The sequence below is a fragment of the Peromyscus maniculatus genome, chromosome 6, assembly GCF_049852395.1.
Source record: "Peromyscus maniculatus bairdii isolate BWxNUB_F1_BW_parent chromosome 6, HU_Pman_BW_mat_3.1, whole genome shotgun sequence".
Classification (NCBI taxonomy): domain Eukaryota; kingdom Metazoa; phylum Chordata; class Mammalia; order Rodentia; family Cricetidae; genus Peromyscus; species Peromyscus maniculatus.
This window is the reverse complement of record NC_134857.1, coordinates 88,929,092-89,057,392: the sequence shown is the minus strand read 5'-3', so window position 1 is coordinate 89,057,392 and position 128,301 is coordinate 88,929,092. Positions and strand designations below refer to the sequence as shown.

Genomic DNA, 128,301 nt, shown 5'->3' with positions numbered 1-128,301 from the left:
ACCTTATTCAGATTGTACTTATTTTTCTACTTAGGTCCATTTTCTGTTCAGATTCCTTATGTCAACTCCACCCCCACACGGTAGGGAAATGCCCTTACCACTGGGCTACACTCCCCAGGCTCAATTCCAGACTCCACTCTACTTGTCACAGCCTGTAGTTTTCTCCATCCAACCAGTGACAGCCCCTTAGCTCTTCCCTCTTTCAAAACCTCAACTCTTTTGAGAATCCTAGTCGGATCTTGAGACTGCTGTCTGCCGTTTTCTCGTGATTACACCGAGGTTGGAATGCTTTCACACACTATGAGAAAGGATCGCACATCAGAGGTACATGCCAATACATCACTGAGGATGCTAACTTTTATCATTAGCTAAAGTGAGCTCTGTTATAGTTTCCACTGTAAGTTGTTTTTTCCTAAATAATTGAGGAAGACACTGTCACAAACATTTTGACGGGTGGATCTCACCTGTTTCCCTAGGAACAGAAAACCTGCATCATAGAAGCTGTACATATTTAGAAGTTGTCTGTATTTGGTCAAAGGTAAGGCACAGACAACCGGCAGTGGGTACTTTGAAAGTGTTACCACAACAAAAGGAAATCTTTAGATTGGGGATGTGGCTCAGTCAGGAGGGGTCCTGCCTAGCATGCTCCAAGCTCTGGGTTTGATCCCCAGCACTGAATAAAACTGGTCCTGTGGCACATCCCTGTCACCTCAGCACTTGGGAAGTGGAAGCAGGAGGGTCAGAAGTTTGAGGCCATCTTCAGTTACAAGGCCAGCCTGGGCTCTATAAAACCCTTCTCAAGCAAACAAGGACAACTAAAGCAGACAAGCTAATGTAGAGTGGGGGGAGCCCAGGAGGCCTCAACCCTCCTCGAAGAACTATAGTCATCTAAGGAATGCTGGGAAAGGGAGAAACAGTCTTCCCAGAAATGATCGCATCAATTGGTTATCCAAGACCAATAGTCAGCCCTGAAAAATACACATACAACTAATGCTATACAGACAAAGCAAGTTGTGTTAACATATTTAGGAGTGTGTGTGTGTGTGTGTATGTGTGTGTGTGTGTGTGTGTGTGTGTGTGTGTGTACAACAATCAATAAAAACGAGGCCCTGACTTTGAAAGAGCAAGGTGGAGGGTTTGAAAGGAGGAAAAGGAAATGATGTAATTACATTACAATTTTTTAAAAAATGCCCAGGGAGATAGCTCAGCAGGTAAGGGCACCTGCTGCCGAGCCCGAGGACCCGAGTTCCATCCCTGGGACCCACATGGTAGAAGGAGAGACTCACTGAGGCAAGAGGAAGGGCAGTTTAAGGCCAACCTGGACTAATCAGCCAGAGGCTGGCAGAAAAACAGCAAAAACACGATCCATGAAGGGACGCGAAGGTTCTGTCAAGTCAATGGGAGAAGCCTGTGAAGATTCCGAATTCTTGTCATCATAAAGGTAAAGCAAATGAAACTGAACCAAAGGTGTGAACAAGAAACAGTGTAAGCACCACTTCTAGAGGGCTTTGGTGTAAGGATCCTTTTCATATCTCCACATGACACATAAGAATCATGTAGCTAGCTTCAGGGAGATAGAACAGGAAGTGGTCAGACTTAAAAAATGAAGACATCGGAAAGGATTTTGTTGTTTTGAGACAGGATCTCCTATAGCATAAGCTGGCTTCAAACTCACTGTCTAGCTGAGGATGACACTGAACCCCAAATCCTCCTGTCCCTACCTCTCCCAAGAGCTGGGATTATAGGTATGTGCCACCATGTGTGGCTGGAAAAGGATTTAGACAGTTAAAGGCTGATCTTGCGGTTTCAAGAATTTTTAGATACTGCCGCATTCAGGCATAAATCTATGTTGCTGTACTTCTCAATGCTCAGCCAAGGACCCTGGGCATGGAGATGAAGAGTACATTCTCTTGGTGTCTTTCAGGAGTTAGTTCGGGCGATGACAGGAAGAAGAAACAGCTAACCTTGCTGCCGCCCCGAAGGGCCTAACTTGTCTGCTGAAGGAGTAGGACAGAAGAACATCACAATCTCCGTGCCAGTGTTAGTACCGCACACCTCACCACCTTCTTGCCCTGTTCACCGCCTTCGTCAAGGCCTCAACTTACATCACTGGAAAGGTGGACACAAGAGGAATACAATTTCATAGTCATCCTCGGCTACATAATACAAGGCCTGTCTGGGATACAGGAGACCTTGTTAAAAACGAATCCAAAGAAGGGAAAACAGCAACAACAAAACACAGACAGAAAAATGTTGGTGGTGGTGCTCAGGATGTATGTGCTGCAGTTATTAGCAGAGTGTCAGCCTAACGTACACGAAGCCCTAGGTCCAATCCCCGGCAAGGCAAGAACTGGGAATCACGACACAAGCCTATAAGTCTAGCAACCAGGGAAGTAAAGCAGGAAGATCAGAGGTTCAAAGTCACACTCATCTACACACCAAGTTGGAAGCCATACTGGGCTATATAAACCCCTACCTCAGCTGGGTGGTAATGACACATATCTTTAATCCTAGCACCCAGGAGGCAGAGGCAGAGAGATCTGTGCTTGAGGGCAGCCTGGTCTATAGAGCAAGTTCCAGGTCAGCCAGGGCCACACAGAAAAACCCTGTCTAAAAAAAAAAAAGCCCAAAAGAAAGGTGATCACGACCACATCCATCATTTTATATGCTGTACACAGAATTAGTATACATGATTCAGAAAGCAGCTATGCGGAACTTGGGGGTACACACCTGTAACCCCAGAGTCTAAGGCAGGATTACTGCCACCAATCCCAAGCTGGCTTGGGCTACACAGAGTGCACCAGAGTAGCCAGGGCTACAGAGACACTGTCTTACAGCAAAACAATAATAAAAACAGACAACTTCATAGGCAAGTCTGAGGACACTGTCCCTTTAGGCAAACACATGCAGAGCAATAAATCTCCTTTAAATGGACATGTTCAGAAGCTTTCACCCTCCATAGTAAAAGCATTGTGAAATACAACTTACATTCTTTAGAGAAAAGTCTCTTTCTCTTCCCCTGTCCACCTTCCGCTCCTCCTCCAATTTCTTCATTCTCCTCCTCAAACTAGAAATTTAAAAATATATCAAGACATGTCGGATGACTGTACTACATCTGATATTCCACTGAGTCTCCTTTCTGGTCTCTCTTCTTTTGTGTGTGCTGTGGTTGAACCTAGGAGCTCAAGAGTCTAAACAGATGCCCGACCACTGAACTACATCCTCCAGCCCCTTTTCATTTTCCTCTTTTGTTTTGTTTGGAGTTTGTTTGTTTTGGAAAGACACCATGTGTATTGTGTGTGCCTACAGTGACCACAGAGGCCAAAATAGGGAGGGTGTCCAACTCACTGGAGCTGTAGTTACAGGTGACTGTTCGTTGCCAGATGTGACAGACAGTGAGTGCTCTTAACCACTAAGCTATCCTAAGCTATCTCTAGGCCTTTTTTTCTTTTCTTTTCCTTTTTTTTTTTTTTTTTTTTTTTGAGACAAGGTCTCACTATGTACCCCAGTCTGCCTGGAACTAAGAAATCCACTTGCCCCCTGCCTCCTGAGTGCTGGAATTAAAGGTGTTCACCACCACACCCATTGAGTGACCCTTTCTCATTCTCAATAGCTAAACCAAACTGCACAAAATCATGAAAACTTAGCATCAAAGGGTTCTTAAGACCGAGTCCAATTCTCAAGTCATGCGGGAAGGCTTCTATGATGGCCCCTAACAATCCTACACCTTATGTGTGTCAAAGTTCTAATGAAATCGGGTTCTGGGTTTTGTTTAGCCAACCAAGTTGTCATACTGCTAGGCAATCCTACAGTAACAGACCTGATACTGGTCTAAAGTCTACCCTCTGCTGTCATCGGAGCCAACATTTACTAAACACTTAACAGTCTAGGGCTAAAAACTTTCCCTAAATGGGCCCGATCCTATCCCATGACAAGAAACCCGATGTCTGAAGTTAAGTGACTTCCTGGGAGAAAAAGGAGTTTGGACTCCAGGCTTCCTGACTTGAGTCCATCGTTTCTCCGCTATCTTGACTAGTTTTGTTAGCAGCAGCGGGGGCCGATTCCGCAGTATTCGCTTCGATCTCCCACAACCCTCAAGGTGTCTCAAAAGTGTCCGGCAGGTCCAGATCAAAGGGGGTCCCCTCCCTACTCCTGCTCCTGCTCCCCGTCCTGCCCCACGACTACGGTAACGCCGAGGAAGGGGGAAACGCTGCGGAGCTCCCAAACTCGGCTGGATTCCCTACGGAACACGGGGTTCGGGCTGCCTCCGCCGGCGAGCCCGAGGGAGCGAGGAGCCAGGCTGGGACCCAGGCGCTCACTCACGGTGGGGTCTTCCTCCTCATCCGCCATCCTAGCGGCCCGCCAGCCTTCTGAGCACCGCCCGGGGACCGCCGCGGCTTTTATAGGATCCGGTGCGTCACTTCCGGCCCAGCCGGCGCCGCGTCTGCACGAACGCACTCCCGTGCTTCCTTTGAGACTGGCTAAAGAGCAGTGACGCGCTCCTCAGCGTGGAGTCCCGAAGAAGCAATTAAAAATGAAAAAGAAGCCGGCGGGGCGGTGGTGGCGCACGCCTTTAACCCCAGCACTCGGGAAGCAGAGGCAGACGGGAGGCAGAGGCAGGCGGATCTCTGTGAGTTCAAGGCCAGCCTGGGCTACAGAGTGAGTTCCAGGAAAGGCGCAAAGCTACACAGAGAAACCCGTCGCGAAAAACCAAAAATAAATAAACAAACAAGCCACTAGATTAAACATAAGAGGCCAGGCCGGGTGGTAGGGGCCCACACTTTTAATCCCAACACATGGGGGGCAGAGGCAGGTGGATCTCTGTGAGTTCGAGGCCAGTCTGCTCTACAAAGCCAGTTCCAGGACAGGCAGGACTGTTACACAGAGAAACCCTGTCTCGAAAGACCAAAAACAAAAACAAAAACAAAACAAAACAACAACAACAACAAAAAAAAAAACCATAGAGGCCAGGCAGTGGTGGCACACACCTTTAATCCTAGCACTCTTGAGGCATAGTTCCATCTGGATCTCTGTGAGTTCAAAGCCACCTGGACTACTACTCAGTCTAGGAGAGAAACAGAGCCAGGCAGAGCCAGGCAGTGGTGGCACACACCTTTAACCCCAGTACTTGGGACGCACACACACCATTAATCCCAGCACTAGGAAGCGATGGCTGGGCGGAGGATATATAAGGGGCGAGGAGACAGGAACTGAATTTTCAGGCTGAGGAGTCCTAGAGTCAGTGGCCTTGTCTCTTGGATCTTTCAGCATTTGCCCCAATATCTGGCTCTGCTTTTATTATTATTATTATTATTATTATTATTATTATTATTATTATAAGACCATTTTAATGTTTGTGTTATACTTTCTTCTTTAAGTGTCTTCCTTAAGATATGGTGTTTTATCACAGCAACAGAAAAGTAACTGATACAGGAGCAAACTGAATCCATATTCCCAGGCCAGTGTTACTTTGGCTCAAAAATAAACCATCAGTTATTCTCTTTAGTTAAGAGCTGTGGTTTTGCACCAACCGTATTAATTTTAAAATTTAGAAAAATAGGAGCTGGACAGTATGAGTGGTGGGTAAGAGTGCTTACTGTGCCTGCGTGAGGTCCTGGATTGCCTCCTAGTGCCCTGTAAAAGTGCAGGCATGGCCGCATGCACTTGTAACCCTAGCATATTGGGGCGGGGGCGGGGGGTGGGGGGGGAGACAGGAGAGTCACTGGGGCATCTGGCTGCCGGCCTGCCTCCAGGGTCATTAAAAGACCCTGATTCAAAGGACTAGGGTGGATATTTATGCATATGTGTGCGTAAGCATAGCCACACATGTGCATACGTATGCACTCGCCGTAAACACACATCAAAAAATGAAGTTGAAAGGAATTGGAAGGAAGGGAGAAAGAAGAGAGAGAGAGAGAGAGAGAGGGGGGGGGGTAGGGGCTGGGGAGAAGGCTCAGAGGTTAAGAGCAATGGCTGCTCTTCCAGAGGTCCTGAGTTCAATTCCCAGCAACCACATAGTGGCTCACAAACCACTTGTAATGAGATCTGGCGCCCTCTTCTGGCATCCAAGCATACATGCAGGCAGAACACTGTGTACATAATAAATACATAAATCTAAAAAATCTAAAAAAAAGAAAGTAAGAAAAACAAGACTGCAAGACTCCTACCCCGCACCATACCCACCTGAAAAATTGATCTGAGAATGCCTTATTAAGCTGTGGTGGAGCTTGTCCAGGGAGTCAGTTAGAAGACAGTCAGTGTTCATTATCAGCATATCATATAAGTAAAAATGCTCCAGGTGTATACCATAAAGTACTAGGAGTGATCAGAAACGATAGACTAGCAACACAACCAAGCTTATGAGCTGTGCCAAGAAAAACAGTACGAAACACAATGAGATCTAAACACCACGTACGTAAATTAAAAGGACACAAAACCACATATTTTACAGGAACCTATAAAAAGGCAGAGACACAACCAGTCATGCTGTCACATGCCTTTAATCCTGACACTTGAAAGGTAGAGACAAGAGGATCTCTGTGAGTCCCAGGCCAGTCTGGTCTACATAGTGAGCTCCAGGACGGCCAGGACTACATAGAGAGACCTTTTCTCAAAACGAAACAAAAACCAACAAAAAAGCAGAGACATCAAATGTGTTAGAAAGGTTGTAGCATAGAAAACGTGGGAACAGGAATAAGTAAAAAGCAAAGGACTGAGGAAGGGCCACTAGCAAGCTGTGAACTATGAAGCATGGGTATAATTCAACCCTCTGAACGTGAACCCCAAACATTTTAAAGTGGAAAAAAATGGGTCGTAATGAGCAGAGCAGACATAAATCTGGGTAAAAAGCCCTGGTGTGCTTCTACAAGAAGTTCAGAGTGGACCCCAGAGCCAAGTTTAGGGCTGGAGGGGCGATGTCTCATAGTCAGCCATTGCTGAGGGTGGACGGGACTCAGAGAGCAGGAACCTAGAAAAGTTAGTTACTTTAGTTTCAAGAATTGTCATTGTTTAGCCTAAATGAGCGGCCTTTACAAAATGAGCAGCCAGGGCTGACAACCATTTGCTATCCTGTTGTTCGACAGTTTTCTCTGAGCTGAAATATTCCATACAGGAGGGAGAGAGGCTTACAGCTCACAACTCTGGGAGAATTTAGAAGATGCTGGGCCAAGCGGTGGTGGCACACGCCTTTAATCCCAGCACTCAGGAGGCAGACGCAGGCGGACCTTTGTGAGTTGGAGGCCAGCCTGGTCTACAGAGTGAGATCCAAGACAGGCTCCAAGACTACACAGAGAAACCCTGTCCTGAAAAAATAAAAAAGGAGGAGGAGGCGGAGGAGGAGGAGATGATGATGATGATTCTGAGTGCCTGGCCCCAGCAGCTTAAAATGGAGTAATAACTGCTTGGAGGGTGGGGAGTCTCTGAGCAGCCGAACTCCTGAGGAGAAGAGTCTGACACAGTCCCGCTACCTGCTGCTGTGCAGGGCTGCGGGGGCAGCTGTCATGAGTCAGCATCTGTGCTGAGGTGGGCTGCTGTGCGGGGCTGCGGGGGCAGCTGTCATGAGTCAGCATCTGTGCTGAGGTGGGCTGCTGTGCGGGGCTGCGGGGGCAGCTGTCATGAGTCAGCATCTGTACTGAGGTGAGCTGCTGTGCAGGGCTGCTGTCATGAGTCAGCATCTGTACTGAGGTGAGCTGCTGTGCAGGGCAGCTGTCATGAGTCAGCATCTGTGCTGAGGTGGGCTGCTGTGCGGGGCTGCGGGGGCAGCTGTCGTGAGTCAGCATCTGTGCTGAGGTGGGCTGCTGTGCAGGGGCAGCTGTCATGAGTCAGCATCTGTGCTGAGGTGGGCTGCTGTGCAAGGGCAGCTGTCATGGGTCAGCATCTGTGCTGAGGTGGGCTGCTGTGCAGGGCGGCTGTCATTAGTCAGCATCTGTGCTGAGGTGGGCTGCTGTGCAGGGCGGCTGCTTTTGAGTCATGTCTGACCCTGACCCTCGGATATGTAACCCCTCATCCTGTTAGTAACCACCACACAAGTCAATTGGTTTACCAGGTTAGACATTGGTGCCATTGTTACTTTGGCATGTCATTGGCACCCTTTCTGACTCAATAGATGTGTGTGTGTGTGTGTGTGTGTTGCCTCCCCAGGAAAAGTCTGTCCCACAACATTCTTCTTCCCCAATTCTCACGTTCCAGTTCTACACGACCATACCCAATTATTCATTCAACAGTTTCTCTGTGTGTGTTGACTGTGTGTATCTGTACATGTGTGCCATCGTGCTTGTGTGAATGCCAATGGATGACTTGCGGGGACTGGGTCCCCTCCTTCCACCATGCAGATTGCAGGGACTGAACTCCGGCTGTCAACCTTGGCGGCAAGCACCTTTATCCACTGGGCCCTCCCCCAGGCCCTGCAGCAAATAACTGACAAGCGACTGCCAGATCTGCAGTATCAATGAAATGACAAAGAGTGCGCGTGAAGCTTACAGTGTCGCGGGAGAGTGAATGGGATAGCATCCGCTTTAGAAGCATATGTGGGGGAAGGTGATCCAAGGTCAGAGGAAGCCCCCCTTGAGCAGGTGGGGATTCAGCTGAGGCCTGAGAGAGGCATGGGGTTGGCTAGTCAAGAAAGCAAGTGCAGTGTGCTCCTGCCTCCCGCGATCCCAGCTCCTCCCCATTATGCTTTTCAGGCCCAGGGAACTGCCTGCTCTTTGGTAAAGCCTTCTCTGACTGAAAGCAGTTTCTCCCTCCTCCTCCTCCAGCACTGAGTTTTCATTTTTCTTTGCCAATTCTCACTTTCCGCCTCATTTTTCCGGTTATTTCTATACGTAGCTTAACTGTTTCTATTACATCTTAAACTCATTAAGAATAGAGTCCGTTTCTCATTCAGCTCTTGACTCCCTAAGGTTAGCGCGCTCCTCACTCTTAGAGATCTGGAGACAATTGTGTATAGCGTACGTGAATGCCTGTTTGACATCCCCTTTTCAAACAGTTTCCATTCAAATGAAGCTATTGTTGCAAGCTGTGCCTTCAGGACTGAACGGATTCTTCTTCGGTTAAGCCAGAATGCTCTGGTCACGGTCCCCAAGACTGATTGGTGTTCACCACAATGACCACAGTGATCGGAACAAACAGGCCACTGTTCTGGACTGACAGGCGTTTGGCAAGAACAGCCAGCTCTCGAGTGTCAGCTGAAATGAACTGATGAGGAAGTGTGAATTGAGGCGCCCCAGTCCAGTGGGGCTCTATTTATTCCTTGCATTTGTGCTCCAAGGGCCAGTGACCCAGGCTTCAGCCTGATGTGAAACATGTCTGCACGGGATGGTGACACCGAGACTCTGGGGGCTTTCCAGAGAAAAGGAAATAATATTGCTTGGGACAAAAATCACCAGAGATCAGTATGGGTGGAGAGCACTGCAATTTGAGGCGATGTGATAACAAGTGGAAAGCAGCTTTGAAGCTACATAGACCTAGGTCCAGATCCCAGCGACCTACAGGCTCTCACTCATGTACCTTCTTTCAGACTCTGATTTGATTTCTCATTTAAACATTTTCCACAGATATTTTACAAAATCAAAAATAATGTCAGCTGTACAATGGCTGTATACTCTTAAATTTGTTTATTCAGCTGTCTTACCTAGCACATTTGGTTCTCTTGGAGGCAGGGACTTATTTTTGTCTCGATTTCTGCAAAACCTATAAAGTGCCCAGCACATCATAAATACTGGTAAATACTTTTAAACAAATGAACATCAACAATGGTAGCTAGCTTTTGTTTTTTTGTTTTTGTTTTTGTTTTTAGAGACAGGGTTTCTCTGTGTAACAGTCTTGACTGTCCTGGAACTTGCTCTGTAGACCAGGCTGGCGTCGAACTCACAGAGATCTGCCTGCCTCTGCCTCCTGAGTGCTGGGACTAAAGGTGTGCAACATCACTGCCCAGCTAGTCTTGATGTAATGCCTCATGTCAACTATTGTTGTAAACAGAAGTTCACTTAATCCAATAACCCTAGAAAGGACATATTTTACACAGGAGAAACAATGTATGTGTCTAAACTAATGGTATGATCGCTCCCAGGTATGTGAAGGTTTTATTGTAGATATGAGAGAGAGAATAGCATCTCAGAGGCATCTGCTAGAGTCCAGAGCAGAGAGAGAAAGCAGTAGACTGAATATAGCCAGCAGACTGGACCTGGCCGGTGCTAGGGGAAGCAGGAGAGGGAAGAAAACTCGTGGAAATAGCAGGGGCAGGAACTGAAAAGAAGAACGGTGAAAACAGCCAGGGTTCAAGAAGGATGAGTCGCTGTCAGGAGGGAAGCTCTGAGCTGGTGGGAGTTTGAGCAGAGGAGCAGTGAGCAGGGCGAGGTTGCTAGTGTGGACTTGCAATGTGTAACAGGTCCTGTAATACTGAAGGAGCCGGAGGCCAGCGTGCGCTTTGATTGCTAGGAAATGACTCCCTTTGATTGACAGTAACTGGCTTCACAAGTTCCTGAGGAATACTGGCTTTTATCTAGCTGCCAGAAATCCTCCTCTAGTCCAGGATGAGCTCATGTCTAGATATTTGGACTGCCTTTTAGAGTTCAGGGAACTGGAGTTTCCTTTGGACCTGACCTCCTGTGTGTGTGTGTGTGTGTGTGTGTGTGTGTGTGTGTGTGTGTGTGTGTGTGTGTATTACTTTTGTTAAGTCAGGGCTGTGTAGCCTTGTTTGGCCTAGAATTTGCTGTGTAGACCAGACTGGTCCTGAATTGACAAAGACTGCATTATCTGCCTCCCAAGTGTTAGGATTACAGGCATGAGCTACCATGCCCAGCTGGTGATGAGACAGAAAGCAGTCAGGTAGTTTTAGGGTGACAACCCTGGCTTAGTCAGTGTTCTGTTGCTGTGAAGAGACACCATGGCCACAGCAACTCTTTTAAAGGAAAACATTTAATTGGAGGCTGGCTTACAGTTTCAGAGGGTTAGTCCATTCTCATCATGGTGAGAAGCATGGCAGCAGGCAGGCATAGTGCTGGAGAAGTAACTAAGAGCTACGTCCTGATCCATAGAGAGACTGTGCTAGGGGGTATGACTGCTTTTTAAACCTCAAAACCCACCCCCAGCGACACACTTCCTTCAAGAAGGCCACACTTACTCCAACAAGGACACCCCCCAATCCTGCTCAAATAGTGCCACTCCCTGATAACTAAGCATTCAAATATATAAGCCTATGGGGGCCACTCTTATTCAATCCACCATAGTCACCTAAAGCAAGTAGTTTTTCTCCAAGGTCCTGTTGGCAGTTCTGTCCTTGCCAGAGACCAGGGATATCAGAAGGGAGATGGGGTTTCCACATTATGGCTCTTCTCTGAAATGAACGCCCCTGCTTTGGAAACTATACTTAAAGACCTGAATGAGACTGAGAAGAAATACCTGGACACTTTGTGGGTGTCTGGAGTGACTCCTTCTCGACACCTCACCCCAGTTTCATCCACCAGTTGTTACAGTCCCCCAGACTAGCAGCTCAGTGGGGGGCGTACCGCTTCTCAGTGGCCACCCTTGAGGTACGGGAGCTCTGCCTTCTCTTACGCTTCCTACGATGAAACTTGCAAAACTCACCCTCTGTGGACTGTGGATTTCATTTTTCAGATTCAAGGGAGAAAAGCCTGAAGGCACTGATTCAGCGGGCTTCTGGCATCTAAGCTCTTAGATTGAAGCCCACCTGAGCAAGAGACAAAGCTCCCCTCCACTCAAGGACAGCACCATCCCTAATCATATGTCTATTGTTAACTTTTTAGAATATATAAATCTTTATTGTTAAGCAGGATATCAAATTATGACTTTTATAGAAAAGTAATAGTTGAGACTAGCAAGATACCTCAGAAGGTAAAGGAGCTTGCTGCCAAGGCGGACAACCTGAGTTTGGTCCCCAGGACCCACACAGTAGAAGGAAAAAAAACTCAGTTGTCTTCTGATTTCTACACGTAAACACACACACACACACACACACACACACACACACACACACTGAATAAAATGTAAAAAGAAAGTGATATTTTAAGCCATGGAGCCATGGATAGTTCACCAATCAAATTAATAATGAGAAAAATGGATTTTGTTTATAGATGTATTAAGAAAAAGTGAGAAATAACTTCTGAGAATGGAGGGGATTTCAAGGGAGGAATGCCCCCTTTCTTTTCATTTTACATTTCTGGAGATTGATCCAGAACCTTGAATATACTAGGCATGTGTTCTGTCACTGAGCCACAGCCTTAGACCTTGTTTTGTTTTTTGAAATGAAGTCTCACTACATGGCCCAGGCTGACCTGGAACACATACGCATACACATTCTCACATTCTCTCTCTCTCTCTCTCTCTCTCTCTCTCTCTCTCTCTCTCTCTCTCTCTCTCCCAAGTTGGCCTCCGACTTGACATTCTCCCATCTCAGACTGTTTTTGTTTTATTTTTATTTATGTGTGAGTAGTTCGACTGCGTGTGTGTGTGTGTGTGTGTGTGTGTGTGTGTGTGTGTGTACCACAAGCCTGCTTATATGCCCACAGAGTCCAGAAGAGGGGTATAGGATAGATGTAAAAGAAACTTGAAGTAATAAAATTGATGTTATAAAAGATTTAGTAATAGATTTGCTTAGGAGACATTAAATCACACAAGTGGAATTATCTAAAGAAGCAATGCCTTCAAAATACCAAAAGATAAGTTGCATGCTAGCCAGGCCTCTTAGACAAGTGAAATTTGGGATGCTAGGATGTAAATGTTTATTATTTATCAGGATTGCCTAGCTGCCATTAGGTCCTATCTGCCATTAGACATACCGCTCAGAGAGTAGCTCACAAGGGCATCTTCAGGTCACAACCACCATCAAGTCCTGCTCTACAGTTAAGTCCCCTGTGTTCTTAACAGGAAAGACATGGTTTTGCCAGGTGGGCAAGAAGACCCTGGGCAACAGCCATTCGAAAAACGAACAACACCGGTATACTTAAAGTAATTCTGGCAACAGGTAATATTTTTGCTTTTAAATCTCTTATGTGCCTAAGTGGCCAGGCTTGTCGTATCTTGTCTATGTTTAAAATGATCGAAGTATAACCTGGGGCTGAGACCTGAAAGAGACTGAAGTATGGCACTCTGGGATGCATAAGCCTAACATGTATATGAGTTAGTAAAATCTGTCAAAGCCAACTCTAATTTAGGCATTAATCACAGTCTGACAGGCACTTTAGCACAGTGTAAAGGGACATTTCCTGTCTTGTCTCTCTGGGGTGAGAGCTCAGGCTTATTACTAGCTAACTCTTACACTTAAATCAACCCATAATTCTTATCTATGCTTAGCCACGTGGTACCTTTTCTCAGTACAGCATTCTCATCTTGCTTCTCTGTGTTTGCCCTCAACTCTCTGACTCCGCCCTTCCTCTTCCCAGAATTCTAGTCTCTCGTGCTCAATCTCTTCCTGCCCAGCTATTGGCCAATCAGCTTTTTATTAGCAAATGAGAGTAATACATATTCATAGTGTACAAAAAAGATTGTTCTACAGAAGTATAGAGCTTTCCTTCCTTCATCTCTAGGTGTGAGGAGGGATTTTTGACTAGGAAGGCATATTTCTGCAATAGTGCCTCCTGAAACTCGACAGTTGTGAGCCATCATTTGGGTGCTGGAAACCTAACTCAGGTCTCTAGCAATAACAGCAAATGCTCTTAACACTGAACCGTCTCTATGGTCCTGTTTTGGTTTGTGGAATGCCCTGTGTGTACGCCCATGCATATGTAATCGGAATGATTGTCTGGCTTATATTAGTTTTTCCTCGGTATCTTTCATTTTTTGATGCTGTGATTTCTTAATTTCAGTATGTTTTCTCAAAGAGTCTTTCCTACATTAAACTTTGTTACAGCTGTTGTTGCCAGTGATGGTTTCTCCCCTCCTCCTGACTCTCCATTCCAAACCTTCTGACAGTTCTCTTCTAGGTAACCAGGCAGTTCACAGCCAGCAGATGGCACTGTAGCAGGAATGGACAGAATTCTTAGGTTTTTGACAACCACGCTTTCGTGATTCAGGGCAGCACTTTTCACCCAGACTCTAATAAAGCAGACTGAATTGTCTACAATGAAAGCTTCCAGCTTACAAAGCAGAACCTAGCTTTGTCTCCTGTACCCCACTCCATCACTAGACGGATGCCTTTCATCATCTTGTCAAAATATCCTCAGAGAAGCCATGATAGGGCAGATTAGTGAAATAAAGTGCCTGAGGTGACCCCAGGATGATTTAAATGCAGGAGATAAAGCAAACTATCCTGATAGTTTAAGGAAAAGAAAAACCCATTCTAGCAAACAGGAAGTCATCTGAATGCTTCTGACAACGGACTGAAATATGAGGCTTTTTTTGTAAAGTTCCTTACTTTGTTTACAAAATTTAGACGCAGTTTGGCTAGATTTCCGCCAGAAGAAGCCAAGCAGCAAGGGCAGTCGAAGAAGCCTGAGTAACTACTGTTGCGCGCCCCGCCCGCCACGCCCTCATACTCTCGTTGGGTTTCAGATCTTACAGAACATAGTACTACTGCAGAAAGTAGAAGTAAAACAACAAACAAACCAAAAACTGTATCCCCAAGAAGACAGGTCCAACAGTGGGGCTGTTTTCAGCTTGCTATTGCCATCGATGAAGTGACCCTGCTGTAGTATACACACCTGAGTCACCACACACACACACACAAAGCAGCAGCCACAGCGCAAGTCATCCGGCCTTTATTTTTCAAACACACGGCAGCCGTCCAGTCTGGGAGCCACACAGGCACAAGCTGCCGACATCTGGTTGCCATGACCACAAAAGAAGCCTCGCCGGCCACGCTCGCCCCGCGCTACGTCGTCGTCGGGACGCAGACACTACGCAGGTACGCAGACACGACGCTGGCAGGGTCCGTAGCTCGACGATCTGCTAATTACGTCTGATTGAGTTCGGCGTTCTTCTCGCGGCCCTTGCGCTTGCGTACCACGGCTCGTTCCCGTCACCGCGTCCCGGATCGGGAAGTGTCAAAGTGGGAGCCGGGATCCCCCGCTTTCGCCGCCGCTACTGCTGAACCCGGACCCTTCATCCCGGCCGGGCCCTACCGCCATGACGAACGGTGAGAGCTGGGACCGGAGCGGAGGATGGCCGTAGAGGATGGGGGGGGGGGGGGACAAACGTGGCGGGCGGGGCTTGACTGACGTGGCCGTTCCCCGCCCCCTCCCAGCCCAGCCCCCCTGGGCCTTGGGGAGCCCCTAGCTCCTGTCTGGGGTTTTTCTCCCAGGTCCCCTCTCCTCACGTCCATCGGTGATCTCAAGCGCTGCCTAGTGCCCACACCTGACTTTTTGGTTATTACCCTTTCTCTCTTTTCTTTCCTAGAAGTTAGTTCTGGCCACTGGGGAGGTTGGTCACCATAGAATTAGTGCTGTTAGCCCCCAGGGAATAGAGGATGTCATCAAGTTCCCCAAAGTCTCATACTATTGGACAATAGGCTGCGTGAGAGGACCCAGGAATGGGATCAAACCCCCCACTTTGCGGGCAGGGTGAAAGGAGACAATCCCCAAAGTTTTTTTTGTTTGGTTGGTTTGGTTTTACTTGTTTGGCTTTAAAAGTCCCAGCTGGGTGGTTTCATCCGGAACCTCTGGCTCACGTTGCCAAGGGTGGATTTAGGAGCCGCCTTTCGTTACTGATGGAACATTTGCTCCCCCTGTTTATCGCACCTGTTTTTCCCAGGCTGCTTCAAACAATTTTATAGCCATGGTTTCCAAGTTCTAGAGGAGGAATGAAGACCTTTATAGTCAGTCTTACAGGAAAAGAAGTGAGAAAGCTTTTAAGGCACTGGGATTGGAGGGTCTCAGGAAAGCATTTCTCACAGCCTTCCATAGACTCGACACTGAAGAGTCAAATGTCACGTCCTTGTGAAGTTTGGCATTATCTACAAGAACTTATAAGAGCAAAAGAGTAGCACATGAAGGTGTCCATGAAAACTGTGAGTGTACTGGTGTACAGGAACTAGCTGTGAAATAGTCCCACTGGAGGAAGATAGACAGTGTGGTCCAGAACTGGGAGGAACTGGCAGACACTGGGTGTGTGTAATATCCATTTGAAGCATTCTGGGTAGTCAGTCTTACCATAGTACAGAGAATTAGAAAAGGGGCATCACCCAGAGGAAGACATACTGTGAACTAGGAAATAGAACATTCTAGTGTCGTGGATAAATTTTACCTTTATATAATGCATTTTGCTTACCTATATAACACATGAAACAGAATTAAGAGCTTTCCTTGGTGTCTAAGCATCAGACACATTTTTGTTTTGTTCTTTTTGAGACTGGACTTTGTATGATGTGTGTGACACACCTCTAAGCCTGGCGTGGGGAAGAGGGAGGGAGGCAGCCAGACCACACATTTAAGGTCAGCCCTGCCTCCATAGCAGGACCCTGTTTCAAAAACAGAAATAGGACATAGCCTCCCTTTGTAGCTGAGGCAGAGCTTTGCTAATGCCATTGTTAAAGGGGTGCATCATTATGGATGCACTTTTTGGATATCAGTATTTCCTATTTTTTTTCCCATATGCACACTTTGTGTTCTGGCAGGAATCTGGTTTGTAAAAGGTGACTCATGCTTGAAGTATCAACTGAACATAGCGAAAGTGTAGCCATATGAAGCCTAACTCCTGGAATTTCCATTAAGCTTTTTGGTCTGCCTAACATGCTTTATCAACAGATGCAGATCTGAAAAACTTGGCTGAAGATTGAGCTTTCCTTCATCAGATGAGTGATTTATACCAAGAACATATGTAAATCTTTATCCTCAGACTTTCAAGATCCTTAAAACCTGGAACAAGCACCACTTACTCCCGAGGTCCACACAAGTCCACAGGTTTTCAGTTTGTGCTGAGGGCAGGCAGTGAAGTGGCGAAGGGGCTGTCTCCCCCCGGGGAGCAGTGCCAGCTCTTGGCCCCTTCCTGTGGAGAGCTGGTGCTGCTGTTGAGGAGATCTTGGCCCCGAGCTCTGGGCAGGCTCACCTCTCCCAAGCTAGAGCAGCACCAAAGGCTTTCTCTTCCTCTTTGTGTGACAGTATACTCCTTGGACGGCATTCTGGTGTTTGGTCTGCTCTTCGTATGCACCTGTGCCTACTTCAAGAAGGTACCTCGGCTCAAAACCTGGCTGCTCTCAGAGAAGAAGGGCGTTTGGGGCGTGTTTTACAAAGGTAAGGTCTTCTTCTCTAGACCCAGAGAGGAGATAGATCTTTCTCGGCAGCGTGGTTCTCTAAACTACAAGGCAGGGGGTTGGGGTTGTATTTGGATTCACCTTTATGTGTGAGTGTGTGTGTGTGTGTGTGTGTGTGTGTGTGTGTGTGTGTGTGATGTGCTGTGTGTGTGTGTTTGCTGATTCACCTTTATATGTGAGTGTGTGTGTGTGTGTGTGTGTGTGTGTGTGTGTGTGTGTGTGTGTGTGATGTGCTGTGGGTGTGTGTTTGCTGCCGTGCACACCTGGCTAGCTAGCCTCTGGGGGCCTCCAGGAGTTGCCCTGCCTACTTATCTTAGAGGTACTGTGAGCACAGATGTGTGTGACTCTGGCCAGCTTTATGTGGCTTCTGGGCTTTAACTCAGGTCCTCACGCTTGTGTGGGAAGTGCTTTGCCAGCGTCCATTAGTAATGTACAATAGTCATTTCTAAAGTTGAGGGAAGAGGTACATTTAAATATGCTGTTACTTAAGGCACACTTGTCTATTTGACTGTCTAGGTAACTTTGTATTCCAGGACTAAGTGACAGTACACTGGCAAATGTGGCCCATCCTATAGTCCCACTATTGGGGAGGCCAAGAAGCCAGCTTGGGCAACATAGTAATACTCTGTATCCTGGGGTGAGGGGGGGGAATGTTACAAGTTATATAATTTTAGGCTGGCCTGACATTCCTCTTAGCAGGAGAATATTTCTCTACCTATTTTTTAAAAATTTTATTCATATGACTACTTTGTCTGCATGTATGTCTTGTACATCACATGCATGCCTGATGCCTGAGGAAGTGGTGAGCCTCCCTGTGGGTTCTGGGAATCAAACCCAGGTCCTTTGAAAGAACAACAGGTGCTCTTAACTACTGAGCCAAGTCTCCAGCCCATCCACTGATTTTTTTTTCTAACAGAACACATTGGGACCTTAACTTTAGTTTATTGAATTCATCTATCTGTCTAATCTTTCTATCCACATTAACTTGGTTATTTTGGGCACCCTTTTTTTGTTTGTTTGTTTGGTTTTTCTTTTCTTTTCTTTTCTTTTTTTTTTTTTGTTTTGTTTTGTTTTGTTTTTTGAGACAGGGTTTCTCTGTGTAGCTTTGCGCCTTTCCTGGGACTCACTTGGTAGCCCAGGCTGGCCTCAAACTCAGAGATCCGCCTGGCTCTGCTTCCCGAGTGCTGGGATTAAAGGCGTGTGCCACATGCGCCACCACCACCCGGCCTTGTTTGGTTTTTCGAGACAGGGTTTCTCTGTATAGCTTTGTGCTTTTCTTGGAGCTCACTCTGTAGTCCAGGCTCACAGAGTGCTTGGATTAAAGGCGTGTGCCACCACCGCCCTTCAAAGATTTATTTATTTATTATGTATACAGCATGTATGCCTGCAGGCCAGAAGAGGGCACCAGATCTAATTACAGATGGTTGTGAGCCACCTTGTGGTTGCTGGGAATTGAACTCAGGATCTCTGGAAGAACAGTCAGTGCTCTTAACCTCGAAGCTATCTCTCCAGCCCCGGGCACTTTCATCAGGAATCCTATGTAACTATTTTCTTTTCAAAGTAGGGTAAAACAAGGACAGGCTTGGTGACACATACCTATAATCCTAGCCCTCGGGAGTTCAAGTCTGGCCTACATTGCATAGTGAACTTTTGACTCCAAAAGGGTTAGGGAGGCTAGGCATGGCAGCACACGCCTTTAATCTCAGCACTCGGGAAGCAGAGGCAGACAAGCAGGTAGATCTCTGTGAGTTCAAGGACATCCTTCTTCTGCCTACAAATCCAGGCCAGCCAGGGCTGCAGAGTGATATTCCATCAAAAAGTAAGAAGGGGGAAGGGGATAAGCAATTCATGCAGAGCCTAGAGCGCAATGGACCATTTAAGAACATCCCCAGGTGCCGGGCTGTGGTGGTGCACGCCTTTAATCCCAGCACTCGGGAAGCAGAGCCAGGCGGATCTCTGTGAGTTCGAGGCCAGCCTGGGCTACCAAGTGAGTTCCAGGAAAGGCGCAAAGCTACACAGAGAAACCCTGTCTCAAAAAAAAAAAAAAAAAAAAAAAAAAAAAAAAAAAAAAAAAAAGAACATCCCCAGACTCACCAGGCAGTGGTGGCGCACACCTTTGATCCCGGCACTTAAGAGGCAGAGGTAGGCGGATCTCTGTGAGTTGGAGTCCAGCCTGGTCTACAAATCAAGTTCCAGGACAGCTAGGACTGTTACACAGAGAAACCCTGTCCTCAAAAAACAAAAAACATTCCCAGACTCTGGAAAGCTTTGGTTCTCTTTAGAGATTTCAGAACATGGCTTTGGAAGCAAGGGCTTTGTGAGGAGCCGGGTGTAACTTCTCTTCGTTTTTGTCTCCTAGCTGCTGTGATTGGGACCCGGCTGCATGCTGCTGTTGCAATTGCCTGCATTGTAATGGCCTTTTATGTCCTGTTTATCAAATGAATTCCAAAGTATCCCACTCATCAACCGCCAACCAAGGGGATAAGGATGAAGAACTTGTCGGGAACCTGGACCAAGTGTGGGAGAGTTCAGTCAAACTCATCAGTGCCCTAAGATGACATGGCAGCATCTGCTGCCATGTGTGTGCAAAGCTCATGGTCACGAACATTGTTTTTACTCCAGGGGACTCCAGAAAGCCAACTTCTTTGATCTCTGTGTTAATCAGCCCTCAGCAGCAAGCATATATCTCCAGATAAATCACACCCCTTGGTGATATGATTATGTACCTCCTGCTTAAAAACCTGGGCTGGGTGATAGCTCAGTAGTAGAGGATTTGCTTACTATTGTCAAGGTCCTGGGTTTGATCCCCAGCACTGAAAAAAACAACCTGTAATTGGTCATCTATTTTGCTCTTCAGTCCCTCATCAGAACCTTTGAAAACTGAGGCTCATTAGGGAAGGATATAGGCTGTGTTCAGACTTCCTGGAAGGGAAGACCTTTTTGGTTTGGGAATTTTTTTTTTTTTAGATACAATCTCTGAATATCCCTGGTTGTCCTGGAGCTCTCTGTGTAGACCAGGCTGGCCTCTAACTTACAGAGATCTGCCTGCCTCTGCCTCCTGAGTGCTGGGATTAAAGGCGTACATCAGAAGATAATTTCAGGCTTGACTTTATTGGCTAATTTGAATATGGTGAATTGGGGAGGGAGAGTGGGACTGAGTGGGAAATAGGAGTTATAAAAGGTCAAGAAATAGTTTGGCTTTTGAAATGTGTATTTTCTATGCCCATCTGGGAGTTTAAGAGAGCATGGTTCTCAGAGTAGAGAGAACAGTTTGCCATGTGCTGGTAGCTTGAGGGTTTTCCCAAGAGAACCCAAGAATGTGCATTCCAGGGTTGTTGGTTTGGAGACTAGAAGCAATGAGTGAGACAGGAAGCATTTTCTGCTCACCAGTATCCTCAAAGAAGATTCCACCTGACCAACTGATATGTAGAAAATGAACCAACTCTTACTATTTCCTAAAGCTTTTGTGATACTTTCTAAATTACTTAGTGCTAAATACTGTTACTCAGTTTTAAATACCAATGCTGGGGGAAGGAACTATTGAATAAATAATTGACTAATATATTTGAAGTTTTGCTAGAAGAGATAAGTAAATTAGTATATCAATTCATATACTAGTAAATTCATCTAGTATAAGAATTTATTGTAATGAAAGTATATATAGATGGGAATTCTGTCATGTTATAAAAGACACAACTTGTTCTTTAATCTGGGTTACAGCAATTTTTAATTGTGTCTCTGCAAACTCACTTTTCTTCATACTGCAGTATTTCACTGGTGTATTTTACTGTAAGACCATGAGAAATTGAAATGAGAGGAGGCACTGATATTACCATATTGGACAGCTCATAGAATCCATTAATAAAATGAGTGTGTTACTGAGTAAAGGAAAACAGAACTTCCAGCTGAGTATTCAGGGATTTTTCATGGAATGTGAGGACTTCTGGACAGATGATGTTAGATAACAACATTTGCAGGGAAGATTTTTCCATTCCTTCCTCCTTATGCCTGCAAAAGAATCAGCTGTTAGGTGTAAAGTCGACAACAATCTAAAAAAAAAAGAGAGAGAGAGAGAGAGAGAGATCTAATACTAATAACACACAAGGGTATACACAGATGTTCCAGTTGAGTTGTCCATCATAAAGCTTGAGTGGACAAGCGCTGTGGCTCACTTGCAGGTGAAGTGAAGTTCTCTCGTCTGCACACGCTGCAAGAACAAAGGCTGCTGGGAGGCTTTGGTTCTGATGCACCTGAGTCTTTGATTGCAGTGGTATAAAGCACTGCGTGTGTGAGCGTCTCTCTTCAGGAATTGGTCCGTAGGGTGAACCGCAGTGATTGCTGCTTTCCATGGTCATTCCTGAGGATTGTACACAGGAGAGAGAAATCTGATGGATCTGCAGAGATCCTGGGAGTGAGTTGGGGACCTGTTGACCTCCTGGGTGTCCTGTGGGAAGCAGGTTCAGCACCAGTTACTTTGTATTTGATTTGTATTTACTGACTTGTTTTCAAATGGGGCTGATGGCTCCGACTTGGGTCTGCAGAGCACCTTCATTTCTTAAACAGCTTTTCATTCTGCAGCTTCCTTCAGGGCTCCTCTTGGCCTAAATGCCTGAGTTGGTAGATTTTAAGATGTTTTCTTACCAGAATGTTCCAAAAAGTACATGAAGAAGCAAATACCCTATTTCACTTCTTGACTCTTGACTTTATGTAAGCAGGTACATAGGAGCCTGGTGTACTCACTATTTAGGCTGATGTGTCTCATTTTTGGCAAAGAAAAAAAAAATGATAAATTTTTCTTCTAGGGGAAGTTCTTTAGGGGTAGAAGTTGGAGGGTAGCAATATTGCTTCAGATTCAGGTTCATCACCACGAACCCTGCTCACCAGGGTCAAATGAAATCAGCTCCTTTTTATAGTTGAAATACCATTTTTTATTCACCATTGTTGGCACAGTCCTTGAAAATAAACCTTTTTCCCTGTGGTTGCTGCGTGCTTCGTCATGTGTGTTTATTGAACTTTTCAGTGCTCCCCTGGGTTCTACCCATAGCGTAGCATGTTGGCTCACCTGAGTGAATATTGTCATCTGATGAGTTCACTGTAAAGGTTACAGAAGATACGATGGCCAAGCTTTTTCCTGGGGGAGCTGAATATGGGTCAAAAATGAAGTCTATTCAGTGAGGTAGGTCGCTCCTCTGATACATTTAACCAACAGGCCCACTATTAAAGACAAATTATTGGTGAGCTTCATTCTAAAAGGTTCCCAGGTTAATCACCCAGGCCCTTAGAAAATAAATGAGCCAGTGGAATTCTGGAGCATATGATGGGTACTTTCCTCCATGTCTGTTTATTGAAGGTGCCAAAAAGACTGGCATTAAGCACAAATTAAAGCTCCGGCCAGGCAGTGGTGGCACACACCTTTAATCCCAGCACTCAGGAGGCAGAGGCAGGCAGGTCTCTGTGAGTTCAAAGCCACCCTGGTCTACAAAATGAGATCCAGGACAGCCAGAGCTGTAACACAGAGAAACCCTGTCTCGGAAAAAAAACAAAAACAAAAAAGTTACAGCTTCAGAAATAATTTTCTACTAATGGCTAAAATTCTTGTACTTTGCCACCCCCAGCCCTTACTGAAAAAGGACAGAGAAGAGGATGAAATATTAATACAATCTCCATGGTGAGAGGCACATCACCATACCCCCAGCTTTCCTGAAACTTAGTATATAGACTAGACTAGCCTTGAACCCAGATATCTGACCTGCTTCTGCCTCTCAGGTGCACCACAATGTCTGGCAAAAAATCAGATCTATTTTAATGGAATAAATGTAAATGAAGGCTCAGCATCAAGTTTTGGGCAGTCATGAGACTAAGTGAGGCTAGGTATATACAGTCCTACATTCCTCCATTTTAAAGATGCCCCGTTTCTTTACTCAAATAGCCTTTGATGAAATGGTTCAGTGGGTAAAGGTGCCTTCTACCAAAGGTGTCAGGCTGATCCTGATTTCAGGACTGGAATGGTACGAGGAGAAAATCTACTCCTTGAAAGAGGTCCTTGACCTTCACACATGCATCATGACACACTGCTCTCACTCTGCCAATAAATACATGTGATAAATAGTATTTATTGTCAGGGAGAAGGCTCACCTGAAGAGTGTTCGTATGGTGCTCTTATTAGTAATAATCCAGGGTTGCTAAGCCCATGGTAAATAAAACCATCCACATATAAATCTGAGACTGGATCATTTCATAGCTAGAAACTGGATATTTTTTAATGTAGGGCAAAAAAAATATCAAAGAAAAAGTAGATGGGGAGATGAACATTTACATTTTATATAAACTCATACATAGTAAAGGCTTTCTGCCTGCCTGTAATCGCAGCACCCAGAGGCTGAAGCGGAAGGATCTTGAGTTGGACACCAGGTTGAGGCACTTTGACTTTTAAACAAAACAAAGTGCAATTCTGTTTATGGAAATCGGTCCTTTTGTTCTGGGACCTCCCAGCCACACGGAGGCACAAAAGAGTGCTCTGGGTAAACACGCTGTGCGGAAGCCGCCTGACCACTCTGTGGTTCCTCCCAGAATCCTTTGGGACAGGACGCAGTGTTTAAAAGAGGGCGCAACTTCCGCCTCCTCGCGAGTGGGAGCGCGGCCGGGGTTAAGGACGGAGCTGTTTGGTGCGGTGCTGCTGCGTGCGTGGTGCGCGTGGCTGAGTGTGAGTGTGGGTGTGAGAGTGTCTGTGCGTGCGTGGGGCGTGCGAGGCGAGTGTGTGTGTGTCCGCCCCGCGCCCCTCCCCCGCCTACACCTTGATCTTATTTGATCGGGTCGTGACCCCCGCCCCGCCGGGCCGACCCGAGATGAAAAGCAGCCCTCCTGCGAAGCCCCCTCCGCGGGGCGCTGTGCAGCGAGGCCCCCTGGGCGGTGGCGGTGCCGCGGTTCCCGAGGTCTCGGGATCGGTCCTGCGGGCCCGGCGCTCAGAAGTGATGAATTGATCAGATAGACGAGGCCGGGTCTGTCCCGGCCGCTGATTACCGAGGCGATTCTGATCTGAGCCCAACCCCAGGACCCGGCCGCCTAGCCCGAGCTCTGGGGCCTCGTCTGCTGACGCGCGGAGACCCAGGGTGAAAGCGCCCAGAGCAGCCGTGAGGCCGCCGCCTGCAGATGGAGGCCTTTGTTCCCGCTGCGGTTTTCCATCCCCCCTCTGTTTAGGCTGGGCTTGCTTGGTGACTTCTTTGTTATCAACAGCGTTTCACCGAGGGCTAAAAGGCACTATGCGCTGTTCAGCCTCCGCTGAGGAATGTGTCCGTTAGAGGACGTAAACTTGAAAACTGCAGGATCCACGGGCTTACTCCATATAGTGAACTAGAATGGGATGTGTAAGATTCAAGGCTTGTGGGTGGATGTTGTGTTTTGTATTAAGACAAAGTCTCTTATCTTTGTTTTTCAGGCTGGTGAACTTGGTTTGTAGCTGGAGAGGATCTTGAATCTCTGAACTGCCTACCTCCACCTCCCAGGCTCAGATTACAGCCACTTTGCTAACACATTGAGCTAAAAGAAAAAAAAAATTATGTGTGTGTACCATGAGATTATGGGTACTTGGTTGTGTGGGGGTGGGGCGCACATGTGCGGGCGCTTGTGAAGGTCTGAAGTTGACTTCAGGTCTTCCTCAGTCATCCCCCATTTAATTCTCTGAGGCAGATCCTGTCCCTGTATGAGGAGCTTTGTCTTAACTAGCCAATTGTGTACACACACACACACACACACACACACACACACACACACCCAGAATTACAGGTGCACTCACCGGCTTTTATGTGGATTTACAGACTCTGATCTTCACTCTTGTGGCAGATACTTTATCCACTGAACCACTGCCCTAGCCCTAAAGTAATTTTAATTGACATATACACTGTACTTATTTGGGGGGTACCAGTACATTTGCACATTGTGTAATGTCTACATTAGGGTAAAAGTACCTGTCTCAAATATCGTGTGTGTGTGTGTGTGTGTGTGTGTGTGTGTGTGTGTGCCCTTTATTCAATGTTCCCCAGTTCCAGATACGTTGCATACCAGGATTCCATACTCTATTGTGCTGGCTAGCTTTGTGGCAACTTTACACAAGCTAGGGTCATCTGAGAGAAAGGAGAAACTCAAGCCAATCTTAGGGAGCATTTTCTCAATTGGGCTTTTTTTTGAGACAGGGTTTCTCTGTGTAGCTTTGGAGCCTGTCCTAGAATTCACTCTGTAGACCAGGCTGGCCTCGAACTCACAGAGATTCGCCTGGCTCTGCCTCCTGAGTGCTGGGATTAAAGGTGTGCGCCACCACTGCCTGGCTCAGTTGGGCATATTCTTAATCAGTGATTGATGGGGAGGGCCCACAGTGCCCACCCTATTGTGGATGGGACACCTTAGGACTGGTGGTCCTGGGTTCTATAAGAGAGCAGGCTGAGTAAGCTATGAGAAGCAAGCCAGTAAACAGCACCCTCCATGGCCTCTCTGCATCAGCTCCTGCCTCTGGGTTCCTGCCCTGTTTGAAGTCCTGTATTAACTTCTTTCAGTGATGGACTACCATGTGGAAGTGTAAGCCAAATAAACCCTTTCCTCCCCAAGTTGCTTTGGCTGTGGTGATTCATCAAACCAATAGAAATCCTAGTACAGCCGGGCGTTGGTGGCGCACGCCTTTAATCCCAGCACTCGGGAGGCAGAGGCAGGCGGATCTCTGTGAGTTCGAGGCCAGCCTGGGCTACCAAGTGAGCTCCAGGAAAGGCGCAAAGCTACACAGAGAAACCCTGTCTCGGAAAACCCAAAAAAAAAAAAAGAAAAAGAAATCCTAGTACAGTTGTGTACATATAATACATTTTGTTTGTTTGTTTTGTTTTTTGAGACAGGATTTCTCTGTGTAGTTTTGGTGCCTGTCCTGGATCTTGCTTTGTAGATCAGGCTGGCCTTGAACTCATAGAGATCCGCCTGGCTCTGCCTCCTGAGTGCTGGGATTAAAGGCGTGTGCCAACGCCGCCCACCCATATAATACATTTTCTGCATCTCACTTGCAAACATTCTACCACTGAGCTATTCCTTTTTATTTTAATTGTGCTGGTATGTGTGCACAAGTGCTCGTGGGCACGTGAAGGCCAGAGGATAGCTGTGGAGGTCATTGCTCCCCAGCGTACAGGCTCCAGGACCAAGCTTAGGCTGCCAGGCTGGGCAGCAAAAACTGTCACCCACTGGAGCATCTCAGCCCATATATGATGTCATCATTTATTCACTGATGGGCATTCAAGTGAATTCCATTTCTTAGCTATTGTGAATACTGCTGCCATAAACATAAGACTGTGGGGGTGCAGATACCTCCTCAAAATACTGACTTCACTTTCATTGATGCAGAACAAGTAGTACACCTGCTGGGTAGATCCTATGGTTTGGTTTGGTTTTGAGACAAGATCTCTCTGCCGAAGGGCTGAAGCAGTCAGTCCTGGCCTGGCATCCCAAGAGTAGCCAGGCCTACAAGCATGCCACCAGTCCTGGCTGGTAGTTGTATTCTTTCTTTTATATTTTTGGAAGTGAATCTATTATAGTCCTGGCTGTTCTGCAGCTCACTACGTAGACCAAGCTGGCCCTGAACTCAGAGATGAGCCTGCCTCTGCCTTCCAAGTGATGGGATTAAAGGTGTGTACTGCCAAATGATCTGATTACAAGCATGCACATTTACTCGCCTAGTTTTTATTGAGTGCTGGGAAAATCCAGGGTTTTATGCATGCTGGACAAAGCACTCCACCAACCGAGCTACATCCCAGACCTTTTACCAGTACTTGCGATCTGTGGTTGTCTCAATCCCATCCTAACTACAGTGGGATGATACCTGATGGTGGACTTGATTTGCACTTCTAAGATGGTTAGTGATATCAATCTTCCATATACCCATCGGCCAATTGCATGCTGCCCTATTACTGCTTTCTATTGCTGTGATAAATTAGTGCTTTCTACTGCTGTGATAAACACCATGACCAAAAGCAGCTTGGGGAGGAGAGGGTTTATCTTACACTTCCAAATCACAGTTCATCACTGAGGAAAGTCACAGCAAGAGCTCAGGCAGAAACCTGACAGTAGGAACTGAAGTAGAGGCCATGGAAGGAGTGCTGTTAGCTTATTTTCCAGGCACGCGTTCAGCTACCTTCCTTAGACCTCCCAGGACCACCTGCCCAGAGGGGGCACTGCCCACAATAGGCTGTGCCTTCCCATATCGATAACCAAGAAAATGCCCTACCAGTCAGGCATGGTGGCCCATGCTTTTAATCCCACTCTCAGAAGGCAGAGTTAGGTGGATCCCTTTGAGTTCGAGGCCAGCCTGGTCTACACAGCAAGTTCCAGGACAGTCAGAGTTCCATGATGGAGACCTGTCTCAAAAAATAAAAAAAGAAGGAATAAAATTCCCTACAGACTTATCTACAGGCCAATCCGATGGAAGCATTTTCTCAGTAGAGGTTCCATCTTTCTAAATGATTCTAGTTTGTGTCAATTTGAGAAGAAATTAAGGAGCACATAGAGGTTTGTTTAATTTTTAAACAGGGTCTCATTCTGTAGCCCTGGCCTAGAACTCATGGAAGTCTGCCTGCCTCTGCCTCCTGAGTGCTGGGGTTAAAGTTGGGTGCCACTACACTGGCTCCCATGTGCTTTCTTAGCAGCTTTCTTTGCTGAGGATCAGTTGGCTGGATGTGGAGGCTTTATTTCTAGGCTTTTTACTCTGCCCCATTGGTCTAGGTATCTTTATGCCAATACATGCTGTTTCTATGGATACCTTTATAGTATACTTTTGTTTTGTTTTTGTTTTTTGAGACAGGGTTTCTCTGTATAGTTTTGGTGCCTGTTCTGGATCTCTCTCTGTAGACCAGGCTGGCCTCAAACTCAAAGGGATCCACCTAACTCTGCCTCCTGAGTGCTGGGATTAAAGGCGTGGGCCACCGCTGCCCAACTATAGTGCATTCTTAATAGAGGTACCATAAACTCAAGATTTGGCTATCGAGGACGTGAGTGCATGTGTACAGGTCCATGTTTGGGTGCATGTGCACATAGATGTGGTGGCCAGAAGCATTGTCCACTCTTTGTTTTTTGTTTTGAGAAGGGTTCTCTGTGTAGTCCTGGCTATCCTGGAACTCACTCTGTAGACCAGGCCTCAAACTCAGAGATCCACCTGCCTCTGCCTTCCAAGTCTTGGAATTAAAGGCATGCACCACCACAACCTGACTTCTTTTGTTTAAAATTTATTTTTATGTGTATGAGTGTTTTGCCTGCATGTATGTCTGTGTATCACATGTATGCATGGTGTCCACGGAGTCCAGGATAGGGTGTCAAATACCCAGGAACTGGAGTTACAACTCTTGCTGCCATGTGGGGGCTGGGAATCAAACTCTGGTCCTTTCTACAAGAGCAGCCACTTGCTCTTAACCACTGGATCATCTCTCCAGCTTTTTGAATGTGAGTTCTTGGGATTGAACTCAGGTCCTTGATTTTGTAAGACAGTTTGCTCCTGAGACATCTCATCCTCACTTGGAGTTTTTGTAGTTACATATGAATCATAGCCTTGTCTTTCCTAGGTCTGTGAAGAATGTTATTAGTGTTTTGAATGGGATTGCATTGACTCTGCAGAACGCTTGGACATTTTAACTGTTGATTCTTCCAATGCATGAACACAAGATGTGTGTCCGTCCTTTGCAATTTCTCTCAGTGTTTATAGTTTTCATTGTAGAGATCATTCACATCATGGTTTAAATTTATGACAAATAGGATTGCTTGCTTGATTTCTTGTTTACATAATTTCCTAATGGTAGACAGAAATGCTACTGTTTTCTTTTTTTTTCCCTGTAATGAGGATTGAACATGCCTTCTACATGCTAGGTAATTGTTCTATCAATGAACTATATCCCTTACTCTTTTTATTTGAGACAAGATCTCATTAAATTTCCCAGGCTAGCCCGAACTCCTGCCCAGGAAAGCTTTGGAATTAAAATTCTTCTGCTTCAACCTCCCGAGTGCCTGGGATTACAAGCCTGGATGTTGATTTTTATCCTGAAACTGAATTGAACTTACTAGCGCTAATAGATTTTGGTGAAATTTTTAGGGCTATCTACCTGTAAGACCATGCCACCTGCACCAGTGACAGTCGGATTTCCTCCCCTCCAGTTCAGATGCTCTTCAGTCCTCCTGGCTTTCTCTGGCTAGGACTTCAGCATCATACTGAATACAAGAGGTGAAAGTGGATGTCCTTGCCTACTCCCAGATCTTAGAGGGAAGGCTTTCACCTGTCTCCCGTTCAGTAACATGCTGGCTGTGGGCTTGTTGGATATGGACTTAATGGTGGCCTCATGTCCTTCTACACCTGATCTCTTTTGTTTTTACCCTGGAAGGATGCTGGATTTTATCAATAACTTTTTCCATCTGATGAGATGATCATATGGGTTTTAACTCTCAGTCTGTTGATGTGCTGTATCGTGTTTATTGTTTTCTACATATTGACCTATCATCCTTGGCCTGAATCTCATGTGATCGCAGTAACAATCCTTTTAATGTGCTGTTGGGTCTGGTTAGTATCTGGTTGAGCTTTGTTGCATTTTTCTTTGTTTTTAATCACTGTTCTGTTGCTGTAAAGAGACGCCATGACCAAGTCAACTTTTTAGAGAAATCTTTTCATTGGAATATTGCTAACGGTTTCAGAGGGTGAGTCCACGACCATCATGGCAGGGAGCATGGCAGCAGGCAGGCAGGCCTGGTGCTGGAGTGTGGCTGAGAGCTTCCATCAGATCCGTAAGTCAGAGGCAGACAGAGACATGAGACCGGCCGGCGAGGGCTTTTGAAACCTCAAAGCCCAATCCCAGGGGTGCACCGCACCTCTTCAACAAGGCCAGACCTCCTAATCCTTTCAAAACAGTCCGCCAGCTGGGAAGCATTCAAATATATGACCCTAGCCAGGGGAGGCAGTGCACACCTTCAACCCAGCCCCTCTTTTTTTTTTTTTTTTTTTGGTTTTTCAAGACAGAGTTTCTCAGTGTAGCTTTGCGCCTTTCCTGGAACTCACTTGGTAGCCCAGGCTGGCCTCGAACTCACCGAGATCCGCCTGCCTCTGCTTCCCGAGTGCTGGGATTAAAGGCGTGTGCCACCACCGCCCGGCTTCAACCCCAGCCCCTCTTATTCAAACCACCATAACGTTAATTACAGATAGAAACTTTATTTTTTCTTTTTAAAAATGTGTGTGTGTGTTTGAGTGTGTTAAGTTGTGTGTGTGTGTGTGTGTGTGTGTGTGTGTGTGTGTGTGTGTGTGTGAGTATATAAATGTATGTGTGTTTTATCTGGTATCAGGCTAATGCTGCCCTGAAAAATAAAATTATGAGAATTCCTTCTTGTTCAAATTTTCAGAATGTTAAGATTTTATTTGAGACAGAGCATCATACCAGAGATATCTCAGGCTATATAGCCAAGGATGACCATAAGTTCCTGATATTCCTTCTTCAGCCTCCCAAGTACAGAAACTTCATATCTGAGGAGACTGGAAGGTTTGAATATAAAGGAAATATGGTAGTTCCCGGAAGAACTTCCCTTTGTGTTTGAATTATAAATGAAGCAATAGTGTCAGACTTAATTAGAAATGGAACTTTATAATACACTATCTTTTTTTGTTTATTTAAAACACTTTTTGAGACATTGTCTATGTAGCCCAGGCTGGCCTTGAACTAGCAATTCCTCTGTCTCTACCTGCTGGGTGCTGGGATTATAGGCACATACCACTGTACAAATCACATAGGACAATATTCAAAAGGTCATTGGGCCATTTTTTGCCCAATCTTTTTGTGACAACAGGTTCTTATGAGTGACTTGTATTATGTGTGTATGTGCATATTTATGTAGATTCATATGCCTCTGTGTGTGCACCCGTGAGACCAGAGGTTGAAGTTGGGTGTCTTCCTTTGTCTCCTGTGTGCCTATTGTTTGTTTGTTTATTTATTTGAGACAGGGTCCTCTGACGTAACCAGGAATTTAGTTGATTCAGCCAGACTGGCTGCCTAGCAAGACCCTGGGACCTTCCTTTCTCCCTGACATGTTCTGGGGATCCAAACCTCAGATCCTTCTCATACCTGCACAGCAAGCAGTTTATCCACTGAGCCATTTCCCCAGCCCCATGACTTGTAAGATTAGAAACCATGTTAACGCATCAAACTTTAGGGACCTTGACATTTCAGCATCAAGTGTTTGAACCATGCTTATGAAAACTGGCGATATATCACCACAGGCAAAGTTAACACAGAAAAGAGAGTTGACTTCCAGGCAGCAGAGAGTCAGAAACTAGAGGATGGCAAGGAGCAGGACCAGGGGAAAGCGGATGACTAAACTCAAGAGATCTAAAATCTATTCTTGCGACTTTAGCAGTTAGCTATGTGGTGCATTTAGTATCGTAGTGATAACTTGCTTATTAAGAGAACAGGTCGGGGGCTGGAGAGATGGCTCAGAGGTTAAGAACACTGACTGCTCTTCCAGAGGTCCTGAGTTCAATTCCCAGCAACCACATGGTGGCTCACAACCATCTGTAATGAGATCTGGTGCCCTCTACTGGCCTGCAGGCATACATGCAGGCAGAACACTGTATATGTAATAAATAAATAAATAAATAAATAAATAAATAAATCTTAAAAAAAAAAAAAAAAGAGAACAGGTCATGTCTACTTCCTGTTTCCCTGACACTTAGAGCAGATGCCACTAATGTGGCTCTGGGTGGCTGTGACTTTACAAACTTGTGAACTAAATACTAGTGTCCCTTCCAAACCGGTGTTCTGTCCTAAATCCTTTTGGCAAAATGACCTTCCAAGTTGCAACAGGACTTGATTCTAGAATCAGGGGGTTTTCTTTTAAGAGCGGTCAAAAGTGCCATGGGCAGCAGACACTCCAGGCTTCATCTTGAACAAACCTATTTAATGAAGAAGGGGCAGCCGGATGTCCCACCATGACGAAATTAACCCAGTTCTCACCACTAGGTGGAGAAGAAGCCACCATCATTTTTTCGGGAGTAACCTCCATTGGTGGCTGCCGTGTGAGGAGACACTGTGGAGAAAAGAGAATGGGGTGAGCTGGAATTTCAGACCCTTTGCCCCCACCCCCTTTTTTGAGTCCTTTAATCAAATGCATTTATTGGTACCGTGAGAAGATTCTTGTAATGATGGGAAATTGGCATACGATGGACTGATGGATGTTAACTAAGATCTTCATTCCCAGATTCATGTCCTATGCCTGCCCTGCTCAAAATGTCACCTAGACAAAATCTGAACAGCTGAACTCCTAGTTCTATTATCAGCATGTCCCCTAGGAGTGCTCCGGTAGGTGACAACTTAATCACTAATTCCCGTCCCCTGTGGTCTCCGATCCTCCTGCCATCAGTCACCCCAAGCCTGGTCCCTGGAGGTTCAGTGATGTGGGAGCACCCCCATGTGCCACCCTGTCTGCTAACCCTCACCTATGGATCCCTGGATGCTGTGGATGGATTCTTTCTTAGGGTTGATCCAGTGTCTGATGATGTTAGCCCGGGAAGTGATGGGGGCCGCAGGGGAGTGGAAACATTCTCCAGGAAACTGGATCTTGCTTTTGGAAAACGTGGGAGGAGAACAGGGGAGAGTGACATCAGCCAGAAAGAAAACATGAGAGGGGAGATGATAGATGATATCATAAGATTTCAAGTCCAAGGCCCTGTGTACCTTCTGGAATTATCATCTTCTTTTTTTTTTTTTTTTTTTTTTTGAGCTGAGGATCGAACCCAGGGCTTTGCGCTTGCTAGGCAAGTGCTCTACCACTGAGCTAAATCCCCAACCACCTTCTGGAATTATCAAAGCATTTGTTTGTTTATTCGGATGGACCTAACTGGATAGATGAACTATCCAGATGAGGATTTCTGCTCATTTTAGAAAATGAAATACATAAATGAGGCCTAAGGATGTTGCTGGGGGTATAGCACTTGCCTGGCATGCATGATATCCTAAGTTTGATCCCCAGCACATTTAAGCCAAAGACAAAAACAAACTATTCTGCCCATAAAACCCCAACTACGTACTTGTTCGTATTGCCACATGTCGTTTTGGCTTATGTCACTGATGGTAGGTGGCATCCTTAGGGCGCAGAGGCTCTGTCTTCAGCACTTACCCATGCTTATCCTGAATGGTCTCCTGGTGCAACAGTATCTCAGTTTTGTTCTTGAATGCCCCAGTGTGGTGGTCATACAAGGCTGCTAAGCGGAAATCCAGATCATCCTTTGGCATCTACAGAGGAACCAGTCCTCCGACAGTTAACTTGGCTGTTTTGTGCCTTAACCCTAGTCAGATTGTATCCAAAAGAGCAGAAACCCACCAGCACCTAACACTGTGTTGTGCATGATGGTGACTTCGTAACTCTTGTCCACAGGAATGATCTCCTGGGGTTAGGCTAAGAGTGCTAAGCTCACTGGTGACATGGAAAAATGGTCTTTGCGTTTGACAAACCTTATCTCATTTATGGTTATATTCTTTTTGTTTATGTTTGTTTTCATTTTTCAAGATAGGGTTTCTCTATATAGCCCTGGCTATCCTAAAACTAATTCCGTAGACCAGGCTGGCCTCAAACTCAGATTGCCCCTGCCTCTGCCTCCCAAGTGCTGGGATTAAAGGTGTTCGCCACTACCACCCAGTTCAACCTTGGATTTACTACAGTGTGTGAGAAGAAATTTGATAAAAATGATTTGGAGCAAGCCTTGTGACTTAATAGGTTGGTTTTGGATTTGGTAAGATCTTGAATTGGAACAAAAGGAAAGATGCTGAGGCATTTCAGACTACCTTAGAAAAGGATATTGATGCCAAGTGTGCTGGCATATGTCCGTGATCCCAGTACTCAGGGAGATTGAGAGTTCTAGGCCAGTTTGGGCTAAATACTAAGTTTGGGGTCAGCTTTGGCTATGTAGCAAGGTTCTATCTAAAAAAAAAAATCAATTAATTAATTAAAATAAAATAGAAGATATTTTTTGAGCCTGAAGTGGATACAAAAAAGAAGTAGTATTTCAATGCTATGTACCTTGGGATCGAAAAAGCAGGCGTCTCGCCTCATGGAGGTAAATGTGGGAGTTGAGTTGAGCCGACTCCAGGGTTCCTGCTGCTGAGCAAGGTGAGTTGGGTTCTTAAACGATGATTTCTGCAAAAGAGAAAAAACATGCAGGACTTGGTTATAGGAGGCCTTGCTGATGCAGCATGGGTCACGTTCATCACCGTGCTCCATCTGAGGCCTTCCTAATGCTTTTGGGCCATGTTCATCACCGTGCTCCATCCCATTTTACTTGAACCTCAGAAGGACAGCCACAAAGAGGAGTGATAGCAGGGGCAGGCCTCTCTAAGCATTCTGAGTGAGAAATGACTGAAATGGACTGGGGACGGGGACACAGGAGAAGCTGGCGGGTCAGGATACTGAGAGGAAAGGAGAGGAGAGGAGAGGAGAGGAGAGGAGAGGAGAGGAGAGGAGAGGAGAGGAGAGGAGAGGAGAGGAGAGGAGAGGAGAGGAGAGGAGAGGAGAGGGCTCGGGGACATATCATCTTTCAGACCAGAAAGATGATATGTTCATGTTTAGAAGCCCCAGGTTTGGAGAAAAGATGAAACTTCTAATTAAGAGAAAACTGGAAGAGCATGGCTTACTGGAGAGCTAGAAACAATTGAGATAGATCAAGTTGTCCATATGCAGAAGTGGTTGAAGCCTGCAGAAAAAGAGCCTGACCAGAAGGGTCTATGGGGACAGTATTTTCACTCCGGCAATGGGAGACAAAGTCAGAAAGTGTGGTGTCTAGGTGAGAAAAATACTGTGCAAGAAAGGATAAGTCATGGAAAGGAATGTCAGAAAGAGCTCAGTGAACACTACTCAGTTCTATAAACACCCCAGACATAAGTGAGAACAACACAAAGTTAGAGTTTCTCGTGTATGAAACTGAGCATTTTCACCACCGTATCCTCAGTTCCGAGCATGCTGACCTAATACACATAAAACTATGCCCTGATCAAACCAATGACTGATTCTAGTAAGCACTACCATCTAGCCTCCTCTCCCTCCATGTAGCAAAGTACTGTGTGACTCAACTCAGTTCAATCTTCGAAGGTTGAACAGTAGGATCAGGCAAATATGTAAAATATGTACACACAGTGCAAACATAGGTTCAGCTATCCCTGCTGTGGCCCTGAGCAGCTCGGCCACTTCCCTCAAAGGCCATGCAAGACTCACCATCTCCTCTACTGGCACAAGGGGATTGCCTTTCACTAAAGTTGAGTGGCAGAGGCAGGCGGATCTTTGTAAATTTGAGGCTAGCCTAGTCTACAGTACGAGTTCCAGGACAGCCAGGGCAACACAGAGAAACCTTGTCTTGAAAAAACCAAAAATAGAAAAAAAGAAAAGAAAAGAAAGAAAACCAACCGTCAGTCACTGAGGCCAGCCTGCGGACCTCCTTCCTTTGGTCACAGGGAGAAGTCCTTCACTCAGAAGGAAGCATCTCTGACCCAGCCCTTCCCTGTTCTTTGGACTTGGACCATTCCCCATGCCCTCATCTGGCCCAAACATCTCTACCATCCTTTTATCAAGGTGTGTCTGACACACTGTCGCCGTCTCCACAGAGCCACACTTCTGCAAGGGTCAACCGCTACTGTCTCCCCTTCTCCACCCTTCAAGTCTCCAATCCTTTGTAGTCTGGCCTCTCTTCCAGTGCCCACTGAAACTGGCCTGGCTCTTGAGCAGCAATCTCTGTGGCTACTAGAAAGATCTTTGCTAGCCATGACCTTATTTGATTCCTGAGATTTCTGGCATTGTAACTCTGAATCCCCACAAATACTTCTCCATCTTATGAGTCCAACTCCTTCTGGTTTAGCTTTGGTCTCTGGCTATTACACCTTCTTTCTCAGCTCAGTCTTTTCTCTGCTTCTGATAGTGTTTGTTTTATTAGCTCCCAGACATACATCTTCAATCCCAACCTCTCAAGCCTGCCTACCACAAAATCATTTAAAGATTTCACAGGCACCACAGAAACATCCACCTGATTGATGCCAACATCTTTCTGCCCCAACCTGTTTCCTTTGGATGCTTCATCTCAGTGATGGTGCCAATTAAGCCCTCAGAAACTCAGGAGTCTATCTTATATTTATCCATTTTCTTTGGCCCATATCGAGTTATCAAATCCCACTGCCCTATCCCTTTCATCCTTCTCAAACATCCATCTTCTCGCCATGACACTGCTGTCCGGTATCCTTCTTCAGGATTGCTGCACCTGTTTCCAAGCTGAGCCATTTCTGCCTCACTCCACTGTACCCAGTCCACTTCTGTGTGTGATTTTTTTAAGAGCCAGAAGAGCCTGCATTCATTGATCACCAATTCTGTGACAGTCTCTGTACATTAGCAAATACAATCTTTTATTTTATTTTATTTTATTTTATTTTTATTTTTATTTTATTTTTTTTTTTGGTTTTTTTGAGACAGGGTTTCTCTGTGTAGCTTTGCGCCTTTCCTGGAACTCACTTAGTAGCCCAGGCTGGCCTCGAACTCACAGAGATCCGCCTGGCTCTGCCTCCCAAGTGCTGGGATTAAAGGCGTGCGCCACCACCGCCCGGCCTATACAATCTTTTATTATTCATCATATTTTTTGTGCCTCCATAAAACTCTGACCGTATTTGTCCCCCGTTATCCTCTCTTGTTCCTTTTCCAAACAGCCCCCTCTCTATTTTCATGTCCCTTTCCCCCCTTGCTGTGTTGGGGATCAAACTCATGCTGGGCAAGCGTTCTACCACGCATCTACTCCAGTCTCATGTCTTTAATCTTTTTTTTTTTTTTAAAGATTTATTTATTTATTATGTATACAGTGTTCTGTCTGCACATATCCCTGCAAGCCAGAAGAGGGCACCAGATCTCATTACAGATGGTTGTGAGCCACCATGTGGTTGCTGGGAATTGAACTCAGGACCTTTGGAAGAACAAGCAGTGCTTTTAACCTCTGAGCCATCTCTCCAGCCCCCATGTCTTTAATCTTAAACTAGATCATGCATATGTCACATCTGCCTTTCTGAATCTGCCTTGTCTTCCTTGTTATGTTGCACCCATCTCCCCGAAACATATCTGTTCTTTATGACTGGACATCACTTGGTCGTGTCTGTCTAGCACTAAAACCGGAAGCTTTTCTGCATCCTGCCTGGTCCTGCAGCCACTTATAAAATAATCACTCAGAGGCTTATATTAATTATAAATGTTTGGCCAATGGTTCAGACTTATTACTAACTAGCTCTTACACTTATATTAACCCATAATTCTTGTCTACATTTAGCCATGTGGCTTGGTACCTTTTCTCAAAATGACAATCTCATTTTGCTTCCTCTGCATCTGGCTGGCTACTCCTGACTCCGCCCTTCCTTCTTCCCAGCATTCTCAGTTTGGCTTTCCCACCTAACTTCCTACCCAGCTACCAATGAATCAGTGTTTTATTAAACCAAGTGACAAATCTTTACAATGTGCAAGAGCATTATCCCACAACATTTTCCCAAATACCTGGCAGCTGCTTCTTAAATAATTGACTCAGAGGCTTAATATTATTTAAGAAGGGGCTGCCGGGTATTTGGGAACAGGCAGGCAGGAGAGAAACTTCCACCTACATATCACAATTTCTTTATCTATTCATGTGGACAGTACCTAGACTGGTTCTTTAACTTGGGTATTGTGAATATCAGTGTCATAGTAAATGTGCACAGGCCACTATTTGTTGATTCAGTTCCTTTAGGTGTCTGGGAGTATCACAGCAAACTGTCTTGAGACTCTAAATTTTGCTTTTGATATGACTACACTCTATTCACATAATAATCAAGGATGTAACAAAAGTACATGTCTATCAACAATGACATATTTACAACTAACTCGTGGAGCTGAGCACATGATACTCTAAAGACCAGTCCTATAAATGTTAATGGCATACCCCCCATCGATGAAGTTTACCCACATAGGCCACCAGTTTTGTTTTTTAGGACAGTGTCTCATATAATCTAGGCTGGTTTTGAACTTGCTATGTAGCTGAGGCTGTAGGCCCTTCATTTTGCTTATACTCATTTAACACACGTTTACTGAAGGGCATGCACATAACTGTGTATGATTCCTAACATACACTGATCGTGACACTCCAGTGCTTGAAATCCCACGATTCTGTTCCCAGCACTTCCAGGCTGATTTCTAGCCTGCTAACACAATGCTCACAACGCTCAGCCACCAAGGTCTGGTCTCTCAAACCCATCACCCTATGTCTTCTATTTCACACCAACATTTAGCTTGTCTGGATTTTCAGTTCCCCGGGCCACTCTGTCTCTCCTTCCCAGGCATATGCACACCTACTGCTTCTTTTCCTGAGCATCTGATTTTTTTCTTTTTACAAATACACACACACACACACACACACACACACACACACACACACACACACACCTTTCATCTGTCCCAGCTAACTCATCTAGACACACTCACCTCTGAGAAACCCTCCTTCAGGTTCCTATTCTCAGGACATCCCACCTGTGACTCCTTCACAATACATGCGCCACTGCGGGTCGCACATTTTTGTGTTTGTTTGCTTTTGTGTTTGGAAACAGGTTCTCATAGCTCAGGCAGGCTTAGAATTCCTGGTTCTTCTGCCTTGACCTCCCAAGTGCTGGGATTACAGGCATATGCTTGGCTTGTCTACACATTTTTACTGATGCTTCCTTACTAAGCTAACTGGACATTAACTATATCTAATTTTAGACTATGTGCCCTCAGTGTTTAGCAGAGTGTCTGGCATATAAATAACAAATATAGACTGAAAGGAAGTGCTTTCATATTGTTATCAAGCTCAGATTACCACTTAATTCACTTTATTGTGCACCTCTTCAAATATCCCAAATACTTATACTAGCATGGTTTGTATCTCCAGAGCACTGAACACAAATTAAACACACACATAGACAGATGCGTTCCTGCATCAACCAGAGGACAGAGGTATCATGAAAGCTTGCTTGAAGTATGACCTAGTGTCTTTCAGAGCATTCTTTTCTCTGAAAAGTCCACATCTCATCTGTCTTTGGAGTACAGATTTCAAAACAAGAAAAAAATGGTAGCCGGGCGGTGGTGGCATACACCTTTAATCCCAGCACTTGGGAGGCAGAGGCAGGCAGATCTCTGTGAGTTCGAGGCCAGCCTGGGCTACCGAGTAAGTTCCAGGAAAGGCTCCAAAGCTACACAGAGAAACCCTGTCTAGAAAAAAAGCAAAACAAACAATCATAAAAGCCAAAAAAGAGAAAAAAATAGTAACTTGGTGGAACCCGGCTTTCCCATCACTTATATTATCGGACCTTATTCTACAGTAGAGTTCATTTCCCTCTGCTCAAAACCACTTCTGAAACGTTAGCAGACCCAAACAGCAGGCCAAGGAGACAGGCAGAAAACAGTTTTCTCTGGCATTCGGTGGTCTCACCAGAGTTAGGGTACCGGGAGTCTCCTGGAGACCCCACTGGGAATTTGCTGAGGAAACTTCAGTACCTTAGAAGCCCGCAGACTTCCCAAGTGTGAGTCTTCTTCACTTAAGGTAGGGTGCGAGAACGATTCCTGAGAGTGAGGCATACTTAAAGGCCCAAAGATGCTGGCTTAGTCCCAGGAGATTAGCGCAGCCAAAGCACGGACCTGTCTCGTACAGGATCCCCGGTCCCAATTGTTTGGAACGCCCAGTTTTTGGTTGCCAGGCAACTACCCCTCCATTTATGACAGAGATATATTTCCTTCGAGAGATGCGCCACCTGGCGGTTCAACTCAGAAGGCTCCTTGGGAGGAGGCTGTTGTGAATGCCGAGGAAAGGAGACCTGGATGTGTTCTCTGGAGCCCTAGGTGGAAAACGCTGGCCTCCCAACAGCTTGGGAGCCCCGCAAAAGCTGACGAAGGAAGTCCTTTAGGATGACCCAGAGGTTTCCTTCTCACCCTCACCTAAAAGAAAGCTTCTCCATTTTCAAAGCAATGAGAGTCCGAGAATGTCAAAACCCCCAAGATCTGACGTGTCCTGACTGGAAAAGGGTCGGTTAGGTCACTCTCCTTGCTGTTTAACTATGCAGACGTCAGGGTTGCTCATCGACCCGGCTGTAAAAACATGGATGGATTTGGCGGGGTGGGAGGATGGAAGTAGCTTTTGCAGTTAGTGCTGGGGCCACTCTAGGAGACGATCCCTCGAAGGTAGTGATGACGTATGTCTTCCCTTTATCATTTCACATGCCACGTTTACAAAATAAGAGATGATTAGAAATGACCTCTGGCCAGGAAGAGCAATAGGGGCGAAATGAACTGCCGCGGATGCTTGGAGGGTTCTTCTACCGCGTGCTTTACGTAAGCCTGTTGGGTTAGTTGCAAACCCTGGCGCGCGAACTCCCACGCCGCGCGCCAGCGGTGGCGGCTGCCATGGAGACCGGCAGGTGAGCGGCAGAGGCCCGCGTGGTCCCTGCCCCACCCGCGCTGAGCGAAGAGGATGCGGTTGTCAAGGCGACGTGGATAGGAGGAGGAAAGGACCGAGGGAGGAGGAAGGATGGGCGGCCTTGGCGTAGCCGCAGGGAGGTGACTGAAGCGAGTCCAGCCCCTTGCATCCTCCCCCTGTGTACCTCCCTCCTCTTTTTTTCCTCCTTCTGCCAGCATAAGCAGCTACCGCAGCACCTGAGCCGCTACAGCCGCTGGCTCAGGACAGCGCTATGGCTGAGCCTGGTCTCAACCCTCATCCCTCTGCCGGAGGCGGAGGAAGAACTGAAAGGCGCACATCTCGGCTTATGTGGCTGCTGCTCTGGGCTGGGACCACCGTCCAGGTGACCCTAGGAGCCGGACCCGAGCTTCACGCCTGCAAAGAGGTACTGTCCACTCCACCCCCTTGACCTGATCTCACTTTGGTCAAAAAAAGCTTCGCTCCAGATGGAGACCTTAGGGATCCAGGCATAGTTTCAGGGGCCACAGAGTTCAAATTTCTCTAGGGATGAGAAGTAGGGATTGGGGGGAGGGAAGCAGGTTGGCGTTGTCATGGGGGAGGCCAGCCCATTGGAGGACTCCCAAAATAGATCACCCTCACAAGCTCTCAGCTCTGGCTCAGCAAGTAAGGTCCGAAGGAGTCGTCCCCAGAAAGAAAGAGAAAGAAGACAGGAGTTGCTTTCCAGATGGGATGAAATTACCTAAAAAGTGGTCGATAACGCTGAGAGGCCAAACAGAAAGAGGAAAGGGTGAGAGGAAAGTTGGGGAAAGGCAGGAGACGAGTCGGGAGCCTTGAGGTTTGAGGGTGGGAAGCTGGGGAGAGCGCCTTCTGGTGTTAACACCCAATTGCCCTCCAGTTGCCGACAGTGATCCTGCTCTTCCTGTTCCCCTGCACGCTTTGCTCAGTGTTTGGCATGTCCCACCTTTGAGTTCTTTAACGTGTTTTCTCCCACTCTCTCTGCTGAACTTCTGCTAACATATGCCATAAGTCTTTTTCAAGGTGTCTCGAAAACGTTAGCAAATAATTCAGACAGTAGATCGTGAATGTCTTCTAACAAAAAAAAATGCTTTTTTGAAATTTGTTTTTTTTTCGGGGGGGATATGACATTAGGAATAGCAAAATTCAATGGTTTCTATATTAGTGAAATAATATTTGGTTTGTGCTCTAAGTGACTTAAAAACATATGGTAGAGGCAACAATAAAATATTTACAAGAGCTATATCGGGGAAGGCAGAATAAAATTTATCTATGCAAAATGTAAGAGATTTGAAAACATGTTAAAAGACTAACATTGTAGGAGTAATGCTAAATGTCAAACCAGGCTAAAGTTTTGAGGGGTTAAAACAGTCCTTTTAAGTCACCAGTGTTAATTAACAATGCTGATTCAGTTCCTTGAGGAGTACTAGTAGTATGTCGAGGTTCTAAGCACTAGCCTGTCTACAATATAACACATCATGAACGAACCAAGGGGATTTTTACACGAATAAAGTTTGACTTCAAAGATTCATTAATATTCAAAGTAACCCATCGGGATGGAGAGATGGCTCAGTGGTCAAGAGAACTTGCTGCTTTTGTAGAGGATCTGGGTTTGGTTTCCAGCAACCACACGGTCATCTCTTAATTCCAGTTCCAGAGGATGTGACACTCTCTCTTGGTCTCTGAGGGCCCTGCTTGCATACGGTACACTCATAACATAAAATAAAAATATTTTTTTAAAAAAATGAAGTGACCCAGGGCTGGGATGTAATTACAAGGGTTATTTTAACCTCTCAAACCCTAGCTAGGTTTGACATTTAGCCCTCCTCTCCAGTGCTAGACTTTTGACATGTTTTCAAACCTCTCACGTTTTGCATAGTTTATAGAGTGCTTGTCTAGAGTACACGAAGCCCTTGGTTTGATTCTCCAACACTGAATAAACAAGGCATGGAAGCCCATGTCTGTAATCTCAGCACTTGAGGGGTAGGGGCAGTGGGATCAGAAATTCAAGTTTATCCTCAGCTACATAGTGAGAGACAGGCTCCAGAGAGTCATCCTCTGGCCTTCATTTGGGACGTGTATGCTCATATTAATACACATGTCATCAATATACACATTCCATACTGGGGGAAACAGCAGTAACTGGAAAGTGACCCCAGGCAGTGGGCTTTTTAGAACATTTACTTGTCCCAATTATTATACCCTGGCTCTGGCCGTCTACATATTTACCAAGCCGCTTCATGATAGATTTTAAAAATAACCAAGAACATGATGATCTTCCCAGTGACATTGGTTCACTGGCCTTGGTGGCCTGTGGTCTAATTCCCTTGCCTAAGAATTAAACACTGATATTTCCTTTGTGGAAATTAAGAATTCTACCATTCAATAGCAGATTATCATTAAGACCTTTGTCCACTATGGGCCATATGAGACACTGAAGGTTTTGAACACTTACACCATCTTGGTTGAGAGGGAGGGACGAATATCAGCTTAAGAACTCTACTTTGTGAGCAAATGTTGCCTTTAGACCTATTTAAACAAGGAATGTTTGCCTAAGATGGAGTGAGCTGAAGGCAGTGGATAGGTGTCCAACATTCCACAGTTTGGGAGTTGTGGAATAGACAGTCTGATAACACCAACGTCAGAGAAGACTGTCTTGAGGACGGAAAGAAAAAAAAATACACCTCAAATACAAAATAGAATTACTTCATCCCTGCTTCTTGGCTCAGATGCTTTAGTTAGATCCACCCCTCTGGCCAGGATGAACTGGCTTTGGAGGCATGCTCATTGGCCGTGGGCATCAGCTGCCCTTGAGCGAACGGCCTCTAAACACCCTCGACTCTAAAATGATGAGGAAGACGGGAATGAGTCCATTACTATGGAGTTCTTCATGAGGCAATATGAACTGATCCAACTAGTTTGGGGGTTTCCAACACTAAAGGGTGAAAGTCCAGCTCAAGGGAGACTCACCCTTCTCCGTTCTTGATTATCATATGAATGTCTCAAGAGCCTCTTATCAAGCCAGGGCAGTAATGCTGTCTGTCACAGGCTCTCTAGAGAAGCTGAAGCAGGAAGAGGGGAGACTTGGCTTGAGGTTCTCTTGAGGTGGCATGGTGCTGGGAGTGCAAGACGCTGGCTGTGTGCCCGGGGTTTGGCACGCCTGTCACAGGTTTACGACAATCGGGGTCACCGGTGGAACAAAACATCCTGGGTGATGTTTGTCCACATGAATCACTTCTTTAGCCCTGTGCCGGCCCAGGCTAAGTGCTGACTGAGAGCCAAACATTTTTTTTTTTTTTCCATAGTGCAACAAATCTAAATCAAAGGAGAGGGGCAGAAAACTGCCTTTGACATGATCTGCCTAGTCCTGAGGCTGCTGTGCTAATTGCTCCCAGAGGGACCCAATCCATACCGAAAGGCCCAGGGGGTCCTAGGAATCTGGCAGACACCAAATGGAATAAAATTTGTTGAGTGAGTGACGTCTGTGCCATTTAGTAAGGAATCAAGATCATTAATCCCCCCGACAGCTTCAGATTCCTGTCCTGTAAAACGAAGGGAGTCGTATCTCTCTCACAGGGCTGCCGTGAGGACTGAACTGAACTAGACAGCACATGTCAAATACCTAGTATGTACCCCCGGGATATCGTGGGCCCTCAAGAAACACTGGAGGCAAACACGGCATGCACACAAATAATAACATGTAAACATTGACCTAAGGCTAACGTGTGGTCAGCAGGAGCGGTGAAAGAGAGGTGAGTGGACAAGACCCTCACCAGAACCATTGGCGCTTGGCCTGCCTCTGGAGTAACCAATTGCACTCGCAGGCAGACGTGGAGGCTGGGTGATTTCTAGATGGAGGGAGGAGCCTGAGGAAAGTGGAACAGATGGAAGAATTGCAAGTAGACCAGTTGGCTGAAACAGGGATCGATGTGGGGCTGGTAGGCAATAAGATCAGAATGTTAGAAACCAAATAGAAAACCCATTAGGATTTCTGGCCAGGATAATAGCCTGCTCAGGGGAATAAGCATGGATATGGTTGAGGGTTAGGGCTGTATTTCACTTGCCGGAGTGTTTGCCTGACTTCAAAAAGTCCTAGGTTTTGTTTTTATGTTCAAGCTATCTGTGTATTATTTCTCCTGTAGTTGTACATAAAATGCTTTTATGTTTAAAAAAGGACAAATACTATAGAATTGTATTACATGAAATATATAGAATATACAAATTCATAGAGACAGAAAGATTAGATGTTGTCTCAAGATGGAGAAGAAAGGAATACAGAGCAATGATTTCCCAAACACAGAATTTCTGTTTTGTGTGATGGAAAAGCCCCACAAACAGACAGTAGTATCTGGACATAATATCATGAATGTAATAAATAAAATACAATTAATGTAATTAATGAATATTATAAATATAGTTATTGAATACTGTGAATGTAATCAATGAATACCACAAATGTAATAAATATCATGAGTGTAATTAATGAATATCATGATTGTAATTAACATCTTGATTGTAATTCATGCCACTGAATTGTGAACTTAAAAATGGTTATAATTGCAAATATTATGTTCATTTAAAAAAATAAGGTGGAATGTAATCACCACACATTATATGTGTGTATGAAATTGAAGACAGCGATGTTCTAAAATAGAAAGTGGTGATGATGTCATGGGCCTATGAGGATGCTGGACTAAAGTCTATCAAATTATGCAAACAGGCAAACTGTATACTATGTGAATTATTTGTCAATAAAGATTTTATAAAACGTAAAAAAAAAAAAAAATAAAAAAGGCCTAGGTTTGCCGGGCAGTGGTGGCACATGCCTTTAATCCGAGCACTCAGGAGGCAGAGCCAGGTGGATCTCTGTGAGTTCGAGGCCAGCCTGGGCTACAGAGTGAGTAGTTCCAGGAAAAGCTCCAAAGCTACACAGAGAAACCTTGTCTCAAAGAACCAAAAACAAAAACAAAAATAAAAAAAGCCCTAGGTTCAAACCCTAACATTATATAGACCAGGCATAGTGGCTCCTACACTCTTGTAATTCATTTTTTTAAAAAACATGTGTGTTTTTGTGTGTCTGTGTGGGTGTGTAAGTACAGGTTCCCTTAGAGGCTGGGAGTGTCAGAGCCCCTGGAGCTGGAGTTATAGGGTATTCCTGTGAACTGAGCTTGAGTCCTCTGTAAGAGCAGAATGTACCCTTATCCAACGAGCCACCTCCCCAGTGCCAGCCCCTCCTGTCATTCTTAACACTCTGGAGGCGGAGAGGGGAGGAATTCAAGGTTATCCTGGGCTACACAGAAAATTCAAGACCAACCTGGGCTCCCTGAGACCTTGTTTAGAAAATAAAAGGAAGAAGAAAGAAAGAGAGAGAGAGAGAGAGAGAAAAAAGAAGGCGAAAAAAGGAAACGAGAAGAACGTGGTTGAGTTGGATAAAAGCTCAGTGCAGCCTGGCGGTGGTGGCGGCGGCGCACGCCTTTAATCCCAGCACTTGGGAGGCAGAGGCAGGTGGATGTCTGTGAGTTCGAGGCCAGCCTGGTCTACAAAGTGAGTTCCAGGAAAGGCGCAAAGCTACACAGAGAAACCCTGTTTCAAAAAAAAACCAAAAAAAAAAAAAAAAAAAAAGCCCAGTGCAGGAAGCAAAGTGAGGAAGCCAGTTCAGGGTTTACCTGAGTTATTGAAGGGACAGTGCTGGGTCAGTGTCAGTGTGATAAATGCAAAGGCCTAAAGAGGACAGACAGGCTGAAGGGAGAAACTGGAGGGTGTAAATGGTCGAAGGTGTAGGCTACTGCTGAAGGGGTAAGTGCAATATTTTTTTTTGTCAGGATTTTAGCGTAAGGGAATGGTTGGTAGTGGTTGCTAGCCGAACTGCAGAAAGAAGACAGCCTTGGTGAGCAGGGCGACTGGTCCTTTTCCTCAGTGCCCGGTTCCTAATCAGCTTCTATAGGGTTGAGTCTAGGGTCTTCACCACATTACTGCCCAGTAGGATTGAAGCGCCTGAGCTTTTATCTTTTCTCCTGGAGGCTAGAGCTCCGCAGGGCGGGGGGCAGATCTACAGAGTACCCAGCACCTCGGAGCTTTCAGGAAGTATTCCACAACAGTGGAAATGAGTGAACATGACTCCTGTGGCCCTCGATGGTAACACAGGCCTTTAGTCCCAGCACACTGGGGAGGCAGAGGCAGGTGGATCTCTGTGAGTTCGAGGGCAGCCTGGTCTACAGAGCTAGTTCCAGGATGGCCAGAGCTACATAGTGAGACCCTGTCTGGAAAAACAAAACAAAACAAAACAAACAAACAAACAAACAAACAAAAACCAAAAAAAATGAAGAAAGCAAATGAGTCTTGAGGTTAGGAGCCACTGAGTCTGGATGTTTAGAGCACCTGCCACTAGTGACCAATGGAAGAATATTATCAGGGACTAAGGAACAGTATTTTGTTAGGATCTGGACATTTAAGAATCAATTTTGTGATTTGCCTGACTCAAATCAAACTAGAATAATAATTATCAGACTTATTTAAGACATTTAAAAAGTGGTACATCTCATGGGCACCTAACTTGGAATACACAGCCAAGAAGGAGGGAAGATAATAATAATAATAATGTACCTGGAGTCCCATCACTAAAACTACCATCCTTGTGTGTCCCTGTGAGGGAGACAGAACGGTGGCATGGAGTGTGAGGTGTGGATCAAGCTCGGTTCAACTTCCCAGCTCTTCCACTCGTAGCTAGGAGGTTATTTGATCTCCTCATGCTTCAGCTACTTCTCTTAGATATGAGGATGTTGGGAGCCAGGGACACAGTTCGGTATAGGACACTTGTCTGGCTGTGTGAGACCCTATACGTGTGAGGTGCTTAAGACAATTGTTTGCATAGTAAGTATTCAATAAATGTTAATGGGTACAGCCATGTTTTAGAGAAAGTAGAATCAGCACGGTCCTATAGTAATAAAAAATTTGTTAAGAGCCAGGGCTGGAGAGAGGGCTCAGCAGTTAAGAGTGCTGGCTGCTCTTCCAGAGGACTAGGGTTCAATTCCTAGCACCCACATGGTGGCTCACAACCATCTGTAACTCTAGTTGAAGGAGATCTAATGCCCTCTTCTGGCCTCCACAGGCACTGGGAACACACTTGATTCACAGACATACATGAAGGCAAAATGCCCATACACAGGAAAATAAAATAAAATCAAAATCACTAAGGACCTAAGGGTGATAGAAGTGGGTTGAATTGAAAGCTGAGTGTGGTGTCACACATCTTCAGTCCTGGGAAGCAGAGACAGGAGGATTACAGAAAGTTTGAGACCCTGCCCCCAAGCCAAAAAAGCAATGAGTGTGGTGGTATGTGGGTAACCCCAGTATGCGGGACAGAAGGGCTGCCTCAAGTTCCAAATGAGCCTGGGCCACATCGGGAGTCTCAGGGCACCTTGGCTACAGAGTTCAACCCTATCTGAAAACAGAACAAGCACATATAGAAAATCAGGAGAGGGAAATAGATGTGAAAGGTGTTCTGGGGAGAGTTGTCGGAGCTTGGCAGAGTCAGGACGACACAGAGAGTCAGGAGAGTCTGGGGCTATAGTCCTCTACTCGGGGGCCACCAGCTATGGGAGGCGACTGGCCACAGTATGTCTAGGACCCTGAGGAAGGAGATGATTAATTTTATTTCATTTTAATTAAGTGAAAGTTAAAATAGATATTCAACTACTGTAAAACTTTTAAACTTAGTTTAGAATAACTTGGGTAAATGAATGTATTTTCTTAACTGCGATTTTTATAACATTCAAAACAGAGATAAAAAAATTTCTGATGCGGATTTGGTGCTGAATTGAGCTATATTTTGATTTGTTAATTTATTTATTATTATTATTTTGTTGTTGTTTTTTTGAGACAAGGTCTCACTATATAGCTCTGGAACTCACTCTGTAGACCAGGCTGGCCGGAACTCACAGGGATCCACATACCTCTGCCTCTGGGATTAACGGTGTGTGCCTCTACACCCGGCCGTGCTGTATTTTAGCAAGACAGTGTTTCTCTAGCAAGACAGCTCTGGCTGTCCTAGAACTCACTTCGTAGACCAGCCTGGCAATGAGCTATATTTTTATACCTGTCAAATTTGAAGACTGAATATAAGAAGAGTATCTCAATAATTTATAATGACTCTAAACTTGTATGATCTAGATAGTATCTAAATATAGCTTATTATTAAAATGAATTTCACCTTTTTCATTTCTTTTTACATTTCTGAGAGAAAGTAAGAATCCTGTGGGAGACTCACATTCCTACGGGAGTTTGCTGGCCTGGAGGTAGCAGGTCGTGTGCGCGGTCTCAGGCTCTTCTCCCACAATAGCCACATAACCGAGGGTCACCTCCGGCCTTCAGCTCTTTGTCGGGAAGATGGGAGGAACTTGCTTCTTTTCACAATTGCTGGGAGGATTAAGCAAGATAATTTGCAGAAAGTGTTTGGCAAAAGGTGCTGTATGTCCACAAACGTGCTTGTTAGTCATTTATGAGCTACCTTTAACGGACTTTAGAGGACCATGAGATTGTCCTATGTGCCATTGGTGACGAACTGGAGGAGCTTGCCTGGCCAGTCTCTAACGCCAAATTCTCACCATGACTGTCCCTGCTGCCTCCTAACGCAAGCCAGCAGTTTCTCCTCACTCTGGAGCACTCATTCCTCTCCTCCGCCGAATCCCTTATTTATTTATTTTTAGACAGTGTTGCTGTGTGGCCCAGGCTATTTTCAGAACTCAGCATGCTCATGTTAGCGTCCCCAGGGCTAGAGTTGGGCATGTAGCACCATATCCAACCCAAAGAGTGCGCGTCAGCTTCCAAGTGTATTATCATTTCTCTTACTTAAAAACTAAAAAGAAAAATAACTGTACAATGAATATACACTGATAAACATTTAATCAAGGGAATGGAGAAATGGCTCAGAGGTTAAGAACATTGACAGCTCTTCCAGAGGGTCTGGGTTCAATTCCCAGCACCCACATGGCAGCTCACAACCTTCTATAACTCCAGTCCTAGAGGACCTGATACCCTCTTCTGGCCTTCATGGGCACTGCATGCGAGTGGTGTAGAGACCTATATACAGGCAAAACACCCTTACACATAAAAAGAAGTAATAGAAATTTAAAGGTCTGGCAGTGGTGGCGCACACCTTTAATCCCAGCACTCAGGAGGCAGAGGCAGGAGGATCCCCGTGTATGACTGAGGTCAGCTGGGGGTTGTAAGCTTACTAATCTAGGATGCCTCGTCCAGATGTTCGACAGGTGGCAGGCTGTTAGTGGTTCCTGTGTGCCTTACCTTGTTTCTCATTTTCAGTAGCCTAGCTCAGATTGGCTTATACTATGGTCTCAGAGTTCCAGGCAGTGAGAAAGCATGTGTGTGGCTTATACCCAAACAAACACACATAAATAAAATAAATTTGAAAGTGATTTTTTTTTAATGACCAAAAGCAACTTGGGAGGAAAGGGTTTATTTTAACCTATAGGTTATGGCTCACCATCAAGAGAAACCGAGACAGGAATTCAAGGCAGGAGGAACTGAAAGGAGCAGAAACCATGGAGGAACGCTCCTTCCTCTCTGGCTCTTTCAGCCTGCTTTCTTACGCAACCCAAGACCACCTGCCCAGAGGTAGCACCAGCCGCAGTGGGCTGAGCGTTCCCACATCCATCACTAATCAAGAAAATGTCCCACAGACACGTCCACAAGCCAGTTTTTGTTTTTTTTTTCCTGGAGCTGAGGACCGAACCCAGGGCCTTGCGCTTGCTAGGCAAGCGCTCTACCACTGAGCTAACTCCCCAACCCCCCCACAAGCCAGTGTTATGGAGGCAGTGTCTCAGGGGAGCTTCCCAGGTGACTCTAGTTTGTGGCGAGTGACAGCAGCTAACTACACAGTAGCCTGGGTTGACCGGGAACTGGCAACCCTCCTTCCGGTTTCACTCATCGAGGTCAAATCCGAAATGAACATCGTACACACATAGTTTAGCTGTTCGCTCCATTGCCGCTCAGTGAACTCAGCCCCCGTCTCTCCTCCCCTCACGTTCCCTTACTTTCTTTTGTGAGGCCAGGGTTCACTGGATAGCCCAGGCTAGCCTCAAACTGCTCATCTCCTGCCGCGACCTCCAAGCGCTGGGGCTGCTACAGGTGGGAACCACCACGCCCAGTGTGGCATTTCCTGAACTCTTAAATGATGTTTCTAGAAGTGGGGATTCCCTAGTCAAAGGGTGGATTATATAGTTGATGTTGCTCAAGAGTCCTCAGTTTCTCTTTTGGAGAAATTACGTAAATTTGATTTCCCATTAAACGTGGATAGCCTCATCTCTTCTAAAGTTGGTGTTTATTAATGAAAAAATGTGAGATTTAATTCAGGCTGGGGGGTTGTTAACACTTACTTTCTCACTATAAAAGTAATCCACACCCAGAAGGTGGCATGGGATCCCCTGGAACTGGAGTTGCAGGTGGTTGCGAGCCACTGTGTGGGTGCTGGCACTGAACCCGGCCACCACTGTGTGGGTGCTGGAGCTGAACCCGGCCACCACTGTGTGGGTGCTGGGACTGAACCCGGCCACCACTGTGTGGGTGCTGGAGCGGAACCCGGCCACCACTGTGTGGGTGCTGGAGCTGAACCCGGCCACCACTGTGTGGGTGCTGGAGCTGAACCCGGCCAGCTCCTCCGTAAGGAAAAGTGCTCCTAACTGCTGAGCTGTCCTTCAGCCCTATTTTTCTTTAAAAATTTTTAAACGTGTGTATGCATTTGTGTGTGTGTGTGTCCCCGTGTGTGTGTGTGCTCCCGTGTGAGTGTGTGTATAACACGAAGCACCGTGGCGGTCAGAAGACAGCTTGTGGAAGTCAGCTCTTTTCTTCCGCCATGTGAGTCCCAGGAATCGAACCGATGTTGTCAGGGGTGGCGGCAAGGGCCTTGACCTGCTGAGCCACCTCAGGCTCGAGCCTACGTTTTAATTATCCATCTCTTCTGACTAGAATGCACACTAGTTATGGGCTAATATCTTTGCGTGCTTTGTTCATTGCATGCTTCTAATGCTTATCACACAGTAGGTACTTCACTTTCTTTTCCCGAATTAACCCCCGTTTTTGTAGATAATGAAATTGAGGTACAAAGAGATATTAGCCTGTAGGAAGACCCTCAGCCAGAGAAAGGGCAGGAGCTCAGGCAGGGGGCTTCTTAGCCATCATGCTGTCTGCCTGCGCTTGCCTCAAATCCAAACAGTCCAAGTGGTATACACTGCAAAGAAACCCCAGTTTCTGCTTGGGTCTACAAGTCCCCCAAAACAAACCTCTGTCAAGACTCCCACATGATACTCTTTTTGAAATACTTTGCTCCCAAAGAAAAACATATATGTCCTTAAAAAAAAAAAAACTGTCTATAAAAATTGCCTCAGAGTAGCTGTCCTATTTATATTTTCTTGTTTTCATTATGGTAGCTCTTACTGTGTGTGTATGAGGTACGTGTGGCTCCCAGAGGACAACTTTGCGGAGTTGGCTCTTGCCTTCCACCTTTACGTAGGCGCCATGGATTGAACTGGGGTCATCAGGCACACACGGCTAGCGTTTTGACGACTGGGCCATCTCACTGGGCCTGCACTTGGATGTATGTATCATAATGTATTGCAGCGAATGTCTCACGGTTGATTCCAGTCACGTATAACAATGCTCCAGGAAATATCCTCTTACAGGTCGATGGAGATTTTGTCTATCTCTGGAATAAATTCTTAAAAATAAGACGACCGTGTCAAAGAGTGTGCTTCGCATTTCTATAGGAGGCGAGTGTCTCAGCAGCAGCGCTTACTTTCAAAGACATTATCAGCCTTCTCCGTGACAGGCTCAGGGGAGACGCTGGATGTGAGAACAGCCAGCAGAGCTACTGACCCCAGGGAATTACTGAGACATGAAGGGCAAGGCTGGAGGGCCAGTCAACTTTATCAGGCTACCAGTTGTCTAAATCAAGAAAGTCAGGCAGTGGTTCAATTTTCTTAATTAAATAAAAAATAAAAAGAGTATGTCAAGCTCCTGGGGCTTGCTTAGTCAGTACTGTTCCTCTGTATTTCTTTCTTAAGCGCCTCCTGTGTGTTGGACCAGATTAAAGAATGGAACAGGCCGGGCGGTGGTGGCGCACGCCTTTAATCCCAGCACTCGGGAGGCAGAGCCAGGCGGATCTCTGTGAGTTCGAGGCCAGCCTGGGCTACCAAGTGAGTCCCAGGAAAGGCGCAAAGCTACACAGAGAAACCCTGTCTCGAAAAACCAAAAAAAAAAAAAAAAGAATGGAACAGATCATTATAGTGAAGGGTTGACAGCCGCTAGAGACAAGTACATCTTCATACTCCACTCTGCAAGCTCCTTTAAGTCTGAGGAGCCCGATGAGTGGTTATCATCTGTTCTTTACCCTTCCCCTCGTCAGGGATTACTAGGTACAGTTTTTAAAGACCTGGATAATTATGCATCATGAAAAGGAAATAGGTTGAGGCTTATGGCTTTCTACTTCTTTTATTTCAGTGTGTGTGTGTGTGTGTGTGTGTGTGTGTGTGTGTGTGTGTGTGTGCGTAGAGTGTGTGTGTAGAGTGTGTGTGTAGAGTGTGTGTGTAGAGTGTGTGTGTGTAGAGTGTGTGTGTGTAGTGTGTGTGTGTGTGTGTGTGTGTGCCCATGGGTGAGTGCACCAGGGTTTGTCTTTGAGACGGCCAGAGGAGGACCTTCCTCTAACTGGAGACTTCCTCTACCCCTGCCCTGCTTTCTTGCCTCGAGACAGGGTGTCTCACTGAAGCTCTTTGTTTCAGTAGGGAGACTAGTTGGTGAAGAAGCTTCCAGGACCTGCCTGCCTCTGACCTCTACATGCTGGGATTACAGCCACGCACAGCTACACCTGGCGTTTGTTTTGTTCTTTGTTTTTTTGAGACAGGGTCTCACTGTGTAGGCTTGGAACATGCTGTACAGATGAAGATGGCCTCATATCGGCGTGGTCCTCCTGACGCTGCCTCCCATGTGCTAGTGTGAAGGCATGAGCCACAGGACCAGACTGTCAGGTCCTTAAAGTCTTGGCTGGATGGAGAACCTGAGCTGTGAACATTAGGGGAGATCCACCAATGGCTCACTTTGTGAGAAAAAAAAAAAAACCCAGAGTGTTAGCAGAACATTATATATGTATATACACTTGTGTACACACAGACACACACACACACACAGACACAGACACACACACACACACACGTATGTATATGTATGTGATTAGCCTCTGCAGTCACTGTACTATCAGGAAGCGCAGATTTTTCCGAACACACCACTGTGGCTTGTTAAAACACAAAGAAGGCTGTCAGCCATTAGAAAAGCATCCTGAAGAAATGGCGGAGCGGGCTGTGGTGAAGCACGCCTGTAATCCAGGGAGGCAGGGCCAGCCAGGTCACCTGGCGTTCCTTAAGAGTACCCTACTAACGCCTGCCGCCCTTGATTCAGGAGAGCTGATTCCATGAACTTGGACAGCCTTTGGGATCCGCACGTCTGGTGAGGGAAGGAGATGCCTCTTCCTCTGAGATGTTCCGCATATGCCCGTCAAGCGGCAGAGTGGTCCCTTAATGTCCCCTTCCCTTTGCTGTGGCTCTCGTCCTCCACCCTACACAGGTTCTGGATTTTTTTCTTCTTCTTTGGACTTTTGAGAAATATTGTCCACATCAGTACCTGGTTCCAGAGAACTTAGCGTTTGAAAATATCAATAACAGATTCTCTCTAGAAATTGCCGATTATCATTGTTTATTCTATAAAATACTTACCTTTTCTCTGATATTTAAATTTTTTTAAAAAAATTATGTAGAGTGTGTGTGTGTGTGTGTGTGTGTGTGTGTGTGTGTGTGTTTGCAGAGAAAGTGCAAGTATGCCACAGTATGAGTGTGGGGGTCTGAGGACAACTTGCAGGAATCTGTATGTTCCTTATGGCAGAAGGAACATAGGGATCGAATTCCAGTTATCGGCTTGACAGCAAGCACCTTCACCCCCGTAGCCATCTCACTGGCCCCTTATATTTCATAACTTTAATCTTCCAAAGTTTAAAATAATTTATGCACCAAGTTATTTACTTTTTTGTTAGTTTTTTGAGATAGGCTCTCACTATGTAACCTTGGCTGGCCTAGAACTCACTATGCAGACCAGGCTGGCTTTGAACCCACAGAAAGCTACCTGCCTCTGCCTCTGGAGCACTAAGATTAAAGTCGTGCTCCACCACACCAGCCTCTAAGTTATTTACTGAACGTGATGAACAAAAAACAAAAACAACAAACACAAAAAACAAAAGAGAGAATGATATGGCAGGAACTCCACACCTGAAGATCCATGGCTGTTAAAGGAACAGGCAGTGGCAGGAAGTTACGGAGTGAAATGAAGTGTGTGACAGAATGGGGTCAGACGGGAGCCAGCAGCGGCCAGGCAGACACTGGGGACTGGCTCCGGATCCCAGCCCAGCAGGCTTCTAGACTCAGGCAAGCTGCAGCATCTCAGCATTCATTTATCCAAGAAACTAATCAGCTTCCTTGGAAAGGGGTTTGCAGAAATGGGGGCGGGGGGCGGGGGGGGGGGGGAACCATCACAGTAATCGGCTTTGGTAGTCCCCGATGTCCTCGTGACAAAGGGCTATAAATCACGTGGTTTAAAATAGCCAGGTGCATGCCATTGAACCCAGAACTCCCGGAGGAAGAGGCAGGCAGATCTGTGAATTTGAAGCCAGCCTCATCTACCTAGTGAGACCTCGTCTCTAAAACAAAACTGGGATTTCTAGGCATGGTAGTTAGTACCGGCCTTCAATCCCACCCAGCACTGGGGAGGCAGAGTTCCAGGCCAGCCAGGGTCACATAGTGAGACCTTGTCTGAAAAAAAAAAAAAGAAAAGAAAAAAACCAAAACAAAACAACTGGAATTCTCTGAGTTCCAGAAGCCAGAAGTCACAAGTCCAAGTCCAATATGGCAGCAGGGGTCCTCCACCCATGAGAGCCACAGAGAAGAATTCTTCCTTGCCTCCTCCCTGAGCCTGGTGGTTGCTGGCCATCCTGGTGTCCCTTGGTTGGCAGCCTCTATGAGGCCATGGTATTATTCTTGTGTGTGTTGCTGTCTTCTCAGAAACTAATGATACCAGGCACTAAACAATGAATTTAGGACTCATCCTAATTCTTTCTTTTCTTCCTTCCTTCCTTCCTTCCTTCCTTCCTTCCTTCCTTCCTTCCTTCCTTCCTTCCTTCCTTCCTTTCTTTCTTTCTTTCTTTTTTTCTTTTCTCTTCTCTTCTCTTCTCTTCTCCTTCTCTCCTCCTCCTCCTCCTCCTCTTCTTCTTCTTGACAACTTTTCTCGGTGTAGCCCTGGCTGTCCTGGAACTCACTCAGTAGACCAGGCTGGCTCCTAACTCAGATATGCTCCTGCTCTACCACCCAATTGCTAGGAATCAAGGCATACACCACCACAGATTTGGGCTCATCCTAATTAAAGATAGCCTCAGTTTAACTAATTATACCTACAAAGATATTGTTTTGACTAAAGTTACATTCTAAGTCCCAAGGGGACAGGATTTTATGTGGAAACACTGGTATACCAGTGTGAAGTATGGGAACTCTCCAGGGCCGGAATGCTGGTGAGGGCTGGGCACGTAGAGCTCAGCTGACAGAGTGCTTGCCTGTCAGTCGCAAAGCCCTGAGTCCCTCCCAGCACCGAGGAAATTGGGTGTGGTGGTGAAGGCAGAAATATCAGGAGCTCAAAGGTCATTCTAGACTACATAGCAAGTTCCAGGACACATGAGACTCAAAAAGAGAGAGAAAGAGATAGAGGCCAAGAAAAAAGTTTTTGAGCAAAGTCAGTGTAGATTTCTTCCTTAAAAACAGTATTTATTTTATGTGCATGTGTGTGTCTAAGTGTTTGTATGCGCATCCCATGGTATGTGTACCATACATGTGCAGGAGCCCTCAGAGGTCAGAAGAGGGCTTCCAGTCCTCTGGGACTGGAGTTGCTGGAGGTGATGAGCTGCCCTGTGGACGCTGGGAGCCAAACCTGGGTCCTCTGAAGGAACAGTATGCCCTCTTAAACAGCTGGGCCATCTCTCCAGTCTCCATCAGTGCTGGTTTCTTAGGGAAAAGTGAAAACTCTTGAGAGTGAGGGTGGGGTGTCTAAGGGAAGAATACCTCTCAGAACAAAAAACTGACTCAGATAAACAGAAAAGTCATTTCTGTGGGCTAGAGTGTTAAAGAGAAGGTCACAGAAGAAGTAAGGGTTGGGGAGCTGGAGGATGGCTCAGGCAGTTATAAGCACTTGTTGCTCTTGCAGAGAGGACCCAAGTTTGGTTCCTAGCACCCACCTGGGGGCTCACAACCACCCAAGACTCCAGATTTTGAGTTCCAGGGGGATCTGATGCGCTGTTCTGACCTCTATAGGCACCAGACATACATGCAGTGTAGCCCTGGCTGTCCTGGAACTCGCTTTGTAGACCAGGGTGGCCCATCAGTATTTTAACAATGGAATTACCAAAACCAGCTCTGAGTGAGGTAGGACCTTCTTTGTTCCAGTCAGAATTCAAGAACACAATTCTCCTCTTAACGGAACTTTGGAAGTCGTAGAAATGGAGCATATTTTTTAAACCTCTAATTTCTTTTGTCTCAACTTAAAAAGGGCTACAGTGCTTCATTGCTGCGTATTAACCATTCTGAGAGCTGGCACGGGTCCGAGCAGCAGGGAAGCCCAGGCGGCTCGTTTATGGGTGGTTATAAAATAAAGGAGTGGCAGTCTCTGTCCATTTCCTCCCGGGACTGAAAGGCAGAGCAATCCTCTCAACGCCTTCCTGGAAATTAGGGGTGTTTGGCATTCTGCCTCCATTTTTTTCCACCAAATTTCATTCTGGGACCTAAGCCACTTCCACTCCGGCCAAGTGTGAGGTGCTAGTGTGCACTCACGGCCCGAGCGATGAGCTGGGCTCAGGGGGTTAGGGTGGGAATGGGTGGGCTGCCGGGTGGCGGGCAGGGAACATGGGAACAGCACGGGTGTGGGCTCACAGATTTCAGCTCGGGACAAAAGGAGCATTTCACCTGGTAGCAGAAGCCACAAAGACTGAGGACTTTGGAGAAGGGAGTGGGTTAAGGCTCTCGTGTCAGGGTCCTGTCTGAGTGAGGGCAGTGGCCCACACTTGTAACTCCAGCACTCAGGAGGCAGAGGCAGGAGGATGGCTGCAAGTTCGAGACCAGTTTGGTCTGTGTGAGTTCCAGGCTACTTACCAGCCAGGATAACGCAGCCGCTATCCTCTTCCTGTCTCCAAAAAAAGGTCTTAAGAGAGAACAAGAGCAGGAAAGATGCTCCAGTAGTAAAGGGCTCTCCATACAAGCAAGAGGACATGTGTTCCTGTCTCCAGCACCCAAATAAAAGGGGGGTGCCCAAGAGTGTACACCTGTAATTCCAGAGCTGGAGAAGAACAGATGGAGGATTCCTGGGTCTCACTGAGCAGGCAGTATAGCCAAATCAGCAGACTCCAGGTTTGTTGACAACTCTGTCTCAAGAACAATCCGGTGGACAGTTATTGAAGAAGACACCCCACCCAACATTCACCTATGGCCTCCATACTCATTCTCTCTCTCTCTCTCTCTCTCTCTCTCTCTCTCTCTCTCTCTCTCTCTCTCTCTCTCTCTCACACACACACACACACACACACACACACACACACACACACACACGTTCCATTCTTTCTTCTTTTCTACGAAACTGCTTCCCCCAGAGGTACCTCCCCTCTGCACAGTGGATGAAACTACAGTTTCCAAGGAAGACTGAGGGTGAAGGGTGGCCGGGCTCCTCCTGTCGCTTTAGCTTCGGTGCCTTCACGGTTTTGCCCTGCAAACCTGCAAACCTCCTCCCCTTCTCCACGGGAGCCCAGTGCTGAGGCCTGACTCTAGGCCTTGAACCAGCCTTTTCAGACCTAAGGGCCCTGACTGCTCTCCATTGCCCGCGGTCTGGATGCCACTGCCTCCCACCACCAAAACTCCCCCAAAAGAAAAGCGGCTTCTTTCAAAACTCAGATTATAGGCCAGGCATGGTGGTCCATACTTATAATCTCAGCTCTCATGGGGGCTGGGGAAGGTCAGGAGTTCAAGGTTATTCTTGGCTGCATTGCTAATACAAGGTCAGCGTAGGCCACATGACAGCCTGTCTTATAAAAAAAATCTAAACAAACAAAGAAAACAAAACAGTTGGAGACACAGCTCAGCGGCAGATGCCTTCCCTGGCATATGACATGCTCCTGGGTTCCTAAAAGAAATGAAAACGGTCTTGCCAAGGCTCCCAGAGCCCAGCCCTTCTGTAACACAAACAAGCATCTGCCTAGTGAACAGCTGGCATGTGTGCCCATCCTGTTGGCTCACAGATAAGACAGGTGACTGCCGGGCCTGCTCTCCAGCTGCTGCTCTCATCATGTAGCTGATCTCTGTAGAGTCCAGCCAGCCTTTCCTCCATCACTACAGGCTGAAGGCCGGGGCAGCTTTAAAAGCGCCCTCACTGCCTTTTCATAAAAAAAAAAAAAAAAAAAAAAAAATGTTTTTACGTGTATGGGTGTTTCGAATGCTTGTATGTCTGTGCATCGCATGCATGCCTGTGCCTGAGGATGCCAGAAGAGGGGTTCAGATCCCCTAGAACTGGAGTTACAGATGGTTGTGAACCACCATATAGGATACTGGGAAGTGAACCTGGGTCCTCCCATCTCTCCAGCCCCATACCCTGGCAGTCTTATCCTAAGAGGCCAGGCCAGCCAGTTTTCTTCTCCCGGTTTAAAAGCAAAAGATGCAGCTGAATGGGGGCATTCTCTTTGGAGCTGTCTCCCCGGAGGTCTCATCATTTACAGCAGAAGAAACCTGAAGGAAATTCTGGTTTAAGGAACTGTCTCTGGGTACCCTTGTCTCCCTTCCCTCTGTTTCAAAAATGGTGCTGTGTGGAGTCTGAGGGTGTAGCTCAGAGGCAGAACTGCAGCGTTTACAAGGTGCTGGCTGGATTCATCCCCAGCTCTGGGGGAAAAAAAAAAGAGAAAAAAAAAAAAAAAAAAGGAGGTTAAGGCCAGCACAATGGTACTGTAATCCCAGAACTTGGGAAGAAGCAGCAAGAGGATCAAGAATTTTGGGATAGCCTAGGCTACATATCAAGTCTGAGGTCAGCTGGGATTTTGTGAGACCTTGGACATCTGAACATAGAGGAGAAATGTATTTCCTGCATGAAAAGTGACAATGGGCGTTGGGCGTGTAATGTAGTTGGTCAAGTGCTTGCCTAGGACACACAAAGCTCTGGGTTAGCCCCCAGCATTGTGTAAACTGTGTGTCTTGGCTCATGCCTGTGATCCCAGCACTTGGGAGGTGGAGGCGGGAAGATTAGACGTTCAAGGCCATCTAGCTATGTGGAATACCTGAAACCCTGTCTCAATAAATACATAATCGATATAATTTTTAAAAACGTCAGCACAATGGTTGGGGGAGGAAGAAAAGTTTCTGGAAATCCTACAATTGCATACGATACCCAAAAGGGAAGCAGGACCATGCCAGTCCTCCATGCCCACTGTCAGCTCCAAGCAGGCGACATCCCAGGTCCTCTTGTCTCTGTCTCTGAGTGTTTGGATTACAGGCATACAGGCTGTGCTTCGATCTTTTCATGTTCTACTTTTTTTTTTCCACCTAGAAGACATCATTAAATTTCACAGCACAGGACTAAGAACCATGCTTTTCTTTGTCTATGAAAATTTGATGTGTGGACATTATACTGAGGTAACCATGTCCTTCAAATATTTCTGTGTAAGGTAGAGTATCCATAGTGTACCCCAGTGTGGGCTGATCTAGAAACTGGGCCTCTGCAGATGAAATCCTGATAAGAACATTAGGGTGGGGCTTAATCTGACTTCTGTTCTTAAGAAGGGTTGGAGAAATTTGGACTTAGGGGTACACACAGTAAAACTGCCATGTCAAGACAGGAATTTCACAAGCTATGGTAGCACCTGTCTGTAACCGCAGTGTTCAGGAAGCTGAGGCAGGGGGATCATCAATTCTAGGACAGCCTGATTTCATAGCTAGACACTGACTCAAAATAAAAAAAAGTAGTACACTGTTAATAAGCCAACGAACACCCCGATTCCTGGTGGTCCCCACAAGCGAGGACAGCAGTGTAGAATGTATTCCCCCTGCCCGCTTCAGGGGCTATCTCCTGCTGAGTTCTTGATTTCAGACTTGTGGTATCCTGAACTGTGCGGCAGCAAAGGCTTGTGGTTTGAGGCCGCCCCGATGGGGGGGATGTTCAGCAGCTTTGGCCGACTACCACAAGCATGGTGGGGTGCAGCAGTGCACCATTAGCAGGGTGCACTGAGAAGAGGCCGACAAGGACGTGTGCGCGTGTGAGTGTGTGTGCGGATACACGGAGGCAGAGGACACACCCTCAGGTGCTGTTCCCACAGGCAGTACCCACTGACGTCGTCATTGTCGTCGAGACCGTGTGTCTCACTGGCTGGGAACTGGCCAACTCGGTTAGGCTGGCTGGCCTTCAGCGCCAGCATCCACCGGTCTCTGTCTCCCCAGGGCTGGGGTAGGAGCACAGTCTACCACACTTGGCCTTCATGCTTGCAAGGCATGAGACCCTCACCAGCTGAGTGCTGCCTCTAGCCCAGCTCCCCGTTTTCTCTCCGTCTTGCTCCTTATTGTATGGAGTGCATTCATTAGTTAGTTCTTGCGGTGCTGAGGATCTAACTCAGGGCCGTCCACAGGCTAAGCAAGTGTTCTGTTTCTGAACAACACCCCCAGCCAGCCCGCTAAATATTTTTAATCTCCTAGAATAGTGGTTCCCAGCCCTCCCAATGCTGCCTGCGACCCTGTGGTAGCTCCTCATGCTGTGGTGACCCCCCCAACCATACATGTATTTCATTGCTACTTCATAACTGTAATTTTGCTATGTTGTGAATCATAATGTAAACAGCTGATATGTGACCCTGCGGGGGTCGCGACCCACCGGTTGAGAACCACCGGCGCAGACGCAGTGGTGTTAACCACCTGCTGGTGCAGCAGGGCCGTCTGCACTGTTCAGAGTGGGTTAAAGACCTCAGCCAGTTCCAAAACCATATGACACGTTTCCAGACCTCTGTGAAGTGTCTACTACAGGCCAAGCACAGACGCTCAGAGGTCGTCCGTCAGAAACAGGAGTCGACGACACCACTGTTTAAGCAGGTGTCGGCCTCAGCCGCAGCCACCCAATATGGCAGCTGCCCGTCGCTGCTGGGTGCTATGGAGGACAGCGCTCTCATCTTCTAGAAGAATCCGGGCCAGCACCAGGAAGGGCGGGAAAGGGGGCCAAGGTGGGCTGGTGGGATGTGAAGAGTGAGCAGAAAGACTAACGGGGGTGTGTGCTGCGGAATGGGGGTGGGAGTGGGGGTGGGGTGCGCTGCAGAATGGGGGTGGGAGTGGGGGTGGGGGTGTGCTGCGGAATGGGGGTGGGAGTGGGGGTGGGGTGCGCTGCAGAATGGGGTGGGAGTGGGGGTGGGGGTGTGCTGCGGAATGGGGGTGGGAGTGGGGAGAACAGTGTTCTCGCCTGATGCTTTCACCGGTTAGAAACCCAAGTCTCTCCATGGGGATAAATGGTAAACATTAGATTTTTGATTTTTTTTTTTTCTTTTGGTTTTTCGAGACAGGGTTTCTCTATGTAGCTTTGCGCCTTTCCTGGAACTCACTTTGTAGACCAGGCTGGCCTCGAACTCACAGAGATCCGCCTGCCTCTGCCTCCCGAGTGCTGGGATTAAAGGTGTGCGCCGCCGCCGCCGCCGCCGCCGCCGCCGCCGCCACCACCACCACCCGGCCTGATTTTTTTTTTTAACAATGAATATTTCCACATAGCAATAGAGTCAGAAGTCCAAAGGCAATGTGAGAAATGTCTTCATTCTTTTTTCCTTCACCAGTGTGTATGTTTCCAGAATTACGATCACACTAGCTAGGGCACAGGGAGACTAGATTCTCTGGCTTATGGACTCTGGGGCGCGGAAACTGTCAAGCTACAGGACTCTCCTCTAACCCCGATGACCTGCCTGTCTTTCTTCCTGGATCTTGGCCCCAGCAGAAGCGGAACCTGCTTAAGCATAGACAGGGCATCTGTCTACCTTTGGATCGGCTTGACCACAGAAAGTATTCTACTTTCATTTCTGTTGCTGTGAAAAACACCCTCACAGGAGCCGCAGAGATGGCTCAGTGGTTAAGAGCACTGGCTCTTCCAGAGGACCCAGGTTCAATTCCCAGCACCCACATGGCAGCTCACAACTGTCTGTGACTCTAGTTACAGGAGATCTGACATCCTCACACCAATGCACATAAAATAAAATTAAATAATTAAAAAAAACCCACCCTGACAAAAAGCAACTCGGGAGAAAAGGTTTATTTTGACTGACAGTTCCAGGTTCTAGCCCATCATTTCCCGGAAGACAAGCAGGCAGGAACTTGAAACAGCTGGTTGCATCACACCCACAGTTGAGCAGAGAGAAACGGACTTGTACACACACACTTACCACCCAGCTGGCTTTCTCTACTATTATACAGTCTGGGACCTAGATTCAGGGGATGCTACCGTCCACAGTAGGCTGGTCTTCCCACATCAATCCTTAATCAAGACAATCTCTCACAGAGATCCTTGTGCGCCCGCAGGATCCAGACAGTCCTTTGTTGAGACTCTTTTCGGGTGATTTCAGATTGTGTCAAGCTGACGATTAAAGCTATCACAGGAAATCTCTCATCTCAGGAGGCTCAGCCACCTCATTCTCTCGGTGACCGGCAGGAGGCTGGGCCAGATCTCGGTTGGCCACACTTGGCAATGGCCGAGGATGAGAGTGCCCGCAGAACGGCCTCCGATCTTTCTTCTGAACTTCTTTTACAAGCACAGTGGAGACCCCCTTAGTCACCAGTGCAGTTCCCATCAAACAAAACCCAGAGGCACAGGTGTCTCTTCGGGCCTCCGCTTCACAGGTCTGTGAAGTTCAGATAAAAACCTCACGAGTTAGAACGAGACCCCGCTTCTGTCACCTCCCCTCAACCAGCTGACTAGGATTTCTCCAACTCCCCCTTTAACGATTCCCCGCCCCCCATGGGCCAGAGTAATCTGAGAAAAGCAGAGCAGGCAGGGTCAGCTCAGGGTCAGCTGCTGCCTGGGGTACCAAACGCTGCTTCAGAAAAGTCCCCCTTTCCCCAGCTCTGAAAACCCTGCCAAAGAATCTTCTCTCTAAGGGAGACATCATATATGTATTCTTAATTTAGTATAAATGAAGTTTTTGAACATCTATATGAAGAAAAATACTTTGAAGAGTGGGCTTCACATAGCCCAGGCTGACCTCAAACTCACTCTGTAGCCAAGGATGACTTTGACCTTGTGATCCTCCTGCCTCCACCTTCCAAATGCTGAGATTATAGGTGCGTACCACCACATCTGGTTTATGTGGTGCTGGGTTCGAACCCAAATTAGTTCCTCAGGGTAGCATCAAATGACAATATTAAGTTATTTCGAAGTGATCTATCCGGCTGTGAAAAGATGTGGAGGAGCCGCTCTGAAAAACCTGTACCCTGCAGCACCATCTCTGTGACCGGATGGACTGGTGGTTGCCAGGAAATGGGAGGAAGGGATGGGCAGAGGAGTCAGCACAGTGACACACTGTATAAGGTAGCATCGTGTATATGATACTACAGAATGGACACACAGCATTTACACATTTGTCCAAAGCCATGGAACGTAAGAGGTCAACAGTGGATCTGAGTGATAAGGAGACATCCATGGCTTTACCCGCTTGGGTTGGGGAGGTTGATGGTAGAGTTCTGGGAGCACCCAGAACATCCATTTTCTTCTCGGTTTTGAGAACTTACAATTGTTGTTTGCTTGCTGGAGGTTGTTTTTGTTTTCATTGTTGTTTTGTTTGGGGCTTTGTTGTTTTGTTTATGAGTCAAGGTTTCACTACTTAGTCTTGGCTGGTCTAGAAGTCACAGAGATCCACCTGCCTCTGCCTCTCTGAGTGTGGGATTAAAGGTGTGCATCAGCACACCCAGACAGGGTCTTCCGTAGCCCAGGCTGGCCTCAAACTCCCTGTGTGATACAGGGTGACCTTGAACTTCTGATCTTGCTGTCTTCACCTCTGCAGTGCTGGGATGATAGGCATGTGCCATCACACCTGGTGATTGAACCTGGGTCCTTGTTCATGCCGGGCAAACAATCCACTGAGCTACAGCCTCCGCCCTGAGAACCTACAGTTGGTTTAAGAAAATAAAATTATTTTTTAAAAAGTTTTGAGGTCTTAGGACTCTTGAAAGCACATGTGGGTGTCCTCAGGGGTCTAGGGTCTGAGGACCAGTCTTCCAGGAGACTGAGGGTTTGTAGTGGCTGGGAGGTATTTGCTGTGTCTGCAGTGGAGTTAAAGGCCTGTCTGTTGACTTGTATCTGGAGATGTGCATCCTCCAGGCTGAGGCTCTCTATCTCAAACAGCCGACATCCAGACAGGCCATGTCCTCGGACAGGTTCGCACAGTCTTACCCTCATTGGCCTGGTTTCTCGTGTTTGGTTAAGAGCTCAGGTGAAAACAATCCAGGGGAACACGTTGCTCTCATTAAAAAGCAAGAGAAACACATCTTTGAAATCCAGTCTCAGAGAGCCCTGCCTCCTAGACAGATGTGTGCCCTCCTCCCTCCTATGAGAAAACGGTGGGGTTTTCTAAAGGGGCATTTTGTTTCTTGGTGACAAAGCCTTTTCAATCCCAGGGATATTTACAGCCAACCCTGAAAAGCCCTCTGCACCTGGCCGCAGTTATGGAGTGTCAGCAGCCAGCCTTTGTCTTGGAGAGATTAGCTTTGGGGAGCTGCTGGCGAGAAAGGACAGATGTTATTCCATATGTATGAGAAGACTGAGATTAGCGAAGAAGAGGGTGAGTCAGGGCTGGGAGATCCAGGCAGGCAGGGCACTGCTGACAGGCAGCTATATCAAGGGCTCCTTAACTTGTTCCAGCTCTGATAGGGACACCAAAAACCCAAGGGCTTGCTAGGGACCCCCTCAGGCAGGCACGTCCTAGCAATAAGCGGCCTTCTTCCTCTTCTTCTTCTTCTTCTTCTTCTTCTTCTTCTTCTTCTTCTTCTTCTTCTTCTTCTTCTTCTTCTTCTTCTTCTTCTTTCTTCTCCTCCTCCTCCTCCTCCTCCTCCTCCTCCTCCTCCTCCTCCTCCTCCTTTTGAACTGGAAGGTTGAACCTAAGCCTCATACAAGCTGGGTGGGCAAGGATTCTATGTCCCCCTTTCACTCACTTTTTTTTTAACACCCAGCTTCCAAGAACTTCCCTGAACAGATTCTCACAATCATCCTGAGAGATGGGCGCTGCTGCCCAGATTTGGGGGTGTGGGGTGAGCTGTTTGGTCCTCTCAGCAAAGTGTGACATACCCAATGTATAGACTAGGGAGATCTGATGCCCACAACCCTGCAGGGTGGGTTGGTAGACAAGAGCAGGGTCCAGACCTCTGGGCTGGAATCCCATCACCTTGCATAGCTCCAGAGATGTTCAGTCATCCAGGCACTCAACAAATCCTGTGGGCAGCCGCTACATCTGCCTCTGTTCCGGACATCCGTGCTACATCTGTGAACAAGATAAACAGCCATGTCCAGTGGAGCTCACAGCTGATCTGGCATGGGGATGCAGCAATGAACAACCAGGTTATAAAATGGGTTTGAAGGTAGTAAGTTCTATGGGGAAAAAAAACCCCACGCTGGATCCAAGGGAGCAGTAGTCCAGTGAGTTCTAGGGGAGGGCACTGTCATTGTCAACAGGAAAGTTAATCAGCAGGGAAAAAAGTAGCAAGACTTCAGGAGGGCTGTGGGGGCTACAGATGTATGAGATGCCAGTGCCCAGCCAGGTGCCCAGTCAAGTGCCCATCAGTCAGTGTCTTATTACCACTCCAGTTCCTTCTTCCTTAGAAGACTGCTCAGGGTCTCCCAGGAGCCAAGGCTGTGCTCAAAACAGACCGTCCATGCTACAGACAGATTGGATAGCGGGGCAGTGTCCAGGGCAGGGGGGAGCCCAAGGCCTGCTTTGTGCAGTGTGCCCCTGGGATGAGTGAGGGTGGCCTCTTTTGGGTTTGGGTCAAAGGAGAAGCCAGAAACCCAGAGAAGAAAAGAGCAATGCTAAGAAGCAGCAATCTAAGGCCAGCGTTCTCCCAGACTCCTTAACCTGGGACCCCCCAGTACTCCTGATGCCATGTTGCTAGGCAACCTCACATGGTGGAGGACAGCTGGTTAGGACCAGGCAGCTTGAGGCCTGTTGCTGGGTGGCTGCTGCGTCTGGTGCCTGCTCTGGGGGGAGGAGGTCTTAGATGCTAGTGGAGGACACAACTGGCCAATCAGGGCAGAGGAAAACGCTAAGGTGTCCTTAACCCTGCCACTCTCCTTTGGTGCCTAACATTCAAGTAAAGACGCTGGTGTTCTGGGATGAGATGTAGCTCAGTCGGTGGCTTGCCTAGCATACTTGAAGCTGGCTTTGATCCAGCACCGCATAAAACCAGGCCTGGGGCTGGTGACATGGCTTAGTGGATAAAGGCGCTTGCTTCCAAGCCTGACAACCTGAGTTTTATCCCTGAGATCTGAGGAGTGGAAGGAGAGACCCGATTTCCTCAACTTGTCTTCTGACCTCCACGTGCATGTCACGGCAAGTGTGCACCCCCACCCCCACCCCACACATGCGTACACACACATACACAAATCAAAATGTAAGATATAATTAAGAAATGGGCACTGTGCTATGTGCCTGCGATCCCAGCACTTGGGAGGTGGAGACAGGGGGATCAGAAGTGAGTCCCTGGCCAGCCCAGGTCGGCCCCTTAATTGTTCTGTAGTGTGAAACTTTCAGTGTAAACAAAATTTCACCCAAGAAGTGTAAACATGTGACTCCATTAAAAGGACAGCTTTCTACTGCCCTTTGATGGGGCTGTCTTTCTAAACCCTTGGGTTCTGGAGCATAATTTGAAAATTGCTTGGCTGAAGTATTACAACCTTGGTTTAGTAAAATATTAAATGACCTTAACTTACTAATCTATCATGACAGGTTTTTATGTTTTTCTGGGTAGAGAGGAAGTGATAGTTAATGAAAAGTATGGACCTGCTGCCCAGAAAAACATACATGGCTGAATTCTGCATCTTGTCACGCACAGAAAGTGGTCTAGAAACCACAGGCTAAGAACCATATCTTGTGGGAAATTAGCATATCAAATGGGATAAATAATTGTTTATTTATGTACATGAATAGTTTGCCTGCATGTATTTTTGTGTACAATGTTCTGACCCTCTGAGGTCAGAAGGGCATCAGATCCTGTGGAACTGGAGTCATAGATGGTTGTGAGCCACCATGTGGGTGCTGAGACTCGAACCCTCTGCAAGAGCAGCCGGTGCTCTTAGCCTCTGAGCCCAATACTTAATACTTAGAACACTGAGCCCTGAAAGAGGGAAGGTGACGTAGACATCCAAGCATACTGTCCAGGACATTTCTGATGAGCAGACAGACCGCCAGAAGGTTGGTGCTGATGTGTCAGTGGTCCTGAAATGGCGGGGATGGGGAGGCAGGCGATAAGCAAAGAAGTGGCTGCTCTCCCCCATTTCCAGTTGGACAAGCTAGAGAGTGATAGGAAAAAAATCCTCCTACCCTGGCCTTCCTAACGGACAAGGGAGTTAAGGTTGTCACGCCCCAGAGCCTCAGCCCATGCATGCACCACAGTTCAAGCTGAGAAATCCTAGCGCAAAAAGAATAAAGAATGGTCGTTCACGAAAACATCCAGCTCGGGATATGTCTGGAAGTCTCATGATGGGGACTTAGGTTTCACATTGAGACGTTCTCTGATTTTCCAAGTTTCTGAGCTGAGTGGAGCTTATTCCTACTTCTCAGTAGAGGACAAGTCCTCCTGACAGAGGATGAGGGGGTGGAGAGACCGAGAGGGAACCAAAGGCTTCCACGACCTGGCATAAGTCCACGGGCTCTGCTCCAGTCTCGGATGGGTGCTTTCTGAGCCAAGAAGCAACTACTACCCGTTGGCCTGTGTCCCCAGCTCAGTGCCACTTGACACAGCTTAATCTCCAAAAGGAGAAGTGATCTCCTTTTAACTGCTCTTCAGGGACTCTGAGAGGAGAAGGCGGGTGAGCCTGTGGGTGAGGGGAGGGTGGGAAGTGTCCTCCCCCAGAACCCAAGGCCTTAGTCCCAGTTGGCTCTAGCAAAAACTCAAGTTTGCTTAAGAACCTGTTCTTGAGAATCGCCCCTCCCAGCCGGGACAAACCCTGGCCCTGCCGGCCTGCTTCCTGGGGCGAGTGGGACTGCACAGCCATGGCTTTGAGGTTCAAAGACTCAGGAGGGGAGACTCCTGCCTGGTTCTAGGTTCTCCCTGGGGAGAGGGGAGACAGGAGTTAGCCCTTGTCCACCACCAACCTCTCAGTAGCTGTTAATAGTTCATTCAATAAAATTCATCCACTAAAATGGTATGGTTGAGATCTGTGCGTCACAAATGTGTGTACATTTTACTGTAAACGAATGATAGGCTCTGTATAAAGTGATCCCCAATGGGCAGAGTAGTAGAAGTTATTGGGAAGTAGATGAAACAAGAACAGCAGAAAGTGGGAAGTTTTTTTTTGTTTTGTTTTGTTTTGTTTTGTTTTTTGTTTTTTCTGAGACAGGGTTTCTCTGTGTAGCTTTGGTGCCTGTCTTGGATCTTGCTCTGTAGACCAGGCTGGCCTCAAATTCACAGAGACCCACCTGGCTCTGCCTCCTGAGTGCTGGGTAGGCCACCACCGCTGCCTGGCAAAATGGGAAGTATTAAAGCAGGGTAATGGGCATACAGGACCCATTGTACTATTTTGATATTTGGAAATATATATTTAAAAGCTTGGCATGATGGCATACATTTGTACTTCTATTACTAGGAAGCGGGAGGTAGGTATATGATGATAGCAAGACCTCGTTTTTAAAAAAAAGTCATAAAGACAATAAATTTGGATCTTACCATAATGCAGTTTTCACATCTTCAGCTACATCACAAGTTTAAGGCCAGCCTGGGCTACATAAGACATCGTCTCACAAGACAATAAACAACAACAACAAACTTTTTTAAAGACCGGTCTCTCCTGTAAGTTTCCCCTCTTGAACAGGAGTCTTAAAGAAACTCGTTGTCTTGAACCTGATCCTTCCACTCCTGGGAATCAACCCAAAGGAAGCAGCAGGAAACATCACTGGAGTTCAACATAAAACAAAGAGAACTTGGAGGAAACTCGGTGTCCGACAACAGAGAACGGTTGAAGAAGCTGTGACCTAATCATTAAAGACGCGGGACAGCATTCTCAACGACCTGAAAGCAAACAAAAAAGTCACAGCACAAACTGGCAAACACACAACCTTCACGCTGTACTTGTTTACGATTCCAGGGACAAACCCAGGGCTCTGGGCGGGCTAAGCGTCTGCTCCACCTCGGAGCCTCACCCCGGCCCTTCACTTTGTAGAAACTCCACACAGAAGACTGGAAATGCAGCTCACCAGTGGAGCATATGCAAGACCCCTGAGTTCAAGACCCACCACCACCTGCCCTGCTCACCCCACCCAGCACGCGCATGTACAGAAGAATAATCTGGGAAGAGATACAGCAAAATGTTAAAACTAATTCTCTCAGGCCACCTTTCACCCAGCAGGCAGTGCACATTTGTGGGGAACTTGGTACACTAGTAGATGACCTACTTCTGGGTCTCCATCAGGGTGAGTTTTCTTGCTATGGCCAGCTGAGAGTCAGCCTTGGCATAAAGGTCCATAAATAAAGGAGTGAAGTAAAATTGGGTGTGGGATTAATTATTTTTCTCTTGGTGGGCTTATAGCATATCTATTTTTTTCTTTTTTTATTTTTTATTGTATTCTATCATCTGTCTGCCTGTCTGTCTATCTGTCTACCATGTGTGCACATGTGTGTCCAGGTACATATGCACATGTCTATGCATGTGTGAGACTGAACACTGACATTGGTATGTCTTCCCTGATTTGTCTCCACCTTATTTGTTTATGTTTTTCCGAAACAGGGTTTCTCTGTGTAGTTTTGGTTCCTGTCCTGAATCTTGCTCTGCAGACCAGGCTGGCCTCGAACTTACAGAGATCCGCCTGCCTGGGATTAAAGGCATGCGTGAATGCTGCCCGGCTCCCACCTCATTTTTTTGAGGCAGGGTCTCTCACTGAAGCTGCAGCTCACTGATTCAGCCCGATGAGGTAGCCAGAAAGGCCAGGGGATCCTTGGACTCCATCTCCCCAGTTCCGGGACGATAGACAGAAGCCACCATGTCTGGCTTTTTAAAACAATATATAATGTTTTTATTGATTCTTTGAGAGTGTTTTGTTGTTATTGTTGTAGTTTTGTTTTGTTTTATTTTTTCGAGACAGGGTTTCTCTGTAGCTTTGGAGCTGGTCCTGGAACTCACTCTGTCACCCAGGCTGGCCTCGAACTCGCAGAGATCCACCTGCCTCTGCCTCCCGAGTGCTGGGATTAAAGGCGTGCGCCGCTACCGCCCCACGATTCTTTGAGAGTTTATACATTGGCCTGGATTATGTGGGTTCTTGGGAACTAAACTTAGATCCTCATGCTTGAGCTCCAAACACTTGGCTGATTAAGTCATCTCCCCAGACCCCCCGCCTGCCTTTTGACTCTGCTGCCAACCCAGGCCATCTGTGAGCAGCACCCTTGGCAGCTCAGCCGGGAGGAATGCCCTGGCAGGAAGATGGCTAGGGTAGGATGCCCCCACTGCCACTGGGTCACCGAGTCTTGTCCCTGCGGTGTTTCCGCCGGCCATCTGTCCTCTCTAGTCTGCCATTGCAGGTGTTATTTCTAGCCCAAAGCTAAGTGTCTGCTTGCTACAGCTTTCAAGCCTCTCTCAGTCAGAAAAGAACCAGTGTTGTCCAGTGGTTAGCGTCACCTTAGAGTTAGAGACATGTCTCTGTCATTGTCAGAGTCCTTGGGCACCAAGCGCTTCTGCTGGGGAGATGGGGGCAGACAAGAGCATGCGACACTGTTACATTTCTCTTTGATGTCTCCTCCCCACCCCATTCTCATCAGCACACCACAGGGTTTCCACATCTCTGTGAAAACTGGGACTCTCAGCTCCCGGAGCTTCGAGACTCCGAACGTCGAGAGTGTCTGTCTCCCTAGAATGTGGAAGACCTGACATGTTCCATGTCACCAGTATTGCCAGAGTTTAAATATTCTAACTGTAAAGGACCAGAACGTCTGCAAACAAAACATTATTTCAGCACTTAATACTTTTTGCACAGTTGCAACAAGAATGCTTTAAGAATTTGCTAAGAGCTGTCGGGTAAGCCTCAGGGAGTCCCGCTCCGGGGGGCACAGCTAGTAGGACCACGTGATGTGTGTCATGTTGTCTCCCACTGCTCATTCTTGGTGTAAACACTTAGTTCAGTTAGTCAACTCAATGATAATTGGATACATTTTTTCCCCTGAAACAATTGGAGCCTTCTCTCTTGAATGTAGACTTGCAGGTTTCCATGGGAAAGCCTCTGTAACAGAATAACTCTGAGGCTGGGCATGTTCTCCAGGATTGATGGCATACACCATTTGAAATTTAATTTTTAAAACATCTAGCTTAGAGTGGTCTTGAATTTGCAATCCTTTTGCCTCAGCTTCCTGAGGGTTGGGATTCCAGGTTTGTGCTCCCACACCCAGTCAAAACATACCCCCCCTTTTTAATTTATAGCTCAGGGCTGGTGAGTTGGCCCAGTACAGGTCCTTCAGCCAAACCTGAGGACCCGAGTTCAATCCCCGAGCTACACACGGTAGTAGGAAAAGACTGACTCCTGAAAGTTGTCCTCTGACCTCTAACACACATGCACACTGAGTCACACACATAAGTTAATCACTTAATGTAATTTTTAAAAACTTGTAATTATTAGTTTTACACATACCACAATTTACCATCTTAGCCATTTTAATATATTTATTTGTGTGCATGGGTGTTTTACCTGCATGCGTGTCTATGCACCCCTTGTATGCCTGATGCCTGGAGAGACCAGAGCAAGGGATCTGATCCTCTAGAACTGAAGTTACAGATGGTTGTAAGCTGCATGTGGGTGCTGGGGATCAAACCCAGGTCCTGCGGGTGAGCAGCCAGTGCTCTTATCTGCCAAGTCATTTCTCCAGCCCCCATCTTAGCCCTTTGTAAATGTTCTGCTCACTAGCTTGGAGGATGCTCATACTGTCATACCGTCATCTGCAGTTTTCAGGAACACAATCCCTCCTTCTCTGTCCAGTCCCCAGGAACCACAGTTCTGCTCTCTCTCTGACTGCTCGGGTTCCGAATACACGTGAACACATACGGTATTCTTCGCTTTCTGACTCGGTTCTTTCCCTTGGTGTAATTGTTTTACTCTGTGCCATGGCCAGGCTGAACTGGGAAGAAGGGCTTCTGGACAGCAGCCTACTTCGCTGTCTTGTCCCCTTCACTGTTCCAGCCCCTGTCAGGTTTCTACTCAATGACTAAGTGTGGTGTTGTGTTCCCCCAAATATTGTGCATGCTAATAAACTTATCTGGGGTCAGAGACAAAGCAGCCTAAATATTAAACATGAGGATAGGCAGTAGTAGTACACGCCTTTAATCCTAGCATTCCAGAGGCAGAAATCCATGTGTTCAAGGATATAGCCAGGCATGGTGACTCACGCCTTTAATCCCAGGAAGCAAGCCTTTAATCCCAGGGAGTGGTGGTAGAAAGCAGAAAGGTATATAAGGCATGAGGACCAGAAACTAGAAGCATTTGGCTGGTTCAGATTTTAGGCTTCTAACAACAATTCAGCTGAGACCCATTGAGATGAGGACTCAAAGGCCTCCAGTCTGAGGAAACAAGACCAGTTGAGGATCCTGTGAGGTGAGGTAGCTGTGGCTTGTTCTGTCTCTCTGATCTTCCAGCTTCACCCCAATACCTGGCTCACAGGTTTGATTTTATTAATACGATTCTCTAAGATTCCTGCTACAACTAAGTGTCCGCATTCCCTGCGTCTCATCTCTCATTTACCCTAGGAGAGTATCCAATGGCCTAGCATGGGCCATATGCTGTCCCGCGGCAGGAGAGCCGCTTCATTCAACAGTCCCACCAAGGCGGTCCACCTAGTGCCCAGTCCTCCTAAAGGGACCACTGTTTCCAGCGGAGGTGTTTTGTCTGCATGTATCAGTAAGCATCACATGTATGTGGTGCCCATTGAGGTCAAAAGAGGGTTTTCGGTCTAGAACTGAAGTTTACAGATGGTGGTGAGCTGCCATGTGTGTGCTAGAATCAAACCCAGGTCCTCTGGAAGAGCAGCCCATGTTCTTAACCACTGAGCCACCTCACCAGGCCCACACCAGCTTTTTTTCTTAAGATTAAAAAAGGTTGATTACCAGGCAGTGGTGGCACGCACCTTTAATACAAGTACTGGGGAGGCAGAGTCAGGCAGATCTCTGAGTGTGAGGCCAGTGTGATGACCAAATGCTTGGCCTACATCAATCATCTTGATTGAATTCGCCTAGTCCACATGAGAAAAAAAAATACACTCCCTCTCTTGATGGTTAGACCCCACACTAAGGCACCCCACAACCTCAACTCCCGTGTCCCTGTTTTTCCATGAGGTAACTGAGGCTTGGAGAAACTGAGCACTCTGAAACAGTAGTGGGGTATCAGGATTACCTCTTACTTAAGGCACCCCAAAGAAGCCAGAGCACTTATGGGCCTCCTGCTACCTGCATTGTGGACCGTATCTTTATGTCATCAGCTTCTCGGGGTATACCTTCCCTATCTCCCACAGTGAATGCCAACCAAACAGCCCGAAAGGATGCCAACTGTAGATCACCAACAATCTCTAAAATTTAGTGTGTTGACCTGATAATCATTTTAAAAGGGGAGAGAAAAGAATAAGACACATTATTTGAAAGAAAAAGAGGAAGATGAAAGGGATAGGTTCCTGATTTTGTTTGTTTGCATCAGCCTTGTGCAGCTCAGGCTGGCCTCAAACTCCCTATGTAGCTGAGGATGACCTTGAACTTATGTTCCTTCTCTGTCTGCATCCCAAGTGTTTTGGAATCACAGACTTGTACCACCACACCATACAGTACATGCGGTACTGGAGATGGATCCCAGAGCAAACACTGTTACCAACTGAGTGGCATCTCTAGCTCAGGAAGGACAGATTTCCATTCAGATACCATCCTGACCTGCTGATATTTTCTTCCATAAGTGCGTTTAATACCTGGATAACAAGGACTAAAAATATTATGTGAGTGAATTCTTTTTTTTTCGGGGGGTGGGGCATTTCAAGACAGGGTTTCTCTGTGTAGCTTTGGAGTCTGTCCTGGAACTCACTCTGTAGACCAGGCTGGCCTTGAACTCACAGAGATCACCTGCCTCTGCCTCCCTCTGCTGGGATCAAAGGTGTGCGCCACCACCACCGCCAGTCAAGTGAATGAATTACAAAGCTACCAACAGATAGTTCAATGTCAGGCAACCTGAACTCCAGCGAGAAGGTTCTCCTCTGTCCTTTCCTGAGGGCCCAGGAGCATGACTTGGTTGGGTGGTGGGGAATGGGGCGTGGATTAATTAAAAGTCCCCACCCTCATTTCTAAATTCTTTTATTACTTCTCTAGGAACAGGAAATAACCAATTTCTGTTGTGTAGACACTGAAGTTTGGATGTGTGTCGTATACCTATGTGTGGAGGGAGGGAGAAGTTACGTGCTGGCCAGATTACTGAGTGTGTGTGTGTGTGTGTGTGTGTGTGTGTGTCTGTCTGTCTGTCTGTCTGTCTGTCTGTCTGTCCTTTGCTAATCTGTGTAGTATGCCAACTGTACACTTTCAAAAGCAGATGATTGGGTAATTGAGATACTGTCGATTCGATAGTGAGTTGTGTCAAATTAATGGAATCAAGAAATGTCTAGGACATGGGGTGGAGGGATGGTTCAGTGGTTAAGAGCTCCTGCTGCTCTTACCTGGGGGCCTGGGTTCGATTCCCAGCCCCCACATGACTGCAGTCACAGGGGAACTATCTATCATCTTCGCCTCACCTCTTCAGCACAGGCATGCACGTGGTGCACACACATACAGGCAGGCAAAAACATTCATACACATAACATTGAAAAACCCTGGAAAGAGATGCCTAGGACATTCGTGAGGCACACCGTCGAGTGGTGCGTCTGTGAAGAAACATCTAGAGACGGTTGACGGAAGGGAATACCCACACGGAAGGTGACTGGCATCAGCACGTGGGCCGGGGTCCTTGTCTGAATAAGGAGGGGAAAGGAGAAGCCCGGGTGAGGGACGGCATTCCCTGTTCTCTGCCTTCCGGTCCACCGGCATGGGGGGCGGGGAGGGGGGGGGAGCAGTCTAGCGTTCCTACTGCCGAGTCATCCCCACACAGACGGACCATGTAACCTCGGAACACAAACCGAAATCGACTCCGGCTCCTTAAGCTGCTCTTCGCCAGCTCTTTGGCCATAGCAATGAGAAAAGTCACTCAGATCCTTGAGGAACTGATATCGTCACAGGACAGTGAGCGGAACTGAGGAACCGCGCCAGGTCCCACTGCTCTAACTGTGCCTAAGCTCGTCTCCCACCGTGTGATCTTAAAGCCCGGCGGAGTGTGCAAACCGCTGCAGCAGGGCTGGCAACTTGGGGTGCTGTGACTCTCCCCAAGTGGCGTGAAGAAAATTAACACATAGTAAAAGGGAAATTTTCAAAGGCTCAGAACTTCCGCTCTCCCAGAAAATCTCTCTGCCTCATAGCACCTGGTGGCAGCAGATGAAAGCCAGTGAGAAGGAATGGATTTGGCCCGTGTGCCTTCAAAAGGCCAAATGCAATTGGAGTGAATTAAAATAATCTGCTTGAGTAGATTAGCTATGTTAACACCAATTCTCAAGCCTCAGGAGCGAACCTCACTTGGCCGCCGGCAGATGACTGATAGCATCATACTTAACTTCTAGACTTGACTGTGAAATTTGGCCCAGTGTGAATTTTGTGTTTGGCCGGGCCTATAAAAGTGGGAGAGGATTCCTGCTGGCATGCTCTGAGTTCTAGCTCAGTGACTTACAGGTTGTGTGACCTTGGACACGCTAGCCATTTCATCCCGTGGACAGCCAACTTTACAATGGAGAAAACAGCTTCTGCCCTGTTTGCCTCCTAGGGAGCTGTGAGGCTCAAATGAGGTGGGCGTTGGAAACTCCGAAAGCTCCACAAATGGCCAGGGCCATCGGGTTCACGGCTAGAGTCCCTTCTGCCTCCTTACCAGATCTCTACTGAATATGCCTACTGTGGATTTTACTTAACCCCTGTTCTTACAACAAGACCCTTTGAAAGCATCATTTTTAGGACTGAACTCACGACACATTTAGTTGGCCTACTCATCCCCCAGCGACAGGATATTTATCTCTGAGACAAGGAAACAACTCAAACCATGAGGAAAAGGAGAACCAGAGAGATAGTAACCCTGGGAACAAAATAATCCCCATCCTGATGGTCTTTGGTGAAACTGACATTTAAATCCAAAGCCATAAATTCTGATAAAACATTAAACTTCAGAAGACGGGTGTGGTGGTGCACATCTGTAATTCTCAACATTTGAGGGTGAAGGCAAGAAGACCTGGGAATTCATGGATATCCTTGACTATGTAGAGAATCCAAGGCTAGGGTCGGTCACCGGATGGCTCTCAGTAAAAGCACCTGCTGCCAAGCCTGACAACCTGAGTTCAATCCCCGGGACCCTGTGCTGCATAGTGTCAACTTGACACACGCTAAAGTCCTCGGAGAGGAGGGAACCTCAATTAAGAAAAGGCCTCCATAAGATCAGGCTGTAAACACACCTGTAAGGCATTTTCTTGATTAGTGACTGAGGAGAGGGTTCAGTCCATTACGAGTGGGGCCACCCCTGGGCTGGTGGTCCTGGGTTCTATAAGAAAGCAGGCTGAACAAACCGTGGGGAACAAATCAGTAAGCAGCACCCTCCATGGCCTCTGCATCAACTCCTGCCTCCAGGTTCCTGCCCTGTTTGGGTTCCTGTCCTGACTTCCTTCGATCATGAACAGTGATGTGGAAGTGTAAGCCAAATAAACCCCTTCCTCCCCACGCTGCTTGGGTCACAGTGTGTTATCACACCAATAGTAACCCTAACTAGCTATGGCGGGAGACTAGAACTTGAGTTTTCCGAGTTGTCCTCTGGCCTCCACGTGTACACCACAGCACCTGCACCCACTCACACATAAACACACACGGCAAATCAGTGTAATTTTTAAAAAGGGAGTTCAGGGCTCATGGGTCAGCAGTTAAGAGCTCTTACTGCTCTTTTGGAGGACCCAGGTTCAATTGCCAGACTCACAACCATCTGTAAGTCCAGTTCCGGAGGACCTGATGCCTTCTGGACCCTGTGGGTATGAGGCATGTGCGTGGTGAACAGACAGACAAGCAGAGCTCTCATACACAAAAATAAAAAATACACACAGTTCCAAACTCAACCTGGGCTGTGTGAGACCCTGTCACAAACAAACAAACAAACAAACAAACAAACAAACAAACCAAACATTAAGGCCACAATTTGCTGATCTTCCATTCTGCATCTTCTTCCAGAAGGTGAAAATGTCAAGTTCAGGTTGCCGCCCAAGTCACACTGGTCCAGCTTGGACTTTGTGCTGGGCTGACAAAATGTATTTGGCAAATATTTACAAGGGAGGAAAAGGAAAACATAGTCTACAATAGTTCTTTCTTCCCACTAAGTTTCCAGAGTCCCAGAATTGGAAACACTGTGCTCACCATGTTTCAGCAAATCTGAGATCCTGCTGCTTCTGAGAAGACACACCGTTTTTTAAGCCTAGCACATGAGAAAAAGTTGCAGTCAGTTCTTCTGGCACAGTGCTTCTTTATACTCAGCACTTTGATCTTATAGTTGTTAAGTGGAAAGGTTATGCGTCTTAGGATAGCTAACACAGACTATGCTTTTTACCAAAGTAAACTTTGATAGGCTAGCTCAGCAGACTTCAGCCTGTCCGGTGGTCAGCCTCAGCTCCTGGCGATCATGCGTGCTGTAGGGTCCTGCTTTTGTGTGGCTGGAAGGGGGACATTCATCCTGCTTTGCTTATAGATACCGTAACAATACGAGATAAGCGTGGACCGTGAAACACTCGGCAGAACCAAGGGGATCAGGACTGTGAAACACTTCTCTGAACAAAAGCCATCTGTTCGCGGTTTGATGGGCGGCCTGAAGGCCTAGAAATGCTGAGGTGCTTGCCACATCAGCTGTGTCGCCTTGCCCGAGTAGTGCTTCCTGGTGTTTCGCTACATGCTTGATTTGCAGGCGATGCTACCGGTATCAGGCTTTATTCCAGGGGAAGCAGCTGGACAGCGAGTGGCCTAGCACCGGGAAATGCGGACAGGTGTGCGGGAAGACAGCACCTCCCCTGCTGGCCTAAAGATGACGTTTCTATGATGCGATGGCAGTTTTCAGAGTCCTTTTGTGCAGAAGGAGAGCTGGGAATAAAACTCTGTGTGACAATCGCGCGTGTGTGTGTGTGTGTGTGTGTGTGTGTGTGTGTGTGTGCGCGCGTGCGTGCGTGCGTGCGCCAGCCTTTCCATTTAGAATGTCCTTGTTCTTGAATTCTACTGTTTGGCCAAGAAAAACTCTTTAGTTGCTGTTGTTGTTTGTTTTGGGTTTGGGGACAGCCTTGGACTTGTAATCCTCAAACTGAGAGCTCTGAGCGTGCGGCACAAGCACTCTACCAGCTGAGCTGCGTGGCGACCCTTAGTCTATCCTCAGTCACCCCATTCCTCGCCTCCACGGGACATCATGCGTGCACAACAGCAAAGAGAATCACATACATGCACCAATGCACTTCTGAGGGGCTGGGCCACAGCCAGGTCGGGAGAAATGATTGAAATTAATGTAGTTCTCTTAGGGGCCTTGGAATCTTTGGGTGCCAGGGTCCTCGGGCCGTCACTGTCACGAAGGGTGCCAGTAGCCCTCGTGCTGGGCAGGAGGCTGTCCCTGCTTCGTCACTGACGATGGACCCTCTGCCTTCCGCTCTTTCCCTTGCAGTCCGAGTACCATTACGAGTACACAGCGTGCGACAGCACCGGTTCCAGGTGGAGGGTCGCCGTGCCGCACACCCCAGGCCTGTGCACCAGCCTCCCCGACCCCGTCAAGGGCACCGAGTGCTGTAAGCAGCCTTCCTGTCCCAGGGGCTCCCTGATACTTAGGCCTGACCTCGAACCCAAGCCTCTAGCCACACGAAGCCAGGCTCTTCCTGCCGGGATAGACGCCAGATCTTTCCTCCAGTTGGTTCCACCCCCAAGCCTTCTGGAATGTGGTGCAGAAATCTTATTAAGCCACGTGTAGTGGCAAAGGCCTTTAAGTCTAGTTCTTGGGAGGTAGAGGCAGGTGGGTCCCTGTGAGTTAGAGGCCAGCCTGGTCTACAGAGCGAGCTTAGGACAGCCAGGGCCTTGGAGAGAGACCTTGTCTCAAAAACCTAAAAACAAAAGCAAACAAACAAAAGAAATGTTATTTAATAGATTTAAACCGAGTATCTGAATTTGCTTTTATTTTTTAATTCAGATCCAACGAGTACAATATAAACAATTCTAGATGTCTGCCACTCAGTGCGCCTTTTTTCTTTTCTTCCTGTCTGTGCATTTCTCTGTGATTTGCACCTACCTGCCTCAGCAGTCTGGAGGCAATACTGTACAAAAAAGGAAGCTGAAGAAAATGAACTTACGCAGGTCCAGGCTCTTTAAATGCACTGATCATCAGTTCAGGGAGCAGGACTCTTGTAATGTGACCCGAAGGGCAGTGGCTGTGGCTCCCACCCGCCTCTATGACTCAACCTTTACAGCTTTCTATCCCCCCTGTGCCCTGTTCTTGTAGGAATGCAAAGGGAATAACAATAAATATCCGGACTAGAGTGGAGGGATCATTGAAAGAGTTCAAAGGAGATTAAAATCAGACATTCAAATTCCAACCTCAGTTTAGCACAGTGTCTGGTCCGCCCTCCCTTTCCCTCCCTTCCTCCCTCCCTCCCCCCTCTCTTCTCCCTCCCTCCCTCCCTTTCTTCCTTCTTTCTTTCCACGGGTCTCATATAAATGAGGCTGGCCTTGAACTCCCACCTTCTCTTGCCAAGTGGTAGGATTACTGGCAAGTCACCACCTTGTCTGACTTTATAATCCTTTCTTCTTTTTGAAAATATCAGCTTTATTGAGACACAACTACTTTTGCTAGGTTGTTTTATTTTTCTCAATTGAGAAAGGATTCCTGTGTAGCCTTGGCTGGCCTAGACCTTGCTATATGGACAAGGCTGATCTTGAACTTACAACAATTCCTCCTCTGCCTCCAAAGATGCCACTTCTTACAGACTGTAAATCCCACCCCTTGTTAGCAAATTTCAGGGATGCTAAAATCTTTGCTAAACTCTTTTTTGTGGTTGTTTTTTGTTTTGTTTTGTTTTTATGGGTTTGTTTGCTTTTTGAGACAGGGTTTCTCTGGCTGTCCTAGAACTCAGAGATCCACCTACTTCTGCCTCCTGAGTGCTGGGATTAAAGGCGTGTGCCACCTCTGCCCAGCTGTTCCCAGCAACTCTTAACCATTCACGTTTTGGGGGCATTTAGAGACTGAAAAGAAAGTTCTCTCTGCAGTCTCCATGGCAACCACAGATCTGCCTTTTGTCTCTATGACTTTGCTCTTGTGGCCATTCCATATAAATATCATCACACAAGACATTCCTTAGCCCTAAATTTTAGTGGTCCAGACCCCTAGATCCTGACCCCGAAGTCCTGGCTTTAGATTGCCTCCAACCCCATCACCCCTCCAGAGACCACAGTGACCTCAGCACCCCTCCCCTGTCCCTGCCCTGCTTTCCAGCTTTCTCTTGCAATGCCGGAGAGTTTTTGGATATGAAGGACCAGTCCTGCAAGCCCTGCGCAGAGGGCCGCTACTCCCTTGGCACGGGCATCCGGTTTGATGAGTGGGATGAGCTGCCTCATGGTTTTGCCAGCCTCTCGGCCAACTTGGAAGTCGACGACAGCATCTCTGCGTCCACGGAGAACTGCACTTCGTGAGTCTGGGAGCCAGCGCACAAGCCTCCTGGGGAAGGGGCCTCGGGGCCTCCTGGGCACTGTTCTGTGATGCTCCTGAGGCAGGTGGGAGGAGGACACCACGCTCCCTGGAGGTGGGGGGTGGGAGTGTTGGCTCCTGGCCGTGAGTGCTCCCATCTTAGTTTCCTAGCTCAAAATTGATGAGACTACTGGTACTCAGCCACAGTCCCAAACCAAGCTTTCTATTGCTCTGCACTGCCCCCTTCAAATCACATGATTATGTGACAGGTAGTGTTGGGCTCCAGGGAAGAAAACATCAGGATAGACTGTTACACAAAGCAATTCTGACAATAAGTATGAGAGGGGAAAAAATATTCTTTTATACTAAAGCAAGCAAATGGACTAAAAGGACCAAAGAATTGCGTTACACTTGGATTTCTCATTTCCAAGTTTATTTTTGTGCTGCTGGAGGTTGAACCTGGGGCCTCACCCCATGCCAGCTCTGACGTCTGCCTATCCTGAAATCTCTCAGAAGGACCAGTGTTGGAACCACACGGTGGACATTTAATCATCCAATTATATTTTACTTGTTTGTTTTTATTGAGAAAAGATCTCTCTACAGCCCTAGCTGGCCTGGAACTCATTATGTAGACCAGGCTGGCCTAGAAACTTACCATGATCCACCTGCCTCTGCCCCCCTCCCAAGTGCTGGGATTAAAGGTGTGTGCCACCATGCCCAGCCAATCATCCAATTTTAATATTACTTTAGAGTTCAAGTCTACATGTCACAATAACTGGGGGTAGGGACAGATATTGAACTAGAGAAGATGCAAGTGAGAAATGGAGGGACTATGGGTTAAAACAGCCTGGCCCCCATCCTGTGTGAACTCTAATATCAAATGTCATTTGATGTGGGACGAGATACAGATTATCAGTCTATCCACCCCATCACTTCTCAACCCAGGAGGAGGAAGGGTCCCACCTCTCTCTGGGGACTGCAGTGAGAGGGTAGAAATCAGTATCTCTCACTGTGGCAGGATGTGTGTAGATTGATAACAGCCTGCATTTTCAAGGCACAGACCATCATGGCGCCTGGATCTTAAGGCATCCAGAAATGTCTTTAGGAGTGAGAGAGGATTTCTCTTCTGTAGAAATGGCCACCTGGAGAGATTTCAAAAGTCAGTAATTGAGCTGATGCTACAAACACAGCTCTTTGGCTTTCCTGCGTGCAGTCTCACTTACTTCCCACTTAGCTGGACCAGCCTCCCCCCCACTCCCCCTGCCTGATCCACCTTGCAACCTCCCAGCTGTTCCTGTGCTTCCCCTCCCTGCCTCCTCCAGGCCGCGTCCACCCAGCAGCCAGAATGACGAATACACGTCCAAACACAATAGTTTCCTGCTCAGAACTCTGGGTTCTGAGGCCACCCATTGCTCTTGGGATAAGATCCAGTAACTTTCCACAGCTCTGTTCTCTGCCCGTTTTGCCTGCATCTCTTGAACATCTTCCTTGCTGTGGCCACACCAGCTGCCAGGATACTTTCCGCCTGGAACCTTTGAGTAGCTTTTCTGTGGGCCTTTTCCTAGTTGTCTTACTTGGCTCTTATGTCCCAGAGTAAAGGTCACTTCCTCAATGACACCACCCCTGAACCAGGAAACTCCTAAAACAGACTCTGGTGTCAACTTGTCATTCTTGTTACCATGCTTAGCATGGTGTTCCTATGTGATTAATTGTATTAGTTAAATTTCTGTTCCCTCAACTAGGAACAGAATTCAAGCCCTAAGCAGGAGAGCACAGAATGTGTTTTGGTCTTTGCTGTGTCTCCAGCATCTAACATATCATTTGCCACAAAACTGACACAGAACTAATCACAGGGAAGAGGACAGACAAAATGAACAGTCTCCATGTCTGTCAGGACTTCCAGAGTTATCCATGGCCTGGGCGTAGGTCACAGGACAAAGGCATTGATAACAGTCTGCCATCAGACACTGAGGTCTCGAGAGGGAATCGGAGTAGAGAAGTGTTCTAGTTCGATTTCTGTTGCTGTGATAAAATACCCTGACAAACAGCAACTTGTGTGGGGCCGATGGTGTGTGGGACACATGTTTATTTCTACTCACAACTCCAGGTTACCGTCTGTCACTGAGAAGCAAGGCGATAGGAACTTGAGACAGCTAATCTTATCATATTCACAGTTGAGAGCAGAGAGAAACAAACACAGACAAGCTTGCTTGCTTATGCTTAGCTGGCTTTCTGCACTCTTACACAGTGCAGGGTCCACTGCCTAGGGAATAGTGCAGCTCACGACGGTCTGCTCCTTCTACATTAATAAACAATCATCCCCCATAGACACGCCCTCGGATCAACCTGATCTGGATACTTCCTAATGAAGACTCACTTCCTGGAAGCTGGAGAGATGGCTCAATGGTTAAAAGCACTTGACATTCTTACAAAGGACCTATGTTCAGTCCCTAGCACCCACGTGATAGCTCACAACTGTCTGTGACCCCGTGAACCTGTGCCCTCTTCTGACTTCCATGGGCACTGCACACATGGTATGCTTACATATGCAGGCAAAACCCTCACACGCATACAACTTTTAAAAAAGTCTTCTCCGGGTGATTCTGTATTATGTTTGTCAAGTTGACTCTTGAAACTAACCAGCACAGCATGGGATATGGTATTGGGTATTAGTGGATGAGAAAGAACAGCAGGCCAAATACTGTAACGTGAACAAGCCCACAGCTGTCTGGCCCATGGCTAGTCTAACCTCAATTTCCTCCTCTTAAAAAAAAAATGATAAAGCTGGGTGTGGTGGCACACACCTTTAATCACGGGTCTCTAGAGGCAGAGGCCAGTGGCTCTGTGAGTTCAAGGGCTGACTGGTTTCCACAGTGAGTGCCAGGCAAACAGGGTACTCTGTGAGACTATCTTAAAAACAAACAATGGTGCTAAAAATAGTACTCTTCTGTTGTTGTTGTTTTTGTTTTTGAAGACAAGATTTCTCTGTGTAGTCCAGGCTGGCCTTGAACTCAGAGATCTACCTGCCTTTGCCTCCCAAGTTCTGAGATTAAAGGCATGCACCAACCAGGTCCAGCTAATAGTACTATTCTTAAAGGATGTAGTAATGATTAAATAAGAGTGTACATGTAGAAGTTAGAGCCAGGTATGGTTGTTTGAATAGGAATGGCCCACATAGACTCATGTGTTTGAATACTTGGCCCATAGGGAGTGGCACTATTAGGAGGTGTGGCCTTGTTGGAGTAGGTGTGTTCTTGTTGGAGGGAGTGTGTCACTGTGGGGGGAGGGACTTTGAGGTCTTACATACTGAAGCTATGCCCAGTGTGGGACACAGTCTCCTTCTGCTGCCTGTGGATCAAGATGTAGAGCTCTCAGCTCCTCCTCTAGCACCATGCTGACATTCTTCTTGCCGTGATGAGAATGGACTAAACCTTTGGAACAGTTCAATGTTTTCATTTGTAAGGGTTGCCATGGTCATGGTGTCTCTTCACAGCAATAGACACCTTAACTCAGACACCAGGTGTTCTGACATATACCTCTGAACCCAGCACTTGGGGCGTTGGGGTGGGAGGATAGAGTTTCATGCTGGGGCTGCATAGAGTGGCCCGGTCTTAAAATGAAGGTGAGCTGGAGAGATGGTTCAGTAGTTAAGAGCACTGGCTGCTCTTCAGAGGACTGGGTTAGAGTCACAGTGCCCACCTGGTGGCTCACAACCATCTGTAGCTCTAGTTCTAGGGAATCCAATGCCCTCTCTGACCTCTGCAGGCATGAGGCATGCATGTAGTGCACAGACATACACTAAGGCAAAACACCCATACACATAAAATAAAATAAAAAAAAAAATAAAATGAATACATCTAAAGGAATTTTAAGAAGACAGCAAACGCTTAGAATATGTGGCTTAGTGGTAGGACATGCCAGCACAGTCAAGGCCTTGGATCCAATTCCAGATCCCCAGCACTGATCAAGGGATTGAGGAGAGGGATCTAGAGTGATGGCTCTGGCGTTAGAAATCAATCAAGGGCTGGGGATTTAGCACAGTGGTAGAGCGCTTGCCTAGCAAGCACAAGGCCCTGGGTTTGGTCCTCAGCTCTGGAAAAAAAAAAATCAATCAAATGTTGGTATTACTGACTATGAAGTGCCTTCACAGGGACAACACCAGCAAACACTAAAACTGTGATGCATTTTGCAAATGTAACCCACTTACGGCATCCTTTTTAATTATTCATCAAACTTCAAGAGTTATTTATAGCTGATACTGTGGAGTATGTTAGCATTAAATGTCTCTTTCAACACTGTTAAGTTAGCTGGGTCGTTTTTGGAAGAATTTGATTGGTTTCCATTTTGATTATAATACTGACTGTTGCTGAGCAGTTGTACACGTCTTTATCGCAGCGCTCAGGAGGCAGAGGCAGGCAGATCTCTGAGTTCAAGGCCAGCCTGGTCTACAGAGTGAGTTCCAGGACAGCCAAGGCTACACAGAGAAACCCTGTCTCAAAAACAAACAAACAAACAAACAAAAACAAAAACAAAACAAATGACAGCTGATTGTAAGACTATGTGGGTTGGGCAGACATGGGGAAACACTATGTAGTAGCTTAAGATTCTCTTAAATTGTGAAGCAGCTGGGAGTCTTGGGCAAAACAGAAACTGCAGAATTGTCTCATTTGCCCTTTTCTCCTATTGTTTGTTTGATCCCCTGAGGTCCCTGGGTGCCAGGGCCCAGAGCTGGAGACTGAAGGATACATTATTATGCGAGACAAGGTTGGTTTCTGTCCTCTCAGAATCCACAGGCTAGCCAGGAAGACAGGTAGATGAAGAATTAAAGTATGGCTGGAAGAGGACACCAGATTGCAAGAAAGCTTCAGAAAATATGCGCAGCTTCACCAGCAATCAAGGAAGTAAGATTTAAAGCCCAACTCGACACTAAATTCCCTACCACGTCATAAGGCGACATAAAGTCTTTACCTCCAAGTTTGTAGAGGATGCGGAGCGACAGGGAGCCTCTGGCATTGCCAGCCTGTGTAAACTGATGCACTGTTTGGGGAACAAGGTGCCAGTAGCGGGCAAGGTGGCAGTAAGGCTGGTAGTCTGCACCCTATGAGCCAGCAACTGCCCCCAGCACTCCGATCAGACGTGTCTAAGAACACAGAAACAAGAGTGTTTACAGAAGAATGTGAACAGAAGTAAAAAACAACAACAAAAAAACAAAAACAAACAAAAAAACCTAGAAGCACTCTAAATGTCCAGCCGTAGTAAATAGAGGTGGTAAGTAAGTAAATAGATATATAAATAAATAACAAATAAATAAATAAATAAATAAATAAATAAATGAAGTAGAATAAAGACTATTCGACAGCAGATAAAAGGAAGGGCTAGGAGTGTATGGCTCCAAGAAAGAGCACATATATAGCATAGATCAGACCCTGGGTCACACACACACACACACACACACACACACACACACACACACACCACAGAAAGAAGAGCTGTATGCATGAGTTTGGATGAATCCCACACCATTACATACAAACCTCCCCCCCCCCACTAAGTTTTGGAAAATAAAGTATGATACCATTTTCATGGCATTTAAAAACATGCCAAACACCACAAGGCAGTGTGTTGCTTAGAGATACATACAAAGAACTTCGTGAGAATGTTAAGTAGCAGATTCAAGTTCACCACCCCTCCTGGTAGCTGGAGAGAGAAACGCTAGAAGAAAGGGGAGGAGCTGGCGAAGGCACACGGTGGCCTCGGCTGCTGCGCTTGACTTCTTTGCTTTGCTTGTAGTACTGTGCATTTAGTCTTTGACAATTTTATATATGTAATGTATTTTGAACACATTCGTCACCCATGCCCATCCCTTAAACCGTTTCCACTCCATTCGGAACCTCTCTTATTCCCAACATGTGAAATAAATATCTATCTACCTCTATCTCTATAAGACCCAGTTTAATTAGAGCTGTTTGCATGTGCAAGCATGTGACATTATTTATGGATCAAAGGTGACTTACCAGAGGTTAGACCCATACAGAAAAATGACCCCCTCCTATAACTCCTTAGTTAGGGGTGGAACTTCGTCTATCTCACCCTCCTCCATGCTGGAATGTTGACTGGCTTGATCTTGAACAGGCAACCACAGCTACTATGAGTTTTGAGACAACACTCATGCCATGTCCAAAAGACAGAATTTCACAGCATCCCTCCCCATCCTCTGGTTCTTACATTTTTTTTTTAAACCTCCTCTTCCACAGTGTCCCTCACTCTCAGTAGAGAAAGTCATATAGCTGTTCCATTTAGGGCTGAACATTCAACCGTCACTTGCTCTTAGCACTTTGACCAGCTGTGAGTCTCTGAATTGACTCTTGCCCACTGCAAAAAGAAGCTTCTCTGACCGAGGTTGACAGCCCTAAATGGAACGTCTATGTGACTTTCTCTGTCACTAATGATTTTTCTCCCCCATCAACCTGCATAGCGCCTTCCAATGCTATGAAAGCTATACTGGATTTCTTAAACTATGCAGTAGATAGATATATGTATGCTTATTTTATCTATACATAGTTCTTAAGTGGTTGCTAATATATTAAAATTTTAAGATAGATTTGGAATTATGGAAGAAAAACAGACAAAGCTTAGGGCAATCTTGTAGAAGCAGATAAAGTCAAGAAACATTTTTTTTTTTTGGTCAGGGTATCACCATATATCCCTGGTTGACCTGGAACTCACTATGTAGACCAGGATGACCTTGGACTCATACAGATCCGCCTGTCTCTGCCTCTGAAGTACTGGGATTAAAGGTGTACATGGCCATGCTTGACACAAGGATGACTTCTTAACATTACATAGCATTTATTTAATGATCATATCATATTATTTATTTATTTATTATAAGACTGGAGGAAGAATTGACCAAAGAGAAGGAGGAAGAAGCTAGTTTGAGGGAGAGGGCAAACCCAGGGGTAGAGAAAGCTTGGCACAGGAACTGAGAGAAATTCCATAGGTCTGCCATAGAAAACGTAGGCCAGGAATGTGTGCCCTATCCCAAGAGCAACAGGGAATCATCACGGTTTAGAGCACTGAAGTGATTCGATCATGTTTTCCTTCTGGACGTTTCCAACCATAGTGTGGAAAGGGATTGGAGGGTGCAGGACCAGACACAAAATAAAGGTTATTCAAGAGATAATGTGGTAGAGATCGAGGAGGAGCCACTGGGCCAGTGGATAGAGTGAGCCGGAACACACAGGACAAGACTAACCATCTCTGGTTCTCCTGCAACCTGCTTCTGAGGAAAGCAGTGTACTGTATGTAGCATTGTAAGGTGGTGTTTCTGGAAAAACAAGTAGGGTTAGACTGGATGAACTTCTGAGTTCTCCGGGTTATGTTTGTTTATGGATCTTGACAACTTTGGGATTAAGCAGTTTTTAATTTGAACCCCAGACTTGTCACTTGAAGGCTTTGTGGTATTTGGCTAAGATACTCTCCAAGCCTCCATTTTCTCATCTATTAAATGGAAAAAAAATGGTTCTTCCTGTTACTGATGAACATAAATCATGAATATGAAACACGCAACTCAGAGCTCGTTGATGCAAAGCTTCCCATGGCTGACTTTACCTGCCATCCACCATGGAGGCACACCGGCTAGTTTCACTGTCTTCTTCTTGTTGACTGTGCCTCAGGCCCTTTGATCTGCCCCAGAGCACCTGGTGTTGTTACTCTTTCCTGAGCACATCAGGTCTTTATTAGTTACTGTGAAGAGACACCAGACCAAGGCAACTCTTAAAAGAAGATATTTAATTGGGGGCTTGTTTAGTCCATGACCATCATGGGGGGAAGCAGGCATGGCCCTGGAGCAGTTGCTGAGAACTTCACATCCTGATCCACAGGCAGAGGAAGAGAGAGAGGGGAGGGGGGAGAGAGGGGGGAGAGAGAGAGAGAGACTGGCCTGGCATAGGCTTTTGAAACCTCAAAACCCACCCCCATGACACACCTCCTCCAACAAAGCCACACACACCTCCAATCCTTCCCAAACAGTTCCACTAACCGGGGACCAAGCGTTCAAATATATGAGCCTCTGGGGACCATGCTCATTCAAACCACTACCAAGGTACAAGTTTTAGCTTTTGACTCCAAGTCTGGAATTCCCCAGAACCCCCAACAGGAGAACATGGAACCTAACACATGGCACAAAGCCTTGTGGGGTGTGCCGCTGCCATAACTCTCGGTCCCTGTTCTTTCACAGGTCCAAGTGGGTTCCCCGGGGAGACTACATCGCTTCCAACACGGATGAATGCACAGCCACTCTGATGTATGCCGTCAACCTGAAGCAGTCTGGCACAGTTAACTTTGAGTACTACTACCCGGACTCCAGCATCATCTTTGAGTTTTTTGTAAGCTCTTAGCTGGGAGGGAGAAAGGGAGGGAGGAGAGGGTTTAGAGAGGTGAGGACTCACTGAGGCTCAGATTCATTCACAGGAATCAATCACAAGTGTAGCCATGTTTGGAAAGCTTTTTGGTTTTCACTCTAGAGAAAACTGTGAGCAAAATGAGCTGAGGCCTGGGGAGCTGAGGAGAAAGGGCACAAGGCACAGGACACCGAGGGTGAGGACAGAGCCTGTGAATTCCTCGGTGTTTCTTCCTGTTCAGACTTGTTATGACATGCAAGTGGCTGAACTGCAAATTCTTTCTCTGGGGTCCGTGTTCAGACGTTGTTGTGTGTGTAGCTTATGTGTTCTCAGTTTGGTCCTAGAGGGAATTGGCGGCACCTCTTCCGTGAGAACAGTGTTGTAGAGCACCATGCAGCATGGAGTGAGGCCCTCATCTCCTCAGGAAGCTGAGTCTCTCATCCCCAACCCCTTCTGCCTCAGGTCCAGAATGACCAGTGCCAGCCCAATGCTGATGACTCCAGGTGGATGAAAACTACGGAGAAAGGATGGGAATTCCACAGTGTGAGTATCGCACCAGCCACACCCTAGATCCCAGAGGAGCGGCCAAGGACCCTAAAGGGGAGCTTACGCTCCAGCGCCCATGGAGGGAGGAGTCTAAGATGTGGCAGATTCAGGGCTTCCTCTCCTCATGGTTGATGGATTAGGCTGTATGGCGGCCAGTTTGCTCCTATGACTTCATCCTAGGAGCCAGAGCTTTCCAGCTTTGGGGCTGGGTTTTCTGTAAACCCAGAGAATGATGGAATGCCGGTCTCCCTTACTGCCTGTCTCTCTGGTCCTATTATGATCTCTATTAGAGATGCTTGGAGAACATATGATGCAAGGATCTTGTATCAAGGATCAGGGAAGCCTGGGAGAGGGTTAGAAAGACAAAGCTTCGAGAGGCCAAGCTGAGGAAGAGGCAGGAAAGGGTCAGAATAGGCTCTCTAGGACCAAGGAGGCAAATTAGCAATGCCCATGTTTGTGATGAATTAACACCTACCTTATGTCTTTTTTAAGGTTGAGCTAAATCGAGGCAATAACGTCCTCTATTGGAGAACCACAGCTTTCTCAGTGTGGTCCAAAGTGTCCAAGCCTGTGCTTGTGAGAAACATTGCCATAACAGGTACAGAGAACAGGCTTGGATCTGGGGTCTGCTGCTGGCTTGCTGGACTCTGGGCTACTAGGGGAGGATGGGCACGGGTCCCCAGGGCCTTGGTGTCTCTGCTCAATCATTATTTTCTATGCCATTCTTTCTCCCTAGGGGTGGCTTACACTTCAGAATGTTTCCCCTGCAAGCCTGGCACATACGCTGCCAAGCAGGGCTCCTCTTTCTGCAAGCTTTGTCCAGCCAACTCTTACTCAAATAAAGGAGAAACTTCTTGCCACCCCTGTGATGCTGACAAATACTCAGGTGATGTTTGCGGGGGGCAGGATATGGAGGAGGAATGGGGTACCAGTAAACCCACAAAAGAAAGCAGGAGACCCATCCTATTGGCCTATTATTGAAGACAGTAATTCTTTGCTGTGTGGGTTTTTGTTGTTGTTGTTTATTGTTTGCTTGCTTGCTTTGGTAGGGGAAGTGATATTAAGATAGGGTCTTGTGTAGCCCATACTGGCTTTAACCTCAGTATGTAGCAGAGGCTGGCTTTGAGTTTCCTTCTTTATTTTTTCTTTTCTTTTCATTTGAATGTTTGTTTGTTTATTTAGAGACAGGGTCAGACTGTGTAGCCCTGGCTGCCTGGCACTCTGTAGACCAGGTTGGCCTCACATACAGAGATCCACCTGCATCTGCCTCCTGAGTGCAGGGATTAAAGGTGTGTGCCACTGCGCCTAGCTTGGCTTTGAATTTTTGCTCCCAAATACTGAGATTATAGGCAAAGGTCACCATGCCTAATAGATTTTTTTTTTTTTGCTGTTGTTTTTGTTGTTGTTGTCATTGTTGTTTTTGTTTTGTCTGTTTGGTTTGTTTTGGTTTTTGGTTTTTTGAGAAAGGGTTTTTCTGTGTACCTTTGGAGCCTGTCCTGGAACTTGCCCTGTAGACCAGGCTGGCCTTGAGCTCACAGAGATCTGCCTGCCTCTGCTTCCTGAGTGCTGGGATTAAAGGTGTGTGCCATGACCACCTGGCTCTAATAGTTATTTTTTTTTTAAACAAAAAAAAATCAACTTTTATTTTTGATGACAAGTAGTAATTTTATATGTATTGATGAACCAGCCTGCCTCCATCTTGGACTTGAAAGCCATCTTATAATAAAGACAAACTAGGTTCATTTCCTGTTTATGATTAAATCTCTATTTCTCAAAGATTAGGCTATGCCCCACCTGTAGCCTTAACTACAGATGGTTCTGTGCTGTCCGTTCCAGGAAATGGCAACCACGTCTTTGTTACAAAAAGTTGTTATGATCATCTTGCAACGCTTCCTTTGATTCAAAGGGTTATTATGACTGCCTTGCTATAGTCTTCTGTAACCCTGCCCATTTGCCTGCCAAATCCCCCATTTGGAAACCCCCTACCCCTGAGCTATAAAAATCATTATCTTGCCCAAGTCCAATGCTGACTTCTTGAACCGCACCTTAGGGAGAGACAACCCATGTACACAAATTTTAAAAAAGCTTGCTTTAGTTAATTTGGCGGTGGTTTGGGATGGTGGTCTTTCTCCTTGAATCTTGGGGATTAACAGTATGTGTGAGGTACAGTGTGATATTTCAGTTCTTGCCTACCTTGTAGAGTGATCAAATCAGGCTATAATCATAACCGTTTTTACAGCAGAGGCTGACGAAGGCAGTTGGGATCTTTGATCAGTCTAAGTGGTATCCACTGGACACAAGACAGGGTTTTTCACTTCCCTCTTTTGTGTTGTTGAGACAAATGTCAATGCTCTAGAGCAAAGAGGGGAGGAGCCTCCAAAAACTTCCTGATTTGAAAAACAGGACCTGGGGCCGGAGAGCGGACTCAGTGGTTCAAAGTGTGTACTGCTCTTGCATAAGACCTGAGTCAGGTTTCCCAGAACCCATGGCATCCATGTGGGGCTGCTCCTAACTGCCTGTAATTCCAGCTCTAGGAAATCTAATACATGACTCTTCTGGCTTTCCTGGGCACTGCACTCACATGCATAATCTCAACCCACAAATATACATTTTTTTAAACTTTAATCATTTCTTCTAAGGAAAAAACAAGACCTGGTCATTTAAGGATATGTCAGGACACTGGTGTAAGATAGGTAATGTTACCAAAGAGCACTCTGCTCACACAGCCCAGTGCTGGGTACCAGGTCTAGACTCCAGGGTAGGCAGTGAGACAAGAAGGCAGAGGAAGGGGTCCGGTCTGCTCTTTCCCCTAGGAACCCTCAGCACAACCCCTTCTTCCCCTTCTTAGACAGAAACACGTACAAACCCAGCACAGGGCCCATTGGAACAGACCCACAGTCCTCGCAGACAGTCCCAGGTGTCACACAGGTGTTAGGACGTGTGGTTGCTGACCCGGGACCAGCCGTTGACCTGTGACGTGCTTACTTCTCCCGCTCCTGATGCAAAAGCCCTGTCTCTCTACACAGATGCCAAACGTGTGTGGTTTTTCAGCCAGACAAGAAAGTTTAGGCCTGGGAGGGAGTTTCTCGGCAAACCTCTAAATTCCTGTTTTCCCACTCTAATCCCTCTCCCCTGCTCCACCTCTGTCAGCGGAGGCCTTTGTGCGTCGAGCTTTGGCTCAGTTCCTAACTCAACAGTTGTGCAATGGCTGAAAGGATAAGGTCGTTGGGGAAAAAGCGTGCCGGTGCTGTGTGAGCTGATTTCTAGCCGAGAGTTGTCGTGAGATTGTTAATCAAGGGGCTGAAATCTTAAAGCTGTTCTTCTGCCACCAGTTTCTCAGCCCGCCCCCTTGACCACCTCACAGCTTGAAGTTCGGAGAAAGTCACACATACTGGGAAAGCCACAAAGAGAGCCTAAGAGCCCAGCTTGGAACATGCGTGCGTGAAGGCGGTGGCTGGAGATCAGTTCTCACACACACATGTACCTTGAGTGCCTACAAGGACTGGCCCTGGTGCCGCGGCCAGAGCTGGTGCCTGTCTTCCAGGTTGAACCAGAGAGCAGAAATCTGGCTATAGGAACACACAAATGTTGCAACTCTCCCTGGTGCAATAGGGATCAGGCTGGGAATGCTGAGTGCAGCATGTCGTGGAGGCAGAAAAACCAAGTGGGTGGAGGAGAGCCTTCACTAGCTGAGATCTTACTCGATGAATCTGCAGTTTCATGGGGTCAAGATATTTGGGGTGGAAACAATATAAGCCAAACTAGAAGGGTCATGGAGTCATTTAGCATGATAGCTCAGGTCAACTCCTTTGTGCTATGTTAAATGCTAGCAGTCCATTCCCTAATAGAAGTACACGAGGTGTAAGAGCAGGGCCTCCAGAACACACTCGCCAGGTTCAAATCTCAGCTTCACCACTCACTAGCTGTGACACCTGGGTGTAGTAATACTCTCTCGTCGGGACCACCAGCCTCCAAATAATGACTCAGAGACTTACTATTAATTATAAAAGCTCAGCTTTATCTTAGGCTTATTCCTAATTAGTTTTTGTTTTTGTTTTTTTTCGAGACAGGGTTTCTCTGTGTAGCTTTGCACCTTTCCTAGATCTCGCTCTGTAGACCAGGCTGGCCTCGAACTCACAGAGATCCGCCTGGCTCTGCCTCCCGAGTGCTGGGATTAAAGGCGTGTGCCACTACCGCCCGGGGCCTAGTTCTTATACCTTAATTAACCCATGATTTTTCATCTACCTTCTGCCGCATGGCTCATAACCTCATCTCTGTAGTGCACATCCTGCTCTCCCTGTGTCTCACAGGCGAACCCTGTGCACCTACATTTCTCTCTCTCTCTCTCTCTCTCTCTCTCTCTCTCTCTCTCTCTCTCTCTCTCTCTCTCCCCCTAGAAATCCTGCCTATCCTTTCTCCTGCCTAGCTATTGGCTATTCAGCTCTTTATTAAACCAATCACAACCGCACAGTTTACAAATATCCCACAACACCTAGGGCGTGTCACTGTCCACGCTGCACTTTCTATACACGATCTTAGTGGAAGCCCGAGGAGCAATTGTGCCTCCATTTTTTTTTTTTTAATCTCTAAAATAGAAGTTAGTATAGGGACTGACTAATACAAGAAAGGATCTAGAAATGGGCTCAGTATTTTATAATCACTATTTTCTTTTCTTTTCTTTTCTTTTTTTTTTTTTTTGAGACAGGATTTTTCTGTGTAGCCTTGGCTGTTGTGGAACTCACTCTGCAGATCAGGCTGGCCTCGAACTCATGATGATCTGCTTGCCTGTGCCTCCTGAATGCTGTGTAATTGCTAATTTTTAATTTTTTTTTTTTTGTAATGTTGGGGGTAGAACCCAGAACCTTGTACATGCTAGGCAAGTCCTCCTCCACTGAGCTTTAAAGCTAAGCACTAATTTGTATTATTTCATCAGGCATGTGCATGAACATGTGTGCATGCCACAGCACACACATGGATATCAGAAAACAACCTTCAGGAAGGAGTCAGTCCTCTCCTACTACATAGATCCCAGGGATCAGACTCAGGTTGCCCACTGCATTCTCCTGCTTGCCTTGCCCTCTGGGCATTAATGTCATGAATTCATCTTTCACGAAGGCCTGTCCAGATACTCCTCTTACAATATGGAAACGTTCCCAGTGTATTTCACAACAATAGGCCACTTGTATAGAAGTTCACACTCCAACAGCCTCTCATTGATTACTCAGAGAGCGATGTGGGAGTGAGCCCATTGACAAACGGAAGGTGAGTTCAGAGAGGCTGAAGGGGCTTTGCCGAGAGTCGGAGCTGGAATGGGCACTGCCTTTGTGTGCATTGGGTCCTGTGTCTGCTGATTAAGTGTTTTCCTTTGATGAAATGGGTCTCAGAGAGAACATTGTACTAGAAGTGGAGAAAAAAATATTGAGAAGAGAAAGGAGGTACAGAAAGAGGATTGGGGGGTGGTGAGGGCGGGACCTGAGATAAAGGCCTTGCATTTTTCCCAGGAGCAATGCCCCTCAAGCCACGCTCACTCCCAAACATCTAGGTGACTTTTTCACACTTGACTGAGGCCCAGCTTAAACCCCTTGGTTTAAACCTGAGCTAGGAAAGTGAGGTCTGTCTCAACATTGGGGTTAATCATTTACTAAAGCCATTTTCTCAGTGATCTGTGTGTAAACAGCTGGACCATTTCTGCTAAAACTTAGACCTGGGGTGTCAGGTTAAGCAAATGTTTAGCCAGCAGAACAAAGGTCTGAGGGCCAAATTCATTTTCTAACTTGCACTGTGCCAGGCCTAATATCCTGGGAACTGGCATGTGCTCAGCACCTCCCTCAGATCTCTCCTGGCCAAGTCAGTCAACAACAGGATCCTTCTCCCTGAATTGGGCCTCCACCTTGTTTACCAAATAAATGAGCTGGGAAGATTCCAGCTGTTCCCCAGCCCTTCTTGCTCAGCCTAATAAGACAGGGACAGAAGAGGTAGGGAGAGTATCAGTCTTGGGAACTCCCAGTGCAGGCCAACAAGGCATCCTTAGCAGAGTCTCTGATGGAGGAAGTCCTCTGGGAGAAGGAATGGACCAGTTGAGAAGTAAGGGCCTCACTAGAAGGCGGGGAAGAGCTCATAATCCTTACTAAATCTCCTGGTGTAGTTGGAATTGTCTTTGGGTCATCAACCAACTCCCAAATAAAGACATGGAGACTTATTATTAATTATGAGTGCTTAGCCTTAGCTTAGGGTTGTCCCAGTGGCTCTTTTAACTTAATTTAACCTGTTTATATTTGTCTACACTTTGCCTCAGGGCTTTTTACCTTTCTTTCATTCTGTATATCCTACTTTCCTGTTTTCTCCGTGTCTGGCTGGCCGGCCCCTGGTGTCTCCCTGGCATTTCTTTTTTCTTTCTTCCCCCCTTTTGAGTCTAAATTCCTCCTCCTACCTACTCTCCTTTCCTGGAAGTCTCACTTATACCTTCTCCCTTGCTATTGGCTGTTCACCTTTCTATTAGACTAATCAGGTGCCTTAGGCAGGCAAGGTAAAACAGCAACACATCTTGACATAATTAAACAAATATAACACATCTTTACAAAGTTAAACAAATACAACACATCTTTGCAAAGTTAAACAAATATTCTGCAACATTTCCCCCTCTTTGTCTAAACAAAAAGAAAAGTTTTAGCTTTAACATAGTAAGACTATATACAATAAGAACAATTATCAAGTAAGAATTACATTTACAATATCCAGTTTGTTTGCATTTGGCAAATTCAGAGAAAATACTCATTATCCTATCTTGGTGAGTCCAAAGTTGTGTACCTAATTTACTTGCTATCTTAACTTGTATTACCCACCCAAAATTATCTTTTTAGAACTCAAAACATTTTATTAAATAAACAATTTAAGCCATTATGATTCTCAACCTTATAAACTTTATATCTCTTATGTAAGATTTTTTTTCTGAATTTAGTAACAAGGAAAACTATAATTATCTCATCTTCAACTCCATCAGAGATCAGAGAAGGATATAATATTACCCGAGTATACAAGAAGTGCAGAGCAAGCAACTACCAAAACTATAGAAATGACAGAGACATCTGGCTGCCTGGACAGTCATCCAAGCATCCTCTGCAACATTGGGGCATCTATCTTCAGCTTGCAGGTCCAGCATATCTGACAGACTTTTCTGTGAAGCAGGAATTTTGAAGGACTATCCCACCCTGTCTTGGCAAAGTTCAGCAGTCTTTTTCCTTTGTCTCCTGCTTGTCCAGTTTGTACAACACACTGACAGCAGTCAATGCAAGGGGGAATTTCTTGCCCAGATGGCTAGCTTTGCCACAGTGAAAGCAAACTCCATATGGAGGTTCTTCAATGCCCACCATCCTTTTATGAAGTAAATTGGTGCTGCCAGGAGCAGATGTGTCTCACTGTCATGAAAAACTTTAGGTTATTAAATATCTTAAATGTCATATTCTGTAGGTCTCTGAAGCATCTGAAGAACACCTATCTATCTAAAACATATCTTTAAAACATAACTAACATGACTACAAGTTTGATTGTTATAGATGACTAACTATTAACCTGCATTTCTTAATTATCCTAAACAGTTCGTAATAAAAGCTTTCAAGGACTAGAATTTTATATTTTTCAAAGAACTGCATAGGCATGATACCTTAAACAAGAGTAGAAATATATATACAACATAACAAAAATAACCTTAAATTTGTATCAATATACAAAAATTCATGCCAATATAAAATATTTGAGATGAATAGTTGTATTTTTATTCTATATTCCTATATCCCCACTAAATGATGAAAAACATTCATAACCCGCCAAATGACCAAAAACCATCCACCCCACCTCTTGGGAAAGTGGGTGTTGTATTCTCTTCTCTAGACTGCTTCCTGTTGTCTGGGGCAATGGCGTCCCCAGAGAACTCAGAAAATTGAGATAATGGTCAAGTCCTAGGAAAACTAAATATAACATTTGTTGTCCAGTCTCTGTGTAATGGGAAAGTTCAAGGCTTATCTGAACTCCTGGCTAGAATAATCTGTGAGGCTGGATCATCTCAGTTAGCAATATTGAAGTTCAGAATGAAGAACTCTGAAGAAACTGCAAAAGAGGCATCTGAGAGGCTGAATCACCTGGGCCACCCATTTTCATTGGTGTCTGGTCCCCTTGCTCTGAAAACACACAAACGTTCAAAGGTAACATACATATCTGCATTAACACAAGTATGGACTGTTCACTGTACTCAAGCCAACCAAAGATGACTTTTTTGTTTTATGTTTGAACAGGTAAAACTCTATCAACTTTGTAAGTTAGTTTGGACTGTATAACCACACCTCCATTTATTTATTTATTTATTTTGGTTTTTTGAGACAGGGTTCTCTATGTAGCTTTGGAGCCTGTCCTAGAACTCCCTTTGTAGACCAGGCTGGCCTTGAACTCACAGAGATTTGCCTGGCTCTGCCTCCCAAGTGCTGGGATTAAAGGTGTGCGCCAACACCACCCAGCCCAAAACCTTCATTTATGCCATATGAAAGGATGGCATATAATAATAAATCATGAGGACTCTGTAACCAACAAGATCTATCATGTATCATCCAATCTCAGAGCTATTCCCATGTCAAGATATCAGCTGTAAATGGAGGCAGAGTCTTTCTGTCCTGACACCCTGCAGCTGCTTCCCAAATTACCACACAGAGGCTTATCTTAATTATAAGCATTTGGTTGATGGCTCAGGCTTATTACCAACTAGCTCTTACATTTAAATTAGCCCATATCTATTAATCTATTTATTGCCGTGTGGCTCGTGGCTCACCGGTTCTCTGGCATCTTGCTTCTTGGGCAGTCGGCTCATATCTGTCTCGACTCTGTCCCTCTTCCTCTGAGTCCTTAGTTTGAGTCTCCTGCCTAACCTTATCCTGCCTTGCCATAGGCCAAAACAGCTTTATTTTCAACCAATGAGAGCAATACATATTCACAGTATACAGAAGGATCATCCCACAGTACTTGTCTTATGGTTTTTCTAGGTTTATTTCTTTATGTCTGTAGCCAAGATTTTCAGGGGCCTCCCCCAATCAAATCTGACCTCTATTAATTTTGAAGGAATCCACAGTCTTTTGTTTCCTGTGGACACAAAAGCATAAGCTCTCTCCCAAGGCAATACATTTTCTGAATTCCGCTTTAATGTTAAGACATCCCCTAAAGTACCTGGGCTGGTTTAATTCAATAGTTCCTTTTACAATACCATGTCTCTCTGTAGCTGCCATTCACTCATCAGCATTCAAAAATTCAAAGTCAACAAAACACCATACAGGTTCCAGATTCCCTGTGTATTTTCCATGTTTACATGGTTTATTCTTTTTTATATTACTTTATTCTTTCTTTAAAGACTTTACTTAATTATTTTTAAGCTATTTATTTGTTCCTATGACAGTCTATACCCATTTTCTTTTCCTTTTTAAGCACCTATGCACACAGTAGCCTTTTAAAATGTTTTTTCGGTCTGGGCCTGTGTTACTGTGCACCTGTAAATGTTCTCTGACCCCATGAGCCAATCCTTAAACTGCTAAGCAGCAGCTAAACCCTCCACCGAGGCTTTGGTGGTTGGCTCCGCCCCCTCCTCAGGTTTTTGAGTGCTGAGCCTGAAAGCCACTGGGAGCCAGCCAGCCGAGCTTAACAAGAGCTGCACTTAACTGCCCCAGCTCTGGGAAGTCGATACCTGCTCTGCGGCAGGCATTTTTACTTAGCTTCCTGGCTACTCAAGTGCTCTGCTGAACAGCAGTGTCTCTTAAAGGAGCTGTGTAGCTAGAGTTTTCCTGCCTTGCCCACAGTCAGGACAAATCTCTGTCACCCGCCAGTCCCACAGCCGCTCAGACCCAACCAAGCAAACACAGAGACTTATATTGCTTACAAACTGTATGGCCGTGGCAGGCCTCCTGTTAACTGTTCCTATATCTTAAAGTAACGCATTTCTACAAATCTATACCTTGCCACTCGGCTCGTGGCTTACCAGCATCTTCACATGCTGCTTGTCCTGGCAGTGGCTGGCAGCGTCTCCTTCTGCCTTCCTGTTCTTTTATTTCTCCTCTCTGTTAGTCCCGCCTATACTTCCTGCCTAGCCACGACCAATCAGGTTTTATTTATTGACCAATCAGAGCAACTTGACATACAGACCATCCCCCAGCACAGCCAAGTGCAGACCATCTCAGACACCTGCACTCAGGCCCATGGTCCTAATCATCCTCTATGCGGACCTGCTGGGTAACGCCACAAAGAACCCAAGAAGGGCTCCCACAGGACATACAGAACATCCCACAGCAGAGCTGCATCTGTTTTTGTTTGTTTTTGTTTTTCTCTCTTTCTCAGCTTTCTCAGGCCCTTTGTGGAAATTTGGACCCCAGGCTGGGCACCATCCTGGAATGGTTCTTAAATAAAAAGAATGTGCAAGTTGCAGGCCATAATGGTGACGGCCATTTCTTTCTTTCTTTCTTTCTTTTTTTTTTTTTTTTTTTTTTTTTTTTTTTTTTTTTTGGTTTTTCGAGACAGGGTTTCTCTGTGTAGCTTTGCGCCTTTCCTGGAACTCACTTGGTAGCCCAGGCTGGCCTCGAACTCACAGAGATCCGCCTGCCTCTGCCTCCCGAGTGCTGGGATTAAAGGCGTGCGCCACCACCACCCGGCCATTTCTTTTCTTTTTTTATAAAAATATATATATCTTTATTGTTTATTTATATGTATGTGTGTGTATCTTTGTGGATGTATCTGCACCTACATGTAGGTTCCCAGCGAGGCCAGAAGAGAACAGCACTTCCTCTGTAGCTGGACTTGAAAGCAGTCATGCACTGCCCGATGTGGGTGGAACGGAACTCTAGTCCCTGAAGGAACAGCAAGTGCTCTAACTGCTGAGCCATCTCTCCAGCCCCGATAATTGCCATTCTGAGAATATCTGCATGCAGCAGGCCAGGCATGGGCTGGCTCTAGCAATGTAGACACTATTTCTCCTGCTCCTTGGATGAGAGAGCTGAGAGAGGTTAAGTAATTGGCCTAACGTGACACAGCTACTAAGTAATGAAGCAGGACCCAAACCTGGATCTGCCCAGCTGCAATCTCATTTGATGACATCACGGCTGCCGATCAAGTACCAAATGGAAGGAGAGCTTGCCTCACCCTTATTAAATGCTCGTCCGCCGAGGACACAGCACTCACATTAGCAGTGGATGCAGCAGTTAGGAGCAGTATAATGAGGAATCCCACCAAGCAGCGTGTTTTTGTTTGTTTCCCCCCACCTCATGTGTGTGTATACACACGTCTGTGTTCATATACGTGCGGGCACATGTGCGTTAACACACGTGGGGGCCCAAGGTTTGACACTGGGAGTCTTCCTCCACTGCTTTCCGCCTAGTTCATTGAGACAGGGTATCTCAATCGAACCCAGAGAGCATTGATTCAGTTAGTCTAACTAGCTAGATTGCTCTGGGGATCGTCTCTACCTGCCTTCTGAGCGCTAGAATTGCAGGTGAGTCCTCACACCTACCTGGCATTTAGCAAAGGTTCTGGGGACCAGACCTCCAGTCCTGACATTTACCCTTTAACCTGTCCTTGGTGGTTTTTGCTCTGTAGAAAGAAAATCGTAAGAGAAATTTTAAATTTGCATGAATTACACATATTTTTCTGGGTAAAAGAAACAGCTTTGTTTTCTCTTTAGAAAAAAATTTCGTACAGTATTTTTTTTATCATTTTTTTTCTCTTTCCAATTTTTTTTTTCTTAAAATTTTCAAAAAGGAATTAGTTTGACTTTTGAGACATTTGTAGCCCTAGCTACCCTGGAACTCACTATGTAGACCAGGCTGGCCTGGAACTCACTATGTAGACCAGGCTGGCCTGGAACTCACAGAGATTGGTCTGCCTCTGCCTCCTGATTGCTGGGATTAAAGGCCTGCAACACCCTGCCCGGCTCAGCTTCTAAAAAGGTTTTTTATCTTGGGTGTGGTGGCATACACTTGTTTTCCTAGCACCCAAGGCATCAAGATTGGGAGTTCCAAGCCAGAATGGACTATGGTTTGGGACCCTGTCTCTAAAATCAAAACAAAATGAAAACATGAAATCCATTGCTTTAAGGAGGATTCATTGGAATAGTTCTTATGTAAGAGATTCATACTGGTATTGTGTCATTATAAGGGGAACACAAAGAGCCCAATAAAATGGTAAGGATATGAGGTTCAGTGGTAAAATATGCATGGCCCTGGGTTCAAACCCCAGTACTCCCAGAGTAGGATAAATCTGATAGTGTTTCTCAGCAGGCTAAGGCAAAAGTCAGAGCTGGGATGACGAGGCTGAGGGAAGTCAGGCGCCTTCATCTTGAGGCCATGGAAATTCCAACTTTGTTTGTGTTGGGTGGGTGGTCTTGTGGAGAAGGGGGTGTCATAGTAGGTCTTCTTCATGCTGGTCATATGCTAAGAGAATGTTCAAACAAGGTCTTAGGATAGGACATGGAGGGATGGCTCAGTGGTTAAGAGCACTGACTGCTTTTCCAGAGGATCCAGGTTTGATTCCCAGCACTCACATGGTGGGTGACTCACTACCATCTGTAACTCCAGTTCTAGAGGATCCCACACCCTCTTCTGGCCTCCTTGGGCACCAGGCACACATGTGGTGTACAGACATACATGCAGGCAGGACAAACACCCTTACACAGTACATAAAAATAGTTTTAAGAAAACTGTAGCTGGAGTTTTCTCTCCGGGTCCCACCAATCCCTGGCAGTCTGACAGCCCACTTATAAAATAAACACACAGACTCTTACATTATTTAAACTGTTTGGCTTAATGGCTCAGGTTTCTTGCTAGCTGTTCTTATATCTTAAATTAACCCATTTCTATAAATCTATACCTTGCCACGTGGCTTGTGGCTTACATTTCACTTTTCATGGCGGCGGCTGGCAGTGTCTCTCCTCCTCAGCCTTCCACTTCCCAGAATTCTCCTCTCTCCTTGTCCCGCCTATACTTCCTGCCTGGCTACTGGCCAATCAGTGTTTTATTTATTAACCAATCAGAGGAACACATTTAACATACAGAACATCCCACAGCAGAAAACTATACTTTTTATACTTTTATACTGAAGTATAAAAGGCCTAGCTAAGCAAGGTGGCTCACACCTGTAACCCTAGCCCTCCAAGACACTGCAGCAGAAAAATTGCTTCAAGTTTTGTTGAGGCCAGCCTAGACTTCATGGTGAGTTTTAGGTCAGCTTGTCCAAAAAGAAGAGGAGGAGGAGGAGGAGGAGGAGGAGGAGGAGGAGGAGGAGGAGGAGGAGGAGGAGGAGGAAGAGGAAAAGACAAACAAATAAAAACAGAAAGCAAATACTTTCTGTAAGTTTGTGTGGTGACACACCCCTGGGCTGGGGAGTTGCTGGCCACTGGCCAGTGACAACAAGCCCTGCTCTCTTATGTGACTTGAAATATTTTGTTCTCACTTTGGTCATTTAGAAAAAGGATCTTCCACCTGCAAAGTGCGCCCACCCTGCACGGACAAGGATTATTTCTATACCCACACAGCCTGTGATGCTAACGGAGAGGTGGGTAGCCCGCTGGAGCCCCTGTTCCCCGTTCCTTGGACTTGACCAGTGTTCAAGCTCCATTGGTCATTGAAACTGATACTGGAGAACCGCCCCCCCCCCCCAAACCTGCGTGATGAACCCAGGCTAGGGAGGGGCCAGAGGACCTGGCTTCATTCATGCTCTGGTCAGACTCTCCTTTTGCCTGTGTGTATCACTCAGTATTGGCACGTGCTCTTTTCCAAACCCTCTCCATTTTCCTTTGCTTGGTTTCTCCCATCCGCTTACCCCCTGGGCGCACCTGCCCATCCACATCTGCTGCTTTCCATAGAGATCGCTCAGTCTCATGCGCTGGCTGTTTCAGGTGAGAGGAGCGGGAACCTCTTCCTACTTCCAGCTCCCTGGAGAATGGCCTGACTGGTTTTAGTGCCCACGGTTTCTCCCGGCCCGCACCCACACTAGACCTTCCCCTCAGGAAAAGCCTTTCCTTGTAGTCTGGTTGTCCCTGGGCTGACAAGCCATGCTTGTGTGAACTGATGTGTCAGGCTGGGGACCAGAGATGACTGAGTTGCATTCCCACTCTCACAGAGCTCACAGGGCCACAGGGAGGCTGCTGGCAGTGGTGGCGCATGCCTTTAATCCAACACCTGGTCTACAGAGCCAGTTCCAGGATGGCCAGGGCTACACAGAGAAACCCTGTCTCGAAAAACAAAATGAGCTGAGCGGTGGTGGCAGACGCCTTTAATCCCAGCACTTGGGAGGCAGAGCCAGGTGGATCTCTGTGAGTTCGAGGCCAGCCTGGACTACAGAGCAAGTTCCAGGAAAGGCTCCAAAGCTACAGAGAAACCCTGTCTCAAAACCAAAAAAAAAAAAAAAAAAAAAAAAAAAAAAAAAAAAAAAAAGAGAGAGAGAGAGAGAGAGAAAAGAAAAGAAAAACAAAAACAAAATGAAAACAACAAACAGAAGAAAGGGGGCCCCACTCCCATAAGGCAGTGGTGATGTGCAGGGCCTGAGAGAATCCTAAAAAACAGAACAGGCCTGAGCAGCCAGAGAAAGCCTTTTTGAAAATGCTGTTCAATGGTCAACAAATATTCAAGAGGGGGAGGGGGAGTTGTTTTTTTTGTTTGTTTGTTTTGTTTTTTTTTTTTTTTGAAACATAGTCTCACTATGTAGACAGTGCTGGCCTAGAACTCACAGAGATCTTCCTGACTCTGCCTGGGATTAAAGGTATGCATTACCACGCTCAGCTAATAAAAAGATTTTTTTGACAAGAGTCTATAAATCTTTTCTGAAGACAACTGGTCACTATCTCCTCTATCATAGACCCCTCGTTAGACATACCTTTTCTCCTCTGTTCAACATTTATTTGGTAGATAGTTGCTGGGTACAAACATGTGACCAGAACAGACTTCTCTACTATTTCTGGAGTTGTTGGTTTGTGTTTGTGTTTGTGTTTTTGTTTTTGTTTTTGTTTTTGTTTTTGTTTTTGTTTTTGTTTTTTTCCGAGACAGGATTTCCTTGTGTAGCTTTGCCCCTTTCCTGGAACTCACTTGGTAGCCCAGGCTGGCCTCGAACTCACAGAGGTCCGCCTGCCTCTGCCTCCCGAGTGCTGGGATTAAAGGAGTGCGCCACCACCGTTGTTTATTATGTATACAGCATGTATGCCCGCAGGCCAGAAGAGGGCTTATTTCTGGAGTTTTTATCTTTTGCCCAAATCTCCAGTATCCCCCAATGCTCTTGTTCTGGTCATAGGCTAAATATTATACAATGCTGAATCTGGCTTCATCCATTTTTGCAGACACAGCTCATGTACAAATGGGCCATGCCAAAAATCTGTGGTGAGGACCTGGAGGGAGCAGTGAAGCTGCCCGCCTCTGGGGTGAAGACCCGATGCCCACCCTGCAACCCAGGCTTCTTCAAAACCAACAACAGCACCTGCGAGCCCTGTCCCTACGGCTCCTACTCCAACGGCTCTGGTAAGCGTCCTGTCGCTCTTCCATCCCCTCCATCCTGATACTGGCTGCTGGGCGGGCCGTGGGAACGAAAGCCCAGAGGAGCTGGCCGGATGCGCTCTGCCTGCCCTCCGAGGGCAGTGAAGGGCAGGCCAGTTCTGAGGACCAGGTTTAGGGGTCTGTAGGTCAGGGTCAGATTTAACACCTGCTCCTCCTCCTGCCTCACTCTGCATCTGCAAACGTGACTCAGTCTTTGCCACAGAGACGTCCAGCATGTGACAAAGATGCTAACCAGAAAGTCCATGGGTTAAGACGACCAAGTGGACAGAATCGCAACCTGTAAGATACGCTGCAGAAAGGAGTGTGTGTGTGTGTGTGGGGGGGGGGTGTACCTGCTAGAGCAAACGCATTTGAGGACAACGTGGGGGACCGAGGGAAGTACCCAAATGAACGTTTGATAAGAAAGGGCAGTTGGAGCACTGGTCAGTGTCTGATCTGAACGTGTTGCTTTGGGTCCTTCTGACCGGTCTTTTAGCGGCAGCCCGCCGCCGCCCACCAGGTGGCTGCCGCCTGTCTGTCTGGCAGCGGTTTCAGGTGCCGACTGCCGGGTTCCTCCTGGGTGACGGGTCCTCTGCTCTTCCTAGATTGTGCCCACTGCCCAGCAGGAACGGAGCCTGCAGTGGGATTTGAGTACAAATGGTGGAACACGCTGCCCTCCAACATGGAAACGACTGTTCTCAGCGGAATCAACTTCGAGTACAAAGGCCTGACAGGTGACCGTCACCTCCCTCCACCCCACGCTGTCATTCTTCCTACTCCCACGGGGAGCCATCCATCCCCTGGAAAGCCCCACTCCTCCCAGCAGACAGGCTACCATCGCTTGGTTTCAGAGACTTGGGGCGAGGAGAAACATGGGCAAGCCGGTCTTGGTGGCCCAGGCCCGTAATCTCAGCACTCAGGAGGCCGAGGCAGGAGCTTTACTGCAAACATGAGGCAGTAGTGAGTCCCAGGCTGGTCTCTGTGTGACATCCTTCTCGAAACAACAACAATATTAAAAAATAAAACAAAGGAGGCTGAGGCAGAAGTATTGCCAGGAGTCCTGGACAGCCCGGGCTGCAGAGTGAGGTCTTGTCTAGAGAGAAGAAAGGAGGCGGGGGCGGGGGGGGGGGGGGGGGGGGGGAAGGTAGATAAGAAGAAAGGAAGACAGTACGTCAGTTAGGCGCTGGATAAGCACCGGGTCTGGATACCTTGAAGGACAGTGGTATTATCCCCCCCGAGTGTTACCCGATACACATTTGCCCCCGGCCTGAGGGCACTGACCCTTCCCTCTCCTTTTCCAGGCTGGGAGGTGGCTGGTGACCACATTTACACAGCTGTCGGCGCCTCGGACAACGACTTCATGATTCTCACTCTAGTTGTGCCAGGATTTAGGTGAGGAATACAAAGCCGGCGAAGCCGGAGCCAGCCTGGCCTCCTCCAAATCCCACGGACTTGAATGTGACATGGAGAGGGCTCCAGACTTGAGCTTTGTTTCACTTAGGAATCAGTCCAGAACAGAGCACACCATGGCCATGTTAACTGTACATTAGCACGTGTTCTTAGTTTTCATTTATTTTTGTTTTGTGTGTGTATGTTTGCCTGCATGTATGTATGTGCCCCATGAGAGGCCAGAAGAGGGCACTGGATTCTCTAGAACTGAAGTTACAGGCAACTGCAAGCCACCATGTAGGTGCTCAGAATCAAACCCCTGTCCTCTGCAAGAGCGGCCAGTACCCCAAATCACTGAGCAGTTTCTGCAGAGAACCCTGCCCCCACCCCATGGTTAATTTTGAATGTCCGTTTGAGATTTGGAATCACCTAGGAGACATATCTCTAGGTATGTCGGGAAGGGCATTTCCAGAGAGGTCTAACTAAGGAGGAAGATCTATCTATGTGGGTCAAGGTCCTAGACTGACTAAGGAGGAGAAAATGAATGGAGTGTCGGCATGTGTCCCGCTGCCTCCTAACTGTGAATGCACCAGCCACTTCATGTTCCCGCTTCCATACTTACCCTTTATCCCTGTGGACTTCATCCCCTGAAACCATGAGGCAGGATAAACCCTCCCCTGCTGAAGCTGCTGCTTGCTGAGTGTTTTATCACAGCAGTGAGAAAAACGAACGCACTACCCATGCTGTACAGGCCTACCCCCTTCTCTCACTGACTGGCTGCTGGAATCCTTTCTCCTCGCAACAGCAAAGAGAGTTTTAGAGACTGAAAAATAACACCACAGCAGGGTTGGAGAGATGGCTCAGAGGCTAAAAGTACTGGCTGCTCTTCCAGAAGTCCTGAGTTCAAATCTCAGCAACCACATGGTAGCTCACAACCATCTGCAGTGAGATCTGATGCCCTCTTCTGGTGTGCAGGCATACATACAGATAGTATGTATACTCTTACACATAAAATAAATAAATAAATCTTTTAAAAGATTTAAAAGAAAAAATAAGGCCACAGTACCATTTGCAGTTCATTTTTTATGCAATATTTATTAGATTCATTAGTGTATGAATGTTTTGCATACACACACAGACACACACACACACACACACACACACACACACACACACACACACACACACTTGTATATACCCATGGATTTGATCCCCTGGAACTGGGGCTATGTATTGTTGATCCCTTGGAACTGGGGCTAAACATGGTTGTGAGCCACTATATGGGTGCTGGGAATTGAACCTGGGCCCTCTGCAAAATCAACAAGTGCTTTAAACCACTGAGTCATCTCTCCAGCCCATATACAGTTCATTTTTACTTGAGGCAAGAAGATTGAGTAGGATTGTTCTTACTGCATTTTTTAAAAGTATATTCACACCCCGTATACTGTTGGATAGCGATACTATAATGAGAGATAAAGATAATTATCACTTCCATTTATTAGCCAAGGGAGCTACACATTGGCCAGGTCAAGGTCATATATCTTGGGTGACATAATTGGACTTGGTTCCCACTGTTTCCAACCAACTCCCATACCCTCGGCCTGACCCTTTCTGCTGTCTAGACTCTTTAAATAGCACTGCTTGGCCTCTGTGATGACTTTTAGTTTCTGTCCCACAGACCTCCACAGTCAGTGATGGCAGACACAGAGAACAAAGAGGTGGCCAGGATCACATTCGTCTTCGAGACCATCTGTTCTGTGAACTGTGAGCTCTACTTCATGGTGGTATGTTTCTTCTCTGAGCCAGCTGGGGGCTTCCAGGGGGAGGTTGGCCCAGCTTGCCCTAGCAGTAAAGCATTGTAAAGGACAACCATTATGGGGATTCCACAGGGCAAGAGCCCAGAGTGACTACCAGGGACCCCATAGTACTCAGGACAGGTCTGGCGGGTGTGATAACAGTCCACAGGATAGTGCTGGCTTCATTAGCCATCACGCCTTCCTCACTTGTCTATCCTGGGCTCAGGGCATGAATTCTAGGACCAATACTCCTGTGGAGACGTGGAAAGGCACCAAAGGCAAACAGTCCTATACCTACACCATCGAGGAGAACGCTACCGTGAGCTTCACGTGGGCCTTCCAGAGGACCACTCTTCATGAAACCGTGAGTCCCTCTCCATCCCAGGTGCAGTCTATGAGACAGGAGGAATCCTGGCAAGAGCTCATGCATGCCTCTGAGTGCATAATCTTCAGGAGCCAAGCAGAATGCTTAGTGTAGACTTCTCTAAATGATTTCCAGGGAAGATCGCATTGCGTACCTTCAATCATCTGTCCCTCCTTGAGTCTCCACCGTGGGTGAAGCCAGATCTGTGGCTATTTTTAAGAAGCATCACTCTGACTTTCCTTCATTTTTGAGACAGTGTCTTGGTATGTAACCCAGGCTGACCTGGAACTTGCGACCCTCAGCCTTATCCTTCCCAGAGCTCGATTACAAACCTGGCTTTATTTTCTTAACTCAAAATAAAACAGATTTATTGCAGAAAAAATAATTGATCTGAGCTATAAAGTGGACCCTGTCAAAAAAACAAAACAAAAAGAAAAGGAACAAACAAAATCACCCATTACCCTGTTACTCAGAGATAGCCCAGTCTTAGAGTGTGTGCGTTCTCTGTCTCTCCCCATCCCTCATGCTTAAGTGTGTCCTTGCTCTCTATCCGACCCCCCCACTCTCTGTTGTTTTTAAGAAACGGGTCTTACATTGTAGCCTAGACTGGTTGCCTTCCTCCTTGAGATCCTCCCGCCTCTGCCTCCTGAGGGTTGGGATTATAGGGTTTATTTATTATTGCTACCACACCCAGCCCTAGTCTTTCTTTCTCTTAAAATACGTGGATTTTTTTTCCCCTTTTACAAAGAAAATCCCACCTCTGCCTCCCCCTGCCCCCATATATTAGAATTGTCTATAAATTCCCCTGGTGCGTGGCATTTTCCCCTGGAACTTGAAGTGGGTTAGTTTTGTTGTTAATGACACATTAAAAGCCATTGTCTTTTAAAAGTTAAACTCACAGTTTATTTTTAGTATTATTAATTTTAATTAACATACAAAGGATCACCACTAAATAAAGTGAGAAAGATGCTACCCGGGTTCTTCCTAGGCATCACGGGGTAAGCTGGGGCTGGGACGTGGCTCAGTCAGGAAAAGCTCTTGCCATAGGAGCCTGAAGATCCGTGTTGGGTCTCTAGCACCCATGTAAAAACCAGGACACGAGACAGCTCAGTGAGAGACCCTGTCTCAAAAAAATGAGGTGGGGGGTGATAAAAAGAACGTCTGGTGTCTTTCTGGCTTCCACATGCGTGCTCACATATGTGCATGTACATCCACATGCACCCATATACACCTACACACAAGTAAATAAAGTCAAAATAAAAACAAGTTCCTGCTATTTCTGCGGTTGCTGCTGTCTCAGGCCTCTCCTTTCTCTGCTTTTGCTTCCTCGTCTCCAGGGCAGAAAGTACACTAATGATGTTGCCAAGATCTACTCCATCAATGTCACCAACGTCATGGGCGGTGTGGCCTCCTACTGCCGTCCCTGTGCCCTAGAAGCCTCTGATTTGGGCTCCTCCTGCACCTCTTGCCCTGCTGGCCATTACATTGACCGAGATTCTGGAACCTGCCACCTCTGCCCTCCTAACACCATCCTGAAAGCTCACCAGCCTTATGGTGCACAGGCCTGTGTGGCCTGTGGCCCAGGGACCAAGAACAACAAGGTGACAGCAGTCTGCCACACATGGTGACCTTTGCCCTCTGCTTGGGTGGGTGCTGGGTTCTGGATGGGATTCTTAAGGGGTTGATACCCACATGCTCCTCCTAGCAACACCCACCCCATCCCATGCTCAGGTTGTTGTGAAGGACACCAACCAGGTGTGACTGTGGGTGGTGAGTTCTTAGCAGGAGGTCTTGTCTTCCCTCTGTAGTAGACAAGTCTCATCTTCATCTGGTGGAGATTAGTGACCTTGGGGTCCAGAGGGTTATTTGGCATCTGCGCATAGACCTGAAGGGAAGAAATCGTGGGGTCTGTGGCTCATATTCAGCCTAGTCCAATCCAGCCTGTAATCACTGGAATCTGCCCCCTCTCTTTTGGGAATGTGAGTCAACCTTTGCCAGGACGTACATATTGGCATGGCTGACCTCCATCAGGGGCTTCTCAGACAAATGGACAGAAAGATCTAGTGTGGAAAAAAATCAGTGCTACTGCCCTGAGAAGTTTCACATCCAAGAACATACACGTATGGTCCAGGCACGGTGGCACATATCTGTAATCCCAGAACTTTCGGGATAGAAGAAAGAGGAGCTCAGGGTTATTCTTATCTACACAGCAAGTTGGAGGCCAGCATAGAACTCATGAGACCCAAGCTCATTAACCGAAACCTAAAACAAGACAAAACCCCAAACAAAGCATATATGAATAAAGGGCCTTAGATACGCATTAGCACTTACAATCAATTTGTATTTTACTGATCAATGCCAGATAAACACCTATGAGACTTTATTCATTTATTTAAATTTATTTATGTATTTATGAGACCAGGTCCCGTGTAGTACGGACTGACTTTAAACGTTGTGTAGTCCTGAGGGTGACCTCAAATTCCATAGCCTCCTGCTCAGTTTATCTGCAAAATATGTACAATTATTACACAGACCCCTGACAATCTTTTAGGGGTACTTGGGACATTCTCCACAGCCTTCTTCCCGCTGGAGCTCCCTCTGCTGTTGTGGGAAGGAATGGCAATGTGTTAGGCTGCCTCTCCCAGGGGGCCTAACACACAAGAAACAGGAAGCAAAGCCCCTTCCTCCGCTCAGTTTCCTACAGAGAACCCCACAAAGAGGAGGCAGTGTGTTTTAAATGGCCATATGTGTCCTGCACACAAGGAGACGAATGGAAGTCTCTTGCTTGCCACTCTGGAACCCTTATTTCAGTCTTCTGCTTGAAAGAAAGGCTTGATCCCTGCACATGGCTCTAGGTCTGATCCCTAGCAGTATTCAAAACAAAACCAGACAGAGATTCTCCAGTGAATGCTGGCATCTGGGAACCTCAGAGTTCTGCACTGGAATATATGTGCCACAGTAAATCAAAGACTTTGAGACCAGGGGACATTTAGTGGACACGAATGAAAATTGTGTCGGATGTATGAGAACAGGGATCCTTGGCCACGATAACTAATACAACAGTGGCGTCAGTCCAAGGTTGAGTGGACAGTTGCCAGGCAGACGTCCTTGTCAAAATCCTTTGTGTAGATATAGGGACGTCCTTGTAAGAGTCTGCACACTGGTGGCTCTGCCAGCATCTTTCATGATAGCCGCCATGGGCGACTGTGTGCAAACCCTCCTTGAGACATGTTCCTCCTCTATGTGTCCACAGCTGAATGGCAAGGGAGAGCCTATCAGTGTCTGTTTCACTTCTTCCAATGTCCACCTCGGCCCTTTCGTCCTCCTCTTCCATCCCATTTGGTCTGGAGCAGGTTGGGGACAGGTCTGTTAGACCACTGCGGCCCCGAAGGCCCGAGACTGCCTGCTAACCTGACCCTCCTCCCCTCAGATCCACTCTCTCTGCTACAGTGACTGCACCTTCTCCCGAAACACGCCCACCAGGCTTTTCAACTACAACTTCTCAGCGCTGGCAGGCACTGTCTCGCTGGCAGGAGCGCCCAGCTTCACTTCCAAAGGGCTGAAGTACTTCCATCATTTCACCCTGAGTCTCTGTGGAAACCAGGTAAGCCGGGCAAGCTAACGGGGTGAGACCTGAAAAGTGGACTAGAGGCCAGAGATGGGCGCAGGAGGAAAAGCACAGCATCCCCGAGGCCGCACCGGAAACGAGAGAATCAAAGAGGTTTAAATAACTGGAACTCTCCCTGCGGATTGGTTTTCCCTCTTAAAATTAAGATCAGAGATGGGTGTCACTTGCGTTAGAAGTCTGAAAAGGTCAAAGTGAAGCCTCCAGGGTAGCAAATGGTGGTAACTTGGGAAATGAGAGGACAAAAGCCAACCCCACGTAGCCAGTCTCGTGCAGGGAGTTAGGAGGGGTGATGTGGGGAATCTGGGACAGTGTGACCTTTTACTCCTGCTTCAGCCTCCCAAGGGCAAGGTGTACATGTCTATGGCTAGCCAGGTAAAGTCATTAAAGACTAGAGGAGCCAGGCGTGGTGGTACTTAGACAGTCTGGGACCTCAGGAGGTTGAGGCGGGAGGATCTGGAATTCAAGGCCAGGCTATGTAATGCATGGTCTCAAAAAAAAAAAAGCAAACAAACAAACAAGCAAGCAAGCAAACAAACCTGGAGGGGACTCCAATTTCCTTCTCCCAATACACGTTTTGTTTGGTTTTATTTCTCTCTTTCACAAAACAGAAGGGAGAGGTTGAGAATACAGCTGAGCAGCTGAAGGGTTTAGCAAGCATAAGGCCCAGGGTCCACGCTCCCAGAACTCTGCCTCCCTCCAAAAGTTTATCAGTTAAGACACAGACTTAACCATTTTGAGACCTTTAGCAGCTAGCAATCCCACCTTTGGGGGAGCCTGAGACAGGGTGATCATTAGTTCTAGGTCCTGCTGGGCAATTTAGCAAAAGTTCGTTTAAAAAAAAAAGAAAAAGAAGAAGAAGAAAAAGTCATGCCAAGCGGTGGTGGCGCATGCCTTTAATCCCAGCACTTGGGAGGCAGAGCCAGGTGGATCTCTGTGAGTTCGAGGCCAGCGTGGTCTAGGACAGGCATGAAAATAACAGAGAAACCCTGTCTCAAAAAAAAAAAAAAAAAAAAAAAACAAGATAAAAAAAAAAAAGTTTGGGAGCCCCTCAGCCTTTGGTTCATAGTTCATGTGTTTCCATTCATTTGGCTATTTTTTTTCAATAATTGAGTAAAACTGAAATTTATTATATGCCACAGTCGTCCTAGGGACCTCCATGCTATATATATAGCCTCTATGGTTCTATGGGTTGTGGTCTGATTGTTCGTTTTATATCTAGAATCCACCAATGAGTGAGTACATACCATAACTGTCTTTCTGGGTTTGGGTTACCTCACTCAGGATGATTTTTTCTAGTTCCATCCATTTGCCTGCAAATTTCATGCTTTCATTGTTTTTCTCTGCTGAGTAGTACTCCATTGTGTATATGTACCACATTTTTTCATCCATTCTTCCGTTGATGGGCATCTAGGTTGTTTCCAGGTTCTGGCTATTACAAATAGTGCTGCTATGAACATAGCTGAGCATGTATCTTTATGGTATGTATCAGCATTCTTTGGGTATATGCCCAAGAGTGGGATGGCTGGGTCTTGAGGTAGTTCGATTCCTAATTTTCTGAGAAACCGCCATACTGATTTCCACAGTGGTTGTACAAGTTTACATTCCCACCAACAGTGGAGGAGTGTTCCCTTTGCTCCACATCCTCTCCAACATTGGTTGTCATTGGTGTTTTTGATCTTAGCCATTCTAACAGGTGTAAGATGGTATCTCAGAGTCGTTTTGATTTGCATTTCTCTGATGATTAAGGATGTTGAGCATTTCTTTAAATGTCTTTCAGCCATTTGTAGTTCTTGTTTTGTGAATTCTCTGTTTAGCTCTTTAGCCCATTTTTTAATTGGACTGTTCAGTGCTTTGATGTCTAGTTTCTTGAGTTCTTTATATATTGTGGAGATCAATCCTCTGTCAGATGTGGGGTTGGTGAAGATCTTTTCCCAATCTGTTGGCTGTCTTTTTGTCTTATTGACTGTGTCTTTTGCCCTGCAAAAGCTTCTCAGTTTTGAGAGGTCCCATTTATTAATGGTTGTGCTCAGGGTCTGTGCTGTCGGTGTTTTATTTAGGAAATGGTCTCCATTTGATTTGCTTGATCAGTTTGGGAGGCATCTAGGCAGTGGGACCAAGTCCTGTGCTCATCCCATGAGTTGGCTGTTTGAAACCAGGAACTTATGCAGGGACACTTGGCTTAGTCTGGGAGGAAGGGACTGGACCTCCCTGGACTGAGTCTACCAAGTTGATCACAGTCCTCGGGGGAGGACTTGTCCTGGAGGAGGTGGGAATGGAGGGTGGGCTGGGGGTAAGGGGAGGGCGTGGGAGGGGGGAGAATAGGGGAACCCATGGCTGATATGTAGAACTGAATGGTATTGTAAAATAAAAAATATATATCACAAAAAAAAAAAAAAAAAAAAAAAAAAAGTTGGGGGATTATGTTGCTGGAGGGCTTCTCTCCAGGTTCCCCAAGCCCCGCAGTCCCACAATCCACTTATAAAATAATCACTCAGACACTTATATCACTTATAAACTGTATGGCCGTGGCAGGCTTCTTGCTAACTGTTCTTATAGCTTAAATTAATCCATTTCCATAAATCTATACCTTGCCACGTGGCTGGTGGCTTACCGGCGTCTTCACATGCTGCTGGTCATGGCGGCGGCTGCAGTGTCTCTCTGTGTCAGCCTTCCACTTCCCAGAATTCTCCTCTCTCCTTGTCCCACCTACTTCCTGCCTGGCCACTGGCCAACCAGTGTTTTATTTATTGACCAATCAGAGCAATTTGACATACAGACCGTCCCACAGCAGGATTAGATGTCCTGCCTCGGGTCCTGGGGCCTGTTTGAACCCCTGGGAGTATCTGTCTAGACAGTGCTTCCAAGACAAACAGCTGAACCACAGCCCCAAGGGAGACAAGAAGGGTACTTAAGCCATCCCAGACGGTCCAGTCAATGTCACTGGCCTTGGGGATCAGTTGACTAGCTCAGCTTCTGGGTAGAGGGTGGACCCAGATACAGAAGGATCCTTGGCCAGTTGGCTAGAACTCCAAAGCAGGTGCCACCACCACAGCCTAGGTGACCCCACGGAACAAAAGGCTGGAGACTTCTGGACAGAGCCCTTCTCTTTATCACCCCCACCACCACCCCCACTCCCCCCACCCCCCACTCCCCCCCACCCCCGCCTTCAGTCGTGTTAGAGCTGTTCCACTGCAACGTGTGGTGGGAAAGCTTAACTTTTTAGAAAAAAAAGAAAAAGGTCCCTTTGGGGACTCGTCTGTGACCATTTGCTTTCCCCCACATTTCCCTACTAGGGGAAAAAAATGTCGGTGTGCACAGACAACGTCACTGACCTCCGGATCCCTGAGGGTGAGGCCGGTTTCTCCAAGTCCATCACAGCCTATGTCTGCCAGGTGGTCATCATCCCCTCCGAGGTGACGGGCTACAAGGCTGGGGTGTCCTCACAGCCAGTCAGCCTCGCGGACCGACTTATTGGTGAGTAACCCCTAGGCTTGCTTGACTGTGTGTGTGTGAGAGATGTGTGTCTGTCTGTCTGTCTGTGTCTCTGTGTGTTTGTACGTGTGTGTGTGTTTGTATGTGTGTGTGTGTGTCTCTCTCTCTCTCTGAATCTGTGTTTGTGTGTGTCTGTGTCTCTCTCTTAGTGGTGTATATATGTCTCTGTCTCTGAGTCTGTGTTTGTATGTGTGTCCATGTGTCTGTGTCTCTGTGTCTCTCTGTGTGTGTCTTTGTCTTTCTCTATGTGTGTCTGTGTTTGTGTATGTGTATGTCTGTGTGTGTGTCTATATGTGTGTCTCTCTCTGTGTGTCTGTGTTTGTTTGTATATGTGTGTGTGTATGTGTGTCTCTCTGTGTATGGGTGTGTTTGTTTATATGTGTCTCTGTGTGTGTGTCTCTTTCTCTGTGTGTATATGTGTGTGTTAGAGAATATGAGGCTGACAGGCTAGAAGGTACATGGTCCTCTGTTTTGTTTTGGTTTTGGTTTTTTTGAGACAGGGTTTCTCTGTATAGTTTTGGTGATTTTCTTGGCTCTAGCTCTGTAGACCAGGCTGGCCTCGAACTCACAGAGATCTACCTGGTCCTGCCTCCCGGGTGCTGCAATTAAAGGCATGCGCCACCACTGCCTGGCAATCCTCTGTTTTCAATTCCATTCCACGTGCCCCTGGCATCTCTGATCAGCCTCGGGTTCACGTTTGTGCGAGCTGCTCGGTGGTATGGTGAAATGAAGGTTGGTGGTTGACAGGTCTGGAAAGCACTGAAGCCTTTGCCAGCTGATGCTGTGAGCGAGAGCTAATTGGGGGCTCTGATTTGACAGGGGTGTCGACAGACATGACTTTGGATGGAATCATCTCCCCGGCTGAACTTTTCCACCCGGAGACCTCAGGGATCCCGGATGTAGTCTTCTTTTTCAGGTGAGGATGAGAGACCAGGCAAGAGAAACCTCAGACTCTCCCACAAATCCGCACCCCTCCCTCTCTATCCACCTCCTACTTGTCAAGCCTGGGCGTGTCCGAGGTCTGGGGCTACCGAGTCATCAGAGTCAACGCTGGCTGTAACTTGACCTGGGCCTTTTGCATATTATTGGGGTCATTATGCACTGAGGCAGGAAATATGGAAGATGTGCCATGGACATCCCTTCCCTGAAGGAGGGCCCAGCATTTGCTAGCCTTTTCTTTCTTAGGCCAATGCATTGCCCCCTTGAGTGGTCCCCCACTCTCTCGCATAAAGACCAAAGTTTGGCCCTCCCTGTTCTTGCTTGCCCAGTGAAGGAATCACCCCATGTTGACTCCATATAATGGTTCAATAACAATGGAGAGGTTCCTTCCCTCATGGTGTCGGCTTTCACTGCAGATCCAATGATGTGACTCAGTCCTGCAGTTCTGGAAGATCAACCACCATCCGCCTCAGATGCAACCCAATGAAAGCTGCTCCTGGCACCCTGCAGCTACCCAGGTAATCCGGTGGGGGCAGGGCGACACGAGCCACAGCCTCACCTTCCTCGGACTCATTCCATCCCAAGACCCAGGGATTATTTAAAAGGAGAAAAAAAAATCATGTTAGAGCCATTCATGGGCTCTTGGGGACACAGTCATGGCCCCTAGATCTTAACTCAAAAAATAAACCGGGCGGTGGTGGCGCACGCCTTTAATCCCAGCACTTGGGAGGCAGAGGCAGGTAGATCTCTAAGTTGGAGGCCAGCCTGGTCTACATATCAAGTTTCAGGCCACTAGGGTGACACAGTGGGACCTTGTCTCAAAGTGCACTGGGCAGGATATTTTGATCTATTGATGGTATGAAAGTGGAAAGAAAGTTTCCTCACCATTGTAAATATCACACACACAGCAAAGCACAGAGCTTATCCAGAAACCAAGCATGGGAGTGCATGCCTGTAATCCCAGTACTTGGGAGGTAGAGACAGAGGGACCAAGCCATTTTTGCACATTACTGGGGCCATTATGCACGGGGCCAGGGAGAAATATGGAGGATCTGCCACAGCCTTCCCTTCACTGAAGGAGGTCCCAGTGTATACTAGCGTCTTTTTTTGGGGGGGGGGCTAGGCCAGTGCATTGCCCCTCGAATAGATCCCCCTTGTTCTCACTCTTTCCACCCAAAGCCCAAAGTCTGTGCCCCAATTGAGGGTGCTCTCAGCCACAGAGTGAATTCAAGGCCAACCCAGAGTACATGAGATGCTATCTAAAAAAACAGAACACTCCCGACCACCGCAGACCCCACCACCACAGATGTATACACAGACATATACACAGATGTATACACAGACGTATACACAGAACACTCCCCACCACCACAGATCCCACCACCACAGATCCACAGACGTATACACAGAACACCAGGGGCCGAGGACATAGCTTAGTAGGGAAAGTACTCGGTGCAGAGGCACGAAGACCTAAGTTTGCTCTCTAGCAACTCAAATCCGAGGTAAAATGAATGCTAAGCACGGTGTCGCACTTGCAATGGCGGTGGTGGCTCTCTGGAGATCACTGGCCAACCAGCCTCACCTAATCAGCCTGCCCCAAGTTCCAGTGAAAGACCCTCTCCTCCAAAACAAAGTGGTCATCTCCTGAGGAACAACACCAAAGGCTGACCTTGACCTTCACAAGCACATACATGCACATGCACAGCACATATCTATCTATGCCGGAACTCCATCTCAACTACAATCCCTCAGCCAGGTAACTGTGTAAAAGTGGCCACTGTAAAATGTGACATGTCCCTGGGGAGGACAGGAGTCTTTTAGGGGGTGGAACTGTAGCTATTCGAGGACTCAGACATATTAAATTGAGCTCTCATTTGACGTCAGCAAAAACAGGTAGGGAAATTGGAGACCAAACTCTCAAGCTGGCCATGATGGCTCCTCCATACATTTCAAACAGATGGGAGGCCAAGACATGGCATTGCTGTGTGTTTAAGGCCTGTCTGAGCTACAGAGGGAGACCCTGTCTCAGAAAGAAAGAGAGAAAGGAAAGAAGGGAGGGAGGGAGGAAGGAAGGAAGGAAAGAGGAAAGGAGGGAGAGAGGGAGGGAGGGAAGGGAACACCTGAGTTAAGGGCAGATTGAGGGAAGTATTTTAGAGAGAGAGAGGAGATGAATTAGGCAAGAAGTCAAACAGGCATTCAACCAGATCTTCCCGTGTAAATGGCGCTTTTCCTGTCCTGATTACCCAGTCCCAAATAACCAATTCAGAGGCTAAATATGAACTATAAATGCTCAGCTGATAGCTCAGGTGTGTTAAATTAACCCGTTTCTATTAATCTAAGTATTGCCACGTGGCTTGTGGCTTTACCCATCCTCTAGCATGTCTTGATTCCTGGGTGACTGGCTAGCATCTCTTGACTCTGTCCTCTTTCCTCCCATCATTCTCATTTTGGCTTTCTTGCCTAACTTCCTGCTCAGCTACCGGCCTGTCAGCTTTTTATTAACCAATGAGAGTAATACTTGTTCAGAGCATAGAAAAGGATTGCTTCACAGCATTTCCTCCTTTGTCTAATTAAAAAGGAAGGTTTTAACCTTAATAGAGCAAAAATATATACAACAAAAACATTTATTAAGTAATAATTACAGTAACAATATCCAATCCATTTGCATTTGACAAAATTTAGAGAAAATACTTAATTATCTATCTTATCTTGGTGAATCTAAAGTTTTGTATCTAATTTACTTTCTATTATAACTAAGGAAAGCTTTAATTATAATGATTTAGTCTTCAACTCCATCAAAGGTCCCAGAAGGGTTAAATGTTACCTAATGACAGGGACATCAGGCTGCCTGGACAGTCACCCAAAGTTCTTCTGTAACACTGGGGCATCCAACTCTGGCCTACAGGCCTGGCATATCTGGCAGACATTCCTGTGAAGCAGGGAATTCTGAAGGACTGTCCTACCTTGTCGTGGCAAAGTTCAGCAGTCACCTTTCTTGCAATCTGCTGGTCCAGTTTGTATAATAACTGTCAGCAATTGAGGCAAGAGCAGTTTCTTTGCCCACATGGCCATAAAGAAAGCAAATTCCATATGGAGTTTTTTCACTGCCCAACATCTTCTCTGAAGTAGATTGATGCTGCCAAGAGGAGATGTGTCTCATTATGATAAAAAATCTTATGTTATTAAAACATTTTAAATGCCATATTTTGTAGATCTTTGAAGTGTTTGAAGACCATCTATCTAAATATATCTGTTTATTACCTTGAAAACATACCAAACAGGACTATAAGTTTGACTATATTATAGATGACTATTAATCTGTATTTTTTGAATCATACATTACACTTTTAATTGAGCTGCATAAACACAATACCCAAAACAAGAGTAGAAATATACATAAAGCATAACAGAAATAACTTTAAATTTGTATCAATAAATTAAAATCCCTATCAATGTAAAATATTTTGAGATTAACAGTTGTCTTTTGGAGTAAAGTAGATTCAATAATCTACCCTTTCTCCCATCATTTCTATATCATATCCCCCTTTCTTTTTTTAGAAAGAGATTGACTATGACCAATAACAATTTGTAACCAACTCCCCTTAAATGAAAACAAACATTTATAACCGATATTTTGGGAATGTGGGCATAGTTCTCTAGACTACTTCCTGCTGACTAGGGGCACTGGTAATCTTTGAGGGACCCTGAGGAAATCAGGATAATTGTTAAGTCTTGGCTGGAGTATTTTGTGAGGCTGGATCATCATAGTCTGTATTAATACAAATATAAACTGTATATTTTACAGAAGCCAGACAAAGATAATTTTTTGTTTTATCAGGTAAAATATACATCACATGTCTTGTAATTACTTTAGGTTTATTTTCCCATGTCTCTAGTCAGGATTTTAGAGGTTCTTCCTCGATCAAATCTGATTTTCCTTAACCTGGAATGAATCCATAGCCTCTCATTTCCTGCAGAAACAAAAACACAACCTCTCCCCCAAAGTGACATACCTTTTGACTTAAATTTTGGAGTCAAGGTATTTTTAAAATATGTAGGTTGGTTTAATTTAGTAGCTTTCACAATCAAATGTCTCTCCGCAGTTATTATTCACCTATTAACAGTCACAAAATCTAAAGGAAACACAATAAAATATAGAATCCAGACTCTCTGTGTATTTCCCATCTTTATGTCTTTTATGTTTTTTTATTGCTCTATTCCCTTTTCAATGACTTTACTATTATTTTAAATTGTTTTTTAATCTATGACCATTTCTTTCCTTTTCCTTCTCTCTCTTAAGCCTACACACATTTTTGAAACACACTGTGACCCGTTTAGAGGCCTTTTTATATGAATCTGTCCTTACTGTGTATCTTTAACTCTTTTTGTCTGTATGAGCAAAAAGGCTAAATCCACCACATAGCACATGGCTGGGAGATGTCTCTCTGTACCTTGGCCTGTGGGAGCCTTTGAGAATCTGCCATACTGCAGCTCAAGCCCACATGCCATGGCCGGGGGATGTGTCTCTGTACCACAGTCTGCATGAGAAACATGAACTAGGAAGCTTTTCTTGGCTCGGTTTTTGTGTTTATAGAACCCCCTACCCCCTTTTTTTAAAGCTTTCTTAGGCTTTATATGAATGTACACCCATGTTGGGCTACCATATGTAAATGGAGGTGGAGTTTTTCTGTCCCAACTGCCAGGTCCCAAATAACCAATTCAAAGGCTGAATATGAATTATAAATTTTCAGCTGATAGCTCAGGCTTGTTACTAGCTAACCTCTTACATTCAAATTAACCAATTTCTATTCATCTATGTATTGCCATGTAGCTCGTGGCTTTACCTGTCCTCTAGTGTGTCTTGCTTTCTGGGTGGCTGGCTGGTATCTATTAACTCTGCCCTCCTTCTTCCCATCATTATCTGTTTGGCTTTCTCACCTAACTTTCTGCCCAGCTACTGGCCTGTCAGCTTTTTATTAACCAATGAGAGTACTACATATTCAGAGTATAGAAAAGAATTGTTTCACAGCATTCCCACCAATCCATCACCTGACAACTCTGTCTCCTTCCTACTTTGCTAGCATGTGCTCTGATGGGACCTGCGATGGCTGTAATTTCCACTTCCTGTGGGAGAATGTGGCTGCCTGTCCACTCTGCTCAGCCTCTGACTACCACACTTTTGTCAGCAGCTGTGTGGCTGGGATCCAGGTAAGTTGCCCTCTGCTTGGGAACGTCCCAGGAAAGGAAAGATTGTGAGTTCTGAGGTCCCTGTTTTTCTCCCCAACAGAAGACTACGTACATGTGGCGAGAACCAAAGATGTGCTCTGGGGGCATCTCCCTGCCTGAGCAGAGAGTCACCATCTGCAAAACGATAGATTTTTGGTTGAAAGTAGGCATCTCCGCTGGCACCTGCACTGCCATCCTGCTCACCGTCTTGACCTGCTACTTCTGGAAGAAGAATCAAAAGTACATGGTGGGGCGTTGGAATCTGTGGGAGGTCAGGGTTGGATCCTTGAGCAGGAATAAGATCTGAGGGTATTACTGAGAATTTTCTTTGGAGCTGGCTATTGACCCTGAGGTTGACCAGAGACTTTTAAAGACACCCATCCATTGTAGGCCTTCAATTTGAGCAGGGATGGCTATCTAAAAATAGCTATAAGATTCTCTAAAGAAAAACCAAGCCAGGTGTGGTGGTGCAGGTCTTTAATGCCAGTACTTAGGAGGTAGAGACAGGGAGATCTCTGTGAGTTTGGGGCCAGCCTAGTCTACATGAGACCCTGTCTCCAAAAAGGAAGGAAGGAAGGAAGGAAGGAAGGAAGGAAGGAAGGAAGGGAGGGAGGGAGGGAGGGAGGGAGGGAGGGAGGGAGGGAGGGAGGGAGGGAGGGGGAGAGAGAGAGAAAAGAAAGGAGTATCCTTGGGCTGAGGTTGTAGATCAGTGAGAGTCCTTGCCTAACATTCAAGAGACCTGGATTCAAAGGTCTCTTTGTTGTTTTCATTAACAATACAAAGGCAAGGTATAGTGGTTCATGATCCCAACGTTTAGGAGTTAGAGGCAAGAGGACAGAGTTCAGGGTCATCCTCCAGGTGCCTATCCATTCCAGGCCAGCCTAGGCTATATGAAACCCTGTCTCATAAACAACCAAACAAGGCATGGCTTTATAAATATTTCTGTTTTGAGAAACAACCAGCCTTGGGGGGAAAAATATCATTAAACAGAGAGCCAAGATTCCTTCTGTTCACCTGTCCTTCACACTCTTTGCAAGGCTTCCACTTCCTTACATAGGGGTTATCTATGTGCAGCCCAAACATCCCCTCATGACGGGGGAGGCATTGTCTGTGTGCACCAACTGTCCCCTCATGATGAGGGAGGGGTTATCTGTGTGCACAACCATTCCCTCATGATGGGGGAGGGGTTATCTGTGTGCACAACCATCCCCTCATGACGGAGTAGGGGTTGTCTGTGTTCACCAACTATCCCCTCGATGCCACCCTCTCACACCTTGCCTCTTTCCTTCCCTCATTTCACAGACTAGAATACAAGTACTCCAAACTGGTGATGAACGCTACCCTCAAGGACTGTGACCTGCCAGCTGCAGACAGTTGTGCCATCATGGAAGGGGAGGATGTGGAAGATGACCTCATCTTTACCAGCAAGAAGTCACTCTTTGGGAAGATCAAATCCTTTACTGCCAAGGTAGAGAGGGACTCTAAGTGACCTGAGAATCAGCCTAGGGCGTGGAGAGGCCCCTGGGACAGAGTGGCCCCGCTCCACTGAAGACCTGTACTCTGCTCCTAACTCCCAGCACTGTTCCAGCCTCTCCTAGAAACCCCACCTTCTGCCTTCTGTATTTCACATCAGTACCCTCCTCCCTGGGGCCTAGTCCTGCTCACTCCTCCCTAGTAGATAGATTGTTAGGGCCTTTCAACTTCCAGAAGGAGTATTGAACCTTCCGTGTGCGACAGTTACACACACACACAGAGAGAGAGAGAGAGAGAGAGAGAGCGTGGCGGGGGGAGTTGTTTTTTGTTCTGTGTGTGTGTGTGTGTGTGTGTGTGTGTGTGTGTGTGTGTGTGTCTTTTAGTGAAGAGGAGGCCATCTCTAGGTTCAGTTTCTGATAGACCAGTGGAGGGTGCTATCCCCAAGGTGTTGTGGGCCCCGACCTGAGAGGCTGAGTCCTAGCCCAGCCTAAACTGCGCCTGGTATGTGCTTCTGAGCTGGGCTGCCTGCCTCTGTGTGGGTGAGTTGGTGAGCCTGACGCTCATAAATGCCTACAGACACCACTCTCTCTGGGCAGGGGGCCAGCAGAGGGCACCCGAACGATTCCTCCCAGGCTGCGCACACACCTGATTGCCGCACAAGGGAGTCTTTCAAACAGGTGTGGCTGGGGCGGGTGGGGGAGGACAGGCGGGGGCAGGAAGCGTGGTGAAGAAGGGGCGGCAGTAGGTGTCCAGTGCCCGGGTCTGATCCTTTGTGCTGACTCGTCAGGGTGACGCCCGTGGCCAACTCTGGCCTTGATTTTTGTGTTTTGTTTCCTTCCCACCAGTGAGAGAATAGTTACTCTGGGGACCTCGTGGGTCTGTCTGGGACCTCGAGAACTAAGCAAAGATGCAAAGCAGGAATCATGATTTTCTTATTCTCTGAGTCTGTAAGACAGCAGGCGGCCCGTTCCTACGTTCCCACCGATCCACGGGAAGCCGGAAGTCCCGCAGGGTTCCTTCGGTCACCTGTTTTCCATTTCTCTCCTTTGTCCCCTTAATCTGCCCCGTGCAGCCGCCAGCTCCTGTCACCATCTCTCTTTCAGAGGACCCCTGATGGATTCGACTCGGTGCCGCTGAAGACGTCTTCAGGAGGCCCAGACATGGACCTGTGAGAGGCCCGGGTCCTGCCTCGCCCGCCGCCTCTCATCTGGGCGCATCACCCTGCAGGCCTGGGGCAGTTCAGACGCCAGCAGCCTGCACTCCCCGCTGCTGGGAATCTCTTCATCGTGGCCTTATCGGAAGTTTGGATTTCAGACCCTTGTTTTTTACAGCGTACCCAAACCTTTCTCTCTGCTTGCCTCAAACCTACCAAATATACCCACACTTTGTGTATCGTTTCCTTGCTTGTATCTTGTGTCCTAAAATAGTTCACCCCCCGGAGCCATACTCTCTCCTCTGCTCATAACTCTTATAGCTCTGGAGTGAAAATAGTTCCTTTTGAAGTATCGGACTGACGTCTGGCCTCCTGTTTGAGGGCAGGCGCAGCTGAAAGCTTTCTTGGTCAGATAAAGGCTTTCGACTCCCGATCTCTTTAGGAGAGAGGCTGGGTGAGCGGAGGCTGGAGACGGACAGTCTTCCCAGCAGCCTGGGTTCGTTCCTTCTGGGTGGTGAGCTTGAACAGGGAGCAGTGGACAGTGTGGGGACAAGGTGAGTCGAAGCCCGCGTAAGAAAAGACTGGGAAAAAAACACAAAGACAAGAAAGAAGGGGTTTTGTTTGTTCTGTTTTATAACCCGAAACCTCGTTTCCTTCTCTTCAGTGATAAATATTCTCACTAAAGGCAAAGGAGATGATTTATTTATTTATCAAGAACTTGCCCAAAGCCCTAGTAGACCTATTCCCCACAGCTGATATTATTATTTTTTTTAAATGTCCCTTCCATCTCCTTAGGACACTAGAAAGAACCAGGTAAGTCGAGCTTTATCTTCTATGGACTTCACTGGGAGATATAAACACTTGCCAGCGAGGAACCGCCCATCTGTGAGCACCTCAGTCCTAGGGCATCATGGGATGCAGCATCTTATTTGGAAAGAACGCAGGAGGCCAGGGTTTTAATGGGTGGTTCTAGGGACTCCAGCCCATGAGGACATGGACCAGTTATGGTCATGATATCTGCTAGGTCACAGAGGTACTAACTTCTAGAGTGCCCAGGAAGGGGCTGCATGCATGCAAGGCAGATACTGACGAGTCTTCAGGGAGGAAAACCAGGGATGTTTTAAAGGTCTGCACCCAACTGAGGGACTTGTCACCCCGGCCCCTGGCCTATTCTCGTTTCCTTTGTACACTAAAGCTCTAGAAGACTCCCGGCCTCCATTTCTGGTGACCCCCCCTTTGGAAGGTGAGTAGACTAGGTGCCGTCTCACGAACAGAGTGGGTCCCTTCTCCCCATCTCCTCCTTTTACTCAGCTATAATTGATGAAGTATCTAGAATAGAAAAACACAGAAAATTTTCCAGTTGACTTTTTCTTCCTCCTCCTGGGAATTCTACCTCTTTCACCCCATGCCAGAATGGCCAGCTCTTGGTTGAGCTCCCGTTCTCCGTGGTCTACACCTGTGCCCTTTCCCCAGCGACAGGTGATTGGCATAAAACAGAGAGGCATTTCTGAGTGGTTTGTCAGCCAAAGAAGTGGCTTGCTCGTCTGATCCTCATGGCTGCCCTGGTGATGGTTCCTAAGAATCAGAAAGAAATGAAGCCATGCCACGACTTCTGACCATCAGAGGCATCCACGGTGACTAAACATAAAAACTTTTCTTTGGGTATCCAAGCTGTCCCTGATTGTGTGACTCTCAGGCCTTGACCATGCTGGAATTGTCTCGAGTGGATATGTACACATAGGCCATGAACTCATGGCTCGTCTCCTGCAGCCTCTTGGGTTTCTGTGATGAAGACCACCGGGGATAACTTAGACTATTCTGTAAGAAGTAGAAAAAAGTTCATCACTTTGGACTTCTTATTAGGATGTCTTAGAATTGAGTGCCCCAACCCCAAGCATCCTCAGACTGCACTGATTCTACGATAGCATTTTTGGGATCTCTCCTCTACCCCTGCTGGGGTGATTCCTAAAGGAAGAGGGTCACCTGTTGCTTCTCTAGCAGTTCAGCAACTTCAGATAATTTCAGTAGCTCTACTAATATATAATTTACAGACAGCATAAGTCACCCTTTCAAAATATACAATTCAGTGACTTAGTTTTCTGTGCTGAAGATGAACCCCAGGGCTTCTCACATGCTAGGCAAAGTGCTCTACCACTGAGCTACATCACTGATCATGAACATACAGTTTAGGACAGACACATTAGCCCTTGAGCCAGGGCTGTGGTAGTTTACATAAGTTTTAGGGGCAGAGCATTGGTTCAGGAGATAGTGTGTAAACTCCATATGGATATCTAGAATCCTACATGATAATTTCATCCTGCAGTTATCCCTATATTTGGCTGGGAATACAAATGAAGATTATGGTATATCTAAGGACCAGGGGATTTCTTATGCCATCAAAACTTTTTTTTTCTAACTCTATATTAAAGCTAAAATTGACTATATTTATATAACAGAAGCTTTGTAAAAGATTTTTCAGCTTTGTGAAATTATACTGGTGTCTCATCAGGATGGGTTGGATTTCCTTTTTATTCTGTATCCCACGCATTTATAGTTTGTTAGGGATGG

General features: G+C 46.6%; 4 protein-coding genes and 1 non-coding gene across 7 annotated transcripts in view; 3 read left to right on the top strand and 2 right to left on the bottom strand.

Annotated features, from left to right (window-relative positions):
- The window catches only part of Taf13 (TATA-box binding protein associated factor 13), an 11,720-nt gene extending 7,287 nt beyond the window's left edge, over positions 1-4,433 (bottom strand). Inside the window, exons 1-2 of the mRNA XM_006979463.4 lie at positions 4,324-4,433; positions 2,989-3,067 (exon numbers count right to left, since the gene is read on the bottom strand). Coding sequence (XP_006979525.1) covers positions 2,989-3,067; positions 4,324-4,350 — 106 coding nt within the window. The 5' untranslated portion in view covers positions 4,351-4,433. The remainder of the gene's footprint in view (positions 1-2,988; positions 3,068-4,323) is intronic.
- An 8,449-nt stretch (positions 4,434-12,882) lies between these two features.
- Tmem167b (transmembrane protein 167B) lies at positions 12,883-22,178 on the top strand. Of its 2 annotated transcripts, none has more exons than XM_006979465.4 (4): positions 12,883-12,979; positions 14,387-15,088; positions 17,049-17,180; positions 19,560-22,178. In XM_006979465.4, the coding sequence occupies exons 2-4, from the start codon at positions 15,079-15,081 to the stop codon at positions 19,640-19,642; spliced, it is 225 nt and encodes a 74-aa protein (XP_006979527.1). In that variant the 5' UTR covers positions 12,883-12,979; positions 14,387-15,078; the 3' UTR covers positions 19,643-22,178. The 2 variants fall into 2 exon arrangements, with proteins under 2 accessions (XP_006979527.1, XP_042135668.1); XM_042279734.2 differs by lacking the exon at positions 12,883-12,979 and adding an exon at positions 19,175-19,187 and having other exon boundaries at positions 14,959-15,088; positions 17,049-17,231; positions 19,560-21,580.
- Positions 22,179-23,820: 1,642 nt separating this feature from the next.
- On the top strand, positions 23,821-24,239 carry LOC121830640 (small Cajal body-specific RNA 2). The gene has a single exon (XR_006073857.1).
- A 7,883-nt stretch (positions 24,240-32,122) lies between these two features.
- On the bottom strand, positions 32,123-40,064 carry Cfap276 (cilia and flagella associated protein 276). Of its 2 annotated transcripts, none has more exons than XM_042279732.2 (5): positions 39,758-40,064; positions 34,262-34,378; positions 33,362-33,477; positions 32,682-32,806; positions 32,123-32,272 (listed from the first exon to the last, which is right to left on the bottom strand). In XM_042279732.2, exons 1-5 carry the CDS (start codon positions 39,836-39,838, stop codon positions 32,202-32,204), a joined length of 510 nt encoding a protein of 169 aa, XP_042135666.1. In that variant the 5' UTR covers positions 39,839-40,064; the 3' UTR covers positions 32,123-32,201. The 2 variants fall into 2 exon arrangements, with proteins under 2 accessions (XP_042135666.1, XP_042135667.1); XM_042279733.2 differs by having other exon boundaries at positions 32,682-32,802.
- Positions 40,065-40,568: 504 nt separating this feature from the next.
- Positions 40,569-125,977, top strand: Elapor1 (endosome-lysosome associated apoptosis and autophagy regulator 1). The gene is made up of 22 exons (XM_006979466.4): positions 40,569-41,097; positions 79,780-79,900; positions 81,595-81,787; positions 90,026-90,173; positions 90,651-90,731; positions 91,227-91,332; positions 91,471-91,620; positions 104,215-104,303; positions 106,081-106,258; positions 106,879-107,007; positions 107,575-107,665; positions 109,341-109,446; positions 109,685-109,822; positions 111,160-111,423; positions 113,253-113,426; positions 116,744-116,924; positions 117,762-117,858; positions 118,298-118,399; positions 122,963-123,089; positions 123,169-123,347; positions 124,410-124,575; positions 125,684-125,977. The coding sequence occupies exons 1-22, from the start codon at positions 40,945-40,947 to the stop codon at positions 125,750-125,752; spliced, it is 3,042 nt and encodes a 1,013-aa protein (XP_006979528.1). The 5' UTR covers positions 40,569-40,944; the 3' UTR covers positions 125,753-125,977.
- Positions 125,978-128,301: the final 2,324 nt, after the last annotated feature.

Excerpts from the sequence above, each read along its gene's own strand:
- Elapor1 (XM_006979466.4), top strand. The coding sequence starts at position 40,945 with ATGGCTGAGCCTGGTCTCAACCCTCATCCCTCTGCCGGAGGCGGAGGA. Across the intron at positions 81,788-90,025 it reads TCCACGGAGAACTGCACTTC|GTCCAAGTGGGTTCCCCGGG; the intron begins GTGAGTCTGGGA and ends GTTCTTTCACAG. Across the intron at positions 111,424-113,252 it reads CAGGGACCAAGAACAACAAG|ATCCACTCTCTCTGCTACAG; the intron begins GTGACAGCAGTC and ends TCCTCCCCTCAG.
- Cfap276 (XM_042279732.2), bottom strand. The coding sequence starts at position 39,838 with ATGCCTCACTCTCAGGAATCGTTCTCGCACCCTACCTTAAGTGAAGAA. Across the intron at positions 34,379-39,757 it reads GAAGTCTGCGGGCTTCTAAG|AAATCATCGTTTAAGAACCC; the intron begins GTACTGAAGTTT and ends TCTCTTTTGCAG. Across the intron at positions 33,478-34,261 it reads CCTGCTTTTTCGATCCCAAG|ATGCCAAAGGATGATCTGGA; the intron begins GTACATAGCATT and ends GTTCCTCTGTAG.